Genomic DNA, 110,000 nt, shown 5'->3' with positions numbered 1-110,000 from the left:
ATCTTCATTCTGTCTACAAACTGTAACATGATCCTTACTAGGGCAATTCACCCATACCTTCGGAATACGCTCAGGACCATCTGTACAAACCGCCCAATTCATTTGCACTGAGACCCTTTTAAAAGTGTTTGGTTGTGAAAGGAGAATTTGAGGGAATAGTTATGTAGTTCTTCTACGCTGATGATCACACGTTGACTGTACGTTTCACTCTTAACTTTTAATCTTGAAACATTTTAAATGCGCAAGAGCGGTGTATGGCACGCCGGTAAGGCCTCTTTTTTGACGTGGAACCTCGTTTATTTGAGAGAGAATACATTAGCGCCGATGACTTCATAACCTTCTGTCCCAAGTTCATATTAAAAGTGCGGTGAAATCTGTGAGATAAGAGGATCTGCTTTCTCTTGGGTTGTTAAACCTGTTTGACGTGTTTAAAGGTCAAATGAACCAAAAATTCGACATTTTTTGTTTTAGTTCAATTCTAGTGGAGTGTGTTTAAATGAACCAAATAAACATACTATGAAGTTTCAGCTCAATTGAAGCAAGTATCTCCGAGATATTCGCAATTAAAAATTGCTGTTTTTTGGCCCTCATCTTCGTAGAGCGGTCGGAAAAATTGTCAGAAAAACAGCTTGTGACGGCAATATTGGTCAGGTGAAAAAAAGCGGGAAATTCAAAACAGAGGATGTGAATGGGGTTAACCGACTAGCGACAAAAGGGGAAAAATATTACTGACTACCGACAAAACGAGTAAAAAATAACCGACTACCGACAGGAAAAATATTAACCGACTACCGACATGGGCTGACATTATCAATATTCGTTTTCAGAAAAAAGAGCATTTAGCATCATTTTCTAGCCGTTAGGAAGTAACCTCTTTAAATTTATGACTCATCAGATGGTCTAACAGAAAGAACTTCCTCTTTTGTTAATACGGGTACATTACTACAACCTGAATATCATAATCACAGAAGCCACACCTTAAAGATGCTACCGACTTTATAAATCTGATTGAAACGACAAAGGTGAAAAAACTGAACGTTTCTTGTTTCGGTCCGAAAGTTCCTTCAGTTCTTTCCAGTTTAATGGAAAGCACTATCAGTAAAAAAAAAAAACGGTACCGCGATGAGCACAAACAGCAGTTTCCTTTCCAACATTTTCATGGCCGCATATATTGAAAAACAAAGTTTAAGCAAAACGGTCTTTAAACCAACTGATTGAAAACGCTACATAGATGATATTTTTTCCCTATGGGACATAAGTAAACCAGACATGGTAGATTTCTTCAAATGCACGGAACAAGTAAACTTACTTCACGCTACTGCTCTACTGGCTAAGAAATTTACAACCGAAATATCTGACACTGAGACAATCCTTTAAGACCCGGTTGGATACCAAGGCACAACATTCAACGAAAAATGAGAAAAAGCTATATCATTGACGTAAAGACGCATTTTAAAAGGAAACCTTCCAGTATATACATTTTCACCTTTTGTCACCCACCAATTGTTAAAATGGATTTGTCTAAACAAGAAGCCTTGAGAATCCTCTAAAGAAGTATTTCAGATCTCAAAAAGCGGTTGATGAACAGAGGCTGGCCACACAATTTTGAAAGAAAAATTGCTATTAGAAGTAAGACTCATAGAAGGAAAGCAGCGCTCCTGAAACAAAACAACAAGGAAGAAAAAGAAATATTTCTTTTCGTGACACAATACAAACCCTTAGTGTCTATTATAAAAGAAGCTTTAATGAAAAAGTGTAATCTCATACAAAACCAACCACTACCTTGCCAAAGTTTTAAAGAACCACTTAACCCTCGGACGTACACGCAAAATCATACCCTCCACCATGGTACAAGAGGAGGGTAGATGGAACCCCTCAGTGGCGGATCCAGATCCCCTTCAGATAAGGGGGGGCCGGTCTGCAAAAAAAATTTTTTCGGCCCTTGGGGCCTCATTTTGGTCGAAAAATAAGGGGGGGGGCCGGACCCCCGGGCCCCTCGCCAGAGTTTTTGATATGTTGCAGTATTTCGAAGCGATTTTGCCTTCACTGAAAAGCCTTTGATCTTCTTAACAAGATGAGGTATATTTTATGAATTGTGGCGCTGCCGGAGACCTGTGACGTCACCAACAATGGTGGCCATCTTGGCCGCCATCTTGGATTTTACCAAGAATTAGAAATTTGGTCAAAACAGGGAGAAATGGTAATTGCTTGACATGAATAATAACACTTAAATAAGCACTTTGCATGATTTTATCCACAAGATTTACTTTTATTGTTGAAAAAGTTGGAAAAAACATACATTTTCTCTCAAAATGGCTTGACCATCTGCTACTTATTACGTCATACCAACATACCTCGTAACCATAGAAACTAAAGGAGTGGCATCCACACCTCCCCCCCCCCACCCCTTGTTCGTCCGAGGGTTAAAGTGTTATTTCTTTGAGAAAGGAAAATATGGCAAAGGACATGCTTGTTAGAGCCAAAACATTAAAGGTATAGATGTGCAGCCACAAGCCTTTTTACTTATTAACTGAGATTTTCCAACAACCGACAAAAATCAAAAAGTTTAACCGACTACCGACAAAGATCGAAAATTTTAACCGACTACCGACAAAGTAACTGAATTTTAACCGACAACCGACAAGTGGAACCCCTCATTCAGACCCTCAAAACAGAGTTTTTCGAGTTGCGCGACTTGGCGCAGAAGTGGTTTGTGCGGCGGAAAGAACAGGCAATTTGTCTTCAAAAGTTGCAAGCTTTGGTTATAACCTTATTATTTAATTTTCTCGAAGAATACATCATAGTAAAATGGACTTTAACGACATTTACTAATTTCCTTGAGTTGTACTGGAAATGTGCGTGCGTAAGTCCGATTTTTTTCAAGATGCATTCACAAAATGTGTTCATATAAGGAAGTTCCTGGCTATATAAGGTCCGGAGCTCCACCGTGGACACAAAAACAAAATATCTTTGTATAATAATCTGTCCAAAGAAATTCAAGTTTGCCCACAATGTGTTTGAAGTCACTGAACTTTGTCGCACTCGAGCTGATATTTTAAAACCCAAGCTCGATCGGACACTTCTAGCTTCGCAGATCACTAAAATATAAACAAAATCCTCAATGCAGCAGTTTTGGCGTTGATTTGTGGGGAGAAAAAGAGTTAATCTTTATCTAGTAAATCTTCCCCAAGATCGTTTTCAAAGCAACCATAGTTTTTTAAACTTGATCGTTTCGTGCAGATTAATTTTGCTTTGTGTTGTCAAGTTGAACATGCATAACACCTGTTAAAAACCTACGCGTAAGTAAGATTTCCTTCAAACAAAGTTAAAGTTACATTATTGCAAAAACGTCTTTCCAATTATGTATAAGATTTAATTGCCGATTGAGGTCACTTTAAAGACCATAGACGCCACTTTAAGCTGGCAAAGAGATGCGACAAGCAAAGAACAATTCCATCATGCATAAAATTCAGCTTAAGTGAACTAAAAAAAGCTTCAATAAGGTTGCAAAACAACAAATTTTCATTAAAAAAACATAAGGCTTAAGGCTCTTATACCTGCTGACAAAGAAGAAGAGAATTTTCTGTACGGAAACAACCTACTCAAAGATCTTAAAAGCAAAAGATCGGTTGCAAGCTTCGCAGCCAAGCCATGATTCCGACTACTTAGCTAGATTAGCTACTTTTTTTTTAGTAATAACTGGTCCATGCGAGGGTCTTCATTCAAGCAAATTAAACTCAGCAAACTGAATCATCAGAAAATACAGAAAACTGCACATAAGGATTTGTTTTGCTCGCTTCAGTCAAATCCAGCTCCAGCAATTGTTTACGGGCAAAGAGTTGATTGTTTCGTACTCAAGGTCTCTAAAGGTCTAAAGGTCTCTATTGTGAAGGACAACTACTTATTCAGCGAAAAGATTTGTTTGATATAAAAGACTTTTTAAAGAATGAAATGCACACGCCATGACGTACGCAGATGACAACACTCACGTGACGCCCGCACTTTCTAGGCAGTTTTGAGAACCAAATCAGAAAAAATTAATTTTCTACCTTTACCAGATATCGCCTTCACCTTCGGTTGGAAAACCTGGTTGTACAAGCTACCTGTAGACCTGCCCTGAAGATTCTGAGTAAGAACCAAATCACAACATAACTGGACATAAGTACTCATAAATAGTACAACAATGAGCCTAATGCTCGTCCATTTGTTGCAAAATTAAGCAGTACAACTTCAATAAGTTCAAAAAACTGCAACCTTAAGTGATTTATCTTTTTTAATATAACTGCATCAAAGTATAATAACTGGTTATTGGTTGATTTACACAAATATCTTGAACGATCTTAAACTGGCTAAAAGAAGTTCTTCTGTAAAATAAACATTTCATACATACATGAACTTGTCTCTTTTTTAATCCCCAGCTTTCATAAACTATTGAAGTTTAAGAACTACAAACAACAAGGCGGAGGTCTCTTTATGGTTACAAATCGCCCCATGCAAGGGAACCCAACACAGTCTTGGATTCTCTATTCCAGGTACTGGATTACAGGTCTTTGTCAGTGGAACTTGGCTTCTGGGTTTCACTCTTAACCCTTTCACTGCCAGAGTGTTTGATGGAGTTTTGTAAGGTGACTCTAACTTTTGAGTCTGTGAACGAAATCCTATAATGTGACCACTCAAATGAAACCTCTCTGCCTGTACTTTCTCATGGTGCTATTTGTTTGTCAAAATTTTAGAAAATGAAATTTGGTTGAAATTTGCCTTCGGCCACATTTGGCATTGAAAGGGTTAATGGGACCCGGATTACTCGAGCTGTATTCTGGATTCCAAAGCCCAGGATTCCGGATTCTACGAGCAAAAATTTTCCCGGATTTCGGATTCCACAAGAGAAACCAGGGCGGATAAAGGTTGGGCGGTGAAACGAGCGCTCCGCTCTTCATTTAATGTGTGATGCGGAGTAGGACTGGCACGAGCGCTCTTTCCGCGCTTCCGGTGCGCTTGAAGGCCGGCGAAATTTTCCTTTTTGCAAACCGGAAATCCTATTTTCTTTCTGTAATTTCAGGCTACAATGTTAAATAGATAAATTCGTTTCATAACAATATCAATAAACAGTTTCATACGTTTGTGTTTGTACGTCTATAAGTCAAACTTGTTGGTCGTATAATGCCAAAATTTGAGTTTAATTTGAAAGTGTTGAATACCTCCTCCTTCCACTAAATATCACCTAATCGTCTTTCGCCGTTTCGTTTGGAAAAGCTTAACACTTCTTAACCTCAATTTTTACATATGTTGAAGGGGGATAAATTTTGTATAACATAACAAAAAATTAGATTGATATATATTGATATAGTGGCGTTGTACTTCTTCAAACTTTGTTTCTAGGGTGCAACGCGCCATGACGATTCGCTCAATGTGTTGCAAATCCGACAACCGCATGTAAACAAAATTTATTGAGGTTATTTGTGAGGTTTTTTCTCCGTTTTTCCCTCTAAAGCAAAAAAAGGTGAACAGTAAAAACTGAGGGGAAACTAATCTTTAAGTTTCGAAGAAAAAGAAAGACGTATGAGATGTTTTTTTCAAAATTAAAAAGAAGGATGATGGTGATTGAAATTAGCATAATTTCACCTTGCACGAGCTGCACGCATTTATACACGTCATCTAGTTATGAAACACGATCTGCTGTCTTTTAGTTTTGCCATGGATGACATAGATGAGATTCTCCTTCGTGTTTTAAACAGTACTTAGTTGTTTTTGTTTTGGAATAACATCGATATTGGCGAGTAGCAGCACGAAAATATAATTCAGTGGTAGAGTCCGTGGAAGTAGTAAAAGAAACCCTTTGAAAGAGATGTAGTACTCCAACTAACCCTCCCGCAAAAAATAGCAACGTTTGCCTCTCAGAGACAGCGTACCAGCACAAAGGAAAGAGGAAGAAGTGCAAGAAAACAAATCAAGCCGCCATAATTCAGTGACAGCGGCAGTGTCTAATGTACAAACCACATCGCAAGCCCTGACCGAAGTCGAAAACAAGCGACATTTCTAAGCAGAGTCCCAGTCCACTGCATCACACCTTTTTGCTCGGACGCGCTCGTTTCACCGCCCAACCTTTATCCGCCCTGAGCGAAACTTTCCGGGATTCCAGATTTCGTGACATTAGGCGATACAAAGACCGTTTTTCACAACCTCGTTCCCAGGGTTCTCTCCTACCCGTCCCTGAGAGAACCTGGGAACGAGATTCATTGGGATTACATTCTCTACTGACAAAAATTTGAGCTTGATCGTTCGACGGTACTCTTATAAAGAGGAAAGCAGATAAATTTTACGTGAAGCCAAATACACTGAACTTGTAGAGACATGGTATTCTCTATGCTCGATCGTAAGTAAAATTAGTAAAATCTCAAGGCTAGCAATTTTTTCTTACTTGATGCTTTACACACAAATACAATCTTTGACGCTCTTTTTGATCGAATTGGTTACAGCCTTGTGGACCGACGTATCCAGAACATATTAATTCATGTGTTCAAAGCAACAAACAATAATCCACCTTATTATATGGCTGAGTCTGTTTTCGCCATGCGATTGCATGGTCAATTTGCGGTCCGTAACTTGCTATACGGACCAATGTTTTTAAAGAAAATGCTCATTTCGGAGCTCTAAATCTCTTTACCTCGGAAAAAAGGTTTAAATAAAGTTATAAGACGCCTGTCAACCTTGAAGACTTGGATGTTGACTTTGGCCTTCAACATTTTAAACTGTGTTTATTTGTGAACAAAGGTGATGAAGAAACTAACTCGTAATCTTATCGAGGATTCTAGTCAGTGTTTGAAAGTTTTATCGCAGTACACAGTTAAGAAGACGAAAATCGACTGGCAGAGATTCGAGATGTTTTGCCCAAGAGAAAATGTCCGTAATTCCTTCAACAAATATTATAACAAACATACCTGCACCCGATCATCTTGACAAGCTTCTTTGCCATTTGCAGTGTTTTTTCAAAAACCAACGAAAGAAAGATAGAAGCGAGTTCGAGCCAGACACAATAATGTCCAGTTTTCAAAATACTCCAGCGTCGTATTAACTAGTTAATACTTACAGCGCTCTTAGTCTTTTTTCGACAATATGTCAGGGTTCCTGCGTGGGCATTCTTGCTGTTCCGCGTTATTAAAGCTAACTGATGATTGGTGCCAGGCTCTTGACAATAAAAGGGATGTGGCGGTGGTTGCTATTGACCTATCCAAAGCATTTGACTCGATTTGCCATAATTTATTACTAGCAAAACTGAAAGCTTACGGCGTTCACGATTCAGCTATAAAACTGATTCAGTCATATCTATCAGGCCGCTTTCAACGAGTAAAATGTAACGGGAAGGTGTCAGACGGTTGCCTCTTCGCTGTGGAGTGTCGCAAGGGAGCCTTCTAGGTCCGCTTTTTTTAAATATCTTTGTGAATGATGTCAATTACTCAGCTGGATCTTCCCTTGTCATGCACAACTCCTATTTATACATGATTGCCCACATATGGAATCAATTACCAACTGTCACCAAATCCTCGAGCACTTTAGCACAATTTCGTGCTCGCCTGAATAATGTCAATTTCACAGGGTGCCAGTGTATGAACTGTATATAACTTTATCTATTTTTACATTTTTAACATTCTCTTGGGCTAGTTTATATATATATAATTTTTATATTATATATAATTCAGTATATAATTATATATAATTATATATTTTTTAATATTTTAATCAGTTTATAACGATTAGTCCTTTTAAATCTATTTTTAATGCATGTTCTTAGGTTTTTATTTTATTTTATTTTTTTTTTCAGAAAATAGTTTCTTAAAAAATTTTCCCAAAATTATAATGTTTTTAGGTTTTTCTTAATATTTGTATATGCATAATTCACATTTTATCCTGTTTTGAATTTTTTAGTTTGTAGAGCGTTTTTAACATGAGCCTCTGGCTCGGAGGACTGTGCAAACACATTTCACGTCTTCGGCATTAAATAAATCATTCATTCATTCATTCAGTTTCCACCGAATAACTTTGAAATATGTATGTAAACCCTGCGGACTGGGATGTTGACTTTGCCTTTCCAAATTTTAACCTAGCTTTGCTTTAATGAGAACGAAGCTGTTGTAGAAACTGAATCGTAACCTTACCGAGGAAGAGAATTCCAGTAGGTGTTCAAAAATTTTAACGCAGATCACAATTGAAGACGAGAATGAACTGGCAGAAAGAGAGGTTTTCCCAAAAACAATTAATGAGCGAATCCTTCGACAATGACAACAAACTTTAATACCTTGAAAAACTTCTTTGCCTTTTGCAGTGTTTTTTCACAAGGTAAGGACAAACGGCAGAAAGATGGAAACGACTTCTAGACAGACACAGTGTCCGGTTTCCAAAATACTCCAGCGTTACATTAAAGAGCTAAAACTTACAGTGCTCTTAGTTTTGACCGAATAAACTTTTTCAACATGGCGGATTTGTTTTTGCTTTCTCGGAAAGCCTTTGTTTTCGTGCGCCAATAAAAATTTTCTTTTTTGACGCCTGTCAAATGACTGTCAAAGCGTGCGTCCTGCACTTGTTTCCGGTCCCCCAAACAGGAAGAAGCCATATAATAAACATCTTATTAGCCTCGTTTTCTTGGTCCGTACTGTAAATTACGGATCCTCGTTTTTTTCCATCGATTTAGCGCGCGGGCCATAAATCGATGGAAAAAACCTCTGTCCGTAATTTACAGTACGGACCGAAAACTCGGCTAATAAGAGGTATTTAAGATCCCTAAGCATATTGCAGTTCGCTAGCTAAGGTTGGCATTAGCTAATTCTCATTATATATATCATGTAATTAGGCTTCTTTACTGTAAATAGCTATATCACGTAATTTAGGCTTTACATTGTAAATAAGTTTGTGGTTTTCTCTTTCAGTTCAATATTTTTTTCCGGCTTTTTAGCATATTTAATTATTGCTAGAGGTCTGACCAACCTCACCAAACCCGAGATTAAATAATGCTTCATTCTTCAATCATTCATTCAGGTTGAGATGAAAAATAAAAAATTAAGACACTTGCTATTCGGGCGAATTGACAACGTGAACACCAGAAAAAAATTGACTAAACTAAACTACAGTAAACTAAAAGGCAAGCAGCAACAGTAATAGGCCAGTTTCGAATTAACAAAATTAAAAGTTGGCTCTATCGTTGAGGTACAAAAAAAATCTTTTAAGATTCAGTGCTGAATAATCATTTCTTTTGTTTTATTCCCCTCAGCCTAGGAGCCAACTATGAATTTTGAGAATTGTAAAATGGCCTATTACTTTGTGGTTTTGAGGCGTGTTTGTGTGCCGTCTCATTTATGGTAATTGGTCGCTCAATCCACATTCCTAAAACATTTCAGGTGTTCCCGGTTTTCAGAGACCAGGTTTACACTAGAGGAGATTTTTCCGGATTCTTGACGGATGCAGAACATTTTGGTAAGGGATTCGTTTTGTCGTTTACAGGAAGGTGCATGAATCCGAAAAAAAACGTCCTGGTTTGGTCACGAACCCTGGAGATTTTGAATCTGAAAGCTTAAGTGAATACTTTTTCAATCAACTTAAAAACAACAATGTTTAATCTGGCTTAATGTATAACATGGTGAAGTAGGCAGACCTTGAAAGAAGTAAGCCACCTCTGAATAATTCTAAATACACACTGCATCGTATTCAGTCTTTTCCAACAATAGATTGGTAGTACTGAACCTGTGCAACCCAACTAAGCATCCACTCTCACAATTTTGATTCACAATCCAAACTCTCCTTTTCTCGGTCATCTGTTCCTCTGTTGTCTGTTTTAAAAGAAGAATTGAGACCAAGTTAGACAACCAGAAATAAGTTCTTGCAACTTTGTCTCTGCTGTTCAATCTAAGGGTAAAGTGTTGCTGACCAGGCGCAAGCACCAATTACACTGGTAGTCATAAAGCCACAGCCCTACAAATCCGCAGAGCAAAACATGATTTAGATTGGTACTGGTGTCTAGGATAATTATAAGATGAGGCTGCTGCGCACTAGTCATTGTAAAAGTTTGGACCTTTTCTTGAGAAAGAAGGAAGAAGCATATTTTCTAGTCAACCAACCAACCAATCAATAAACAATAATGCTACCGAAGCTCTTTGCTTTGTCAGATTCAGAAAATGTTCCTCAGGTTTTTGTTTTATGGTGAACTATGATCATTTCTTGAAGAAGAGTGAAATATATACCCCTTATTATATAAACACCAATGAAATACCTGGTGAGCTTTCGCGCGAAAACTTGATATCTTCACATGTGAAAATATCACCTTTGCTGTGGCTACATAATAAATCGCGCCTTTCACACCAAAAAACTATTAAAGTGAAATGGTTTGCTATTTCATTGGTGTTTATATAATAAATAAAACATTACATGGCCGCTTGGAGATACGAAATTTCTCTTCTCGTGTTGAAAAAATATTTCACTCGTTCGCTGCGCTCACTCGTGCAATATTTTTCAACGCTCGAAGAGAAATTTCGTATCTCCGCGCGGCCATGTAATATCCTCTATATACAATAATGTGCTGACTGATCGAAACCTTGGACAATGGTGACACTGGTGCAATATTGGGATCATTATACGTTTCTAGGAAAACTGCCCATCTACCCCTCTCCTAAGCCAACATTAACATTTACTTCTCACTTAGGGCAAAATGTTGGCTTAGAGGAGGGGTAGGTGGTCAGTGTCTCACAAATGTATAATGATCCCAGTATTGTTATAGTGAAACCCGGTAAAGCGTTCCTAAAAGAGTAAAATTTGAACTTGATTATTTCAATAGTGAGTTCATTATTGGTTTAAATACAGTAAAAACTAGCGACTAAGAACCCACCTTTTCCCACGTTAGCTATAACAGGCTCGTACATAAAGGGTAATTAGCACAAATTAAGGCTATTTAGGTTCTCATTTTCCAAAGAAAAAATTACATTGTAGCTAAGAGCATTTGGTGGTATTCAGCTTATTCTTCATATAAAATCTGCACACCATTACATTGCAGTAAGAGTGATAAGGCACCTATGTCTCCAAAGAGGATCCTAAATGTTAAATTCCCTTATTTGCCCAATTGTACAGAGAATTTTTAGGGCATCCCCTCTCTATTTCCAGGAGGCGTGTGTATTTCCCATAGGACCGCATTAATTGGATTCCCTGAAAGAAGAGCTATCCAGTGATGGTAATGATTTTATAATCCCTTGGGATTTGCTGAAACCAGTTTCGATAAAACTAAAAGAACGTTATGGGAAACTATAAAAACAGGTTTACGTGACTAAACCAGCGAGACTGGTTTTTCCAGTTAAGATTGTTTGCCGATTTTCCCGTGACGCATCTGAAGTGACCTATATGACTGAAGGTCTAAAAGTTTGGACGCTGCGAAAATTCGTCCTCACCTCAGGTTCATGTATGTGCATGGTCAGATGAGTAGAGATTTGGCGACTTTTTTCCGCTGCTGTCGTTGTCTTTGTGCTGTTCAATAAGTCAGATGACTAAAATGTGTTTTTCGTTTTTTTTTTTTTTACGATAACAATCATACGCGTTAAATTTTCTCTTGTTGAAACTGTTGAACTATTAAAATTTGACTGATAATATTCTTGGCTACCGGCAAGTCAGGTGAATTATTTCTAGGTACGTATTTCTTTAAAGTGAAAAGTTTATTTATTTTCAGCTACTGCTGCTGTTTGTTTTTGATCGATTCGATTACTGAGTATAACAAACGTATTTTCCTTTCTTAATGAAGGTGGACCACCGCCATGTTTTTCAATTCATCATTCAAGTCATGTTATCAATCGCTGTTGACAGTGCTTCGATCACATGTATTTGGAATGTGACTCCTCTTGCCAGCACCATGACAATCAAGGCTGAATTTTTGGAGGGCCAACGGTGCTGAGATGTTTCATAATCATATCAGCGTTTAAATAATTACTCGCGAACTTCGCAGTCTTACTTGAAATGATAGACTCAAAGTAGCCAACAGTCCGCTTCAACAATCCTTTATTAAGGGCGTTTAGCACAGGGAGATCCAAGAGCTCAGCTGCTTTCGAACGGTCGGAGAAAAATAAGGTAATTTCGTTTCTTGACTAAAATTGTAATGTTATGCTATTGACGAGATGCAAGACCTAAATAAAACCTTTCTTATGATAAATCAAACATTATTGAGTTTAATTGATCAAGTATGCAGATACTAAGAAGTAGGTTTTGGAAAAAGCAAGGGTTCATTGAGTTTTTAGAGACTGACTTACAGGTTTTCGGATATTGGATGCTTTGAGCATTGATATCAATATCTTCTCAAATATTAAATTGGTATTTATCATCAACAATAATTAATTTTTCCAACCTTTTGTGGTACTGTCATTCAACTGCTGCTCAGGGGATATAAGGTTTGAAGCTTCTCTACAATCTTTCTGCGTCTCTTGATGGACTGCAGAAGATTCCAGAGGAAGTTGATCCCCTGTTGGGTTGCAATAAACTGTACCCTCTGCGCCAGGAACCACTTCACTATGTTTTAAGTTGGAGCCACGTCTTTTGTACACTGTTGCAGCAAGATTGTACAGCACAGAGAGATGGACTGGCAGAAAGCAAAGGCCATGGAGAAGACCAAGGAGTACCATGCTAAAGAACATCTTGAAGAAAATCTGAAAAATATTTGATTTTGAGAAGGCTGTCATGAAGATTCCAATGAGGGTACTGGCACCTAAATGAAAAAAAATCAACATTTAACATTGTCCTCCTTAGTGGAAAAAATTACAAGGTAGATTCACATTGCATTTGCTTATCTGTAAAATTTTGCAAAGATTAAAGAAACAATTCTGTACTGGCAAAGTTTCTCTTGTTGCACCCTATTCGTTTACATGACAGGTAAATAAAATGTCATCTCAGTATCAGTCATGCTACAGTCTCAGTCAACTGTCTTCGTACCCTCCCAATGTTGGTGTGCAAGATTTGGTGAGTTAACTGCCACAAACGACCTTGGGTGGATGTAGTGGTGGGCCAGAAGTAAAAAAAAAGAAACAGCGTCCGGTGGAAGAGTTCCAACTATTTTTGTCTCAGACTGTAGTAGAAGTTCATTCCAGTAGCAGAGCTAGGAGGATAGGACTTTCTATCCACCAAAAAGAACTTGTTCGTGTACTGGAAGACTGGAATTAGAAACAAGTCAAAATTAATGGTACTAGCAGCCACACGCGGAGAGTCACGCTCGATTTCTCATTAAATTTTGTCTTGCTTCCGTCAGTCTAATTTACATGTATGCCAGAACATTTCACATTCAATTCTAGCCTACATTTTTTTAGCTTTAACTTCACTATAATAGTAATGTATTGCTGAAAATGTTTGCATAAGGACAAAAACGGGTCTTAGTAGTGATGTGTGAACAAAGCTCGGATATGGGTTAAATTTATACTAAGCCTTCTAGTTAGACATGCGCCTTTAAGCAATACCCTCTGTAGAGAAAGGTTTTAACCCAGCAGCCGTTTCATATAAGCAGGTGGAGCATGATCGTCTGGGCGAGTGTAGTCCTGAATAGAACTGTTGACAGTGACTGACTCTTGGACAACCTGTGCTGTCATCTTCAGAGTCTAAGTGAGTTGTATCACATCAGTTGACAGTATTAAACTCTGGTTATTGACCTGATTGGTCAGTTAAGTCGGTGTTTTTGGTGGTCTGTCAGTTAAGCCGTGATGTTATTGGCTATGAAGACTCTTAATGTGTTTGGTGCGTTTCAGTCTGTCTTTTGTCACAGTGTAACTGTCTTTTGTTGTTGGTTTTAAATTGTTGGTTATCCGTTTGTGCGGTGCCGGTAATTGTCGACTACAATTCAGTAGTGTTCGTTATAAAACATTTAGATTTCACATCTAGAGTCTTCATAGCCAATAACATCACGGCGTAACTGACAGACCACCAATAACATCGACTTAATTGACCAATCTGGTCAATAACTAGAGTTCAACACCATCGACAGACGTGATACAAGTCACTTTGACTCTAAAGATGACTATCGCACAGGTTGTCGAAACTTCAGTCACTGTCAACAGTGCTATTAAGGCCTTCACTTACTTGGACGATCATTTTCTAGCTACTTACTCTCTACAGTGTGTCCTTACCTCCTAACATGACACTTGCTCCAACATAGGTAACTGCTTCGACCACCCTTTTATCAGCTGAAGTATCAGTTGCCTTAACAAAGGCATGAGCTACATGGGCACTGTAGTCCACAGAAAAACCAATAGCCATAACCAGGTTTATCATGGAGATGGAGTTAAGAGAGACATTCAGCAGCCACATCATTCCAAACAACTCAAAGATCAGAGACACAAAACCAACAAACACCAAAAAAGACACACTTAAATTGATCAAGAAGGGGACTGTCACAATGAGCACTGCCAGCGCTGCAATTGTTAGGTTACGAATTGTCTCAGAGAGAATAGCTGCATACTGCTCAAGGTAAACAAAGGGAGCTGCAGCCACATAAACAGGCAGCTTTGACTTTGCATTTAAATCCTTTCGCATAGACAGCATGGCATCCTTTTTGAATACTGAGCTATAGGAGCGTCTCATGAAAGCAGTTATACGTGAGGCTTCAATCACTGTCTCATTTTGGCCAAATTTGATGTCTCCATTATAATAAGAGAATTCAGAGGTGCTAAGGAAACTCTTTAAACTGGCCATGAAGTCATCACCATCGCAAGGTTTATTATGATTCTCACAGTACTTCAAGAAAGCCCCCATCCATGTAACAGTATCTTTTTCAAAGTATTTATTCAATGCAACAATCTCAGAAAGCTTGGTAATCTTATTTTGCACAGAGACTGTTCCATACTCCACATTTCCACTTAATACAATACTGGTTTCCATGGGTAGTTCGAAATATTTTCGCTCCATTTTCACGAACTCATCAAAATAAGTCCCTTCTTTGGCCAACAAACTTCTGTCAAATTCTTGATCTACGTGAATGGTGGCATATATACCTCCTCCTAGTAAGCAAAGAGAGAGAAGCACAACTGCAGTCTTGACTGTTGGGTACATGAGGAACTCTGCCCATCTTTTCATCAATCTGTTTGATACCTGAGGCTGAGGTTCATCCCAAGGAGGCTGCCCTTCTTTTGGCTCTGGGGCATAGCACATTGGAAGACAGTTTCGTCTATTTGCTTTTATTCGCCGCACATCAAATGACATCAGAGCCACAAACACAGTCACAATCATGAGAAATGCAAAGGTTATCGTTAAAGCAGCGTAAGTACAAAAGTACTTAATTGAAGGGAATTGAGAATTTGTGCTCACAGCAAAGGCCACCAGGTCTGTTAGGGTTGTCATGGTAATTGTTACCCCTGTCCCAGACATAACTCGCCGGACTACAGTAGGAACTTTCAACTGACGTTCGTGGCGATCTAAGTGATCCACAATAATAAACATATCATCAAGGCCAATACCAACAACAAGAAATGGCAGAACACCAACAATGCTAACAAAAGGTGTTTGTGCTAGCATAGACAAAGAAAACCCAGCTAAGATTCCAAGAGCCACAGCAAAGGTGCCACCTAATGCAAGTAAGGAGTGTCCCGTCAGCGGATTCGTGAAAATCTTTCCTGCCATTATGCTAGCAAACTGTAACATAAGAGTAAATGTGAGGGAAAACCAACGGATATCAGACGAGCTACTTGCAGCAACTGCATCATCCAAGCTTTTTTCGGCAGAAAAGTAGATTTCAATATTTGACAACTCATCTTGCAAAGAGGATAGTTTCTGGATAAATGCTTCTTCCCAGGCTTCTATTTCATTTGTGATTTTATCACTGCTAGGCTCATCAACATAGTATGTTATCTGCAATGCTTGGGCACTTAAAATTTCGTTTGAAGATTCATTTTTTGCTATGCCACTAAACATTTTTGGAAAGTTAAGGCATGAAGGGCGGCCATTTCTCATTAAAACACCTGGACAGTTTAAAGCACTACTCAGTTTTGCTTTTCTGTTAATCAAGTTCTCTGCATTGTAATTAAACAGTTCCAAAGGATTGACAGCCATGCAAAATTCTCTTGACCTTTCTTTTACTCCTGGCCTTACTGAACATACATCAGCATACCCTGTCAAATTTTCAACTGCAAGATGAACTTGCAAGACTTCTTTGAGGTACTTGGGATCAATTATATTTTCACCTTGCTTAGGAGCAATGATTACCTTCTCTTGTCTCAGCTTCAACTTGAAAAATTTGCTTGCTTTATCAAGATCTTGCAGAGATTTGCTATTCTGGGGAACAAAAATCTTGGCAGATCTGTTTTCAGGATTTAACCACAAAAATCCAATCGAAAAAAGCCCAACGAGGAAAATGGCCATAGCTATGGTGGCAAAAGGATGGTTGCTTATATTCTCTCCCATAGCCCCAAACAGTTTCTCCAAACTGTGGTGAAACCAGTTGCAAAAGGACACCCAAGTTGAATAAAGGAAGCGGAAACCGAACAAGCATGACCTAAACACAAAAGCAAAGTTGTTTGTTTCACAAAATATCAACAAAATACGTTATCAACAAATCAAATTTTTACTTTTATAGATCAATAACAAAAAAAATCATTCTCGGAAATTCTCAGGAATAATATTATTAGAAGTAAATCATTAAGAGTGATTAAGTTTGTGCAATTACAGTGTGAAGACTTCAACCGGAGCCACCTAAGCACTTTCAGCCAATCAGAAACCGGTCCTTTAACAAGGAATTGGGCGTGCAGACCTCATCACGAACTGTCCTATTTTTCGTTTGGTTTGTTTCGATCCTAAATTTTTCGTCGTTTAGAATGGTTTACTTCTAGTATGAGCCAATCAGACCAAAGAATTTTGTTCTCTTTTTTCTCGTGATCAAATTCAAATTTTTACTCGTTAATGTGTGTTCTCTTCTAGAAAGTGAAAGAAAGATGTTTGGTTCGAAAGTCAGGACTCATTTTAAAATACATGTTCTTATTTCAAAATAGTTACATCAAAATATTATTAGATGGGGTATATAAAAAAATAAAATAAAATAAAAAAGTACTTTTTGCTAGTTTCTCCCGCATGGACTTAGCAAAGAATATTAATACCACACCTCTGAGTTTAACTTTGGCTTCACAGAGTTTCTGTAAAACCATCGATTGGAAACTCTATCAGGGAGACATTCCTAAATGAAGTCATCAAATGGAAATTCTATGGAACTTAAAAAGTGAATGTTATTGGTATGGATTATCTATGGCACATTGAAAAGTTGGTGTCCCATATCATTTCCATCCAAGTTATGGCGCAGTTATGTCAGTGCTATGGAATATCTATGGACATAGCTCTCCCATACAATGAATAGCATCGGCTTTTCTTCCCTCCCATATATTTTCCCTGGGTTACATTTTGCCAAAATAAGGTCCCATCCTATAAATTAGTTCCATACTAGGAGTAATCGGAGCTTAGGAGAGTGCGTTCGATATGTTTGTTAGGCGTACAGGTAACAGTTGAGGGGGGAAGATTGGATGGTTCGTGGGACAGATAAATATGATTATGGAATATTTTAAACGTAAGGGTTGCGTACACCGAAACTCCTATTTAAACTGTGTATCATTATACGAAGATTTTCAAAAGATATCGTATGGTTCGGTGTCAAGTGCTTGTAATTGGAGGAGACACTGGCCAGAGTGTGTCAGGCGTGTAAATAGTCTACCATTCAAACTTTTGTTTTACTGGCGCGATTACAGGGCACAGTTGTTCAAAGGCCGATTAGCGCTTAACCCGGGATTCTTTTTCTTTCTTCAAAAACATTTCTTCGGATAATTTTCTCTGTTATTTTTAAGAGCATCCAATCATCAACCTGTTGACAAAACGAATTAAACTGAATTTACTTTTTAAAAGCTTTCACATCTGAATTCAAATTTCGCACTAACCCTGTCAAAGCCTTCGGTGGAATGTGCGTGCGGCTCACGTCAATAACTTCTTCAGTAATTTGGTCAAGCGTGTTGATTTCAGTGACTCAAGAGTGGTGCTATTGTGGGCTGGTTTATAAGTTTTTCCTAATAAATATAACATAGAGTTAAAGTGTTCGTTTGTTCGGTGCCAAAAATATCACAAGTCATGATCAAATGGCGCCACCGAGCTTCACATCTCGGTAGATTTACTTTGTGGCACAACGGCTGCCGAGCTACACAACTCAGTAAATTTACTTTGTGGCCTGACAACGGCCGCCGAGCTACAAACTCAGTAGATTTACTTGTGACACAAAGGCAGCCAAACTAAACCCGGTTTGATGCATGCACCAGGAGTCGCACACATTTTCCAAAGACAGTGACGAACCATGCTGAAAAATATGAAGGCTTAATCCAAAGTAAAATTTAACAGCAAACATCTGAAAGATGAACGCTTTGGAAGATTCAGCAAGCACAGATCGATGTACGCTTTACCAAGATTCAGCAAACTTTTTAAAAAAATGAACGCTTTACAAAAACAGAATATCAGACCTCAGCAAACCTTTGAAAGATGAACGCCGAGGACACACGAAACACCACGTGAGTTAGCGCGTCAAAGGGAGACAAAATGTAAACAAGCACTTCAAAGTGAGGCAAATGTGTGTCGACGCAAATGTAATCTCAAAATAACCTCCCTCATTAATTGCGCAGGAAACCCAATAACGCACAGAACACTCAACACAAATTAGGGGTTACGTTCTTGTACCTCGATCGCAATTATCACTTAGCCTTCCCATAACATTCCCACGGCTTTGCCATATCATTCCCAAAGTTTTCTTTTTGGTAAGGGGTATTTGCCTGTCAACTGAAATAGTAATCAACTTTTGGTTCACATTTATTGCTCAAAGGAGCAAGACATGGTTTATCTTCTTCTTCTTCATTTGGTTCACTGTATCTGTATGTTCTTTTCAACAAAAGTAACTGGTAAATTTTCTATTCAAATTGTTATTTGAGTTAACACACACACTTCATTCCTGGTTATACTTATTGATGCTGTTTACTGTGATTTAAAACAGAATTCTTTATTTCAGATCATTTTCATGCCACATTTGCATGCTACAGTTGGGGTAAAAGGTTTTTTCGTTCAAAGTTTTAATAGTGGTAATAATAATAAAAATAATAATAATAATAATAATAATAATAATAATAATAATAATAATAATAATAATAATAAAGGCTGTGCTCTAAGGAAAATTGAATGGAGCCCAGTGCTCTGAAACTGTAAAATAATCTAGGGTGTCCAGCATATGATTTGTACGAAAGACATAAGAATGACTAGTCGCCCAACAGCAAAACTTGGTCACCAAGGGCCACCAGGCTTTGCTGGAGCACAGCCCTGATAATAATATTGTTAATGTGATTGTTATTATGTAAGAGCAACCCAGGGACCAGGGGATAAAGAAATTGTTGAGTAGCTGGCAGCAGAGGGGAATGTTTTGGGTGTATGAGCACAGAATCTGCCAGACCTGGGGCGAGATCGAGGTATTAGAACAAGATAGCATAATATTATTGCACCGGAACAAGTTGAAACAGCAAGTTCAACCTCAGTTGAGCTGTGGCATTATAATTATTCACTCTGCTAATCACCAAGGAAACCTCTGTGCAGCATCTTTTTTAAATACTATAATAAAATATTATATGATGCACATTTCTCACATATTTGATCAATGTAAACCAAAGTTAATCGCCATAAGGAAGCCAGAGTGCATGCAAATTTGGCAATTGTTTTTGTTTCATGCAAACAATGAGCTAACTCTTTGCAGAACTTCACTCAAATAATCAAAAGTCCACTGCATGTGTCAGAATGCTTTGAGAGCTGCACACAATTAGTCATGTATACCGCCATTTATGCAGCTGATGTGTTTCAATAGACGCCCTTCCATAATGAGAAAAATTGGTGGAATTTAGGTAGTTGACTGTACAAACTATAGGGTTTACATGTACCATTCACCCAATCAGAACCAAGTGCATATATCTTTCAACCAATCACACACCACTTGGTATCAAATTGAACTGTGGCCAGGAATAGGGGCTTGTAAGTTGTTATACAGGTGTACAGCATAAAACAGCATGATGTGCGACCTGCAGTGTTGAAGCCATTAATATGTTTAATAAAATGGGGTAACTGCATGCTTTCACCAGGGTGTGTCATATATGACAGGAAGCAACATGTAACCAGTATATAGTGAGTACTGATAAGTAGTTGCCACAAATACAGCTTGCAGACCTATTTTTAAATAGATTATACATTTTAACAAAATCTAAGTAAGTTATTAAGATTAAGTATATACGTAAAGAAAATTAAGTAAGTTATTGAAGCCAGGAAAGCACAGCCTTGGAGTGGACATTTAAAATTAATAATTTTAAGATACATACCTTTTAGAAGAAGTTTTGGTAGTTGCTAACGGCAAGTCAGATCCATCCATTTTTTGACTTTCTATTTTGAGATCCTTTTGATTAACAGCTGACCCCATGGTTTGCAGCTGTAATGTCCAACACCTCTTGAAAGACAGAAAGAGAAAGTTCCTGTTTGACCTTAATAATATTATTATTAATACAATTTAAGTTGTACCGGTTTTAGGGGTGCCACATGGTCATTGTTAGAGAATGGTCAATTTTATTAGCTGTTTAATACAGGTTTGACCTGAATCAAGAAGAGAATTTAATGACAGCTGGTACGTAGCTTCCAGAGCAAAAGGGGGGGGGATGGTCCCGTTTCACAAAAAAAATTTTGTACAAAGCCTCATTCAATAATTGTCATAAGTATTCATCGTGAGAGTAATGAGAGGGAACATAAAAAGTTTTTCTTCCTTTTATACTCGTCCCAAAACTCTGTCACAGCTACACACAAACTTACTTACTACATTTAACAAAGTTTACAACCATTCCAGCACTAAGGTGGAGACAACGAGGCCTGTACAATGTAAAGGACAGGAGGATGAGTTTGAACACCGGCACTGATATTGGACGCTGAGATATACTAATTTTTGGCAGAGTAAATTTAAACCCATTGCCCTGGTTATAGAAAAGGATGCAGGATTTAAATTGGGTTGCTATTATTAACTAAAGGAAGGGTTAGCCAAAGTTTTTTTTGTAAATTGCAAGTAAAACACACACACAAAAAAGAAAAAATTTACCCGGAATATATAAATGAATAAAAAGAAAAAAATAGCGAATTTACACACTAACATGGCAATACTTACAAATATTAAACTAGATTACAGCAGTGCTGGGTTAGCCAAAGTTGCGTCGACCCTCCTTCCCCCTGAATGTGTAGTTTATTGTCAAAAAGAAATGGGTGTGATAGTGGTTGACTGCAGCCTAACATGTCAGCAAAATAAAGTAACAAAAGACTTAATTTGCATTTGTAAACCTCATGTAGTGGTATAAAACAGGAAACAACAACAGTCGTGGTATTTGGTAGTAATTAATTATGGCTTTAACTATAAGTAATAAGCTTAAGATTAATTAGAATTAAAACCATTACATACATACATACTTTATTGAATTTCCTCATGGAGGCAATAATTCAATTTATACCACTACATGAGAAATTTCTGCAATTTGATTGGCTTAGAGCAGTGGTATTTCAGCTTAATTTGAAATACCTACATGTGAAAATTACAAACCTTTTGCGGGTAGTGGTATAAACAAATAATAGCATGATTTGTAGTGATATTTGGCATAAATACCACTCGGGATATTCAAAATTTTCTCAAATTTCACTCGCCTAACGGCTCGTGAAATTACGTATAACAATTTGGTATTTATGCCAAATATCACTACAAATCATGCTATTACCTATACAAATCTACAGAATACAGCGTATGAATTAACCTTATTTTTTGAAACCTTTTACTTTTTAAAATATGCATCCTCACCTTTTAACACGATAACTGGCCCAAATCTATTTTTAATGGACTTCGGACTAAATACATATTTCTCAATCGAGGCTGTTTATCGCCACTTTGACTCAAAATATTAAAGTAGACGGAAACCACTGCTTCCTCGTTGTCGACGGATGACGATCTTATACGACCCCTCAGACGGTGAGTTACGAAGTAGCCCCAGCTGTGGGGAATGCGAGCAAAATAAACCATTTTCAGAGGCTTTTGATACCCCGTTTCAAGTGTTTTTCCCCTGGAACTTGTCCCGAACAAAGCGAGCCTCGATCTGGCGGTGCACAAGAGTTTGCGCGGTAAGCACGTTTCTGGGTGTAGAAAGAAGATCAGTTCATCATGTTTTGAGGAAACGCAGATTCTATCGGTTATTGCAAATGCTTACATTTTAGCAGTTATGGGATCAGAAGATAACCAAAAATAGTGTAAGGAGTCCATTAAAGACGGTGATAGTAGTAGAATGAGAGCCTAGGCCAAAAAAACTTCCCCTACGTATCCACACACCCACGCATTTAAAAGCCGATCAGGAAACTAAACAAAACGAAATGAAAATGCACGAATTGTTTTCAAATGATTCTTTTCTACACGGGCCCTACATGCAGCTGAGTAGTTGTCAACTTATTCGCTCTTGCTTCTGATCCTTTTGCCGCCTGTCGCTGACGAGAAGATAGATATTCGTCAGTTTTATAAAACGAAATGCCTTGTTGGTCTGGACGCACTCTCCCAACTGAACTGATGCACAGGAATACTGATACTGTTTTTACGACGCATTTTTTTACTTCCGTGATAAACGTCTCCCACAAGAGACGAGTGCGTGTTTAGAATATGTTAACAGCGTCAAAATAGATCCACATTTGGACTATTATGTAAATACACAGACAGACTTGATGTTTTCGGTATCGGCACTCATACTTCATGTGATTTTCAGTCACGTTCAGTTTACTTCCTGAAACCAGGGACATGTACAGGGACATGTACGACATTACTGGCTGATGGCCTTACAATGATGAGCTAGATGGGAGAAAATGTGTCTTATCATATGCGCGACACGTACGGTTTTTGCTCTCACAGGTCATATCCTGAGTAAAATTCCTTCAATAAGCAGGTGTTGGTGGTTACGATGTTGTTCCTCGCGAAGCGATACTCAAGACCCCGCAAAGTAGAGTTCAAAATTTTTCGCGCGAGAAGCGCGTGGATCGCGCGTGGATCATAGCTGCCTGCATGTCCCATTTCTAGGTTTTTAGGCCATCCTCTTTTTTTTCTCCGTTTAGCGTCGTCCGACCGACCCAAATTTTTGGCATTTTCAAAAAAAAAAAGGGTAACGACGTAGTTAAACCAGTTTTTACTTAAAATAATTATTTTAATCTGAAAAATGAGCATAGTAACAGCATAGAGAAAAACAGGAAAACAAACAGGAACATTTTTTGCAGTATATTGTGCATTTTGTTAATCCAAATATGTGAATGTTAACTTTTAACGTCATCCTGGGGAACAGGGGTCTTTTTTGCATGAGCATGCGCGACCGCTGACTTGTCAAAGAGCACGCGACCAGTGACAGCGAACGTGCTGCATGGTTTTAGGAACCAAATTGTTCACTTTGAAAGCTTGCTTGAGATTGAAATGGTAGCAGGAACTTAGGAAAGACCTTCGTTGTACAAAATAAGTAAAGATCTGTTGATTTAAAGTGGAGACTGATGCGCTGAACGAGGTGAAAGAGCAAGTTTCTCAAGGATGTCTGACACGAACATGGCTGCTTGTTGTTGTTTGGCGCTCGACTCGTGTCTTGATTCCCCTTTAAGAACCACAAAGTTTGGCATAGAGGGCATTGCTGATGCGTAGCTACTGAGCAAATTGTTCTTTATTTAGTGTTTGTCTATAAATCGGATGTAAATCAGTTTCTCGATGCCGTAGAGGATTTCTGTCAATTATTTGTTAATAGCTGATTTAGCCATATTTCGGGGGTGGATTAATAACGATCAGCGGGCGACTACCACGCCGTTTTCAGTTGGAATAGAACGTTTTTGCCTTAAGTATTTTAGCGATACAAAGTTTGTTTATAGGAAAATTGTAGAACTTCTTGTTTTTGCGTGGACTAACATTGTAACGCATCTTTTACAGGAATTTGCTTTTAGCCAGAACTTAAATGTTCTAATGATTTTTAACTTTTGGTCGGCATCACATGTTTACTGTACTTCTTGGGAAACCTAACCGTTTGTTTCATCAAAATCGGTCACAAGATTGGACTTTAATTTCAGTCCTATTGAATGCAGTTTGGACTGTGTCTCATTAATATTCATTTTTTTTATTGTTCGAGACATACAGATTGACTACCACCTACATCTCACCAGGTGACTAATCTACGTCTCGTGTGCTCTTAATTTTGTAGCTTTAAAGTGCTGGGAAAATTGTAGAACATATATTAATTCACTGCTGAACTGAACATCGCCTTTCGCGCACTTCGAACCACTCGCTGAAATTTGCTATGTTTTTTTTTTTTAATATTTCTCTACCTTTCTGATTTCAAAACAAAAAAAAAATGAAAGTGTTTACTTGCATCAACAATCGTTTCTGCACTTCGTTTAGACTTTGATGAGGTCAGCGCAATCCTCCAGGCACTACGTATACGCGCGCTGATGTCCAGGTCAAGTGGGGAGATGAAATTTGATAGTGGCTCGTGTATGTTAAAGCCGGTCTACTTCGCTTTTGTTAAGACCATGTTAGAGTTTTTTTTTTTGCAAACTACACATTTTGTTAAATCACGAGCACATTCGCCAAGACCAATGAGCAAAATAATCGCTATGATAGCTTTGAGACGCGCCATTTTGATGAAGGCAAACCCTGTGGTGAGCCTCCATGCAAATCTCTTGCTCAGCGGTCGCGCATTCTCACGCAAAAAAGACCCCTGTTATCCTGGGGTACCAGGGCCTCCTATTCCGAGACTTCTTGTGATTTTTTTTTTTAGATTTTCTTTTTCAATCCGACCGACGTATCCAACATCAGGAAACGCATTCGACGCTAAACGAAAAGAAATCAAAGAAAGACTATCGTCAACTCGTGGGTACGTTGTTTAGAAAATAATCAATGAGTTATCACCTCTGGTTTTCCCACAGTGAATTTTAGGAAATGATAGAAATTCAGATTATAAATATACTATCCCTGTTCTGGAAACATAATACTTTTCTTGCTGTTTATTGCACTTTAGTAACAGTTATTTAAGTATATATTTAAAAACAAAAAAAAAACAGAAAAAAACAACAAAACAAATAAGCAAACAAGACAAAACAAAAAAGAAAAAAAAAACAGGAAGAAGGGGAAAAGAAGGTCCTTTGCAGAATTAGAAACCGGTACCTTCGGGTTAACCCGACCTCACATAGCCACTACGCCATTGAGGATGGTCACATGATATGGTGAAAAGTCTCAAGTTTAATGCCTTTTCCATGGAACTTTCGCCGGAAAAACGACGGGGGCAAACGATCGAGCCATACTTAACCGATTGAAAAAACCGGCTCGAAGCAATCGGATGAAATTAAGGCTAATTGAAACCAGGCTACTGACAGTAAAAAACAATGTAAACGCATTTCATGGCAATGAAAGAACATATGCGATACAAAGCCGACACAACTCCTCCGCGAAGTAGGACGCAAAACATTAGCTTATGTTTTCTTATCTCGATTTCCGCCGTTATTTTAAAGGTAATGCTCAAACTCACATCCATTTCCCCCCGTGATCTTGGGGAGTCCTTAAGAAGGAGAAGAAGAAGTGCCTTTATTTACCATACATTTCACCAGTCCGTATTTCATAATCCGTATTTTATACCCAGTCCGCAGTCCGTAGTCCACAGTCCGTGTTTTATACTGACCGCCATAAATTCATTCATACACATAACCTACTACACTACTACAAGGTAGGAGATCAAGCCAGCGTCGAAGTTGAAGGAGTCGAAGAGCAAATGCTCATCTTCTCGTCAAGTTTAACGCCTGGACGGGCCAAAGGCTTTTGAACCGTACTAATTTGAAAGATTCCTGCGTGTCTTAAATTTGGTAAGACCTCCGTGATCCTAACCGTGCTGTAGCGCACGACCGAACTTCGGCGAGCGCGTGCTTCTTTGGAAACGACAGAGCTTCGCGCTCTCGAGTTCGGACCCGATTAATTACGAAGTGCCTCTACTACGAGTGAGCGAGTGACTCATTTGCATATCTCTGTCCCTGCAATAACTCGTGGTATGCTCGCGCGTACCCACGAGTTAAAAAGAGGGGAAGGCCTTAGCGTTTACGAGGTCGTTTTCGTCACTTGTCAGTCGCGTATGCAACTATGCCACTAACAAGCGACGCGAACGACTTCCCAGTAAACGCTAAAAGCCGTGAAATAGAGACTTCGGCTCGCAGGGTAACTGCCACGTACTTTGCCGCAATGCTGATTGAAAATTGTCTTGCCCTCGGAAAGTTAACGGTGCGGAAGTAGCACTCGATTGTGTCAGGTCTGGTCAAGAAATCACTGTTTACAGTCCGTGATCGGGCGGACAAAAAGAAACGTGAAAATTTATATATAGTCCTAGTGCTATTACACGTATGCGTCATATGTCCACGGTCGCCTTTGACAGAGAACTGCCTTACCGTTTTGTGCTAATAAAAATTGAATGCAGGATTGAAGCGAGGTTTTACCCTTGAGTAAATAAAGCCTGTGTGCAAGGTCTCTGGGTGAGATGGGGAGGGGGGGGGGGGGGGCTGTTTCTTGGTGCGTCCGTTCCCTTGACAACAACAAATCCAAAGGAGAAGTCGTTACGTCACGTTGCCATGGCATGCCATTGGATGACAACAAACCGATAAAGTCACTTAAAGTCTATTCGCACTACTTCAAACTTCACCGATCTTATTCAACTTCATTTAATTTGGCAAATCTTGGCGAAATTTTCTTTGGGACCGTATGTATCGTTATCTAAGTTCAGTGAAAAAAGAAAGCGACAATTTTTGTGTTGTGTTCACCTACTCCATAAAGCGGGCTCGTGAAATTAGGACGTTTCATGTCGTAGCGGTGTAACGACGGCAAAGAAATGTACAAAAAAGCGTGAAGCACGTGCAAAGTTGTTGTTTGTTAATATAAACATTTTATTTTTTGCAGTTCTCCTTGCCGTCGCCGTCGTCGTTGGTTTTGTTGTCATCCAGAAATAGTGCTACCATGATAACGTGACATCACACTTCTCCTCTCTATTACGAGCAGTCTCTTATTTTCTTCGAAGTCACTGGCAGAAGTAAGAGCGCAAACCGCGAGAAACGAGGGCGTAAAACGAGCTCACTCCGTCTGCGAACTCGACTTATCTAAGAGAAAACACGAACTGCTAGCAGTCTACAGTGAATCTTGAAAGTCTTTTTCTTTTATATTAGATGGTTTAGAGTACTTTCTTGCTCGCTGGAACCAACTCTACCGTCTGGTTTACCCAACTTCCTGGCGAATGACAGCTGGCACATCATCTATTCGTTTATTAAAAGGCTGAATTTCAGCGGATTTTTTTTAGAAAATAAAATCATGCACGTCTCTTGCTCACAGCCCCCTTATAGCGCTTTCGCGAATTCAGTTCCCTTTCCTTTCAATTTCCCCTATCAAAATTGCAATAATGTAGCCTCCCGAAATACTATCTCATCAAATAGAAAAATAAAGTACTCGCGAAATTATGTAGGACGACCCGCGGGAGCTTTTGCATCGAACTACTGTAGGCTTCTGATAATCGGAAGCTGAATAACAAATTTTAAGCGCTAAATTTTTTCTCACCTTTTTTCTGGACCTGTATCTGCTGTAGTGGTTTGCATTCGGAGGAACATTAAAAAATGTAAGATGTACTAGAGACAATAAATCCACTTGACCACATGACGTTTTTCAGCCAACGAGGAGGTTGGCCAGTTTGGCACGTGCGAGAGTCACGCTTTCTCGCCTTGCTTCAGGCTGCATTTTGAGACTTCCCTTTGACCGGCAAAGGAAGTAACTTAAAACTTAACTTTCACTTTACTTCTTATTAATAACGATAGGGCAACGCAATGTTATTAACTTAGGCTTGGAAAGTAAAAAAATACCCAGAAAAGAAGTCAAAACCAAAAATATATGGCGTGCCAGGTTCCCTAGGGGCTCGTCACGCGTTCCTGCCCCAATATGGAACGCGTGACAAAACCCTAACTAAAGAACGTCTGCCAGAAGAGGCCTCTTTTCTCTTTTGTTTGTACTTATGAACTGAGACTTTATAGGCTGAGTTTGTCTTTGCAGAGAAGTGCATACAAACGCTCGAAAGGATGCCGATAAATTGACGGAGAATACTTAAAAGACTGTGTTGGAAAAAAAAAGGCCAAACAACCCAAAGAATAGCTACTATGTTTCTTTAAAATCTTTTCGGCTCGAACAAAAAAGGTTTTCTATATGTGCCGAAGACTGCGATCACAACTTAACGGTCACAAATCAAAGAGGAGAAGAGACAAAAATACTACTGATTTAGTTAGGGTTGGTGGGGGGAGATGCCAAGAAGCAGGGTTTGTTAGACAAGACAACAAAAGAGTATGAAACTTCAGAAGAAGCTTTTATGAAACTCTTATACGGGAATTATCAAACTCTTTGTCGAAATTATGTTTACGCCCTTGTCTGTAAACAACGTGTAATTTTTAAAGACTGCATCCAGTAAAAAGTCGTCGTCGTGTTCAAAGGTCACGTCATCCCAGGAAAAGGGAAATATAACAAAAGGTGGGACTCCCCAGAGAAAAAAGAAGTGCGTGCCGAGAAAACGTGCAAATTCGCGTGTCTCGACGGTGAAGACAAAAGAGAGACTACTCGTAGTAAGGTCGGTACACACTAGGCGAAAAGTTGCAGCAACACGTTGCGGCGACCGATCACTCCATGTGTACAGGTCGGGCGACTAGTTGCAGCAACAAGGTGAGGCGACACGTCGCAGCGACAAATCGCTTCGTGTGTACTGGAGAATTTTTGTGAAAATCTTTGTCTCCGCAACAGAATTTTGTCGCTGCAACAAGTCGCAAAAAATAAAATCAGACTGAATCTGTGCGACTTGTTGCGGCGACAAATTCTGTTGCAGCGACAAAGATTTTCACAAAAATTCTCCAGTACACACGAAGCGATTTGTCGCTGCAATATGTCGCCGCGACATGTTGCTGCAACTTGTCGCCTAGTGTGTACCGACCTTCAGAGTAGTCTGACGCCTCGGACGACGTGATTATTAACGACGACGACTTTTCATTGTTCGGAGAAGCAATTATTGCCTAGAATTTTCCAATACCTGAGGGCCGCTAAAAATTTCTAGATGACAGTTCCATTCATGTACAATTTTCGAAGTTTATCTAATAAATTCCCTACAAAAAATGCGAGACAGCTCTCATAATCGAAGAGAAATGAGGGAAACACAGTGCAGTAAAAGAAAACAATGATTCAGTGACAAGAAGGGAAATATATAAACTCAAGTCTCCTCGAGATTTCTTTCTTATCGCTCTTACTGCGCTTTTCACAAACGTGCGAATTCTGAAGTTCTAGAGCCAACTGACGATTGCGTTTTGTTACTGCCGTCAATCTGTCTTAACGAACCTCTTAGGAAACAAAACTTTACTTTAACGGGTTCAAAAGGTCATGGTTTGTGATTTGTGGTTGATGGATTTCGATCCGTTTTATGTGTTTCTGTGTTTCAAGGTTCGTTGCTTGTGATCGTAATTATGATTGACGGCAGCGAAAGACGCAATTGTGAAGGCGGCTTTTGAACTTTAGAGTTCGCATGTTTGTGAAAGGCGCAGTAATTTTCCAATGATTAGTAACAAAAACGCCTTCTTTGACTTCCTGATTGGTTGAGCTCTAAAGCCAAAATCGCGTATATGCACTAGTATCCCTCAGTTACAGTTTTTAAAAGTTCAATAAGCTTTCTTATTTGTTGACGAGGTTAAAGTGCCCATCACCAAAAATTTTTTATTTTCTTATCTGAAACTATACCTTATTAAAATAACTTCTGCGAAAAAATTTTGCGATTTGAACAAAAGCCGATTTTTTTACAAATTTTTGAAAACGTTCAAATTGGCCGCCATTTTACACACCATTCGTCTTAGTCTTCTCTCGGAGTATGACGTCATATGACGTACTTTAAGGAACATGTGACTTTATCGCAGGTAAACATTGAAGAGTTCTGGCAGGTTTCTCTTCGTGAAAGTTCACTTTATCCCGTGCAAAAGGTCAAAATGCCAGAAAGGTGCGTTGCGGCGAGATGTAGCAATGTGTCTAACCCTAAGAAGGGAATTAGTATGCATAAAATACCGTTTTTTGGGTCGACTAACCCCACAGCCCAAAGAAGGCGAAAGCGATGGGTTGGCGTTGTGCTTTCGAAGAGGAAAGATTGGACTCCGGGGAAGACGTCCTCCTTGTGTTCGCTTCATTTTAGAGAGGACAACTTCAACTTTCGCCTGATTCGGATTTGAAACATTCACTGAGGTCCGACGATATAGGAACTTGTGTATTTTCTACAATACACGCGAAAGAAGAATCAGAGGAACCACCTTCCAAGAGGGAGAAGCGTATGGTAAGCAACCGACGCAAATGTGTGAAAATTTACCTATTACCACGTGCTTTTGGTGGTTTTACAAATGGCAAGGATTCAGACTCCTTTCCGATATATGCACAGAGTTACACACTTAATTTTCTTTCTTGTTTTTGTCTATAATTATAACAGCTTGTAAGATCTGCAAAGTCTCGTTTGAGAACACTCAACGAGTCTGCAACATCAACATGAGCTTTTGTAGTCCTTCATCAAGTACGCAGCTAGAAGTGGTAAGATGCTGTTGGATTTTTTTCTTTTTTTTTCGCTTTCGTCCTAGGCAGTCTTTTTGTGATCATAGGACATGGATCAATCCTGGTATGTGTAATTTGTATTATACATGTCTTTTAAGCTCTATATTCCATTTTAACTGTCCAAGACGAAAAACTGAACATAATTTTGCCTCCAATGTCAATTGTGTGTAGCATATGTCGAGTTTTTGTTAAACATGATTAATATTTGCTTGCATCATACTGAAAATTCAAGAAATTGTTTCTTTTGGCAGATCCTGACATTTACAGTAAATTTGTGAAAAATTCAAAGCTTTTCTTACAGGTCATGTACACTTACTGTAGATTCAATAGAACATCTATGATAAATTATATCTATTCACTTTCACATCAGGAAAGTGCCTCACATAGGTCAAAGGCCCTGTTTACACTTGCCCCGTTGGAGATCCATGTTGTTGTTTTACTCTTAAGTAAATGTCTGAAACGAGTTTATTTTATTTTAATTACAATATTTCTATTTTTAGCTCACTTAGTATATGAGAAAGTAAAGAAAGCCCTGACCTCTGACAGCCTGAAGAAGGGAATCATGAAAGCATTCCTGTATGCCCAGACAGACTGCCTGGAAGGGTTTCATTCTGTCCTTAACTTCTTTGCACCCAAGATTATTGCTTATTCCTATCTTGGAATGTTCTGCAGGTAGGCTAAAATGTTACTTTTTGACTGTGTAATAGCATCTTATATATACCTCCCCTAGCATTAAAGACTCTACAGATTATTAATGGTTTATTTGCCAGTTGAACAATAGTGTATTATTTTTTGTTTGCTTGGCCAGGAAAATGAAACTTTTAAAATACTATCATTGCTTTTTAAATAAAAATATTAGCAACTTTTGATGATATGCATATTGTTCTCATGCTGTAGGCACATACTAGCTGCATTACATTTTAACTTCAATTTACACCGTGATGACAAAGTTAATCAAGATGGAAGTGTCTTGCTGAAAATGACATTCCCCAAATTCAAGAATGGTGAAGCAACTGTGCGGAACCGCAAGATTGAGCCAAACTTTGGTATTTAACCACCATTCATCCAACAGTTAAAATAGCTTTCTAAGTATCATTCTACTTTTTTTTGTTTCATACTTCTTCATAAATTATTACCTTGTTTTTGTTCAATGAACATTTAGACTATGTTGGAGAACTCTTCAAGTTTTACATGACCCTAAGCAAACAGCAACTTCAAGATGCATGCAATGACATGAAGAAAATGGTTGCTCAGCCAATGAACAGCATGCTGGATAAACAACCCAGGGAAGAGGCCATCAGGAAGATAGAAAAGAGGATGAACATGGTTACAACAGCTGTTCCCCCCACAGCACCATCTGGTATGTGTTTTGGAACTTGAAGTAGCATTGTTTAAAATCTAAAGTTGTAGATTGATGACGGGTGAACCTAGTGAGGCTGATCAATTCCCTTGAGGGGAGGCTTGGTGATCAATCCCCTTATTTTTTAGCAAATGGTTTGAACCCAGTAGTCTTTTCATGCATTGTTGTTTGATTGTCTGCTTTAGTGTAGTCCTGAGGAGGACTTGTTTTTGTTTGCTGATGTTTAGACAACCTGTGCAGAAGTAAGTCATTTCAGGGTCCTTTGCATAAGCAAAGAATTATACTTAAATGAAGGTTCGCTCTGTCAGAAAAAGAAACATTTTATTCTATCATCTGTCCTTATCTCAATACATTTTTTATTGCAGTGCCAAATCAGACATGGGGTGAACAAAGAGAACGGCCTGCAAGAGCACGCCCTGTTTGCTCTTTATGCAAGAAGCCAATGAGAGGACATAGTGCCGTCTTAGATTGTCCAAGAAACAATAAAGAATAAGACATTTTTATTCTGCATAAAAATGGAAGAAAAGTGATTTGTTATATAAACAGATGTGAAATACTAGAGAATCTTTACAGAAAAAGTTGATCTCCTAATCTAGTCAGAAATTTTACTCAATTATTGCACTCTATTGTGAAACAAGTCATATTTAAGTCATATTATTGTCAACACTCCTAAAGAAATTTTTTTTAAAATGACCACACATCAATCAATATCCTCAAGTTTTTGGTTGTCCTGATTTCCAAGTTGAAAAGAATTAACTTTTTAGAGTGATTGCCATTGGTCAAAAATCCCAAGGCCCTTGGCATTTAATTGTCATCTTGAACGAAATGTTTTTAAAGGTTGGTATGTTTGTACCGAAACCAAACAGCAGCTACTACATGGAGCATAGAGATTTTGAACTGTTACCAAATAGCAAAGTTCACCATATGTGATTTGTCTTCACTACTGTTATTTACAGTTAAATAAAAGAGAAGATTGGAACTTCCCAATAAAATATTGATTTTAAAAATTAACAATAATTGGACAATGTTGAGCAAGATTTTGTGATTTGTCAGTGGGGAGCAGATGAAAGCCAAACACTGAGGCAAATAATATTTATTATTGATCTGCGAGACTCTGACAAATCACTATATTTTGCAATAACTGAGGTCAATAATATTGTTTTGTCATTCAATCACCAGTTTGTTTTATTTGCAGCAAAGCAAAGTTGGATGACATTGTCCTTGAGTAGACCATTATTTGTAGGCAGTTAGGCACGCAGCCATTGAAAAGGAAGGAAAATTTGCAATGAATGATAATTACAATTAATTGAAAAAAAAAAAAAAATAGTGCCAAGTTTAAACTACAGGGGAATAGGTACAAGTCTCCTTAAATGGATGGAAATCAATGAAAGCAAATTGGCTTTTTACGACTTTGAAATAAATAACCTTAATTTCAAGTTCAGGCTCAAGATGTTCATAGCATTGAAAAAACTTGAAAAAAAATGTGAAAAAATGTGATAAAGAAATTCATCATGTGGCCATACAACTTGTGACAGCCCCAAATTCCATGCTACCCTTACTTAAATATACTCAGCTGCATTCACTAAATGAATGTCTGTAGGGGAACTTAATCTTCCTCTAACTAAAAACCAGCTAGTTGCTCGTCCTCCTTGGTAAGAACTGATTTCTGAATAGCAGCATATGCACAGGCAGGGAGAGGTATCCTTTTTTTTCCCAGGTGTTCATAGACAAGTCTTGTAAACTCCCGGCAATCAATTGATCGGAGATATCTACAACAAATGTAAAAGAAATGCTACTGCTGTAGAACAGATTTTATACGTCAATATCAGTGTTACATTAAAGTTGTACAATTAACCCCGAGAAGTAAAGAAAATGAAGGGTTCTTCGCGGACAACTTCACTCGACATGGGCCTCAACACAACCTTCCAGCTCCTTGCAGCAATAGCATTCACTAATGTGTATGAACAGATTACTGCTACAAATTCCACAAGTACACGTAAACGTAAAATATAGACGCGAGTAATGCCGCAAACATTGAAAAGCTTCTAAACTGACTCGAGAGCAATGAAGAAGATATATAGTTCTTTTGTTGCTGCTGAACGTTCGAAGCAGTAGCCCGCAGAACTATCAAGAAAACTTACCAGTCAGCCACACGAACGCCGTTTTCAAGACTCTTTTCCAGCTCTTCTAAGTTCTTCCAACTGATCTCTTTCAGCTTGTTCACACCGACTGTTTTGCAGCCATTGATCAGCTAAAGGCTCGTCTGCGTACGGCTCGAGCCAATCGTCTTGTATGTTGTTTTCTGTTTCTCATACGACCGCTTCTACCTCGATGGTCTCGTCTTCACTTCTTGATTTTTCACTTTCTGTTTCAAAACAACTTTCTTCTTGCGAAGACATAGCGATTCAATCCTTACTTGTAATCGATCTTTTTTGTGTACAGCTAGTGAAGGCAAGGTAAAGCGAGTTCCTTAATTTACGTCACATGACGTCATAGCCGAGCCTGCAAGTTTGCGTGATCAGCGGCGCGGGTGTACCGCAAAAATGTAGACTTCAAAAAATTGTAAAAAAATCGGCTTTTGTTCAAATCGCAAAATTTTTTCGCCGAAGTTATTTTAATAAGGTATAGTTTCAGATAAGAAAATAAAAAATTTTTGGTGATGGGCACTTTAAGTCCTAAGGATCAGGACTAACATCCCTGGTGCTGAGGCGCCTCCCCTGATTTGTCATATTTTTTACAAAAAAATACAAGAAATTTGGTAAGAAATGACCTATTTGCGCTAAATTTTCAAACAGTGGAACGTTTTTCGTCGCAATTTAAGTTTGATTGCCTTTATTTTACCAATACTGCATTATTGCGTTAGGTTAAGAAAAAGTAGAATCTTATGAAATCTTGCAAGTACTTGATTTAAATCTTCAAAAGTGGAAATGAAGGCACTCGAATTAAATATAATTGCAAACACATTACGGTAGAAACTTTTAAATACTTTCAAATTTTTACCAAAAAGGAAATAAATAGGGTAAATAATGCCCCTAAATGGGAATTATGTGCAAAAATGACTAAAGCCATAGTTTTTTTTTGAGCTGAAACGCCTCAAAGGATTCCTCTTTTTAAAAAATTAAACAATCTGTCAAAAATATCAATATTTTCAGTATATCTTTCCTATTAAAAGTAGAAAGTGGAAATTTTCAGGCGGATCTAGTTAAAAGTTTCCATGTTCTTTTCAAACAGTCTTGTCGCAAGGAACATGGGAATTTCCATGTTCCTTGCGACAAAGCTGGTTAAAAGGAACATGAAAATTTCCATGTTCCTTCGCCTAAGTTGGTTAAAACATATTGTCGCAAGGAATATGGAAATTTCCATGTTCCTCGGAGATAACCTTCTTGTTGAAAAAAAATTGTCGCAAGTAACATGGAAATTTCCATGTTCCTTACGACCAAACTAGTTAAAAGGAACATGGAAATTTTCATGTTCTTTGCGACGAAGTTGGTTAAAAGGAACATGGAAATTTCCATGATCCTCGCCGCGACCAAGCTGTTTAAAAGGATCATGGAAATTTCCATGTTCCTCGCAAAAGGCCCATTAAAAGGTACTTGAAATTAATCCACCGCGGCGCCAGAGCTTACTAAGATGATTTAAAAAATGTAAATTAAGAACTTAAAAGTGATTCCCAATGTTAAGAGAACCTAAAAAAACAAAATCAAATTTGGTGCACGAAAAGTAAGTCATCTGTTTATGAAATAGAACGTTTACAATAAAGTTTACTTTACCTTCCAAATGTATTCATTTGCTCTTTCGTAACATCGTTTTCATTTAATATAGAACATTTTTATATTCCTGAAAGATTACTAAGAACGTGCACGGCCATGTTTAAAGGATAAGTTCAATGATCGGAGTGCTTACTCTTTCAAGTTCAATTAGCTTTCTTATTTTTTGACGAGGTTAAGTCCTAAGGATCAAGACTAACATCCCTGGTGCTGAAACGCCTCCCCCGATTTGTCATTAAATCTCTTAAACACGAAGACGAAAAAAAACTTCCTTTAGTACACAATGGATTTGGTTGTAGCGTCCATGATGCTCAAGGGCCCTCATTGGTACAAATTCTTAGTTAAGTTGAGTTAAAAGAAAAGATATTGTTTTCGTGGTGCAGAAAGCGAGGGAACACTATAAAAAATCTTTTCGGTGCAGTCTGTCAAGAGGCTATTGATAAAAAAAAAAAAGGTAAGAAGGAGTTAGCAATTTAAGTTTGTGCTTGTGCATTAGTCTTTAACATATCTAGAATTTAGTTTACTAACGCAAGATGTTATAGAAATGAAAACCGTTAGAATACGTTGCCGTTTTTTTTTAAAGTCTTTATAGCTAGTGAATCATATATACTTTAAGCGTGTTTGTATGCTTTGCGAACCGCAACATTGCTGTCATCCTTTTGACAGTGTTTTTTTTGTTTTTTTTGTTTTTTTTTGTTTTTTTTTTAAAGAGCAGTTAGGAGCTTAGAACGTATTTTTCAAAAAGCTAAGTAGCGGCCTATACATACTCTAATTTTCAACATTTGTCCATTCTAAGGGCCTCTTACAATAAATTGTAGGTATTCCTTATTTACCTCCGGCACAAAACTTCTGAGGAACTTCCTGCTTTTCTCTAGCACTGATTCAGGGTAAGTGAAGAAGTTACATATTACACGTACTTTGGGGAGGAGGGATGGAAAGAGAGTGGGGCAAATAATATTCATAAATCGTCACATCTTTTTAGGGCCATTTAATGGTTGATAGCGGGTTTAGAAATGTTTCAATGAGAGGAAAAGTCGTTATGTCATGTTCCCATGGTAGCAAAATTTCGGGATGACATCACATAAATAGTGAATTAGCACTGTTTCAAACTTAAACTTCATCTCCGCCCAAAACACAACCCATAAATGCTACGCTTGCCTGAGCTCTGTTTACTGGGCAATAAAAATAAACACGCTTAAAGGGGCTATGTCACCCCACACGCATGCGCGAGCCAATGAAAACAAACTTGAAAAAGTCGGGCCGACTTTTTCAAGTTGTGTCGGAGATTTTGGAAGGCTGTTTTTATCTGTCTAAATCTCAGCCATCGTTCGATAGTTAGCGAAGTCTTGTATTAAGAATCGTTCTATGGTGATTACAGAATAATTTTTTGGCGTTATTTTGAAATTGTTTGCCTGTGGAATGTTTTTACGTGGATTTACTGTGTCCTCTTATCAGCGGCCGTTGTAATGGCAGAGTTAATGACGGCTACTCCACAATGAGTGATGGAATCTTTGATGGAATCTTCCCTATAGTTCACAGAACCTTTCTATTGAGTTATTTTAGAGGCTGCTGGCTCTTGGATTTTTTCTTGTGCTCAAAGTATGTGGACATATAATGAAGCGGCTATCGAGTTGGCGGCGGCCGTTTTTTGTAAACGATTACAAGAGCATCAGGCCATGAGTTTCGTGACGAAACTAAACTCCTGGCGAAGGAAACAATATAAAATTCGGCTAGATTCCTTCTTGTATTTATCTGGATTCATGGCAAAGATAAACACGACCGTTTGCTCGTCCAGATTGTTCTCAACGGACTTAGAGAGGCACCTTAGTACGAGTTAGATCCTGTAAATGCCATGTTTTTGACCTGTTTGTGTTCGAGCATATTTTTGGAAAATAGCAGAGTTTACTTTCCCTTTTTATCAACGGACTGCTTATAGTGGAGTAGTATACCAATGATGCTTGGTTCTGTTTTTCTCGACGTCGCAGTGATTCGGCACGATCGAACAATTTTGCGCGATAATGTATGTTTCCCTAAGATCAAAACAAAGACTTGATGTCTCTTGTTCTATCAGCATCTAAATTATAAAATCACTAGCGACAGACAAGTCTAATTGTTAATGATCTGAAACAGTCTTGGTCTTTATCTTCGGTCTAGCGTCTTTTGTAGCTCGTTTGTAAAATACAACTTCGATTTATTTTGTTGATTAAGACAATAGGGCCATTTATACGAGGAAAAATAAGACGCGTCTTACATAAGACGCGTCTTAAATAAGACGCGAACTTTCCGTATAAACGGCACATTTGTAATGGTAACAGGACTGAGTGGAGTCCAATTCGGTCTGTAATCATACAAGTGATAAACAAAATCGGACGACCGCGTAGCGGGAGTCCGATTTGTTTAATCACGAGTATGATTACAGACCGAATTGGACGACACGAAGTTTTGTTACCAATTAATCATAACTTTAACAAAATTTGTGATATATAGGGCTCTTTTTAAATCAAAACACAAGAAATTCCAAGATTTTTTTTCGCTAGCAATGAAAAAAAAAAAAAAAGCCATTTAAGCGCACGCGTGATGGCGCGTACTGTCCAATTACTTAGGCATGACGCGTACTGTCCTATTAAACTGTCCTATTAAGGCTGAAATCAGGGCAGTTGAGAACCAATCAGATTTGAGAATTTTGTTATAGTTATGATTAAGTCTGAAATAAGACGCGGCTTAGCTAAGATGCGTCTTATTAGATAAGACATGCTCGTATAAATGGTACAGTTCGCGTCTTATTTAAGACGCGTCTTATTTTTCCTCGTATAAATGGCCCTAATATGTTGTTGTTGAATTTTTGTTTGCGCTCTATTTTATGAATGGCATGCGTTTTTACTTCAAAACTACAAGTAAAATTGTCGTCACAATTTTATTCTTGATCTAGCATAACCGGAGAAGAAACGTTTCGTAAATTCTATCGAAATATCCCTTATCTAAACCCATTTCGCTTGTTAACCTCTCTAAATTCGGAGCCTTGGACGTGACAGAGAACAAGGAGAAAGTCACGCGTTAAAAACAACAGAACTGACAGTTGAAAGCAATTTGCATAACCTCAGAGCGCACATGAAGAAAGTCACGCGTTAGAAACAATAGAATTTTGACAGTTGAAAGTAATTTGCATAACCGCAGAGCGCATGCTCTCCAGCTGACATAGCCCCTTTAAGTTGGAGCAATATGGCTATGGACAATAGGCCCATAGCCGCTTTTTATTAAAACAAACAGAACAAGAATAAATTCTGTTATAATATGTTTGCCCAGTAAAGGTGCGGGCCAACGAATGGCAAGCACATGGCTTGGGAGTTCATGTGACTTGTCAAAAACCTTAGAGGGGGGTTGAACATAATGGCCATTGACACCTGACCCAAACCCAGTCCCCCTGATTATCAAATAAACCCTGGTCAAAGAGAGAAGACATAAAAATTCTATTTGCAAGCAAATATTTTGTTTAATTTGTCAAATGTTTGCGAAGTTTTCTGGGGTTGTATCCGAAAAGATTGTATTTAGTTTAGAAACAGAAAAAGAAAATTTTTGAGTTGTGTTCACCTTAATATACTCCATAAAGCAGGCTCGCGAAATTTTGTAACAGAGCGGATTAGGAAGTTTCACTTCGCAGTCGTGCAACGGCAGCTAAGAAGTGTACTTCTCAAACTCATTAATAATTCATTAAGAAAATTCAAAGGAAATTAATGTTTAATGAGTGTTTGGATATCTGATGAAAAACTGCTCATTTTTGCATCCTTAATTTCTCCTTCAAAAATGATTTTGTTTGAGAAGAAATATCAAACATTCGACACAGTGTTTCATCACCAGATGAAACACCTCGAAGTTCGTCAAAAATACTTCGCTGCGCGTCGTATTTTCAACTCTCTTCTCGGTGTTTCATCTGGTGATGAAACACTGCATCTCATGTTTGATATATTACAAGATAGTTGTTTTGCTCATGTTTACCAATTCTTTTTGCCATCCTCGTTGCCGTCGCTGTCTCCCTATTGATTTAATGAGTTTACGCAACGAGACGGCAGAAAGAACATGACGGCAAAACTAACTAGTCTATTAATATGTAGACTCTGTCATGCATTCTCCTTCAGGACTGTAATCCGTCAATAGATGATTTGTGGTCTAGTTTTCAAGAGGACTTAGTGACCTCTGGTATCAAGCGATTCATACCACCACTTTGGCCAAAACTTTCAACCTATGATGTTGTGCATGGTTCTGAACTCAATTTGTTGATTTTCTATTCCATATTAAACTGAGATGAGGGATGGAAGGAGGACATCTGAAACCTTTGATTGTAGTTGTGTGTGAACGTTGGGTGGCCATTGGTTATTCTTACCAAGTGTCCTTTTCCTTTTTCTCTCTCTTTTTTTTTGTTGTTGTTTGGACAATATAATGGCGCAAAATTTAAGAATCTTTTATATTTGTTTAAAGCAATTGAAGATAGACTAAGTTCTTCAAGTTTGAAATACTCAAGTGTTTTGGTTTTGATACCTTTTGCTTTGTTATTTTTCTTTTGATCGGAAAAATGAACATTTACAAGTTCACACTGGTTTTTCGTTGGGTCACCAAGAACGCATGGAGAAATCAACAGCATTTTTTTTTTTTTTTTTCTTTTCAGAAAAGGGTTAACAGTTTAAGTTGACAAAGAAAACAAAACCTTTATAAAGTTAATTCATACTGACAATTTATTGTAAAGGTTAAGCATGGTCAAGAAATTTGAGTTATTTTTCGAAGACAACCCCTCATTTGAGCACATACGTAGTCATCACCTTTTTTGTGTTTCTATAGAAACTGTAAAAGATTATGAAGCCGTGTCGTAAGTCCCATAATGTCTGTAAGTACTCATGCAAGAAAAACGATAATTCTGAAGGCCAGACATGCAAAATACTGTATGATTCAGTTCGTTTACGAGGAAAGTTCCATATGCGCTAGGGGTATATAATTCTTAAAACCCCAGTATCGCCAATCATACATAGCTCGCCTAGATTATAGAACTTGCTACTACATGTCAAGAATCTACCTGAGTTGAAATCAGATAAGTAATTAAATGAATATTATAAGATGAATTGTTCTGTACATGCATGTTTTGGATTATGCTCATTTATGTTAGGTATTTGCGTTAGTGACACGACCTTTGAAATTTACAAATATCTTTACGTGCAAGGAGACTTTTGTCATGAAAAATGTGTCCTTACATTTAGCACGTGCCCAAATTAGAGATTACCCTTCAAGAGAATGTGACCACCTGTTTTGCAAGCATGTAATTTTTGACAGACATTCGATCTTTTTTACTTGTGACTTGGCATAAATATTTGTTTACATACCATATTTACTCGATTGAGTGCCACCCTCGGATAAGCACCGCATTTGGGAGAAAAGGTTTATATTAATTTGCCGCCCCCGAATAAAGCGCTGCGGCCCTGATATAATCAAAATGGAAAGACGTTAATTATGTTAGTTTAATACCATAGTGTAAAGTGCATATCACCCCAAATTTGTCAAAGAATAATCAGAATAAAAATTGAAAACTTGTAATAAACGATGTTGCAGATTGTTTATGATTTTAGATTAATCTGAATTTTTTGTACAGATTTTTTTAAATCCGTAGCATTTTATCTCAGGCCATGACACTTTGGGCCTGGGCGAGTGAGGTATTTTGAGCAAGAGCTCGAGAGGATAAAGGGGACAGAGAGGACATCCCCTTACACGGGGCTATTCTATAGGTAATTCGTCTCGAGTTATTTTTAGAATCGCGATAAAGTTACCTCGCGCGCTGCGTGGATGTTTCGTGGAGGTTTCGCATGACTAAACGCCGTGCAAAACATGTCGGGCGAAAGGCAATGAAAGCGTAAAGAGATCGAGAGCATTTCTGAATATTGAAGCGAAATGAGTCGGCTCTCACCTGGGAAAAGGGAATCGCTGGACTCTTTGACAACCCGTGAAATCAGTTGAACTCGAAGTTGTCGTAACCTCAGTGCTTTAATAAAATGAGAAATTTCGCTGGTCTACTGAAACCGGTCGTTTGTACGATAAAGCAAGTAGGACGCCAACTGTTATTTTTGTTGAATAAATAAATATCAAACCAGAAATTGCTCTCTTCAAACTGTAAATTATAAATGATCCTGAGAGAATATTCAGTGTGTTAAGGATCTCCATGCTGTACTGTTAGCTCTATACAAGAGAGGAAGGGCGATTCTTTTTTAATTTCCGTTTCCGTTTTTTGGTAAGAAATGACCTATTGGAGCTAAATTTTCAAACAGTGGAACGTTTTTCGTCGCAATTTAACTTTGATTACTTACATTTTGCCAAATACTGCATTATTACGTTAGGTTAAGAAAAAGTAGAATCTTATGAAATCTTGCAAGTACTTGATTTAAATCTTCAAAAGTGGAAATGAAGGCACTCGAATTAAATATAATTGCAAACACATTACGGTAGAAACTTTTAAATACTTTCAAATTTTTACCAAAAAGGAAATAAATAGGGTAAATAATGCCCCTAAATGGGAATTATGTGCAAAAATGACTAAAGCCATAGTTTTTTTTTTTGGAGCTGAAAAGCCTCAAAGGATTCCTCTTTTCAAAAAATTAAACAATCTGTCAAAAATATCAATATTTTCAGTATATCTTTCCTATAAAAAGTAGAAAGTGGAAATTTTCAGGCGGATCTAGTTAAAAGTTTCCATGTTCTTTTCAACCAGTCTTGTCGCAAGGAACGTGGAAATTTCCATGATCCTTGCGACAAAGCTGGTGAAAAGGAGCATGAAAATTTCCATGTTCCTTCGCCTTAGTTGGTTAAAATTTCCATGTTCCTTCAGAGATAAGCTTGTTGAAAGAAATTGTCGCAAGGAACATGGAAATTTCCATGTTCCTTACGACCATGCTAGTTCAAAGGAACATGGAAATTTTCATGTTCCTTGCGACGAAGTAGGTTTAAAAGGAACATGGAATTTCCATGTTCCTCGCGGCGACCAAGCTGTTTAAAAGGATCATGGAAATTTCCATGTTCCTCGCATAAGGCCCATTAAAAGGTACTTGAAATTAATCCATCGCAGCGCCAGAGCTTACTAAGATGATTTAAAAAATGTAAATTAAGAACTTTTAAAAAAGTGATTCCCAATGTTAAGAGGACCTAAACAAACAAGATAAAATTTGGTGCACGAAAAGTGGGTCATCTGTTTATGAAATTGAACGTTTAAAATAAAGTTTACTTTACCTTCTAAATGTATTCATTTGCTCTTTCGTAACATCGTTTTCCTTTAATATAGAACATTTTTACTTTCCTGAAAGATTACTGAGAACGTACACGGTCATGTTTAAAGGATAAGTTCAATGAGTGCTTACTCTTTCACACAAACGCTCCTTCCTCCATACGTACTCCACATTTTCAGGCCACGTGAAGCAAAATATGCAGAACTGGTTTACAATGGTGTTCTGACTAGTTATTTCTTTTTTTCTGAAAAAGACAAAAGTTCGGAATCAAACGGCCAAACAAAATTTTACCTCTTTATGCAATTTCGTAGGAAGGGTAAACTAGTATTAGAGGGTGTTTGAACTGGACTCACATTAAATCAGTATCAAAGGCTCCTAGGAGCGAGCTCATGGATGAATTGAATTAATGTAGAAAAGACAGTTCAATAATCAGAAAAAAACATATAAATCTTTTTGTACGGACTTGCCAAAATACAGCGTGACTCGAAGTATCCGATTGCATGTGCACTTGAACATTCTAGAAACTTGTTATCATCGCAGCATTTCTACTTACAAAGAAAAGATCACTTTTAAAAGCAATTCTTAACGCTTTTTAGTTGTAAAATAATTTGCTTTCTCATGTGACTGTCAAACACTTTCCGAACAACAGTGCACTTTATTGTAAAATAGCCAAGTCTTACATACACGAGTTTTATTTAAACCGTGGTTTTAATAGTGCGATGCTTTTAAATAAATGTTTCCATATGATGAGTACGTAACGGTTCATATATGCAGTACGAGCTATATTAAATACAGAATACCGGCGTTTATGGCTAAATTGAACTGCTTTAGAACGCGCTTTTAATATACACGAGCTAAAAATTATTTTAATAAAACGGATTAAGCTCAGTACGTGCTTTCTGACCTAGCCAAGTAATTTAAACGCAGTCGAAGTATCCGATTGCCTTTCTCCACCTGAATGTTCTAGAGACTTGTTTATACCAGCGCAGCATTTCTTGTAGAAATTACATTAATAGCACTTCTAAATGCAATCACCGACAAACAAAAGCCTACTTTAAGGCAAAGATCCAGAAGAGCACCTAAGAATTCAAGCAAAATAGCGTAACGCTTGTTGGTTCTAAAACCTGTGCTTCTAGTTGACACAACATTAATTCATTCCCTGTTTGCATACGAAGACAAATGGTCGAATGGATTCGACCACAATTCAAACCACAATAGATACACCTCAATGTCGCTTTTACAATTCGAGGACCGTTTTTTTGCAGTGATTATAAGGCTCTTTGGCTTATTCTCTTTTCGCTGAACGAAATCCCATCGTTAGGCTGCAATAGCTCTTTCACACTCCTGTCGATCGCATCTTCTCCGTATCAAGTATAATATCGCGAACAAATGTGCACAATTCGTCCAAATATACAACAATGATCCGCGCTCAATTATTTCAATGTCCTTTTAACAATTCTAAGTCCATTTCTTGCGGATGATATTATTAGTCACCTGATCAGTGTTATTTAGAATATTTCCAACCCATCTCTATAATTGATCTGTCGGGAAAAAAAATTCGCCTTACTAGTACCCTCTAGGATATTCCAAACATATACGTAAAAGGCACTTGTAACAAAAGTAATACTAAGTAAGGGAGGTAGGAGTAACGTGTTTAATCTGACTTTAATAAATAAATTAATGAGTGAGTGAGTCAGTGAGTGAGTGAGTGAGTGAGTAAGTGATCGAGTGCCATTCGAGTGCCTCCGAAAGCCCATGGCATGACAACGTCATCCATGAGCTAAAAATAAAGCTGAAAAAGCGCTTTTTTGGATACAAGCATCTAAATCCATGTTATCTACTTAATGTTGACTTATGAAAGTCCTATTCAGACACCAGGATCTTAGGTCCCTGAATCGGGCCTCAGATATCAAGCGGAACTCGCAAATGAATGCCCATGTACTTCGCGACAAAGCTCATCAATAGTAGCATGGAAATTTCATGGCCTCCCGTGAACGTTGATTAAACGGCACATGGAAATGCCCAGATTTTCGCACAGTGATTACTCGCACAAGCTTAATAATGCCGTAAGGAGAAGTATAGTATCCGATAATTTACCTTTTCGCATCAACAGATCAACCGAAACAACTCATCCCGGCTTGAGAATCTTTCACACTACAAACGGGTGTTGTTATGAAATATATTTAACATAGAAGTTATTAGCGTTCACGTTTACTCAACAACAGCTCAAATGAAATTTGTAGATTTCAATACTCTAGAAATATAGTAATGATTCGTTTTATACATAGTCTGTCAGTGAGTTCAATATAAGTGTGGTCCTTCCAATTCATGAATTAGTCAAATTACAAATTAAAACGTTGCAAAAAAATGATTTATGACCCATTAATTTCCCTATTTTACATAAGATGTCCACAACATTAAAGGCAAAATCAAATCTAGTCTTTTCAAGTGCATGAAGTTATGTACGATACCAGGTGGAAAATGAAAAGCGAAACTGACGGGTCTTTGTCCTCACAGGTGCTTCTTCGCGATGTTAGAACCTGCAAGTAAATGAACAAATGAAATCATGTTCGAGGTTTTTGCATAGCATGAACCTTTAAGTGGGAATGTGCTACTCGGGTAGAGTCTGAGACGCGTACTGCAAAAGCGGACTTACTGAAGATCATGCACAGTTAGCTATGAATCATACAAAATGGAGTATCTTCAAATTAATTGAACAACGAAATAAGGACAAATAACAGTTGATTCTCTTGTTATTTAATGATATGGTCATAAGTGACCGGCTGTATACAGTGGATATAGGTTTTAATATGTAGTTTAGTTGATTGTTTCTTACCATATTTCAGCTGAGAGCTGGGGTTCTTGATGGAAGTGTAATTACATACAGGTCACTTGGATTTTGACTCCCGCGACATGAAGACCTGATGGTTGGACTTTTCGGTTTCAAAATCTTCCTTTAAAGTCATATATATGGCTTTGCATCTTCTTGCCCAGTAGGTTAGAAAAGATCACTTGACTTCAAGGCGACTCGCTAAGAAATCACTCCGTTGATTTGTCATATGTACGCTTTGAAGTTCGAGTCTTCATGTCCACTCAATCTAGTTGTGTGTGTTTTTGAGTGAAATTTATCATAAAACAAGTAGTATGTTGACTTTGATGTTTTAATATTAGTAAAAATGACAGTTACGTACGTTTGTTCTATCAATGACCTCTACTGCCTATTAGAGTTCTGTTAACATTTTTCTTTATATTGTTACTTTTTGTATAATATTCGAGTGCAACTACATGACTTGTGTTGTATGAAGTGTCATGATCCTCATGACTATTGAATAATATTGTACATAGCCCACTGAAACTGCATTTCAGTATCTGTACATGTTATATTTTATTTTGAAGTCTTGCTCGCTTCTATGTTCATGTTTGAAACTGAAACAGGATCAAGTTGTCCTCTCACAACATAGGCCAGATAAATTATCCAATCAGCTTCTTGTTTTAAAAACCAATCACTAGCTTATTCTGGATGCTGCATGAAAAGAACAGACTAAAGTTTCGTTTACGACACTAGCTCTCTTGGTGAGCCCTTATTAACAGCTATACCTAAGCAACTGATGAAAGATCTAATATTTTGGTTGCGAAACCGATCGCAGTTGCAGTCACAGCTAAGCAGAGTTCTTCTTAGAACTTAACAATGACACACTTACAATCTGGTACCAAATAGATGAGTGTCATTTTGAATACACCGTGGAAAGCCCGGTTCCGTACTTAAAATTATGCGGTCTTTTCTCAAACAAGTATATTCTCAACCAGCTACTGATTGCAGATTAATGGAAGGAAAGCTTTCCATAGGAAACTTTTAAGTCCTAGTTCGATATCCTTCAATAACAACTCAATCGTAAGGAATTTCTATCCTAAGAATTTTCAGTGTTCAAAGCTTTTCAAAGATTTGCCGTCAACTTGAAGGGAATTTTCATATGATCACCTTTTACTATAAAACCACGCTTGACCTGTGGTCAAGCATATATCACTCTGATTACAGCGTAACTGAGGCAATAAACCAAACGTTTTTGATCATTTTCACTTCTTCTTAGCCGCGAAAGTTGATCTAAATCCTGCGAACATAGAATCTGAGGACTCGTAGCCTTTATTATAACCCTGATGGGGTGGAGGGAGGCTACCTTTGTCGACAAAAGTACTATTGATTTTCCTAGAGTCAACTATAATTCACTATAGTTTCTATCATTTATTTGTGCTGTCTCATTTCACTTCAATTGAGACTGATAAGTCCTTATAATCTTTATCAATTCATTAAAATTTACAATTTTGATAATCCTGGTACAGATCATCCCAAATGAACGAAAATGGAGGAGCCTGACTTGGAACTCAAGGGAAAAAGCTACAGGTGAGTAAACTTGACATTTTTCTACATCACAAGTTTTTGAGACTGCCCTCTTATCTGGTTTGTACAAATGTATATAAAATAATTATGTTACATTGGATTGACTATAATTATTGTTACTTTGTTTTTCCTTCTTTTTTTTTTTCGCGTTTTAAACTTTTTTAATCAACTTTATATTTGTTAAAAAACGTTTTGCAAGTGTTAGATAATCACTATCATTTTTCGTAACTCTTATTTCTGTTGCTAACAGTTTTCCCGTACATAAGTATTTCCAACAATATTACCTCGCGATAGGACAGTACAATCGAGACTGATTGATATTGCTCTTTTAAAAGAGGGATGAAAATATTACTCATGCAGAGAATCATAGTCTCTTTCTTCGGATCAAGAGCACATATATTAAAAAATTTTGTGATAAAACTTGAAACAAATTCATAGCAATGGTTATAATATCTAAATACAGTTCTTTGTCAATCGGGAAAGTATCTGTCTTTCAGTGAATTACGATAGACAGTAGCGACCTCAACCAACGACAACGACGACGAAGACGAAGACAGTGAAAACATGAAAAATCAATAAAAATGAATTTGTGTCATTTCAAACTTTATCGCGTCTATTTGGAACCGCTCAATTCGTCAAATGTAGGCGACTTTTCCTGGAGTTGAATTCTTAAGGGCTTTATCCGTGTTCAAATAGAGAAGGGAAAATTGTGGTAGTATGTCCACGTAGTACATAAAACGTCGCATTGGGAGGTTTCACGTCGTAGTCGTGCAGTGGACGTCAAAGAAATGTACTAAAAAGCGTGATGCACGTGCAGAGCAGTTGTTTTGCTCATAAAACCAATTGTTTTATGACGTTGTTGTTGTCGTCGTCGTCGTCGTAGCTTAAGGTCCCTAGTAATAATGGCGTCAATTCCCCACTCCTCCCTCTAGCAAAGTTGATGGTACTTGCCAAAAAAGTCATTTGACCAAAGCCAGCTGTCGTACACGCTTCTTTCTTCTTGCAACTATGATTTGTTTTAGTAGGGAAAGCTCTATCGGGTAAAGTAACTTGAGAAAATTTTCGTCTCTCTATTGCGGTCTCGAACGAGACAGTAGGGAACTTAAGCATCGACAACGAAGCGGACGAAGACGATTCGCAACCGCTGCAGACTGGGCCAAGGGTTTCGTTTTTGACGGGGAAAAAGAAGTTTAAGCAGTGCAGCTTCCCAGAATGTTTTCTTTGCGACCTGGATTATTCGTTTTTGGAGGCAGTTCTCTTCGTCGCGCAGCTTTTGTTTTTGTTTTGAAGTTAAAATCGAATAACGATCTCGAACGGCTTTTGACTTGCAGTTACGCTAAACAGTTTCGGCTGCTGAAGAGAATTCAGTGCTGCTGCAATGTTCTCCCATATTTGTCCACTCTTGGCTCTCCTCATAGCCGCATCATGTTCCAGCTGAGTCCACTGGAAATATTTGCCTTTACTAGCAGCTAAAAACAACATGAGAAATTATTACATTTTAGCTTGAAAAAATGAACATTTATCCCTTAATACAACCTAGAGTGCACGAGTAGACATAGACCGTCAGGGAACGAACAGCATCTAATCTAACAGGTTCGGAAGATAGTAGAGGAGAGCTAACTTGTCTTTTGGACTGGTTGATCCGCCATCACTCTCAGGTTTTTGAGGCAAACCAAACCTGAAAAGTAAATTCAAGTTAGCAAGCGAAGAAATCGACAAAGTGCTTAACATTTGGATTCTGTTAATCTACAAAGAATAAATTTCTACTTGTACTGAATGACAAGGGGAGAAAAGAGTGATTTGCATGCAAAAAGTATAGTTTTATACTTACGTTTTAGCGACGACGGGAAGCCTCCCAGAATTTCGTCGTCGACGAAAGCTGAATGACGTTTTGACAACCTGACGCGTGCCCAGAAGGTTCGCGCGGGAAAATGTCACTTCCGGTCGTAGTCGTCGTCCCATTTCGTCGTCCATGCTTAAGGTCCCTAGTTACCCGATTTCATTAATTGTTGATTGTCTTTCGTTTTCTGCCATTGTAACCTCCTAGTGAAAGGATCGAAAATCGAAAGTGTTGGCAATTGTATAATAAAAATGTTCTTGTAGCAATGACGTTTTTCCGTTGCTGTTTCTTTTTCTTTACTTGTGCCCGTGTTCTTAGTTGCTATAATTTTGAATATTAGGTACCTCACTCCAACATTTATGTTCGGAGGAGTCAAACTGACTTTAATTCTTCGCAAGCCAACGAAATAACTACTAAAGACTTTTTTTCCCTTTTTTCATTTTTCAACAGAGTTTCTAGAAGTAAAGCAAAACCAAAATGGCGTATACTAAAAAGGCTTTCCACAGGTTTTGTCATAGGCGTTCATTTTGTGCTCATCAAATACCAGATGATATTGGAAAAGCTTGGCAAACTGATAGTGAAATTTCCAGGAAAGATAATCTTCACACTCACCCTTCTGACAGTTGTTAGCTGGCTAGGTTTCCTAACCATGATTCCCCCAAACCTTAAAGATGAATTCTGGGTCTCCGAAGACAGTCGATTGATGAAGGACCTGAAGAAGGCAGCGGAGGTTTTCCCATCGCTTCAGTCCAGACGAGAAGAGGTGATTGTGGAAGCTGTGGCAAAGAAAGGCGAAAATGTGCTCTCAGGTGCTTGTTTGGAAGATGCATTACTCGTGCATAAGACAGTTGTTAACCTAGACAATTTTCAAAGTTTGTGCATGCAAGCGAGAAATAATTGGCGGTCGACAAATTATTCATGTATGATGACTAACCCCTTAGAAGTGTGTGATTTGAATAAGAATCAAAGCGAACGTTGTGCAGAATCTATTGCACGAGAATGGAATGAACAGTTAGGTACAACTTTATCCGATGGCCGTTCATTCACATTTAATCAGCAACTATTTTTCAGTGGCTTTACGAGCAAGAACAGCAGTACAAAGAAAGGGAGCATATCTGCAAAAGCAATCAGAATGGTCTACTATTTGAAGAACCCTTCAGAAAGTGGTCCATCCGGAAATGATATCTCATCATGGGAAGCATCATTTCTTCAAAAAATGGAGGAACTTCGTCCAAAGATGAAATGTGCACTATTGTTTTTTACTTCCTCCCAGAACCATGAAAGTGTTACTTCCTTACTCTTTTCTTTTAGAAGTGCAGAAACTTTTGTCACTTTTGCAGTCCTACTCTGCTCCACTGTCGTTCTAGTGAACTGTACACTGGCGAGTTTTCGCCCCGTGACTATTATACTGGGCTGTTTGATTACAGCATGTGTTGTTATAGGCCTTGTCTCATCTGTAAGCCTGACCTATCTTGCCTCTATAAATGTATGGCAGTCCATCTGGATGGTCACAATATTTATGTACTGCAAAGGAGTCTTGGATGCATTAATTTTAATCAGGGAAATTCACAAGCAAAACCATATACCATCTGTTGAACACAGAATTGCAAACTGTATGACGAAATCTGGCATGGCCCTTACAACATCCAACCTTATTTGCATTTTAATGTTTTGCTTTACACAGCTCTCTTCTTTTCCGGTGTTCAGGGGTTTTGCCGTTATGGCTCTTATAAATGTTCTATACCATTTTCTCATCCTCTTTCTTCTTATTATGGCGTGCCTATTCTGCTGGCTCACGAAAATGCACAAGTGTGATAAATATATTGAGACTGACCTAACAAGAGATGAAATGGAAGAGGATAAAAGAGATCGCTTTGAGCAGATTTATGGAAGAATAATCGTTGGAAAAGTAGGTTCTTCTGTTATCATGATGCTGTTCATAGGCATTATCGTTTTTAGCTCCTATGTGGTACTTACCCCTGCAAATCAAGTGTTTGACAGTCCATTGCAAGTTTCACCACAGACGGAAGCAACCAAATATGTGATCGAGCAGAGAAAAATCTTTGAAAAGGAAACGAAAGTGAAAATAGTTTTTCATAGCCAGCTCAACTACAGCGACAGTGGTCTACGGCAAAAGCTGCAGTCATTTGTGGAAAGCATTAGCAGTGCCCCTTACAGCAAGCGTCCTGTTGAAAGCTGGATCCGCGAATTTGAAGGCTGGGCTAAGATGCAAAACATAACTTGCACTGGAACACAGTTTAAATCTTGTCTGGTGGCATTTTTAGAAAATCCAAAGAATTCCAAATACCTTGAGGATCTAAACTTTACCATGCACAATGACTCTTTGAAGTTAGTAGCAAGTTCTTTTGACCTCTACATGATCTATTCAGAACAATTTTCATTAACGAAAAAATACTTGCAATCCCTCAAACATGACACGGCGGACTTTGAAGATCAGCAGCACATACCAGTGGCTATTTTTTCGTCTCTTCTTGAAGAGACAGAGCAGCTAATAACATTAGAAAAGGAGTGTATATCCTTTTTTGCCGTGGCAGGAATTTCTGTCTTGGTACTCTCTCTTTTTTTGACGGCTAACATTCGTATTGTAGTCGTTCTTGCAATTGGTCTTGTCATCCAGGTCCTCGAAATGATGGCGCTGCTGAATCTATGGGATGTACCTTTAAATTATGCAAGCGTAATCTGCATCTCTCTTGGCTTCATTGTTTCACTGAACTTTAGTGTACAGATGAGCCAAGTTCGCGCTTTATCAGTAGATAATACTGCAAAAAAGCGAACCCTTGATGCCCTAAACTCTGTTGGAATACCCATACTATCTGGTGGTCTATTAGCAATTCTGAGCTCCATTGGTCTTGGATTTGTGTTTCCAAACTTGTCGGTGATTTTCCTTAGGGTGCTTCCTATTCACATTGTACTAGGTGTGTTTCATTCTCTTGGCTACATTCCTTCAGCTATATTTATAACAAGTAAGCCGATGGAAGCCTGCATTCGAGCAACAGTGTCTCCATCCTTCATTCTTTCCCAAGAACAACTTGAACTGAAGGAACATCAGAAACAATACCAAGAATTTCCCTGTAGAGAGACTTTTAAACGAGAGTCCAAATCATCTGGTGTTGCTCTCTTGGGTATAAGCTGCAGATTCCCAAATGCAGAAAACAAGGAGTTATTTTGGGACATGCTTATTAAAGGAAAAAGTGGTTTTCAACCGGACTATCCAGTAAATCGACCCAGTGAGTATCATGACTACCACATGCTGTACAACCCGAAACGTTTTACGCCAGGACGTCTTTGTGCCCTTGGCGGCTCGTATCTAGGAAACATTCAAGATTTCAATCCCGAATTCTTCAACATCTCACCTCAGGAGGCTAAAGCCATGGATCCCCAACAGAGACTTCTTCTTCAAACAGCTTATGAAGCCATAGAAGATTCAGGTTTACGTTTGGAAGATCTTCAGAAGGGGAACACTGGTGTCTTTGTCGGTGCTATGAATTTAGACTATAGCAGCCGTGTAATGCAACCTGAAAACCGCAGAAACCTCAACCAGTTCTTTTCCACTGGTGTCACAGCTTCAATTTTAGCAAACAGGATCTCGTTCTGCCTTAATCTAACAGGACCCAGTCTAACTGTCGACACTGCTTGTTCGTCTTCATTGGTTGCACTTAAAATTGCCTGTGACTGTCTCCGTAATGGAGAGTGCGATGTAGCAATTGTCTGTGCACCAAACATCATCTTAGATCCTTCAGTGCAAATTATCTTCAGTGTCGGTGGGTTGTTAGCCCCAGATGGAAGATGTAAATCTTTTGATGCTTCTGGAGATGGGTATGGAAGGGGCGAAGGGTTTGCAGCTGTAATACTGAAGCTCACAGACGATGCTGTTATGGACAAAGATGACATCTATTGTGAAATTGTTGCGTGCAGTATGAATAATGATGGTCAAAGTGCAGTGCCTATCACAGCTCCTAGTGAAAAGACTCAGGCAGACCTCTCTCAGAAAGTGCTCGAGGAATCTGGCCTACATGCTGAGGATATTGAATATTTGGAAGCTCATGGAACAGGAACCGCCATTGGAGATGTGGTTGAAATCAAGTCCATTGCCACAACATACTCCAGGAATGCATCTGGAAATGGCCGGGTTCTTCGTGTTGGTTCTGTGAAATCAAACTTAAATCACACAGAATCAGCATCTGGGCTGGCTGGCCTCATAAAGGTTGCATTGATGCTTAAAAACAAGACTCTAGTTCCAACTATCAACATCCAAACCTTAAATCCCAAATTTAATCTTGCTGAGAAGGGAATTAAAGTGCAAGATATCTGTGAACCATGGACAAAGCAAGGTAAAAATCCAAGGACAGCAGCCATTAACTCGTTTGGATATGGTGGGACAAATGTTCATGCTATATTACAAGAGTACCCAGAGATAAACAGCATGCCACTGAAAAGAAGTTCAAGGCAGAATCATGTCATTGCCCTTTCCGCACATTCAGCGACTGCACTTACGAACACGGCAAAGCAACACGCAAAGTGGCTCAGAGAGAACTTCAATGATGAGGGGGCAAAAAGCGACATTTGTTGGTCGCTTAATACGCGACGCAGTCAGCATTTACATCGCTTGGCGGTAGTGTTTGATTCACTGCATGGTGCAGCTGATTTGCTGGAAATGTTTGGAGAGAACAGTACTGGATGGACAGAACATGTTTCTCAAGGTAAAGCCATGAGCCAGCATTCAAGACCTGTTTTTGTTTTTGGTGGTCAAGGGGCAAATTGGATTGGCATGGGAAGACAACTAATGGACAGTGAACCCTTATTTCGAGATACTGTCAGTGAGATAAGCAATATGATTCTAGACCTGGGAGAAACGTGGTCGCTGGAAAGTGCATTGCTCGACCAAGATAGTCGTTTTGACCTTATGGGAAATATTGTTGGTCAACCGGCAACATTTACTCTGCAGTATTCCACAGCCAAGCTACTTCAAAGCTGGGGTATCTTTCCCACAGCTGTAGTTGGACACAGTCTGGGTGAGCTTGTTGCTTGTTGTGTTGCAGGCGCTTTGTCACTGGAAGAGGCATTAAAGATAATTTTGATTCGATCGAAGTGTCATGAGCTTTGTCCAACGAATGGATCAATGGCAGCCCTTGGAATGTCAGCGGAAGATACATCTCAACTGATTGTTGAACTTAGACTAGAAGGAAGTGTGAGCATCGCGGCTGTTAATGATGAGAAGAGTGTCACTATCTCAGGTGACAAGCTGTCAATTGAATGTGTTCAAAGGCATCTCCAGTTAAACAAAATGCAGGTCTTCTGGAGGGACTTGTCTACTGCTCGTGCGTTTCACAGCTTCCATGTAGGAACGGTGAAAGAAAGCTTCCAGTCACAGATGAAGTCCTTGCATCTTTATCCTCAGAAGACAACAATCCCTTTGTACTCAACGGTTACTGGTGATATCATCTCTGGCGAAAAACTGGATGCAAATTATTGGTGGAGCAACTTTCGTCAACCGGTGCTGTTTTGCCAGGCTGTACAAAATGCTCTAAGGGATAACTTAAGTATCTTTATTGAGATAAGTGCTCAACCCACCCTTGGTTATAACCTGAAGAGGATATCAGAGCAACTGAGCCTGCAGTCTCCTCGTTCTACCAATGTCGTGTACCTCCCTACTCATCCGCGCAAGACAGTTAAGGACCAACACAAAGCATTTCTTCACAACACTGTAGGCAAGCTGTACACTATGGGGTACTCTATAGACTGGGACTGTGTACAGGGCGAGGAAGGAAGTGTCCACTTCATTCGCACACCATCATACCCCTGGCAAAAGAATGACTATTGGTTCATTCAAGATGAGCCAACCAAATCTGAGGGAAAAAGCCACTTTCGCAGGCATCCGTTTCTCACCGAGTTAAAACCAACTGGGAGCTTCACAGGGTTACATTGTTGGGAAGTGGAAGTGGATCTTTATCAGTTTCCAACCTTGAAAGATCATGCTCTAAGGCAGGGTGGCCCGGTGCTTCCTGGCTCTGCTTGCGTTGAGATGGCGATTGCGATGACGGTGGAAAGGTTCTGTTGTGATGAAGTTGAAATTAAAAATGTCGAGTTTACCAGCATTCTTACCCTACCAGAGAATCAAATACGACTTCTGAGACTCCAGCTTCAAGATTGCAGAGATATTGGCACAGCAGAATTCCAGGTAAAAAACATTTCAGGGGATGGCTCTGAAATACTACTTGCTAGGGGTGAGGTTACTGCAGTTCTTGGAGACGGAAAATTACGGAAGAATCCTGAGCAGGGTGAGTGACAAACGTTTAGTTTAATCATCTCGTTTTTTATTCAAGATAGCCCTGTTGTTCATGTGTTATGATAAACCGACTAGAAACTTTATTTACACTTTATTTTACATGAGACTTATTGTTCCCTTGGCAGGTAGTGCTAACGATCCAAGAGAATAAGTGGATAAACAAATAGATAAATAAATAAATAAATACACAAATAAATAAATTCTAAAATAACATGAACCACTCTAAATTATAATCAGTAAGTGTCCTTAATGCCTTTCTAAATGAAACTATTTTGTCATTTGATCTAAGATTGTCTGGCAAAGAATTCCATGCTTTAGCAACTACTCTTCAGTTTAATAGTCTTAAACCATTCCAGGTAGACCTACGCTTAAGAAGAACAAGATTGTTTATGATTTCCCTCAATTGTTGCTTATGATTTCTTAGCTTAAACAAAGAGAACGTTCCTTCGGGATGATCCGGATCACGTCCCCGTTTCTCGTAAGTCCCGATAATTATCGAGCCTGGAAAGCTGTTTTTTTATAATCAAGGTCGAGGTTTCAATAATTTGCAGATAATGTGATAAAACTATCAGCAAACAAAATGGAATGGTTTGGTAGCTAGCTCCTGTGCTTTCATTCTTTATATTTTGATTCGAATAATTGATTATGAGCCCGAGGTTAGCGGTACGTTCTAGAAACGGCCATCAGGATCAGTTACCTGAGTTCACTCGGATCGTGATGTATCAAAGGCGCCAATGAGTCCACTCTGGGCAAGGATTAATCGGTGGCTTTTATGAAGCATGATCTGAGTTATCTTGGATCACTGATCCTGATCCGGATCATCCCAAAGGAATGCACTCAAAGACCAAAGGCAAACTAATAATAATAATAACAGTGCTAACAGTAGTCATAATAATAAGCATATACTGAATACTTCTACTTGCTAAAGAACACCCTACCTTATTGGTCAGAGTATTGTTTTCACCAGAAAAATCATTAATTACGCATCTTAGTGCCCCCTCGTATAATCCGTTGTATTCATCTTTAAAACAGACTACAACAGTATACTCTTTATGTCAGATCTCGAGGGAAACAGTTCTAGTTTTGTTTTCCCGAGCGTCCTGATGTTTCCCGAGACGAAGTCGATGGAAACATCAGGACTCGAGGGAAAACAAAACTAACTGGTTTACCCAGTGACCTGACATTAGGTGTTTTGTTATATTTCTAGACTTTCAATTCAACGTCCTTCAACAGCGACAAAAGAATACGTTTTAGCGGAGCAAATCAAAACAGTCGACTCGGTACTTATAAGAACACAAATTTAATTCTCAAAACCACTGAATGAATGATTTACAAAGTACTTTCCTTATATTATCTGCATCTTTTTTCTTCACTAGCTGCTGTTTCTCTTCTGGGATAACTTTGAAAATCGTTGCTTTTTAGTTTGAAGCTTCATGTTTGTGCTGTTGTGTTCATTCACGAAAAGAAAACTGGCAGTGTTTTTCCCTTCCTCTGTCACGCCACTTTCCACCATGCTTTGATCAGGTGCTGGAATGTATACCTAGCAGGGTACATTGCTTAATGTATCACGATCGGGATACATTTGATTTTAGTCAAGGCCATGTGACCAAGAATCAGCCAATGGCTGTCTGTGTTTAGTGGAGTGAAAGTCTAGGAATATAACAATTAAGATATGACACGATGAAGGACTCATTCTGAAACCTTCTAAGCACTTAGAAATGTGACTTTTGAATTAGTAGTACTGCTAGTCACTGGAGACAACAAAGCATACAAGGTAATACTAAATTTGCATGTCATTTTTTTTGTTCGTTTAAAGGGTCCCTGGAATTGTACAAATCCGTGAATGTAGAAACATTCCAGGATATTACCACCCGAATGAAGCCAGTGGCACTTGCAGAATTCAGACATTTGACAGAGAAATATGGCTTCAATTTTGGTCCCTCTTTTTCTTTGATAAAGTCGATATGGAGAGGTCAAGAGGAAGCATTTTGCATCATTGATATTGACAGAGAGGAAGTCAAGATTGAAATGGCAAGATATGTCGCACACCCCGCATTCTTGGATGCGTGCTTCCAGTCGTCAGCAGCAGTTGAAGAAGATACAAGTAGTAATCTGTTGGATGAAACAACCTTTCCAGTCGGGATAAAGAAGCTCACATTCTTTAGTCGAAACATCCCACAAAGAACGTTTTGCTATGTCTCCAAACAAGTGCGTGGAAACTGGGTAACCTATGACATTAACGTGATGGATTCACGTGGAACCATGTTGATAGCAGTTGAAGGCTTTCAGTCAACGGAGATTGGGACTCTCATTCGGTCGCAAAAGTTTGACAGTATGGCTTATGGCATGAGATGGGTGGAATCCGAAATTGAGCCCCAGTCAGACACAGAACCTGCAGTAAGAATTGTTGTGAATGATTCTCAAGCAGTTGGCCAACTGTTTTGCGATCACCTAAAGGCAAAAAATCCAGCTGCCCGTGTAATAACTGTGCATGTCCCTTTTGAAAACACGGATTGGCAGGAGGACTTAAAAAGAGAGTTAACTTCAGCAATGTCGTCTTTAGCCACAACACAAGATAAAGTTCAGTTATTCAACTTTCTTCCAGTAGATGCAGGAATTTCGGCAGAATGTTATGAAGCAGTAGATAACTCACAGATGCTTGCGTTTGTCAGCGGTGTCAAAATCTTGCAAGTTATAGCAAAAAGCAACCTTACAAGTCCCCATTTAGTTACAGTCACAAGAAACTCCCAAGTAGTTGCCTCGGGTAACCAAACGTGCTGTTTTCCATGGGCATGTTCTGTGTTAGGACTACGGAGGACAGCTTCCCTTGAATGTCCAAACATCAGATGTACAGCCGTTGACCTAAGTGATGACTCTGCTGACCTCATCCTTTTAGCAGAAGAGGCTCAAGCCTCCTCCAAAGAGGATGAGATTGTATTTCGTGGGGGAAAGCGTTTTGTCAATCGCATAACGTGGCTGGACAAATCCTCTAGTCAGACTACTTTATCATGCAAGGAGAAAACTTTACCATCAGTGTACATCACTCTACATCCCAAAACAGGTGCATTATGTTTCAAGAAAAACACTTGGCCAAGGCTCTCTGGGAACCAAATTCGAGTAAATGTGACATGCAGTTGGATTGTTAGTGGAGACTTAAAGCAGATCTTCTGTAATCCCCAGTTCGTCGGTTTCAGTGGCAATGTTTGTGAAACACCCGAAGAGTCAAGAGGCCTCAAGGTTGGAGATGAAGTATGTGGGATGGCAAGCATTTCCAAGGTTGGAAACCAAGTTCAAGTGAATGCAGACAATGTTATCCACAAACCAAAAGGTATGAGTGACGCACAAGCAGCCACTCTCCCTGTCTGTTTGGCGGTTACCTTGTATGTCCTCCAAAAGACACTTGGAAAAAAGAAGAATCAAAGCCTACTGATAGACAACAGAACAAATGGTCTTGGGAAAGTCGCTGTCTTAGTGGCCGAAGCTTTGGGGCATACCGTGGTTAGTGCCAAACGGGAATCAAGGGCACACATATGTCCCCATATTACCTCAGCACAGGGATCGATGCCAGAAAATATTGCATACCACGGTCGGAAGATAGATGCAGCCATATATTTCGATCAACCCAAACCAAAATGCTTACAGGCAACCTGCCAGCTACTCAAAGAAGGGGGAATGCTGGTAATATGTAAAGATGTCGAAGGCTCCATCACTATTCCAGCAGGCAAACAAATCACATGCGAGAGAATCACCTTTACAGAGATTCTCCTGAAGCCAAAAGCATTTCCTGAACTATGGACCATAGCATGGGAGTTGCTGCAGTCATCTGGCCTCATGAATGAAGTATTCAAACTTGATCAAAACACTGTCGATATTGTCCAGAAAGTGCAGGAATCTAGAAGCGAGGGTGCACAAATCAGCTTTGACTTTTTAAAGACGACATGCTCTGAATTGGTGTCTCTTTCATTTGGCCGAAGTAACGGATCGTCAGAATTTTCTGGGGAGGTTATGATGCCTGGCATAGATCAACAGGGACTGAAACCAGACCGCACCTACATGGTAGTAGGTGGCATCCAGGGTTTTGGGTTTGAAGTTGCAAAATGGATGGCTAACTGTGGGGCAAAGTCAATTGTTCTCATTGCACGCTCTACACCATCAGAATCTAAACGTGCTGAAGTCTCTAAGTTAATGGAAGTGACTGGAGCAAACATCATTCTTCACCAGGCAGATGCTTCAAGTCCAGCGTGTATGGAGGCCTTAAAAGAACGACTTCAGTCTCTTCCAAGTGTTGCAGGAATCGTACATACAGCAATGGTTCTGAGGGATGAGCTCATTCCAAGCCTAACAGTCAGCAACTTTAGGATTGTTGCAGCACCCAAAGTGAAAGGTAATGATCAATAAACAAAATATATTAAAAAATTATTGGATGAGGTTTCTGTGATATCTTGAATAATCAAGGTCGAGATAAGTGTTAGTAGCCGAGCCGAAGGCTGATGCTGATAACACTACCGAGGCCTTGATAATTCCGGAGATCAGAAAAACCGAATCTAATATTGTTTTATTGTACATTGTTTTCAATGAAATAAGGAAAAAACACAATTTGACATTGCTCTTAAAAATCATCACAACCTACAGGTTAGGCTTGATTCAGACGCCGTACTTTTCATGTGCCGAACCTAATTGCATAAGTTCGACTTTAGAGCGACACTGGCGCGACATCTGATTCAGACTGTGTACCGTGTGTCGAACCTAAGTTAAGTTTGACAGACTCTGTCGAGCTTAAGGCTTTTGCCGCACCAAACTAAAACTGCTGTACCAAATTGATTCAGACGCCGCTCTTTTGCCGTACTTAATTCATCAGCTAGGTTCGGCGCATGAGTGGAGCGGCGTCTGAACCGGGCCTTAGTCACTAATCTGCTAGTAGATAACTAGCTAATCTTTAGGTCTCGCTGATATGCAATATTAACTGTAGGCTCTTAGTCAAAAGGAAGACAGATAGTAAGTACAATGTATAACATAATAAATTACACTGAAAGTTATTTCATTGTCGTTGAAAAGGCAGATCCAAATGCACAACTCACATTTATCTTTTTTTCAGCCATAACCAACGCAGTCAAATACTTTGATAATGACTTCCGTACACGTTGTCAAAATGTGACACAAGCTGTTGCCTACAGCCTATTCAGGACTACACTCACCGGGACTATTATATTTAACCCACTTATTTCAAGAATTATAACTTTCTATCCCACTTTTTATAAGAGTAATTATATTTCAGAAATAGTAAATGGACCTATACCCGGAGTCATTTTTCAGTGTGAAAGTAGAATGACGGTACTTGTCAAAAGCTAGTTCGTAAAGGAAATTAAAGGTCTCCTCGTCATTAGTATTCTTAGAAAGGAAAGGTCTTACTAAGAGGAGATCCATCTCCTTTTTTGTAGTTTAGTATTACCAATTTTAACCTGTGACTTGTCAGTGAATGGGTCCGCTAATGCTGAATTAACGGTGATACAGTGCTTACTACATGTCATTTAAATATCATTTTCAAATTTCAATATTACTTAAATAATAAATAGCATTTTCCGCGTATTATTCTTCAGGTAATAATTTTACATTACTATTGTCTCAGATCTCTTATAACAATTATGATATATTGACCAATTGTAAGGTAAGGGGGTTTTATTTTATGAATTAAACTAAATGCCTTTATTTGCAGTAGTACAAAGCTGAAACAAAATATTTAAATTCGCCTTAAAAACTGGCTTGTGCACATTCACAGACAATACTTTAATCTTTATCTTTAATTCAAACTACCAGGATGCTCTAGATTGAAAGAGTTTCAAAAGTTTCTGTTTTTTTTTTTCCACAGCTGCATACCTGCTGCATGAGATGAGTCTAAGTATGGATCTGGATTTCTTTGTTTTGTTCTCATCAATTGCGTCGCTGCTAGGTAATCCAGGCCAAGCTTCTTATTCAGCCGCCAATGCATTCCTGGATGGTTTAGCACAGTATCGCCAGCATGTGCTTGGTTTACCTGCGTTGTCAATTAACTGGGGCCCTATCAAAGGAGTTGGAGTTCTTCATCGTGAAGAGGCTACTGCTCAGCACCTTTCAAGGGCGGGCTACTTTTTGCTACCAGCAACACAAGGTAAACTATAAAGCGCTGAAATTAGAGCACTTCATTTCGAGGAAAGGTTTTAACCTACAATAGTCAATGTACATTTCTCGCATCCCACGACTCAAGCGAACCCTGACACAATAAAATCCGGTTAACGCTTGCGTGCACAATAATTTCATACAAATCACTGTATTTTGTCTAAGCAAGTCTCGAGTCGGTGTCTTGTTTACAGGAAAGCGGGAAAGGTCTAAAATGGCTGCTAAGTATCTAATAAACGAAGAAGTGGAAGATTGAAAGCACTGGTTTTAATCAACTGGGTTGGTCATGTAATATGGCATGCATAAAGAAATTCATAAACTTAACAATCACCAGGTTATCAAAGAAATTGAAGATAAACAAATAATTAATAATGATGAGTTTATTTCAATAGCGTTATGATTTCACTAACTGCTCATAGCGCTTTACAAATCATGCTACAGAATCTATTTGCAAAATCTGTATACCATCAATACTTTAGAAATCATGAACTAATGACATATTATTAGCTCATTAAAAATTACTAATGAAATAAGGTAAAACAACTTTTAAAGGTACGCTTTCTTGAAGAGATGGGTTTTTAGTTGACCTTTGAGGGCATTAATGTCCGCAGCCTTTCTTTAAGAAACTGGCAGTTCATTCCATTTCACTCTGTTATTTCATTTTTCCTTTTTAGCAACTATTTATTATCTAAATTGTAGTAAAAGTACTTACCCATGATGAAGTAAGCGTATTGACTTTTTTAACGCGAATTAGACTATAAATGTGAGAAAAATTAATAATGTCTAGGAGTGTGAAAACACTTGTTCTTTAAAGTCCCTTTACCTAGTTTTTATAATAATCAGATCTCTCTTTGTTATTTTGACCCTAAATGGTTTGGAGACTCGATCACGGCACAACTTTCTAAAAATAATTCCTATAAAGTATCTAAGTCCTTAATGAATGTCTTCCGTTTTTTGTACAATAAACGTGATACATTAAATTGTGAGCTAATTTGTTAAGTTGTTCCACTTTCACAACAAATGTCTTAAAGGTGACCATTTGACCTGGTCAACTCATTTGACAAGGCCAGAAATTTCTGTGCTGGTTCGAAACTCAGTCATGGACAGAGACCATCTGTGCTTAAACTGTTTTCTTATTTTGAACATTTCTTTCTTTTTCAGCGATAAACTTTATGGAAAAAGTTCTGACTGAGGAGCCAGGAAGAGCACAAATAGGTTTGTTTGATGTTGACTGGCAAAGGATTCAAACCAGTACTCCTGGGCTAGCAAAGTCGACTCGCTTGGCTTACATCAGTGACAGACAAGAATCCACTAGCAGTCTACAAAACAAGCAGGAAATTGCTTCCACGTTACTTATGGAAAAAGACCTCGGAAGACCGCAAGAACTGGCTCATCAATATGTCACTGAGCTAATATGCTCATGGACAGGGAATGCTCCTTCAGACCTTAACTTCAACTCCAGTTTGTACAGCTATGGAATGGATTCATTTGCAGCACTGACGTTTAAAATGCAACTCGAGTCTTCTCTCCAGATTTCCTTTGAGGTCTGATTTTAGCCATGTACATACAGTCAGTTCTCTCTTGATGGACACTTCCCTATAATGGCCTTATACGGGGAGGCTCCGCCTGATATCGCTATTTTTTTCTGGCTTCAGGGGTACTTCCCACATTCTTGGAATAACTGGAATTTCCGTTCGGAAAACCAGATGGCTCGCTCCATTCCGTTCGGGAAACTTTAGACAATATCTATAGGCCTTTTTGAGTTTATGCAATTTGTCTTCTCTTTCTATTCGCTCCAGCTGATTAGGATATACTCTTCCTCTCAATAGACCTTTGTCACGCGGCGGCCATTTTGTCTCGGGAGATTAAAAAAAAACGGTTAGCCTCGCAGCGAGAACGAGACTAGCTGTGCAAATACAAACCTTTTTTAATCTCTTGGGACAAAATGGCCGCCGCATGACAAATGCCTATTGTTTAATGTTTTGCACGAGATTTTCGACAGGATAGTTTATGTTCATGGCAAACACCCCAGGTACATGAAAGGGAAAGGATTTCACGGGCGGGTGGAAATATATGAAAGGGTAGAGATTCCTTGTCTTTCAATACAGAACTGTGTTGAGTGCCGCTCTCCCCCCCCCCCCCCCCCCCGCCCCCTCCCGCCCCTTCCCTCTTTCCTGAGCCTTAAACAGACACTCACATGTAAGGCCTTGCTAGTTCCCTTGAATAACCTCTTTCCCGCCTTGTGGTAAAGCTTGACATGCCAGATTGAGTAGGGCTCTTAAGCTTGTAAGCTTTTTAATGAAGTCGGGTTAAGCAAAATGAGTCCCTAATGTAACATACCTTGTGATAGCTATGCTATTCTTGTTTAATAGGTATTCTATTTCAACCAACCTGATACCACTCCCGCTAAGCTGATACAAGACATAATTGGAAGGCTCAACAATGAAAGAATCGTTCCTGTCCAAGACGAGGAAGAGGTTCTCAGTAAAAAAACAACACCCCAGGCTGAAAGGAAGCGTGACAAGTCCCCTCAAAGGCCAAACACCTTTGAAGAACCTGTCCATCCAATTGACATAGCGTCGCCCACGGCCACTTATCACCTTATTCCTCTTTTTAAACCCGAACAAGCTGAGGTGAAGTTATTTTGCGTACATCCAGCCGGACGGTATACCATGAACCTTGCACCAATCTCTAATGGCTTCACGCAACAAGTAAGCTTAGGATGAATTACTCCGATGTATTTTCTACTTTGTATCTTTTGTAAGGGACAAGCAATTCAATCTTGTGTGTCCTAAGCCCTACAGGATTTTTTTTCCCGTCTCTTTTTTTTTTTTTTTGCTCCATCCTTTCTCCCCATTCGTTTGTTTGATAGTTTGCGTTTGTTCGTTTTTTAACCTTTTTGCTTTTAAAACATTGTGCGCTTTTACTATGGGCTGATTTCATTCCCGCACGAGAGGCTTTCGTGTAAAAGCTGGACAAAATAGGTATGTTTTAGAGGAAAGAATAGTCTAGTGGCTCACAGGTGCCATATAAAAAATGTGGTTGTTTTATTATTATTGTTATTATTATTATTTTTTTAGCGACTTTAATTTTAGGTGAGTTCTCTACCGACTTTTATGGTGGCTTTTTTAGAGACTTTTTCAGCGACATTTTAACAACTTTTCAGCGATCGGTAGAGTGCGGGCTCGTATTACTTCGCAAGTACTTTAAGTATGTGCTCTTATAGAGAACTAAAAGAAAGTTCGGAAAATAAATATCAAAAAGGCAGACAAAGGAACCAAGATTGTCAACAAAATAAAAAAAAAATTGCTACTTGGCGGGCCAGTCGATTGTAAAACCGTTTTAACTAAATGAATTTGAGGTTGATATATCTCTTCCATGCCACCGGTTTTGTACTGTTCTGATCAACAGTTGTTAAAAAACAGTCTGTAAAGAAGTCACCAAAGAACTCGCTTAAAAGGTAACCAAAAAAGCCGCTAAAATAGAAAAGGAAACGCGTTGTCTACATGGCATTTTTGAGCCACCTCGTTACAGCTAATGGGTAGTAAGATAAGATTTTCCATTCGAGTTTACCTGTGCCGCATTTTGCAGTGCACTTGTGGAGCAATGGACGTTAGAAACCGTTAGTTAGATGACTGAGTTAATTAAAGTGGTGGGTTAAAGGTTTTTTAGTTTATGTTAACCACTTATATTTATTTTACGACAGCCAGCTTTGCCTTACTTTTTTCCGCAGTCTCTAGTTGCATTCTACGGCATTGGTTATACTGAGCCTACAATGAGAGCAGAAAACCGGAGTGTGCGAAAAATGGCTCAAAGTTACGTCAGCATGGTCAAACAGGTGCAACGACGCGGACCTTATTATTTAGCTGGCCAGTCCTTTGGTGGTCTCGTGGCATATGAAATGGCAAACATTCTTACTGAGCAGAGTGAAAATGTAGCTTTTGTGGCAATGATAGACACATTTCCATGGTACCTGCCAAACAGAACTGGTGCTGCAAGGCTGGAGATGTTATTCAGTGGCACGAAGTTGGATAAGCTAATGGATGGGTTGTTTGAGGTAGGCATGTGCATCTTTAATAGGCCCGTGACTGTAAGTATCGAGAATCCGCCGATACGGTTGCGAAATGTCATAATTTATTCTGTCCTACCTAACAGCCCCTTTTTGTGACTTATTTTCAAAAATGCAAATTAAAATAGCCTGGGGCCAGGCTCCGCAGTGGAGAAAGGATAAAAAGGGGTGAAATACGAAAAATATCGGCGAGCAAAGTGAGCCGAGCGGTGGTCTGGGGATAGGGGAAGGCCCGCCACCCTTTCCCCTCTCCGGACAGATTTTTCTTCGCGCACGCTTATTGTTTTCTCCTTTTTCCCCGATACGGAGCCTGGTCCCAGGCTAAAATAAAAGGTTCCATCACGCTTTGCTTTTTCTGACAAATCCAAAAGTTCAAATTACGCCAAGGTGTTTCCCTCCCCCCCCCCCCCCCCCCACCCCCGATGACGTCAATCCTGCAGCAAAACTGCCAGATTATTGAAAACCTGGGGATGGAGATGTTTTGGTAGTGAATACAAAATGGCAGAACATTTCACCGGTTTCGCGAGGACGAAATGGGCGAACTTAAAAACATAGCAAGAACAGCAAGATGACAACTCGACGGACGACACCTGCCCTTTGAAGAATATTTGCAGAACTGAACAACCGATATTATTTCCTAAACTTGCGATAAACATGCACTATCGAAGATGAACTTAACAATGATTGATGAAAGCATGTTTTAGCTTGTTTTAAAACTAGGAATTCTCGATCTCCATAATTCTTCAGATGATCCTCAGCCGGGTTCAATAATTGCTAATTAATGATGAAATTTTGCGAGATTTTGCAAGTCGTCGGATTCTCGATATTTCAGTCAGGAATAGAGAGAATAAGTGTGACGTCACGTTACCATGGTAACACTATTTCTGGATGACAACAAAACCAACGACGACGACGACAGCAAGGTTAACGGCCAAAAATATTATGTTTATATTAACAAACAATAACTTTGCACGTGCATCACGCTTTTTTGTACATTTCTTTGCCGTCGTTGCACCGCTACGACATGAAACTTCCTAATTTCACGAGCCCGCTTTATGGAGTAGGTGAACACAACACAAAAATTATCGCTTTCTTTTTCTAACCTTAGATAACGATAAATACGGTCCCAAAGAAAACTTTGCCAAGATTAAATGAAATTGAATAAGATCGGTGAAGTTTGAAATAGTGCGAATAGACTTTTAAGTGACTTATCGGCTTGTTGTCATCCAAAAATTTTGCTACTATGGCAACGTGACGTAACGACTTCTCCTCTCTATTCGAGCTCAGGTCTCATTTAGTGGGAGGCAAGTGCTGTTACCACTGCACCACCCTCCCCTCCCACCCTTCTTTACTAAAGGCAGTTAGTACAGAGTCTTGAAAACTTAAAAAGATTTGAAATTTGAAAACCAGTTTTCCAGACCCGGAAAAAGCCTGGAAAATGGCAAAAACTTTTGTCTTCTTTTCTTAAAAAAAAATTGCAACAAATGCTCGATTGAATTACTTAATCTCGTCAGTAGCCAAAACGTTAAATTGAGAATGAAACGTTTTAGAACTCTCTTATGTCCAGTTTGCACTGTGATCATGCACTTTAGTGCATCGTGAGAAAAGCTTGGTTTCTGCGTTTGTTGAGCTTTCTATGCGCTTATTTGATGACCTTGAGTCAGGAAAAAGAGATTGTTGTATAAAAGGCCTTAATCCCCAGGGGATTATAAGAGGCTAGTGAGGATGTGCCGCTGGATGGGGTCGCATTTTCACGACAGGAGTGACTATAATGGGGTCGCATTTTCAACAGAATTACTAGTATGGGGTGGCAAATTTTCTGATTTTTGGAGTAAGACAGTTCTTCATATTTACGGTTAGCAAACGTACCAGAATATTTTTTTCTCATTCAATATAGGGAAGTTACATAAATGAAAGTGACTAAGTTGGGATCGCAAAATTACATATTTGCTCAAAAGTGACTAAAACGGGGTCTATGATTGGCCACAGAATAGACTATAATGGGGTAGGGGCTCTAAGAGGCCAGCGGCACATACCCAGCAAAAATTTACCCAAGTACCCCTCCCCCCCCCCTTCCCCGGCCCTTAAACATTGCACAGTAGCTTGTCATAATTCAAGAGAAATGTAGTTTTAAAACAAGTTCAGTCATCTTTACTTTTTACAGCCTGCACGATACTGCATTGTAGAGTACGCAACCCTGTAATTCATGACATGTTTACTTCTTTTTTTCTTGAAGGCAACATTTGAACAAGTACTTTACAAAATGGCCACCACAAACTTAAAAATGACTGCTGATGAATACAAAGAATTGAGAGAAAAGGAGGCGTTGGAAAGCACAATGACATTGCTTCAGAGGAGAGCCGCTGCTGAAAACATCCCACTTTATGACATTAGAGCGCTTCGGGATTCCCTTCGCCATGACAACAAGATGGCTACGAACAAACACAGGGAATGGAAGGCACCTCAGGTTAGATTTGAAAACGTCTGTATAGTTCTAAATTAAAGTTGATCATCGTCAGTAATTTCAATGCTATACTAATTCAACCGGAGTTGGGGTCGAGATACAAGATGCACGTTTTAAGACGCGTGTAGGTGTCGTTCTCGTGCGGTCAACAAAATTAACGACGTGCGACTGGTTGTATAATTTCTATTTTTTACTATCGATTTAATGTGTTAATAACCTGTACAAGAAATTCAGCTTGCCAGCTGTTTTCAATTAAGCAGCTGGTGGTTTAAACTGTCAGATTATCCTGACACTGTCGTTCGTTTGTTGGTTCCTGAAATGTCCAGTATATTGTAAAGCGCTTAAAATTCCTGTTTTTTTGTTTTAATGAGGGCCTCAATGGGGTGGTAGCTTTGACGGTTAACAGCTAAATTTTAGGGCTTTTGACGGCTGACGGTTAGTTAGTGAAAATTTAGTTTAAGAGTTAAAGTCAATATTAACTTCTGTATAAATTAATATTTAACCATTGTGTTTTGGACGTTGCCTTGGCCTTTCACATATAAAATTTCCAACTATTTTAAGATATAGCAAAGTTGTAAAGTTTCTTCAGGAGCCAATAGTCCATGAAAATCAGCTAAAATAGTGAGATTTGAAATTCCTTGAAACGTTTTGACGGTTGATATTACTCTGCATTTTTGACGGTTGACGGTAAAAAATCCAAAAAAAAAACCTTTTTTGACAGCTAATGGTTAAGCCCATTGATACCCTCTTTAATGTTTTTGTTTTTGTTAAAAAATAATACCTAAATCAAACGTAGAAGAAAACTAACCTAAAAAGCTGTATTTTTCTTCGTTTAAAAGGTCCGTTTTAAGGGACCCATCACCTATCTGAAGAGCGCAAACCAAAGATACGCACCTACCAGACCTCTTCAGGAGGATTCGGATTCTTCTTGGTCCTTGTTGGTGGATGGTAAGTCCTTATATAACTGTTTATTATTATTATTATTATTATTATTATTATTATTATTATTATTATTATTATTATTATTATTATTATTATTATTATTATTATGCAGTAGAAAACGTAAGAATGCAATCTGTTAACCACGGAGGGCGCACATTGTAGCCTATTGTAGCCTTTCACGTAGCTGAGCGATTTTACGTTATCTTTCATGACATTCAAAACAAGGAAGGAGTTCGAGCAATTCGGGCTACAAAATACAAAAAAATATGTAGCTGGAAAATAGACTCGCGAACGCGAAAGTACACAAATCGAATATTCGAGTCAAAAGATGGCACAAAAAGTATGGAAAATCAAATTAGATTGAAAAGACAAGAGTTTTCTTCAAGCGATTTGCTTATCAAGTCCAATCGCACCGCATTACATGTAGACTTATGGAGAAGAGGAACGAACTTTTGGTACACCCCGTAGGATCCTAGCCCACTAACGTCCACATCCGCAGAGTGACTCTAATAAGGCCTCTTCCACCTTTTGCACGCGGAAGATACAGCCTTTGGGTGGTAGGCACTGTGCATTGTCATAAGTTTCCTGGTCCTTCGATCCAAATTGTCAAGATCCTCTTTTGTCCAGTTCACAACCCCTGCCAAGTACCTGGCCACTGCAACTGCATACATATTGATAGTGTCAGTCTCAGATTGATCGGGAAACGGTGGTGGAAGATTTTTTACCAATTCACAGAAGGAAGCGTTTGAAAACCAAAGCAGTTTGGTTTTCAAACGCAGTTTTGGTTTTTTCACACTGAATTAAAAACTTGACACAAAAGTTTCTTCACCTTCTTTCTCTACATCTCTAGGTAACATTGATGTTTACATCTGCCCAGGAGATCACCTTGCCCTGAGTGACCCAGATGATGGGGCCGTTATTGGTGGCATTCTAGCGACAGCTGTTGGTATCAGGTATAGGACTTTGTGTCCCGTTCTTCCAGGATTGTCTACTACCTTTAAAGAACGACGAGCCATTCGTAAATTTGAATCCGGCGTCAATGTCACACTTTATGCCAGGAAAGGTTGGTAAATTATTAATGTGGGATAAAGTATACTAATTGATAATTAGATAATTGCTTAAAAGCCATCAGGAAGTGCCAGTTTTGATGTTTGTCGTGTGAAAGGTACACTCCCTTGTAGAGGCTCTAGAGATAAATGTGGCGCAAAAGGGCCTGGATTTTTACTCTTTTAGTATGAAATTGGCTGCAGATTGTAACCGGAATGAATGAATTCAGCGAGAGTGGCACTTAGAGGTAGACAAGATATACCGTAGTGTGCCATGATTGCAACAGAAATTGTTAAGGAGCGCTTAAAGTGCTTAAGAAACTGCATTCAAGGAAGACAGGACACACGAGAGGTTTTAACTGTTCATTTATTGATGAGCTCACTGCTCACAGAGTAAAATCTTTGATTCGATCCGCAAACTTGGACACGTAATCATGTTTTCCTAATTTAGCACAAATGAGATATCCGTTAAACGCAATACGGATACAAACTGATAACGGACGCTCGTTAACTTCATCATCCCTTAATGTCTCTGTAAAGTTAGAGGATAATCCCTTCGTCTAAGACAGCTGAATTATCCAGAACGTTTTAGAAGATGTAGTATGGAGCACACCTACTAAATGGTTCTTCGTCTAGCTGATTCCTGGTCGAATTGGAATTTTGAAGGAGCGGGGAAAACTAGAGTACCCGGAAAAAAACCTCTCGGATCAAGGGAGAGAACCAAAAACAAAATAACGCCCACTTATGGCGTCGACGCAGGAATTTGAACCAGGATCACATTGGTGGGAGGCGAGTGCTCTCACCACTGCGCCACCCTTGCGCCTTGAAAACAGTCGTTGGGGGTCCCTGACCGATTCAAAGAAATCTCTTTGGTAGTACCTATGTATGGTTCCATTTGTTTACGATTATTATGCTAAACGACGTTTATTGTTTTTTTCTCAACTTTTTCCTTTAATTTTCACTTTGGCCACGTAAAAGAAGCGAAAGGTATTTAAAAATATTTGCGTCTCTGCTTTCTACAGTGAGCAAACCTCCCCACGCAGGGACCATATTTCTGAATGTCACAAACAAGACACTGACATTCAAAAGTACTCTGCGAAGATCAGATAACCCTAGCCGCAAAAGTAAAGAAAAGAAGATATCAATCAAAGGTAAAACTACCTAGACGCTTGCTATCACAGTTGACTTAAACACCATCCGGGTACATACGGGTAAAATACGGGTAACATAAGAGTAACACACTGATACATACGGGTACACACTAATATATACGAATAACATACGGGTAACACGGAGACAAAGGGGTACATACGAGTTACTATACATACGGGTAACATACAGCTACATACGAGTAACATACGGATACATACGAGTAACATACGAATACATACTAGTAACATACGGATGCATACGGGTAGTGCGTAGCTGATACACATAAAAAGAAAGATCACTCGATTTTCACGCGCCCTACTATCCCTGAGGAAAATCACGGACTACTTCTAGTCTAGGAAGAGGATTCATGTTGAACATGGGAAAATTATTGAATGAAACGTTTAAACTAAACTACTTTTACTTTCCTCAGAAATAAGAAATATCCTTCAAGGAAACCATGAACCAACCCTTAAGGTTGCATCAAAGATGCCACACACTGCGAATCAAAACAGTTCCATCAATCTTGCACTGGTTACCTCTGTTGTGACTCCAAAAAGAGCTTACAATTTCGAATGGAACAACTTCAACGACATGAGAGAGTTCTATAGCACAGCAGAGGCCATCTTGAGTGTTTTCATCTACAAAAAGTGATGCATCCAGTACTGGTTAAGGCTGGTATTTCAACGATTCTGATTGTAATTTTCGGGAAAAAAAACATTTTATGATTAGTAAAATAGTTTGCAAAATTGAATCTGGAAAAACCAATACTTTGTCAAAACAAAATGACAAGTCTTAAATCCCGTCCAAGCTAATGCGTTTTCCTTTGAAAGCAGAACACCAAGACAATCGAAAAAGAAAGTTTTCGAAAACGCTTTCAAAGGTTGAGTTTTTAAAAAACACAGGTCCAGCATTGCAGTGTGAATTGGCTAAAACGAAGTTTTTAAAACACGTTGACGTCACATCTACCCTGCATGACATTGTTCATAAGCTTAAGACGAGAGTATAGCTGGCCCTATTGAAGCAATAATCGCTCTGAGAGAGCGATACGAAAGCGATGCGGAAACATTTGGCATAGGTGCGGAGCTCTCGATACCTGTTTTAACTCGCAAACAGATCTTTTCATAATTGCATTAGTGTGGACTGGACTGGATTTTTACTTCATTGTTTTGTGACTGAATTAGTGTAGGTAATAGCATGATTAGTAGTGATATTTGGCATAAATACCACGAGTGAAATATCACGAGTGGTATTAATGCCAAATATCTCGAGCAAATCTTATTATTTTTATTATCTTATTATTTGTTTATACTACTACCCGCAAAAGGTTTGTAATTTTCGCATGTAGGTATTTCAAATTAAGCTGAAATACCACTACTCCAAGCCAATCAAATTGCAGAAATCCTGCACGAGCCAGACTCATAATAGGAAATTTTTTTACGGGCGTAAAGGAAACAGTCGAGCTTGCAGGTAAACTCCTCCGTATAAGGAGATCATCAAGCAGCGCCATAGATGCTAGCCTCTGATTGGGCACAAAAATACTTTTGGTTGCCCAATCACAGTACCCTCTCTCCCAAATCCCCCTCCCTTTTTCCCTTCCTTCCAATCCCTTACCCATTTCGACGCCTGCTACGCAGGCTGGTTTGTGAAATCTTTCGCCGCCGTTTTTCAGGACCCGACTAACCGCCCCTGGGTCTCCGAGGATGGGGTGTTCACGAAAACGGCGAAAGTTCATTTACATGTTGTACTCCAAAATTTTTCAAAGCGTTTCAATACAACAATGAAAAGGCGTTTTGCCGTTCTTAGGTGCTACTTTTAAGTATTCCGGATAAAGAATTTACGCTAAACATTTAAAGGAAAATGACTAAGTAAGTTAATAGTGAACTTACCGCTTAAACCTTTTTACTGTAAATTTTCACCGACGTTCGTTGCGTCTTTAACAGTCATCCGTAACGTTAACTACGTGACGTGACCATACTACAATCACCGACTTAACCCGTTAGTGACTGTAGTTCCAGTACCTCATTTTTCGCTGGGAGTACGAAGATTTTAATTTTGCTTGCAGAAAAGGAATCAACTTTATTAAAATGAAAGCTAAATATCTTGAGATTTTTTAGTTTATCAAATAACTAGCAAACAGTAGTATATGGTCTTAGAGATTTCCAAACACCCCACTGTAAAAGACTCAGTGGAATCTACATCTTCACTGAGTTCTCGAAGAAAACGTCACTGGGTTGGTATATTTCCACTGTTTTTTTCTTCTCAGTGATGTACTTTCCATAAATGTGGAAAATGGTGGCAGACCTTACATCTTAACCGGCATGAAAACTTTAAACCCCTTTTACATATTGCTTTAGCGAGAAGGACTAAACTATTTACACTTTATTGTGCGGGGTTGATTACATGCACCCTCCGTATTCTGTTTTTGCATAGTTAATAGAGGAGACTGGTTAGGAAAGCCGGCAAACATCAAAGTTAAAAACAATATATGGTGCTGTAGTTTATGTTGGAAGCTCCCTGACCGTGCACAATCCTTTGGTTTCTGTTCGCAAATTATGACTGAATAAATTAATGCAATGTTTCTGTTGGTCAATAACTTCAAAATGATAGGAATGCTATTGAGCGTTGTGCACGGTCAGGTCCAAAAAAGCTAACAAAAACCTATAACAAAGGGTTTCCCAACCATTCCACTTTTACTAACTATCATGGTTTTTGCCAAAGGTAATAATGTTTTATATTTACGCTTCTTTTAACAAATACTAACAACGAAATAGGTCCTGTAGAAGTCATGATAGAAAGTGACCGGGGAAGCACAAAATTAGCCCGGTACAAACAAACTATTCGCCGGGTATCGGGGAGGCTAATTTATCGCTGGGTCGACTGAATTAAACCACTGGGTAGGTTTCACTGGATCTGTTACTGAGGGGTGTTGGCAAGGACTAGCGAAGTTACAGTGATAGGCTAGGCATGAATGAGAACAGATTATATCCAGTCAAAATCCATCTATAAGAAAATAGTAGTTAAGAACTTTTAAGCTAAACGTTTGTCACTTAAACCTCGGTTCTGAAACAATCTTTTGAGCTTTAAAATTGTAACAGGTTATTTTTTAAATAATCATAAAACAATAGATCAAGTAATTTTGAGTAGGGCGCGTATATCACGGTCTACATATTTTGCATAGACTTATAAATAGAGAATATTATACAGTGGCGCGAAGATATCAATTTTATTTTCGAGTGGCAAAACAATATTTTACGAACGAGCGCAGCGAGTGAGTAAAATATTGTTTTTGCCACGAGAAAATAAAATTCATATCTTCAAGCCGCCGTGTAATGTTCTTTTTATTATATAGACAAAAAGACATCGATAAAATAATAGAGGGAAATTACCAAAATTAAGTCATCGATAAACTCACGTGTGAGATTATGGAAAATGAACCACTTGGGTTCCGGATGTAGTTTTTATGAATTTTACGAGTGGTATATTTTCCAGTAAAACATTCGTGTCTATATAATAATAAGTGTCTTAAGAGTTCTCGTACCTTTTCTTGTGTAGACATATATTTCCACAAATTTTATTTTTTCTTTCATTCAGTTTCTGGGTTTTCATTTACGCGCTCTCCCTAAGAGACCACCAATATGACTTCGGGTTGCTAGGCGGAACTATGATCGTACTGAGGACCACTTTGAAAGAAGGATGACACAAACTAATGTTAGAGCGAGGTACGACGGAAGTGCCGTTCCAACCTCAAGTCATATTGAAAACCTCGAAGAAATTGAAGTTAAGTTGTCTGCATATTGGTGTTCCCTTCTTTTAAGTTGGAAATAAAATATTTAATCTCTCTCATCTTATTGCTGTTGCTTAGCCGTATGTATTCGCTTTCCTTTAGAATTAAGGAACAAAAAAATTTAAATTAAAAAAAAACAACAAAACAAAAAGTGTATTAGAGTCAGGAATAGTTATCGGGTTAACCATTAACTTGACAAGGCGTTAGTCAAAGGTACCGGTCTTTCCCACCTCAAAATTATAGTCCAGAATAAGAACACATGAGATCGTATCGATAATAGGCAATACCTATAGGAACTCTGAGGTACGCCTTTCACTACCGCCGCCACATGTGAATTAGTCACTATGCGTATCCACTTATCTTATCTAGTTACGCTTTCTTGCTTTAGTATAATCGCTTACCGTATTTAACCGATCATTGTATTTCTACCGAGGAAGGGCTGACAAGGGAGCTGTTATCTAGTATGAAACTCCCACATCAGTGCCGTAGCCAGACCAAACGGCCAACCGAGGCAGGCGGGAGTTGCTAGGGGGGTTCGGGGGCATGCCCCCCCCCCCCCCCCCCGAGAAATTTTGAACTTTAGTCTCCCGGAAATGCGATTTGCAGCGTTTTCTGGGCCTTTCGGTAACTTTTTTTCGAGTTAATTTAAGTGGAATTTAAAAAGCAATAATCAGAAACAAGCTACATAATCTGGGTGACCGTTAACCTCGCCAATGGTTTTGATCAGTATTTGTTCAAAAAAAAATTGAGTTAACGTACGTAGCCCCTTGAGATCGATGATATGGTAATTTTTTCATAGTATATTGACTGAATTGCTGAATTCTTTGTAATATCATGATGCGTTAAAAATATCCGATGATCGCTTATGTAAAATAAAAATGATCGGCGAAATTCGTCAAAATTTTACCGAGGCGAGTGCCTCGGTTGGCCTCATACTAGCTACGGCGCTGCACATCCCAATATTAAATTTGGCGTATTATAAAGTTTTTTGAACACTAATTAACACAATTTGGTTGTTTAGTTTAACGAAACTACTTCTTTTTCGGTCCCCAACTCGATACCTCATGTAAAGGCAATATTTAATCTAGGTGAAGGGAAATATCTATATTCCTGTAATGTGACGTATATATATTCTACTAGGGCGTTTCCAAAGCCATTTTTAAGAGAACGTTTTAGAACAATTTATTTAAAGCAGCAGGTCAAACCTTTGATTTGTGACCCTGATACCAAACCAGCGTTGTTAGGTTCTCTCTTGATGAAGGGTTTTGGAGATGGTCGTCTTTTCAACATTGGGGTTAAAAATATACAAAAATAGTTGAATGCACGGTTTAGTCTTGGAAACTTTAAGGTGATTCCACAGTAAAAGAACCTAACATAGATTTTAGCTAAAACTTGGCACACTGATGTAACAAGTCAAGAAGATGATAAAAAACGTAATAAAAAGTGGGGGTCACCGTGCTGGTTTTGACGTCACAATACTGACAAATACGGCTATTTAGGACCCTTTTACAAAAACCGCGGGCAGCGCAAAACTAGACAAAAAGGAGAGATTTTTTCGATGATGCATGTGACATCATACAGAATTTGACTTTAATGTATTGTTTATCCACTTACGTACCAGAAAAATGCCTTTTAATGCCCTTGTTTTTACTTTACGCTCCAAAGTAGAATTAAATTGGACGCGCGCTCTTCGACCCGTGATGGCTCAATCCGTGCAATTTAGTAAAATTGCCAAAGAACTGAACATAGATTTGTGCCAATTTTTCTCTCATCGAAAGGAAGCACTGTCCTTATTACAACCATGAAATAAAAAATGGGGGTCACCGTACTCGTTTTTGCGGTAGAGCTGCAGAAAGTGCGCACCAAACGCATTTTCTCCGATTTTTGAAAGAGGACTGAGGCGAGTTTCAAAATAGAATGTATGTGACAGGGGGAAGAAAGTATTAAAAAAATCCGTTTTTAGAGAATTTACATCGAGATATCACATTTAGGACACAATGTGATAAAGAAAGTGTTTAAATGAAAATCAAAGTGAGTAAGCACAAGTTAAACATCCACTATCGAGGTTCTCCGAGAGGAGGTCGAACTCAGCAACACGCGTACTGCTTACGTTATGCACATTCCCAACACATTGAGTCTCACCCCGGCAAGAAACAACAGCAAGCAAAAATTCCAATAGCCTTTCTTTTCAGTCAACTTCATTTTAACAATATTACTTCACTTGCTCTTTTTCACGGCGGCCATCTTGTTATGCGCAGTAACAGATGCGCAGTGCAAAACTAGGGAATCACCTTAAATGTTAGTTTTCCACTGTGTATAATTGAAACCTACTATGACTTAGAACAACACCTAGGAATGAATCGGTCCTTGTGCCGAAAAGCAGCTTTATTACCGCAAAGGAAACTGTTTTCCGTAATAGGTGTTTTCAGCTGTGGAGAGGATAACGAACCAATTTCTCCAACGAATCTTGTTATTTAAGACCGAAAACTTTTCGCACTCCTACCCTTAAATTCGAATAACAATCAGTTTTCTCTAACTCATTAAAACTTGGTTTGAGCCACGCCTTTTAATTTCGCTGTTTCAAGTTGAACCAGTTTTAAGCAAATTTCACCCGCTTTACTAACTTAAAACTAAAATCTGTTTCGATAGAATCTCGGAAAAACTTGATACCTTTCTGACTAACGATTTCAATACTTGCAAAGCAATAGACCTTTTTACCGATACGGCGGCCATATTGTATTAATTCGATTTAAGGAGTATTATAGGATGCCCATGGGGCATGAGCACCTTTTGTTCGTATTTTCGAGCGCTTTTCGGGACATTTTTTCTTAAAGTTTTCTTAGAATACGATTGTAATGGGAAAAAAGATCCTTGTGCCGTGTTTTGATGTAATAATGATCGCCTTTTTCCCTAGAAATATACAGTGAAAGACCATATTTCTAATACTAAACTAGAAAAAGGCGATCATTATTACTGATCCAAACACGGCACAAGAATCTTTTTCCCATTACAATCTTATTCTAAGAAAACTTTAAGAAAAAATGTCCCGAAAAGCGCTCGAAAATACAAACGAAATGTGCTCATGCCCCCGGGGCATCCTATAATACTCCTTAAATCGAATTAATTCAATATGATCGCCTTATCGGTAAAAAGGTCTATTCTAGTTTATTTTCATCCTATACTTATGAACACTTCCAAACACCTATTTTTTGTACATTAATGCTATCGATCTTGCTTAAACTTAATTAAATTGATCTTTTCAGTATAAATAGAAGCACTCGGTAAGCTAGGATGTATTCAGTTTTAGTTCTGGTCAGGCTTGTCATTGTTGCACAGAAGAAGATTAAACCAAGTTCAACTGCCAAGTCCTGTTTGTCTATTCTTTCAAAATCTGTACCCCCACAATTGGATTCTTAACTTAATGATTTGGCATTTCTAATGATAGAGGGTGTCAATGGGGTTAATTGTATAATCTTTCGCTGTCGAAGCGGTAACAAAAAACCACTGAACCGACCATCATATTAAAGGGAGTCGTATTTATTAATTCACAGCGTATACGAATTGTTCAAATTTTGAACATATTGTGAGAAGAGTGACATCTATTGTGCACAGAATAATTCTGGTTAACTCGAGCTTCATTTTAGATTTTTCTATTTTTAGGCTCTCGTTTCTTCTGCTGCAATGCTGATATTTGATTTCATGATCTGCGACAAATAATTTACACGAAAGAAATCATCTGACTAAGCCCATTTCTGATGTCTACTTCCGAAGAGGGACTTTATAACTGTTAACTCTCTGACTAGAGGTATACTCCACTGACACCCTCTAACAGAGAACAAAATTGTCATGTTTGAATGAGTAATGATTGTAATTATTATTTTTATAAACGTGAACTGGGGCCGCGAGGTGTCCGTCTCATAGGGGTTACAGAAATAACAGGACCGACCAGGGTGTGTTTCAGACAAATGTCCCCTTAGAGTCTATCAGCTATATTGAGGTGACGCGCAGAGTGGGTAGATGTTTGTCGAAATGCACTGTAGGCTGTTTCGGGAGACTAATTTTAACCTGAGTTTTGCTGCTCAACGTTGTTATAGCCAATGAAAGTAATGACAACGTCCCAGTCACCCGCTCAGCCTTAAAAGGCCACAGGCAAAACTTTTCTCATACTTTTCTCTTTTCGTATGACCTTGAAATGAAAACGCGCGAACAAAACAGAAACAACAAACGAACGGAAATAGAGCGATTTGATTGGTTTGTCGACCGGATACAAACGTGCGTGGCTTTTGGTTGGTTAAGCGAACGCTCAGGCGAAAAAACGCCATGCCCGAGAGCTGTTAGCCTGAATTTCATCCGATTACTTCGAGTCGTTATTACTCCCTCGGTAACGTCTGAATCGACCGGCCGTTAATGCCGTCCAGTGACGTCACTACTCCTTGACCTTTGCTTTAATTCATGCAAAAAGTAAAACACGATTTTCAAGTGGCAAACCGGGAAATATTGTTTGGAAATGTCTGCATGATACAGAACTGCTTTATTTTTTTCGATCGTAATTCATGTTTAACGTTCAAACTATCAACTGCATGCAGCACAACTCTGAACCGGTTGTACTAAATTCTTCAAGTAAACTCGGTAGCGATCACGCAATGAAATAAACACACACAGGGAACACTTAGTTCAAAAACACAATGATTTGCTTTAATTGAAAAGATGCTATTTGGTCCTTAACGAAGAAAAAAACAAGGAGACAAGAAAGAAAAGCTAACAGAATCATCACTTTTGACGGTAAAAATAGCAAGAAGGTCGAATTATAACATTGATTTCAGAAAACTTCGCGTAAACAAAATCACCGGCTGCCGAAACCACAAAGCGGCTCTTAATGAAAAACCTACCGACTCTCCACAATGAATCTTCGTTCGCAGTTCAATTTAGCATTTCAGTTTCGAAGACAAGGGCAATTTTGCTGTTTAAGATAAAGATTGCGCTTATCGAAATGTTACAACTAAACGAAAGGATGCCAGGGATGCGATCCGCTGAATATCAAGCGACAATCCCGCTAAAATTTTTCATAATTATACATAATTATGCCAATGTTTAGACAATCAACCAATCAAAATCACTACCCGGTTTTCGGGTAGTGAGTGACGTCACTGGACGGCATTAACGGCTCGTCGATTCAGACGTTGTTGAGAGGAGAAAACGACTCGAAGCAATCGGATGAATTTCAGCCTAGAGAGCTCTCTAGAAATCAATCGATAATTCGCTTTGACGTCACACTGCAACACGACTGGCCAATCGAACAATGCCTTCTCCATATTAGGGTTTTCTTTGGGGGGAAAAACGAAGAGGCCATGTTTTGATCATTTCATCCATTGGCTGATAAAACAATTACGAACACTTACCGAAATCATTTTTCAAGGACATGCGAAAACCGCCCTATTTAGTATTGAAATTGTTTCCTATCGTCTCTTGCAACGGAGACAGCAGAATTACTTTAACTAGAAAATGAACGCGATTTCGACCACTAGCTTAAGACGTGGCTTAGTAGGAGATAATTTTTCTGCCAAGAAAGAGATGCCGCGTTCAAATCCTGGTTGAACCGTTTGGCTGGAATTGATGTTTTTCGCAATCGTTGTGTCGTCGCTTCTTTTCCTTTTATTCCTGCTACGTGGCCCCTTAGATCTTAGCCTCGCGAGGTTTTGCGATGCTAGTATTTCTAGTTGCCTCTTAGAAAAGAATGAATGAATGAATGAATGAAAAACTTATTTAACTGTCTATGTTTTTAGCTATAAGCTAATGGGGGAGATTGTAAAATAATAAGTCAAATACCAGATACAAATCACTAAAAAGTAAAAATAAAAGATTGCGTGTAGATTATATAATTATTTTCAAAATTTGTTAAAAAGTCTAAAACGGTAGTGGTGGTATTTGTCAGATGTTACACGTTTGATCTCACTCAAATCAATGGATTTGGTTTGCTCTCTAAAGTGTTTTAAGCTCTACAAGCAGAGGTCAGAATCTTTACCCCACAATGACTCTGACACCCCCCACCTGAGATGGGTGGAGGGGGGTTGCGGTAAAGTAAAGGGAAGAATGTCACATAAAAACAACGGTGATGCTCGTCGTCTCGCTTAAAGGTAGAAATTGCAGATTTATGTCCCATTCTATGCAGGGGGATCTAGAGCAGTGGCGGACTCAGGGGAGGGCCCCCTCCCCCATCTAAGGGTCTGGATGACCGCCCCCCTCCCCCTGAACTGGATCCGGCACTGTAGCGGTGGTACCAGTCATATTGAAACATAATTATATGTAGGTTGTTGTTTTAGTTTATCTCTGTTTCATTTCTTTTGTCTTGTTGTTTGGGTGTAGATGATAATCATAGTCAACTCTGCTTTGACAGACACCTTTATAAGACTGACATTTCTCTAAGGAGAACGCCTAGAGGTGATCCCTAAGCTGGACCCACAGGTGTCCGTCTTAGAGGGAGTTGACTATATTTACGCAAGAGCCATAATTTACGCTAACAGTTAAAAACAAGAATAAAATAGTCTTATTCTTGCTTGAATCTTCCTGAACCATAACATGTACAGTGTGAGGCCAGGTACTCACTATAAGTTGTTTTTTAGCGGACTCTTTGATTGTTTAAGTAGGGTCTGTTTATATGAGGTGATCCAGCCTGATTAGCCGGCCAGACTGGCCCCGTTTAATAGTACGGTCGGGGTTCTGTCTTATTTTCTTGTGTAATTTTTGTTGTATTTGTATGAGAAGGGTGCGGGCTGGTCCGCGTCAAAAATGAACAAAACAAACATGTTTTATATGTGTTATTGCCCATGCCTGAGGTAAATATTTATTTATTTATTTATTTTATTTTTTATTGTTATTATTATTTTTTTGGTGTTTTCATGGACCGAGACGAAGTCGACATCAATAATAACGCAAAAAGAACGAGGCCATACCTTGAACAGCAAATGAGCTTCGTGAGAAAAGGATTTACTTAGTCATTCACAGCCGTTCTTTGTGTCGTCAGACAACGTCACAGGAGGAGCGTTGCATGACGACCCAAAGAACGGTTGTGGAGCAGACTGAGTACTACGTGGCCCTTGCAGGACTAATTCGGGAAATCCCAAGGAGGCATAGAGGTCCATATTCCCTCTCGGGTAGCCAATAAGGATACAGGATTCGGTCTATCTTGCCGGCGTGCGCATTCAGCCATATAGTAATGGGAAATAAGGTATTGGTTTAAAAACGGCTTATCGGGCTAGGTCCTTAAGAGCTTTTACGGTGAAAAAAACTGACAAACTGCCGCAGAGCTGTTTCGCGGTGGTCCAGATTTATCTGGTTAAGCACAAAAGGCCTGTTCAGTTTTGCTGTGTGCATTTCAAAACGTACAGTGGTCAAGAGTTATGACAACTACAGTTGACTGGTTTGAACTGTTCTTGTCCCTGGCTTTGTGTTATTAAAAACCAGAGCATTTATTCTGTTTTACTTTGTCGTGCAGGAAGAGGTGGCAGCAAATGCTGCACTTTGAGAAAACACGTAATGTAAAAAGGGATCTGGTGATAATGTAGCTTAATCTGTCAGGCAGATGTGAAGTAGAACTGTGCACATGAGCATGAACAGTATCAAGCTAAAGTTCTTGCTCAAATTTAGTATTGACATGCCCGAAATTATATGTAATAAAATCTCATGGTTATTAACTGAAATAAACATGTAAGAGAATGACTGTTTTAATGATTTTTTTTTACCACTTTTTTGCATGCATTATTAATTAGGGCGGGTTAATCAAATGAAGACCTTAAGACCCAGTTGGAAAACGAATAAAAAGGAACCCCCCCCCCCCCCCCCGACAAATAGTCTGCTACACAACCGTTTTTAGTGTCGTCACGCAATGCTCCTCGGGCAGGAGCGTTGTGTGACGACACTAAAAACAAGGGTCTGCCGGATTATGCTCGAAAAATAGAGTATTATGCTTTCGGGCGTCACCCGTGAACCTACAATGGGGGTCAAAAGTGTTGGGACCTTTCCAGTGATATTACTAAACCTTGAGACCCCTCCCCTCCCACCCCAAACAAAGTTGAATTTTGAGCAAAATGGGAGAGAATGAGTGCTTTTTTGGCCACAACATTGCTAGGGGAAGTGGGGGAACGACGGGATGAACCCAAAGCCGAACAAAAAATTGTCCTTAAGAGCAGAGTTCTACCTAACAATTGCTTGGAAGGGCTTTTTCACACAGTCCCAAGTTCTTTTGTCCTCCATTGTCTGAAACTGATTTACAGCGATAAAATGAATTTTTCGTCATCTTTCACTACAAAAATATAGGAAAACGTTTCCATTAGAACTGTTAAAGTGTAGTTTTTTTAGTAAAATGCTTTCTATAAGCTGCAGCTGATTCGTCTGTCGTGCCAAAGAGTTACGGACACCTTGCCAAACGGGGGTATTCGGCGTGGACATTCAGTTTACCCAAAAGGAACTAAGTGATTATTTGAACGACGTGATTTGGATTGAGCTCTTTAAGGCATTTAATGCTGGTAGTACCTATATTTACTATCTGAGAAGATGTAGTTAGAAAACACAAAAGGCATTTCTTAGCCAAGCCAGAATACGACCCTTTTTATACCCTACAAATTTCACCTGTAACATTCTGTAAGGCCCGGCCCAGATATACTTAGCGTGTGCCCTGTAGGTTCTGCGTCAACATGTGAACACGGAGACATGAAAAACTTTCAGAAGATTGTCTTACGCTTGGGCGATCAAACAGCCAAATTAAACGGTGAGCATAATTCCCTATGACTTCTGTTTCGCTAACATTAGGGAGTTTAAGATACGGCGACTACGGACTACGGCTATGGATAAACATGCTACTGCACATGATCGAAACCACGTGACTGTCCATTTTTCCCGCGTAGCCCTGCGGCTATGGTAAGTTGTTGAGCTGTTTCGCGTAGTCGGGACTACGGAGAACATTTTGCTCGTATTTTGCCGTCTCGGTAATTCAAGAATCTCGTCTTTTCGTAAAAAAGTTTTCAATCCACCTGCTTTAAGTGAGAGGGAAGTGAAATATGTAAGTTGTGTCTAATTTCTGCTCAGATTTACACTTTTAATCCACAGTGATAAGCAAATTATGTGCTTTCACATATTGTATCTCATCTAGTCTGAGAGAAAAACGTGCTTGTACTGGAAAGTCTCAAGCATAATAGGCTACTTTTAACAGTTCTCGCCCCTAACTAAATAATAGAAAAAATTTCAAACATTATTTTTATACTATAAAAGGGCGAGAACTGTCGTAAATCACTCAACGCTTCTGTTTTATGCAGGCAAATAGCAATAATTCATCGCAAACAAACATTTTATCACTGTGTCGATACAGTTTGATGATAAATCAGATTTCCAAGGACATATATATTCACTTAAATAGCCAAGAACTGAAGGCGAGACATGTTAACAGGCGCTCAACTACTCAGTGTAACGCAACCTCGAGATTCCGTTACACTGTCTTTTTTGGCATCAACGTTCAAGATACTTTAAAATATCTACCATTTGGCATGTGTGGAACTGTAGCCGAAAGTGTTACTGACGCTACATTGCTTTTTACAAAGACAAGGAAGAAACTTTGCAAACATATAACAGAAAATTGCTCTATATGATGTTATGGCTAAATGTCATGATTATTTCCAGCGCTCTTAGAGCTAAAGAATAGCTGTTCTGGTCTGAAAAACTATATCATACCGTCGTCAGAAGATCAATTCCAGCATTAAGATATTCATTGTGCAACAGCTCACAAAGCAACATCTAGTTTTCCAAACAAAGTGGTTTCCAGACAATGGGGGTCAAAAGTGTTGGGACCTTTCCAGTGATATTACTAAACCTTGAGACCCCTCCCCTCCCACCCCAAACAAAGTTGAATTTTGAGCAAAATGGGAGAGAATGAGTGCTTTTTTGGCCACAACATTGCTAGGGGAAGTGGGGGAACGACGGGATGAACCCAAAGCCGAACAAAAAATTGTCCTTAAGAGCAGGGTTCTACCTAACAATTGCTTGGAAGGGCTTTTTCACACAGTCCCAAGTTCTTTTGTCCTCCATTGTAGGGTATTATGCTCAAAATTAAGCTCGACTGGAGGTATTATGCCGGACTAAAATGACACTTCCACCCCACCCCTTCCCCCCCCCCCCCCCCATAGGCCTGTCTCTATTAATAAACATTCCTAGTCTTTTATTTTTGAAAGAATTGTTAGACAATAATTATTCAGTTAAACATTTGATGAGCAAGTGAAAGGTCGGAAATTGAGAGGCAATGAAAGGCTTACCATATGTCTTTCTCCAATGAACTTGGATTATAGCAAAATGCACTGGGTAGGAGTCTAACGTATCAAGTTAAAATATTCCCACTTTTATCAACTTTGTACATTCTAGAGAGTCGCTAAGAGCGAGTTTCTGGCAAAATTTGCATACACCTCTCACAGTTTTCAGAAACAGAGGCATTATGCTCCAAAAATATTACTTTTATGCCTGCATTATGCCTGATGCTCCAGATATAGTATTATGCTCAAAATTATGCCGGCATAATCCGGCAGACCCTACTAAAAACGGCTGTGTAGCAAGACTACCTGACAAACGGTACTGTACTCCCTATAATGGCCTACGCGGCTGCCGTATGTTGAAGTGTTGACTTCAACATAGCCGTCCGATCCAGACAGGTATTGAATAGAAATTTCTCTTTAAAACAGATTCAGTATGGGCTGGGAAATCTTAAGAATCTCCTTCACTGACTGAGGTTTCCTTATTCAAACATCTGTTTTTCGTGATTAAAGGTAACTAAGCATGATGTTAATAGACATAGAAAAACGTATGCATAGTAAATTTTCTGAAAGAGACAACAATGATTTGTGTGTCATTGTAAGCCAAAGAGACCGTTTGCAGGTGTCCAGTCACGTTGTACTAATACGCCAACGCTGGAGGGCTACAAGGCAGTGAAGTCCTATTCGCACTTGCGCCGAAATCACTACGCAGTCATTGTTTAAGTTCCCAGTTGTTAATGTAGGGTAACAAAGGTGAATCAAGAGTACTTAACATATGTTCTTAGGTCGTCTTCAGCGTTTTTGTGGCGTTTTTAGCCGCTTGAAACTGACATCCGCGACTAATACATATACATTAGTCGGGGATGTCAGTTTCAAGCAGCTAAAAACGCCACAATAACGGAGGGAACGTTGCGTGACATCCAAAAAAAGGCTGCGAGGGAGACTAAGGTTGAGCAAAATATCGTGATTTGTCAGTGGCGAGCAGATCAATTATTTGCCGAAACCGAAGGCTGAGGCGCTGAATAATTGATCTGCGAGACACTGACAAATCGCGATTTTTTTGCGATGACCGTGTTCAATGATTGTTTTATCATTCTGTCACCGAGTTTGTTTTTTGATGAAAATCCGCCATTTTGCCATTTTTACCCACAACTATGGACTGGATTAAGGTTGGAAACGGCATGCATCGAGAGAACAAAGCGTATCAAATTCGAGGAGCTGAAGAAAGACAACAACTTCGACAAAATCAGTGCTGCTAACTATCGTAACATTGTTGAGGGTATTTTACTATATAGTACATGGTAAACCCACTTGAAGACCTCAGCCGTGTTAAAGGAGCTTGAACATAACGTTTGCTGATACTTGCATTGTCTGGTAGCAAGACAACCTCTATTTCATGGACCTTCATTAACATCATACTTAATTATATGAAATGTGAAACGTCACTCTATTAGTCGCTCATGTGGAAATTTAAAATGGCTGCCTTTTTTCGTAATCCAGTACGTCAGGGCATGTTTGGTATTGCGATTAAAAAGAAAACAAAGTACCGTGTAAAGCGGGAGTCAAATTCAGTTATTAAGGATAGGTAGTTAAATCGTTGTAATTTCAAGTTTGTTTTGTTCAAAACAGAAACTAATGTGCGTGACGACATTACCCTAGCCTCTCACGCAGACACTCTAGTGCCCCATTAGTGGGACAGGAACGCGTGACGAACCCCTAAGAACATCTGCGAGGGAGGCTAACAACACCTTCAAACCCTCGCGCTTTTAAAAGAAAAAGAATATTCATTTTGCTACCCCGTTTGAGACAAGAAACGTTATTTTAATTTATGACCTTGAATAGTTTCGTTTTGCTTACAGAATTAAGTATTGAAACTGGCGTCATGGAATTATAAAAGTAAACGAGGTTTCAAATTAAATCCCAAGATATAAAACTCTAATATACAACTATCCTCCGATGGGAAGTGAATAATTTGATAATGCTAGTCGATCAGGTGAAAAGATAAAAAAGGTACCTCTTTATAGCTACTGGTTCTTTCAAACTAGATATATGTGGAGGACCTAAGCAAGCCGGCCCATTTTTAAGCGTGGAGTGAAGACTTAAAAAAAGTCCTATATGAAAAGTCGAACCATTTTAATCTGCGAAAAAAATATATCAGATTCTACGTCGATCTACGACAAACAGCAGAGAAGTGTTTTTTTCTTTTAAGTCTAAACTGAGCAGGTTATCATAATAACTGTTTTGTTTTGTGGGTGCCTTTTTTCACTTCTGAACGATGGAACCCACTTCGTATTCGTTCAGTCGTCTTATCCCATATTTAGCACAAAACAATCGCACGTTTCTTTCTGAAACGCCTCTTGTTACTTCTGGAAAGTTTTGTCTGAGAATTTCACTGACATGTTTGTAGACTTGTTTATGTCTTTCAGGACACCGCGCATGAAAGGTAGCTCAAATAGGAATTTTTTTCCAGATAACAGGGTAATTGCTTAACCCATTTTTGCACTGTAAGTATCTCGGAGAGCTCCATACAATTCCTTATAATTTTGTTATAAGGAATTGTATGGAGCTTTCGAGGAGACTTTTCTTAATTAGCTTAGGCGCGGCGGATTTTGTCACGTATGGTCAGCGCGAGGTGTTTCTCCCGACACCCTTTTGTCAGGAAAATGTCATCATATGAAAGCAAAACCGACACGATCGCGTCGGCAGGCCGAAGCCGGCAAAAATAAAAGGCTTTTCTTCTTCCATTTCAGAGGTCAGTTTTGTTTCGATCTGGTCAAAAATCAGGTTTTTATAGGTTGTAGGTAATAAAATATTGTCTTATTCTGTTCTCAAGGACCTTTAGAAAACGAGACAAACGAGATAATTGACTAGAGAAAGAAGCGTGAAAACGCTTTTTTGTAAGAAAATATTTTTTAATTCCCGCAGCGATTTTGCGAAAGCGCGAAGCGCAATATATTCAGTTTCTTCCAAAGCTGTCATGATTAAGCAGTGTAATGCCATCACAACTAAATATGAATTTAGTTTGTATCGCAAAGCCGCGAAAATAGAGCTGAAAAAAAATGGATCGGAAAAATTAATAAAATCACCAAGAAACCGTCTCGCGGGAGCTTTGACAAACAAACCGTTGGTACGGTTTATTTACACCTGTATAGTCTATGTTTGTAAGCTCTGCCTAAAGAATCACTGGGTTACACTGCACCCATGGGTGTGCCACCTAAAGTGCAGCCTATGTTTGTTAGCTCTACCTAAAGAATCACTGGCTTACATTGTACTCACGGACGTTTGCCTCGCGCTCTCCTTAGGGACAAAAAAGCTATAGTCGGTTTGGCCAAAAATCAAGCTTTGTTTCCCCTAAAAATTTGACACCATATTAGGGCCCCGAAAGACGTGAAAAGTTCCTCCATAATAGAAGAGTGTTTTGCTAGAGTTAACAAACGTTTGGCTTACATGAGTTTCAATATAAAGGTGCAAAAACTTATCAGCATAATTATAGCACACAAACATTGTCATCAAACTCCTGGCATGTAGTCTGAATAAGCCAAGCAAATATGAATAAAGCATATAACGAGAAATATTCTTCAAATGGTCTCGTTAAGTAAATTATACTTCACTTTGCGAAAGAAATTTATCGCTTGTATCCGTGTTACGCATCGATAAAAGCGAGGAGTCATCGCATGACATTAGGTAACAGAGGTAATACTCACGAGTTTCACGAATTCCAATTCCACGATTTTTCGCCGAGTAACAAATTTAAAACTTCAATTCTTACCTTACAGTGGTTGGTTCATTTACCTTACATTTGCCAACACTAATAAACATGAACAAAACGATGAAATCCGGCACTCTTCTTTCAGAAGTAGCAAGCCGCATGAAGTAAAATCCACCGATATGCGCTGCATTCTCACTACAAATATAGACATTTGTCGTGAAGAAATGCGACGAGGAGGAAAAAATGCCAGATCTTCGCCTCGGCAATGTATTCCAGCTACCAAGCCGGCATATCTCCAGAAGGTGGACTCGAAGTGGGACAAACCTTGTGATTTTCTTAGGAGCCCTTTGCGCGCAAACTAATTTATTCTGGCGCGAAATGAAGATGAAGAAAATGTATCTGAAATGTAATACACGACAAGAAAATTTTCGCACTTTCGAGGAGCGCGACATATTAAATGGGATTAAGTCGGATTAGCTGCCCGCGGAGAAAACATCCCTGCGTGTGATGGTACTTCCAGTAAAAAGCCTCTGTGTCCTCTCATGTCGCTCAATTTTCAATTTTTCCGTGAATTTGCCATTATTATTATTACATTGTGTTTATTTTATTTTATTCTCTTTTTTTTGCGTTTTTCTCTGCCTGTTTGACTTTATCTTGCTCTTTCGGGTATGGTTTAAAAGATTTTAACAGCTTAACGTTTGACCTCACACGTTCGTATTTTGAACGAGTTTTATAGCTCCTCGACGTAAAGTGTCAAAATAAATGATTGATTGATTGATTGATTGATTGATTGATTGATTGATTGATTGATAGTCCCGCGCGAAGAGAGTAGAAGCACTTCTCATGTAGTTTAATTGCTCTTTCAAACACTGAATCGATTTGTCGTAATCCCGTACCTTCTTTCTCACTGGATTACATTCCGTCACTGATCAAAGCAGATGAAGCCAATAAACCTGAGTTTCTCAATAACCACCCATATACACTGCGGCAGCACTCATGTCTATACCGAGGATTTCTTGTATCATTGAAGTTAGCCTGCGAAAACATCCGTTTCTCCTCGCTCTTCGCCGCTGGGGACGTTTCGCGCGGAGGAACGTCTGCGACTCAGCGACAGAAATTCCATACTGATGAAGTAAAATCTGTCCGGAATCCGGTCAGAAGCGCTAATTGGTCGACGAAGTATTTACATTGTTTAAGCCATTGTTTACGAATGACAGACAAAAGACAAAAGGCCAGAAAGGTCAAATGCAAACGCGAAGAATCTCTAACAAAACAGTCAATGTTTGTGGAACATAGTCTTCTCTAGGAGAAGCATTTGAGTTTTGCTGAAGCTCGTTGGTAGATAAACACAACACTTTACCGAAATCGACCAGAAGACACTTAAAATTGGACAAATTTATTTTTTGGAACCCCATGACTATCGGATTTATTCTGTAAACACTGATTTGAGTCATCAGTATGGAATTTCTGTCGCTGAGTGGCAGACGTTCCTCCGCGCGAAACGTCCCCAGCGGCGAAGAGCGAGGAGAAACGGATGTTTTCGCAGGCTTCATTGAAGTTTACTAGTATATGATTTGGTCTGGCTGCCACCATTTAGCCTCATGCCTGGCAAGGTTAAACCTACCTCAAGTTAAGCTCCCTCCGGTATTAGAGCGCTCCGGATCATCATAGCACTTGAGCTACTCCATCCTGACAAGGTAATTAATAACGAATCAGATACCTCTCTATGTCTTTACTGCTGCACTCTATTCTCTTAAATTTTTTCATGACAGCCCTTCTGAGATAATTTGCATATTTACGACTCGGAAGGAAGAGATAGAGTAATAATCGCTAATAACGCTAATAAAAGTTAAAAGCTTTCATTGACGTCTGCCTGTAGGTTTGGCCTGACCGTGGGAGATCTGGCAACGAGAACGAGGTCTTCCACTTCCCATCGTTCCTCGCGAGCTCTCTTCACTTCTTAACATTAAACACCTGCGTTCGCAGTAGCGTCTTGTCTACCCCGGCGGGCTTTTGGTTGAGCTTCGTTGTTGCCCTTCGTAATTTCGTCGTCCATCAGTGCTCCAAACAATGTCAAACGCAAGAGATTCGCTAGACTTCTCTAAACCATGGCAATTCAGCGACGCCGTGTTAGCCGTGGAAGGAGACAGATTTCATGTTCATCGCAATATCTTGGGAATGTGGTCCCCAGTTTTCACGATGATGTTTGCTGCCGGAACCGCCAACCTTTTTCCTCTCCCGGGAAAGAAATCAGCTGAAATTAAGGAAATGCTGTTGGTAATTTATCCTACGTCTGGGAAACCGATCGATCAAACTAACTACGCATTCCTTCTAGACCTCGCGACGGAGTACAAGATGATGAAGCTCACTGAAAAATGCGAAAACTACCTGATCCTTAGATTAGAAAAAGAAAATACTCAGTTTCAGCTGCCGAGGCAGAATCCGTTTGCCCTTCCGAAAGGTTTAGAAAAAGAGGCTTCTCTGTTCCCGCGGCAGTTTCCGTTTGTCCCTGAGAAAGATTTCATAGACAAGTGCCTTGAGCTTCTAAATATTGGACAGAATTATGGACTGGACAGGCTACAAAGCGCTTGCATTGAGTTAGCAATGCGTTTTAAATTCCAGAAACTAACAACTGACACGAATTACAAGAACATTTCTGTGTCCAACCGTGAAAGGATTTTAGAGGGTATGGTGAGAAGAACAGAGGAAGAGCTCAAGACGAAAGAACAAATGATAACATCTAAAAGCGATCAACATTACCGTGCAAATAGGAATGCTGAAGCCGCGATTCAGGAGCTGGAGAATATAATTTATATTGTCTTTGTCGCTTGTAAAGCAAATTATCTTCCTGCCTCAATACATGAGAAACTAGATTGTATCAGTCGTTCAAATGGAGAGTTGAGGAAACTAGCACGTCCCTTGAAAGGTCTCCATGATAAATTGACGGAATTGAAACAGTATACTGGGTAAATTATCATGATGATAGAAGCTCAGTAAAACTCAACCCGAGATTATTGTAATACTGAGATGAGGCCCAAGATGTTCGCAAAAAAAATACATTGAGGAAGTATAAATAAGCCTTAACACTAGTCTTCCGATAGCTATTTTCGCTAGAAAAAAAGGAGATAGTGATTTTCATTGTAAAGGACCCGAGTTGCGGAGCTAGGAAATCGTTAGATTTTTCTTCATTGACTAATGTTTCCTTATTCTCTATATCTGTTTTCCACGATCAAAAACACATCTCGAGCATGATGTTAATAGACATAGATCGAAGTGAAATTTATGAATAATAAATTTACTGAAACAGACAGCATTCATTTGTGTGTCATTGTAAACCAAACAGGCTGCTTGCAGGTGGCCAGTCACGTGGTACTAATACGCCAATGCTGGAGGGCTACAATGCAATGAGGTCCTATCCGTACCTGCGACTAATGTAATGCGGCAAATTCAATCGGGAAAAAAATTAAACGCACTAAAGAGTGACACTAACGTTTGTCTTTATCAACTATTGTTTGTTTAAGTTAACAGAAGCCATTTGCGCACATAGAATATATTTCCCACGGACTGCCACCGTAAATACAGCTGTAGAAGTATAAACAGATAGCTTCTGTTTGCAATTCTTATCATTTTTCCTTGACATTTTCTACTGGAACTGAGCGATGCAACTCAAAATCGCTTTACTTTTGTCATGTTAGTCCCGGCGCACGGATCATGGGAAAGCTTCAAAATCCCAAAGGCGCAAGGGAAGGGTCAACGTGAAAAGCTTCCCATTACCCCTTGGGCTGTGACTATATCATTCCAAGGCATGTCTAAAACAAATATCACTTCCATGTTTGCCTTCACAATACTGATTAGAGAATGTCAAATCTAGCTGCTTCACTGGACTTTTCCCAGCCATGGGAACACAGCGATGTTGTGTTGGTTGTGCAGATTTCATGTTCATCGCTGTATTCTGGGAATGTGGTCCGAAGTATTCTCTAAGATGTTTACTGCACAATTCAAAGAGAAAACAGCCGAAGAAGTCCCTCTTCCGGGAAAGAAATCAGTTGAAATCAGGGAAATGCTGCTGGTGATTTATCCAACGTCCACAAAACTGATCGGTGAAAGCAATTGTTCTTTTTTACTTGACCTAGCGAAAGAGTACATGATGACTAAGATCACTGAGAAATGTGAAATTTACCTCATTGGCCGCGTTTGGGCTCTCCCGTGAGTAAGTGTGGTGTATGCAAATGTGGAAAATCTCGTGACTATCTGAAGAAGGGAAATTGTAAGAGCTTTTAGTCATCGCCCAAAACTATGGACTCAATAGGTTGGAAAGGGAATGCATCGCGATAGCAAAGCATATCCAATTCTCGGAGCTGAAGAAAGACAACAACTTTGACAAAATCAGTGCTGCTTACTATCGGAAGATTGTTGAGGGTATGTCACTATAAATTATAGAATGTCAAACCCACGTGAAGACCTCAGCTGTGTCAAAGAAGCTTAAAAATAACATTCCCTGATACTTGCATTGTCTGGTAGTAAGACAACTCCTATTTCATGGACCTTCATTAACATCATACTTAATTATATGAGATGTGAAACGCTGGGAAACGATTCACTCAGTCACTGACTGACTCACTCTTAAAACGTTTATTGCTCTTTGTATTCCAGTACAGTCAGGGCATTTTTGGCATTGCAATAATAAAGAAAAGAGATACATACCGTGGTAAGTGGGAGTCAAATTCAGTTATTAGAGATACGTAGTCTAATCGCTGCAATTTCAAGTTTTTATTGGTTTGGTTTGGTGAACAAAAACTAATGTGCGTGACGAGACAAATAACGTAGACTGCGCAACACCAGGGAGCACTCAGGTATACCACCGGGGCCTTCAAACCCCCACCCTGTTAAGGCTAAGTGCAAGGTGTTGATGATCATAGCCGTAACAAAATAGATCAAGATTTGTCGTGCATCGTTCTTGCAATATAATCAGGTAAAAGAAACCGATAAATGTGTATCGAGCTTGCATTGAGCCCGAGTTCCATTGATGGTGCATATATCGTGCTTTTATCTACCTTTTATCGTGAGCAACAGATCGTGCTTTGATCGAGACTAAGGTCATACCTTGGACGTGCATACGTTTCGAGGAGACTGGGAAAATAATGGAAGAGCCGACCCGTCGAAGAGTCGATTGCCCCCGTTTCCCCTTTTGCTTAAAGTACATTCGCCTTGGAAAAAGCGTTAAATTCAGCTTGAAGATGAGGATGAAAGAAGACTTGAGTTAGGAAAGTTTACGACAACTTGTGTGAGATAAGTCCGACTCGATGCTTAGTTTAGAACAGAGAGAAATGAAATTCGTCAGTGTAAAACGAGAACTGCAGACAGCAGATTGCATACAGGGTATAGGACAACGCAATTTTTGCGAGCCTTCTTAGATCGTGCATGGAGTAAGGTTTTGTTCTAAAGGTATTATCACTGATGCCTCTCTCTTCCCGCTTAAATGGGGCATTTATCTTACTTAAAATCTTGCTTTCACAGTGCTTAAGGTGACTCGACCCAGTTTTTTTTGGGGGGGTACCATCCTACTTTGAAGCTCTCTGGTATCCCCACCTTTACTTTTATCGTAAGTCTAACACATAGAATGGATTACATATAGATCAATCTACAATATAACATAAAAGTTTTGGCGATCGGAGTAAATGTCACGTGGTTATAATGCCACGCCCCTTTGAGGTCTGAGTCGAAAATCTGCTGTTGCCGGCATTTTTTCGTGAAAATCTCTCGGCTACACATAGTGCGCATTAGTGCCTTGCGCTGAACAGAGTTTCACCAAAATCGCAAAGACCCAATTCGAGAAATTCAGCGGTTTCCAAATTTAGGTCATAATTTATGCGAAAATGATAAGCAAACTTTACACGGATTATATCTAATAAACTATGAGATTCATCTCTATATTTTGGGCATCCTTATAACAGATGGGTCCTTGCAAGTCAGCAAAACGCTTTAGGGCCTTGTAAATGCGCGCGATTTCGAGTAAAGCAAACATATAGAAATTATAGTTTTCGCTATTTGTTCACGTTTGTCAGCGTTTAAGAGTCAATCTCACGAAAAAAGCATTTTCTTAAAAAATCGTAGTTTTTTTTCCTTAAAATTTTTTCAGGGCCACAAATGATTAACTAACTACCCGGACTCTGAATTTCATGGTCATTGAAAAACTGTGACATTACCTTCTATAAGCCCAAACTTGAGTAAACATTGAAGATTTTCAGCGTTTTGGCTGAGTTTGGGAGTTGTCTATTGTTTCTAGTCTGTCATTATACAGCATTCTTGTTCAGCACGCGTACAATGACCACGCTTTTGCTTTAAGTTGAGTGAAAGTCTAGGAATATAACATTGTTTATGTTTCTACCACATAGCAGCAAGAATGTAATGCGCCAAATTCAATCAGGATAAAAATTAAACGCACTAAAGAATGACACTAACGTTTGTCTTTATCAACCATTGTTTGTTTCAGTTGACAGAGGCCATTTGCGCAAGGCCGGATAGAATATATTTCCCATGGACTTCCACCGTAAATACAGCTGTAAAAGTATAAACAGATCGCTTCTGTCTGCAATTCGTATCTTTATTAATTCCTTGACATTTTCAACTGGAACTCTGCGATACAACTCAAAATCGCTTCACTTTTGTCATGTTAGTCCCGGCGCACGGATCATGGGAAAGCTTCAAAATCCCAAAGGCGCAAGGGAAGGATCAAGGTGAAAAGCTTCCCATGACCCCTTGGGCTGTCACTACACTATTTCAAGTAGGGCCTAGGTACAAGGCGGGTCTAAAGCAAAGATGTTAAAAGATGTTAAAAAGTGCCGACCTAAAGACGTTAAAAAGTGCTGACATAAAGCAAATATCACTTCCATGTTTGCCTCCACAGTACTGTTCAAAGAATGTCAAATCCAACCGGTTCGCTTGATTTTCCCAGCCATGGGAACACAGCGATGTTGTGTTGGTTGTGGAAGAAGACAGATTTCATGTTCATCGCTGTATTCTGGGGATGTTGTCGGAAGTATTCTCCACGATGTTTACTGCGCAATTCAAGGAGAAAACAGCCGAAGAAGTTCCTCTTCCAGGAAAAAATCAGCTGAAATCAAGGAAATGTTGCTGGTGATTTATCCAACGTCTGCAAAACCGATGGATGAAAACAACTACGCATTCCTACTCGACCTAGCGAAAGAGTACATGATGGCAAAGCTTACTGAGAAATGTTAAAGTTACCTCATCGGTCTTTTGGGCTCTCCCCAGAGTAACAGAGATGACTGTGTGTGTGGATATTCAGGGCGTAATTATTGGAAGAAGGGAAATTGCTTAGAGCTTTTAGTCATCACCCAAACCTATGGACTGGATAGTTTGGAAACGGCATGCATCCAAAGAGCAAAGCGTATCAGATTCGCGGACATGAAGAATGACAACGACTACGACAAAATCAGTGCTGATAACTATCGGAAGATTGTTGAGGGTATGTTCAAGGATTTTTAAGCATGAAATGGTTCACAAAACATGAAGACCTCAAACGTGTTAAATGAGCTTGAAAAACATTTCCTGTTACAGCATGACATCGGGTCACGTGAAACTTGACGTTTGCAATCATGTGACTTTAGCGCTTTCGTTTTCTGTTCTGAAATAAATTTCTCTCTGTGTGGTTGATGTTAATCGATGTGGAACCTCAAGTCAATAATATCCTTTGACTCCTTCAAGAACCAGCGATTAACGCCCCATAAAGCGTTACTTTCTCTTACAGGTAGTATTCATGGACCGTCATCAACATCTTACTTTATTATACGAGATATGAAACGTCACTCTGTCAGTCGCTCATATGGAAATTTTAAAACTTTTACAACCTTGTTCACAGGGTTCTCTGCTTCTCGCCCTACGGAGCTCCGTAGGGCGGGTAGGAGAGAACCCCGGGAACGAGGTTGAAACTTTTATTGCTCTTTGTATTCCAGTACAGTCAGGGCATTTTTGGCATTGCAGTTACAAAGAAAACAAATACATACCGTGATAAGTGGGAGTAACATTAAATTATCGTTGCAATTTCAAGTTTGTGTTGTTTTGTTGAACAAAAACTACTGTGCGTGACGAGAAGCAACGCTCGGCGTGGGGTAGCCTGAATTTGATCCGGTTACTTCGAGTCGTAATTACTCCCTCAGTGACGTCTGAATCGACCGGCCGTTATGATGCAGTCCAGTGACGCCAATTTCCTTTAATTGAAAAGAAGCTATTTGGTCCTTAACGAAGAAAAATGAAACAAAGGAAACGAGAAAGAAAAGCTAACGGGACCATTACACTTAACGGTAAAAATAGCTAGAAAGTCGAATTACAACATTGGTCAATCGGCTCCTGCATTGGTCTCGGAAACTTCGCATAAGCAAAATCAATGCGGAAACCACAAAGCGGCTCTAAACGAAAAACCTACCGACTCTCCGCAATGATTCTTCATTCGCATTTCAATTGAGCAATTCAGTTTCGAAGACAAGGGCAATTTTACTGTTTACGATAAAGATTATCGAAATGTTTGGAATCCAAGCAAGCATATCCGCTGAATATCAAGCGACAATACCGCTAAAATTTCTCATAATAATACCTAATCATGCGAATATTTAGTCAATCAACCAATCAAAATCACTACCTGGTTTTCGGGTAGTGATGTCACTGGACTGCGGAGAAAACGACTCGAAGCAATCGGATGAAATTCTGGCTAGCGCGCGGAGCATTCAAGTGTGTCACTGAACCCTTCCAACCCCCACCTTTTAAGAGAAAGATTATTCATTTCGCTTCCCGTTTAAAACAGGAGTCGTTCTTGTATGACCTTGAATCGTTTTGTTTTGCATACAGAATCCCAGGCTACAACTTATAAGCATACACTGACGAGATTTTTACGTGAATCATATTGTGAATCACGTTACAAAACATCCCGGTATATCGCGAGAAGTTCAAAACTGGCCTCCCTGTTCAATGTTGGAACCCGAAAAAATTTCAATGGCCTCCCTGACTCTACTTTCTTTGTTTACACGTCACCCGACGAATTTTCGACCTTCTGAAAATGCGTACGTTCAGGTCGTTAATTTACACGGAACCATCAAAACCATACGGAAATTTATAAGCTTAGCCGTTCAAAAGCCTGAACGCCAAAGTCGAGGTCAACGTTTTAGCCAGTACGGTCGCAAATTTAACAAGTACGGTGTGAACACCACAACCAATGATAAGGCTACATTCATTATGTATACTGCAGGAAGGGGGGGGGGGGGGTGCAGATGATATTTTTTTCAAAGGCAAAATTTTTTATGATCCCCCCTACATCATACAGAATTTTTGACAACCCCCCTCTTGACTAAAAGAAAAAAATACAACCACCCCCCCTCCGCCACGCAGTCTTGACGAGGAAAGTGAAATATAGGCAATATGACGAAATGGTGGAGCGATGAATGTTTCAAATAGAAAACAAAAAACAAAAGGAAACTAAGGGCTACAGATTTTTGTGAAATAAAAATATGCAAAGAAGGGGATTTAAAGATACAAGCACTCTACTTTTTTGAAGCCCAAATTCCATCTTAAAGCTCTTTCGCAACTGAGGGAACTGGCTATCTTTAGTGGGGATACTCTTGAACATGTAGATTAGCTATTCATAATTTGGAGAAACAAAGTGTTGTTGATGTTGATGATGTTGACGATGATGTTGATGATGATGATGATAATACTGATGAAACCAGAAGTTTAAATTCTGGGTTTTTCGAAGAGTATTCGTCTTACAAAAGTAGAAATTCTTCGTCCGAAATCATGTTTTCTTCGTAAGAAAGGAACAAAATTCCTAACGCAAATCTTTGAAAGGCATTTTCAGCTGCATTATTCTGCCGGCGTTAGAGATGATTTCACGTTGTTTTGCTTAATGATTTGCATTTGGCACGCAAACCGCGTCCCCGTGAATCAAGAACGTCTGGTGCTTAAGTTCCCTAATGACTGCCTTACGCGCACGGGTTACTAAGATACTAAGATACTAAGATACTAAGTGGTAACTCAGCTGGAAGACCCCAGTTTTGAAAAGTAGCGCTCTGCCCATGGTCAGATTGCAAAACCTCCGACAACCTAGTTTGTCAGTTCTGTGTAAGCAGAGCGAACATATTAAACGCAGAGTTCGGTCAAATTTTTCCTGCCGGTAGAAAATTCGCCCGGTGGCGTGTGAACGCAGCCATAAATTAGATGTAAGCAGGGTAAGTCGGTTCGTCGAGTGTGTTCTTCCAGTCGATTGCGTGCAATTACATTAACCGTTTTATGAAGCCTCTCGCACTGGCTTCTGTTACACTTCGTTTTTTAGCTGCGTTTCCTGTCTTACTTCAAGGTCAGTTTAACTTTACCTTTACTTTTATTAAGTTAGTAAAGCCAGCGAGGCATCACCCTAACTTTCCTTGTGGAAAAGGACAATTTAAGGGCATTCTTAGAGCTAAAGGGGTCTGGAATTTGCACGCATGCGCATGACTGTTCCGTGTTCTAGTTTCCTTGGTGAATTGCAAATAATTATGTTTAGTATATAATAAAACAGTGGATAGTGTTTTCCGTGCGGTCTGATTGGCTTCTCAATCAGTGAATATCTTGCACTATTCACTGTTTCACCTCCAGTTCCTCCGAGCGAGCGACGCCAAACTCGCGTAAGTTGCGAGCAAAATGCCCTCCCGGTTTGCTGCCGTAACAAATAAAGACATTTCACAATTAATCAAGAAAACTGTTCCCGAAATACACGAAGAAGGTGAAGTTGGGTTTGGAAGTTTTAAGAGGCAAAGCTTTGTCTTTTTTACTTGAATTTATCGCTAAAATGCAAATTAAGCTTAAAAAATGGGTTACTTTATTTAGTTGACTTGTTCATAAATAAGCTTAAAACTAAATTTAATACCTTTTTTACAGAATTATTTTAAATACAAAAAGAATTCACAACTCCTTTTGAAGAAATTTCCCCACGAGAGCTGAACACATGCCTTCAAAAGTTTTATTAGTCGGCAAGAAAACGCGACGGCCGAGGTCGTTTGGTCATTGCGCGCCAAAATTGTAATCGTTGGCAAGAGTATTGAGTTAAAAATCATCATTTTTGTGCTCAATTATCTCACTGTTTTAGTATATACTAAAACAATTATTCACCTCAGTGTCGGTGGATAGTGGTAAGGTATTTACCTCGCCGCTTTGAGGCCTCGGTAAATACCACCACTAGCCACCTACACTTCAGTGAATGATTGTTATATATTCAAATCAACGAATTCGTGAATTATTTTGTACATCATACATAGGCTACCTAGTTTTCTTCGCTTTTCAAGGGGTTCGAGGCCAAGCCTATCTAACATAATGCTAACGCTGAAGTGCGCTGCAGCTCTTTGCACACCTATTACATTCTACGAATATCACATTTATAATGTGGATCCCAGACTGACGTTGTAAACTCGAGTTTAGGTCTTACTAACGTTTTTATACAAGGTCAATTTAACACTTTCGTCGCAGAACCGGAAGTTCCGCTTTATGAGTCCTAGGATCTTATTAGCACTTTTGACCACGAACTCGATATGTTCCTTCCAACATAATTTGCTGTGTAACTGAACACCCAAGTAGGGATGGGAGGTCACATTCTCTAGTATTTGTCCGCAAAATCTAAAATTTATTGGTAGCAGATGTTTCTTCAGGGTGATGCACATAGTGGAGCATTTTTTAGGGTTAAACTGCATTTGCCATAAGTTTTGCCATTCCTCAAGCTTGTACAAGTCATTCTGAATACTGAGTAGCTGAGCATCTGAAGTAGGATTCACTAAGATGACATAAAGAAGGCAATCATCGGCAAAGAGGCGAACAGTACACTGGAGTTTGGAAGGCAAGTCGTTGATGTAGAGCAAGAAAAGTCTGAGGCCTAAAACCGTACCCTGTGGTACGCCAAATGTAACTTTCTTTGCGCTAGATGAGGCTCCGTCGCAAACAACCATTTGCATTCTTTGGGTTAAGAACGTTGATAACCATGAGTGACGTGGACCTCTAATCCTATAGTTGTCAAGTTGGCTGAGCAGTCTTAGGTGAGATACCTTATCAAAGGCCGTGGCCTGAGAAAAATCAAGAATTGCTAAGGATACTGAGCTATTGCATTGGACGGCATACGCTATGTCATGAACCGTGGCCAACTGTAGTTGTGTTTCAGTGGACCGCTTTGCTCTGAAGCCATGTTGGCAGTCAACCAGAATACCATAATCCACTAGGTGTTTTGTTATGTGGCTGTGTATAATGTGCTCCAAAATCTTGCATCTAACATATGTCTAAGAAATTGGTCTATTGCTTGAGCTGCTAGAGGCAGACAACAAAAGCTAAATCAGCACTCCGTAGCTCAAATAAATTAAGGCCTGGGTCTAAGTCATCTATCAGGGTCGGCCAGGGTTTTGGGGTATACAGTATATTGGGGTATTTGATTTTAGGTATACAATATTTTTATGCTTAAAATTGGGTATAAAGTATTCCTTTTTTTTGGAATTTTGGCATTAGAGTATACTAGCTCTAAAAGATCAATATCGTCCAATGAGAAATTAAATCTCGTTTAAAATCTGGACGGCGATTCGTATTTCAACTGGGGCTTTCCAGACTCTCCCTTGACTGCCTTTGAATGCCGCGCCCTGAGTAAAACAAGTTCTAGTTTCCAGCAGCCATCTGCAGTCTGCTGTGAAGAGGGTTCGACAAACACACTTATTACTAAGACAGACACCAGTAAAGGTATATTGAAGATGATAACAAATACGCTTGCCTTGTCCATTCAAATGGATAACAGATGATACTGGTGGTCTTGATGACACTAGCCCTAACACAAGTGTATTTACACCTAAGCGTCCTCATGAACCAGCAGTGCGTGTTCATCGGATAAAGGGGTCCCCTGCCCAAACCCCAAAATGGAGCTCTCTCTTCGACTAGGCTTACCCGAAGTATAAGCAACATTCGCAGCCCCTGACTCTCGAGTATAGCCTGAGAAAACAACCGACATCTGGCGACGCTACCACTAGCTTCCCCGCCAAATGAAGTCTGAAAAAACGAGCGCAGAAATTCCATACTGGTGACGTGTCACTACCCATATCTAGGTAATGCTTCTGATTGCTTGAATCAAATTTCCCACGCGGAGGGGAAACCAGTGGTAGCCTCGCCTATCTCGAGCAGGGAAAACAGCAACGCCAACTATGTTGGATTTCACTGCGTTTTGTAATGTGTAAAAGGGAACAAAGAAGATTACAGATGCTTCAACTGTTTTATGAATCCTACCGCCTCAAATTAACTGCAGTTATCTAAATATAAAAAAACCTCCATGTGCGACCACCTCCAACGTTAGTGGCTACCTCCCATAAGCGCGATTATTTATGAAAAAGACGAAAATTTTCCCGGTCAAATTAATACACTCGAAACCTCTCGTAAATGACCACCTATTGCAATCGACTACAATCACCTTTTTGTATGACCGTGGTAGAATTTTTCCATTGTTTTATCTCCATGTAAGCGACCATTTCAGGCATAGTTTGATCTCTATGTTCGCTGTATGTACTACACTACTCAGAGTATGAGAAGTTTTCGTGACGAGATGAAACTACGCATATCATATATTAAAAACTACATGTAATGAATCCTTCTCAAAAATGTAGATGTGTTCGGACCAATTCTAGGAAAAGGACCCCCTGTGGTTCACAAAAATTCTCTTTGGCCACCATTAACTCATTTTGGGTGATGCTCTTCACAAGCAAAGTGAAAGCTCTAGCAAAGAAAGAATCATTCATCAAAAGGAACATGAGGGGCATTTCCTCAAAGACTCACTGGTTTCCAAAGATGTGATGGAATCACTGGTACAAGTACAAGCATAATTTTTTTTAATGCATCCTTGCTTTCGTCAGAGGACGTTGTTCTCTGTACACTGAGTAGGGAGAGGCCATGTCTAGTAGCCCTAGCCTGTGTACAGCCACCCCCTCCCTTCAAAACATCTCTCTCTCCCCAATTTTTTTATGGGAGGGGGCGTCTGTACACTGGGTAGTAGGCCCCCCAAAAAGGAGAATTGTGCATGACTACATCAACTGACTTTTATTTCTCTTAGAAAAGCCATTATAAGATGAACCCAGCAGTATTTGATAAGAAACTGAAAAGAATTGTCTATTTAGTTTAAAGTTTATTGTCTCGAGCCCCAATAAACATGGCTCGTTGCACCACAGGTGTTGGAGTGCTAAAATCTAGGCCTCGTACTCCTTACTTCACTCACGACCAATTTCGGGTATAAAGAATACCATGGTTTTCTTAATCTTTGTATTTTACACAAGTTTTAGTTTATTTTTTGGTTTTTTTTTTTGTTTCGGGTATTTTGGTATTCCACTACCCCTGCCCGACCCTAATCTATGTTTTTTATGCTCTTTGTCCAAAAACCATTAACAAAGACATCAACGGGGAGTGATAGATGGTAAAGTAAAGTAAACTTAATAATCATCATCCTTCGGTTGCAGAGCAGTCGACCATAAGTTTCCTCCATCGATGGTGGTCTTTTTCTAACAACTGATTGTCATTTAGCAAGCTATCAGGATCCCCAAGAAGACAATGAATATAACTGGTGAACAAGTTCGCTGTCTTCCAGGTTTCCTCATTCTATGAGTGGGAACATACATTGCAAATTCTCTGACAGGTTCATTTTCAGGCAAGCAGAGCATTTGCAGTGACCTGACTCTTTCAGTAAGGGGAGCTGTTTCTGTGAGGCTGTAAATGGTAGCATTTGGTATCCTGTCGATTCGCCTAATGTCCAACACGATTCGAGAGCAGGACGTGCCGAAAAATTGATTTTGTTCTCCATGTCCTTAGACTAGTACGAAATCAGCTCGGAATGGTTCGAATTAGGCGTTACAATTGGCAAGTGCAACTGGTGTTCATTGACTAGCACCAGTTCACCTATAACTAACATTTTCGTCAGGAGAAAGTCAGGTATTGACCTAGTCTCATCCCGACCGTTTTTACAAGATTATCACTAGTATAGCCACTGTTTGAACCTTCACAAGCAAAACGGTTTGCTCTCTATCTCGTCCGCATTTCGACTCAAAGAATTTCTCGATAAAAACGAGCGTGGCTGGTCGCGTGATATAAACGAATTTATAAAATAAATGTTATATATTTTGTTTTAGGTATAAAAACGTTTGAGATATCGGCATATATTTAAAACCTCATTTTTACAAAAAAAAAAGCTAGTTTCAAAATCCTGCGAACGATTTTCCCCCAACTTCAGCAGATAACCTTAAAGCTCTCTAGTTTTATGTCTACAAGTTTGAAGTCAATCGCTACCATACAACTTGCTGCACAAAATGCTGATCAAATTTAATTAAAATGCTATGCTAACACATGCACTTGTGAAAGCTTGTGAAAGTTGACCCTCTAATAGAGGAAGAGTGCCGATGGACTATCTCCTATTTGAAAGGGTATTCTTGCCGAAAGTTTTAATGCAAGCTTTCCGGCTTGCAATAAAGTAATAGAATTGCCATCACATTCGCACGGGAAGTTTGGCACTTGGGGATAAAGATGAAGAAAATATGACAATCGTGTTGCTGTTTTTATACTAAGGACGCATTATCCGTCTGGACGAACTTGGGCAAACATTTTGTAGTTCGTCTGGTTATGCGTCTCTAGTATAAAGACGGGCACAAGAGGCATTATGCGTCCAGACCAACTACCTTTCGTAGTGCGTCGTTCGGGACGTATTTCGAAGGAAAGTTTGTCTAGACGTATAATGCGTCTTGTGCCCGTCTTTATACTTGAGACGCATAACTAGATGAACTACAAATGTTTGCCCAAGTTCGTCTAGTCGGATAATGCGTCCTTAGTATAAAAACGGCCATAGACGCATTATCCGTCTGGAACAATAGTGCGTCCTCTTGTATAAAAACGGCCATTGCAGCTGAAAAAGCTTGAAAAGTGGATGGTTAGAAGTTGTACTGGAGTTTCTGGCTTTATTTCTCCTCAAAACGGGAACCTTTCGGAGCTAAAAACCGGTAGGAGATTTTCGTAGATGGTATATTTTACTTTGTTGAGATATTTTTCGAAAAAATAAGGGCTAATACGCATTTAAAAAAAATAGAAGTTCTTTTATCTCACCCGGCATTCAGCACAAAGTTGTTCTTCTTAGGCTGCATGTAAACGGACGCAACATTGTTGAATGTTACATGTTGCGTCCGTTTGCACACCCTGTTGCATGTTGTTGGATTGTGTTGCGTGTTGTTGCGCAAAGTTTGAAACCAGTCAAACTTTTCAGCCAACAAATCCCAACATTTCTTTTGTTCTGTGATCGTCGAGGCGTAGCGCAACAATGTTGGGAGTTGTTGCGTCCAATACAATACAATACAATACAATACATGCATGCAGCCTTAAAGTGCAGTTGCTGTAGGTTTCTGATTACTCATAATCAGTTTCTTGCAATTAAGCTTTAGGTGAGAATGCCCTTTGAGATAGGAGATAGCCCGTCTGCACTCCTTTTCTCTTTGTGAGTCAACTTTCATCAATGTGTTAACTTGGCATTTTAAGGTTAAATTTGACCAGCATCGGCATGCCGATATCTCATACGTTTTTATACCTACAAGAAAATAAATGACATTTTCTAAAAATTCCACCATTTTTATAAAAGATGCCAAAAATCCTGCTAGCAATCGGTTGAATAGTTCCTGCTGAAAAACGCCATTCAAAAACATAACCAACAATATATAAACAGAGTCGGGACACCTTAAAAGGCAGCATGCTCAATTTTGGAAATGCGCATTTACTGAAAAAGTATGAACTTCAAGACAAATTTCTCATTTAAAACTTGGTAAAAGTTTCCAGGCACCACTTGACCTAGGCCTGTTAAGGTCATCAGCTCTGTTTTGTTTTCTTGGCACACTTAAGGTCTCTCGTGTTTACACGAAAGTGAGGTGACCTTAGTTATATGACGTAACCCGCTCTGGCGCGCCGGGTTAAAAATAACCCTCGCGGGGGTTGCACTTTCTCGAGATTACTGAGGGTGCGTTTTCTTGGGAAAATCCAAATCCATGATGTCCAAATCCTAAAAAACGCATTTTTCGTTTTTTGGGGCAAATCCAAAAACGGATCATGGATCCATTAATTTAATTACATATATGGCAGATCTTTGAATTCACCAAACTCAGCAGTTAGCTCTACAATGGTGTCTTGGACGTCATATGGAAACTCTGATGCACCTTCCCTTGGGATCAAAGTGAAGATACCAAGAAGGATATCCCTTTGCCATATGCCAGTTACAATCTGTTGTAAATAATTGCTAAGATGTCGAACAAAAAAAATTATTGATCGGGATCATTTTTGGTTATACAGATCTCAGACAGTTAATTTTTTTAATTGATATCATTTTTGCTTGGGCATCAACTGATGGATTCCAATCGTTAGCGGGATCCGGATCTCTTGAGCTGTATTCCGAACTCCAAAGCCCAGGGGAAAAATTTTGTTTTTGTTTTCGGTTTTTGGTATGTTTGTTTGTTTGTTTATTCAATATCCTGCTAAGGGTGTAAAAGCGGGTACTGGTGCACGTAGTGTTATCGCTGGACAGTTATGCTGGCGCTTGTTTCACATCCTAAATTACCGCAAGCTTGATATACTTAGTCATGCCAGCCTTGAAATAAATTTCACTGCTAATATTTCAAAATTTTTGTATGAAATGTATTTGTAAACAGTTTGAAAAGTAACGAGTGCCTTAAAACGGGAAATATGATTTAAAATACGTATATTAAACATGCTATTAGTCTTTTGTATCGTAAATTTTACATGCGCACTGATTTAGAATGAAGTTAAAAGAACAATTTCAGTGCCAGCTGGAAGTATCCTTTAATTAATGTTACCGTACGGACTCCACAGGAAAATTCGTATCTGCAAAACGTGAAAGTTACACTCCTTTTTAACAAAGGACTGATTTATTCTTAAAAGTTTTAAATTTCAATACTACTATGTGTTTTTTATCTAAACCGTATAAAGTTTTTTTCTGGGTACTGCAAAAATTGGCAATAAAACGACAAACCCTGCACTCACGGCTAGACATCAGACAGAAAACACTTGTAATTGATATCCCAATACATTCCAAAACGGAAATTAAAAAAGATAATAACAAGTTTATTCAGTATTACCGTTTTGTACAGGTGTTACCGATTAAAATAACAATAAGCAGCTAAATTTAAGGAAATGAAAATTTAATGGGATGGTAGAATTAATTATGTTTCTTTCGTCTTTCAAATGCTTGAAAGGCGAAATTAGCAGTTAGCCTGCTGAAGTCAGTATTGTTAAAAAGAAAACAGACTCTATCATGGATATTGTAATTTGTAAATAATGTATTTCGGTCGATGATTTTAATAAAAAGAGTCTTTCTCAAAGCATTATATAGATCACAGTGAAATAATATGTGCAGTTCATTTTCAACCGAATTTAGGTTGCTGTGTTCACAGATTCTGAGGCCTTCAATATCATAGGTTACAATCTAAGGATACTCAAAAGCCAATACTTTCAGCCAATATTTTCGCGCTCTGCCTCATTGATGAGAAAATTTGATACTCTGTCGATGAGAGAAATTTTGATAGTGACGTCAGCATAGACCTTTTTCATAATGGCGGCCTATTAATATATTCTTTTATAGAGTGTTTTCACATGACGTTACGGCGGCCATATTGGTGTCCCAAAACAATGAAATGGCGGCCATGGTGTCTCAGACCAGTCCTGTGGGAGTTGAATTCTTTTCTTATGTAAACGTTTTCTTTTGTTTCAATAAATTTGCATCGATGCTGGCCACGTGAGTGAAAACGCTCTATATGTATGATACTTAGCCTTTCTGACCTCGTTTGAAAGTAAGAATTCTTTTGTATTTTGCACATGATAACGAGGTCAGAGAGGCTAATTATAATACATATAAAAGAATATATTAATAGGCCGCCATTACGAAAGAGGTCTATACGCCAGCTTTCCTGTCCATCCTTACAGTTTAAGGAGGAGAGGGGAGACTGTAAAGAAAGGGAGGGGAAGGGACAAGAAGCTTGCTTTTGTCTTTATGGTGAGAAAATAGCCAGTTTAGAGTCAATCTTGAAGTTGCTTTTCAAAAAGCGTATTTTCAAGGCTTCGCTTTTGGCATAGTCACGCTTTTGTCAGGCTCCGTGACCAAATTAGTTTCAGGTAGAAATAAAAAATTGTAGCGGGCTAATTCACGCGTGACAATTTTCATTTGCTGCACCTTACGTCGCGTCTACACCAATGCGTTTTCTTTTAAAAACGCGTACACTTCGATGCGTTTACCTTCCGTCCACACCACACTAATACGCTGAGCGTTTTCATCGAAAACGCGTCGATTTGAAAACTCTCTTAAAAGTGTATCAAAACGAGAAAGAATGTCAGTCTTCACTAGCGTCCTTTCCCTTTTCACATACAATATCAGACAAAATAAAAATGTACCATGTCACCGCTAAAATCCTGTAGCGATCGATCCTTCAAGGTTGTAGTTCCTAAGCTGTGAAATACCGCTTAATCCTTCGATAGAAATATTTACGAAAACTCTAGAGACTTGTTTATGTCTTTCAGGAAACCGCGCATGAAAGGTAGCTCAAATAGGATTTTTTTTCCAGATAACAGGGTAATTGCTTAACCCATTCGTTCAATTTTCAATTTTTCCGTCAAATTTCCATTATTATTGTTACATTGTGTTCATTTTATTTTATTATATTAATTTTTTTTGGCGCTTTTCTCTGCCTGTTTGACTTTATCTTGCTCTTTCGGGTATGGTTTAAAAGATCCTTTCCACACGAGATTTTAACAGCTTAACCTTTGACCTTACACGTTCGTATTTTGAACGAGTTTCATAACTCCTCGACGTGAAATGTCAAACTAAATGATTGATTGATTGATTGATTGGTTGATTGATAGTCCGGTGCGAGAAAAGTAGAAGCACTTCTCATGTAGTTTAATTGCTCTTTCAAACACTGAATGGATTTGCCTTAATCCCGTACCTACTTTCTCACTGGATTACATTCCGTCACCGATCAGTGCAGATGAAGCCAATAAACCTGAGTTTCTCAATGATCACCTATATACAATGCGACAGCACTCATGTTTATACCGAGGATTTCTTATATCATTGAAGTTTACTAAGATATGATTTGGTCTGGCTGCTACCCTTTAGCTCTCATGCCTGGCAAGGTTAAACCTACCGCAAGTTAAGTTCCCTCCGGTATTATAGCGCTCCGGATAATCATAGCACTTGAGCTACTCCATCCTGACAAGGTAATTAACAACGAATCAGATATCTCTCTATGTCTTTACCGCTGCACTCTATTCTCTTAAATTTTTTCATGACAGTCCATCTAAGATAATTTGCATATTTACGACTCGGACTGGAATGTAGAAAAGGAAGAGATAGAGTCGCGGCTACTGCTAGCAGACGTAATCGCTAATAATGCTAATAAATGTTAAAAGCTCTCATTGACGTCTGCGTAGGTTTGGCCCGACCGTGGGAGATCTGGCAACGAGAACGAGGTCCTCCACTTCCCATCGTTCCTCGCGAGCTCTCTTCACTTCTTAACATTAAACACCTGCGTTATAATTCGCAGTAGCGTTTTGTCTACCCCGGCGTGCTTTTGGTTGAGCTTCATTGTTGCCCTTCGTGATTTCGTCGTCCATCAGTGCTCCAAACAATGTCAAACGCAAGAGATTCGCTAGACTTCTCTAAACCATGGCAATTCA

At 39.1% G+C, this 110,000-nt stretch overlaps 3 protein-coding genes and 2 pseudogenes across 3 annotated transcripts; 4 read left to right on the top strand and 1 right to left on the bottom strand.

Moving 5' to 3' along the window:
* Positions 1-9,582: 9,582 nt before the first annotated feature.
* On the bottom strand, positions 9,583-20,504 carry LOC140921129 (patched domain-containing protein 3-like). The gene is made up of 4 exons (XM_073371092.1): positions 20,367-20,504; positions 14,130-16,489; positions 12,368-12,724; positions 9,583-9,818 (listed from the first exon to the last, which is right to left on the bottom strand). Exons 1-4 carry the CDS (start codon positions 20,462-20,464, stop codon positions 9,760-9,762), a joined length of 2,874 nt encoding a protein of 957 aa, XP_073227193.1. The 5' UTR covers positions 20,465-20,504; the 3' UTR covers positions 9,583-9,759.
* Positions 20,505-31,211: 10,707 nt separating this feature from the next.
* Positions 31,212-33,213, top strand: LOC140922058 (uncharacterized). The gene is made up of 4 exons (XM_073372084.1): positions 31,212-31,378; positions 31,604-31,752; positions 31,869-32,066; positions 32,432-33,213. The coding sequence occupies exons 1-4, from the start codon at positions 31,269-31,271 to the stop codon at positions 32,557-32,559; spliced, it is 585 nt and encodes a 194-aa protein (XP_073228185.1). The 5' UTR covers positions 31,212-31,268; the 3' UTR covers positions 32,560-33,213.
* A 16,561-nt stretch (positions 33,214-49,774) lies between these two features.
* LOC140953758 (phenolphthiocerol/phthiocerol polyketide synthase subunit C-like) lies at positions 49,775-72,160 on the top strand. The gene is made up of 11 exons (XM_073403148.1): positions 49,775-55,621; positions 57,446-60,013; positions 61,496-61,774; positions 62,944-63,326; positions 64,155-64,493; positions 65,516-65,839; positions 68,088-68,318; positions 69,155-69,263; positions 70,108-70,320; positions 71,326-71,454; positions 71,886-72,160. Exons 1-11 carry the CDS (start codon positions 49,870-49,872, stop codon positions 72,104-72,106), a joined length of 10,548 nt encoding a protein of 3,515 aa, XP_073259249.1. The 5' UTR covers positions 49,775-49,869; the 3' UTR covers positions 72,107-72,160.
* A 20,935-nt stretch (positions 72,161-93,095) lies between these two features.
* On the top strand, positions 93,096-93,670 carry LOC140953757 (BTB and MATH domain-containing protein 36-like; annotated as a pseudogene).
* Positions 93,671-96,066: 2,396 nt separating this feature from the next.
* LOC140953756 (BTB and MATH domain-containing protein 36-like) lies at positions 96,067-96,746 on the top strand (annotated as a pseudogene).
* Positions 96,747-110,000: the final 13,254 nt, after the last annotated feature.

Source organism: Porites lutea, chromosome 12 (assembly GCF_958299795.1).
Source record: "Porites lutea chromosome 12, jaPorLute2.1, whole genome shotgun sequence".
In the NCBI taxonomy this organism is placed as follows: Eukaryota; Metazoa; Cnidaria; class Anthozoa; order Scleractinia; family Poritidae; genus Porites; species Porites lutea.
The sequence above is the reverse complement of the archived record's forward strand: the minus strand, read 5'-3'. Positions and strand labels throughout refer to the sequence as shown.

Coding starts and splice junctions, on each gene's coding strand:
- LOC140922058 (XM_073372084.1), top strand. CDS start 31,269: ATGAAAGCATTCCTGTATGCCCAGACAGACTGCCTGGAAGGGTTTCAT. Junction 31,753..31,868: donor CAAGATTGAGCCAAACTTTG/GTATTTAACCAC, acceptor ATGAACATTTAG/ACTATGTTGGAGAACTCTTC. Junction 32,067..32,431: donor TCCCCCCACAGCACCATCTG/GTATGTGTTTTG, acceptor TTTTTATTGCAG/TGCCAAATCAGACATGGGGT.
- LOC140921129 (XM_073371092.1), bottom strand. CDS start 20,464: ATGGGGTCAGCTGTTAATCAAAAGGATCTCAAAATAGAAAGTCAAAAA. Junction 16,490..20,366: donor ACCAAAACTTCTTCTAAAAG/GTATGTATCTTA, acceptor TTTTGTGTTTAG/GTCATGCTTGTTCGGTTTCC. Junction 12,725..14,129: donor AGCAAGTGTCATGTTAGGAG/GTAAGGACACAC, acceptor TTTTTCATTTAG/GTGCCAGTACCCTCATTGGA.
- LOC140953758 (XM_073403148.1), top strand. CDS start 49,870: ATGATATTGGAAAAGCTTGGCAAACTGATAGTGAAATTTCCAGGAAAG. Junction 60,014..61,495: donor TGCAGCACCCAAAGTGAAAG/GTAATGATCAAT, acceptor TTTTTTCCACAG/CTGCATACCTGCTGCATGAG. Junction 68,319..69,154: donor GGGAATGGAAGGCACCTCAG/GTTAGATTTGAA, acceptor TTCGTTTAAAAG/GTCCGTTTTAAGGGACCCAT.